The sequence below is a fragment of the Ambystoma mexicanum genome, chromosome 2p (genome assembly GCF_040938575.1).
Source record: "Ambystoma mexicanum isolate Mex_15411 chromosome 2p, UKY_AmexF1_1, whole genome shotgun sequence".
Classification (NCBI taxonomy): domain Eukaryota; kingdom Metazoa; phylum Chordata; class Amphibia; order Caudata; family Ambystomatidae; genus Ambystoma; species Ambystoma mexicanum.
In genome coordinates this window covers 615780676-615924854 of record NC_090923.1, presented here as the reverse complement: position 1 = coordinate 615924854, position 144179 = coordinate 615780676, and positions in this window count along the sequence as shown.

Below are 144179 nucleotides of genomic sequence, written 5' to 3'. Positions count from 1 at the left end.
CGCAAGTAGACTAAGTGATCTTGAGTCTAGCTCTGTAGTGAATATACTGCAGCGATGCGCCAACTATATATATATATATATATATATATATATATATATATATATATATATATATTAGAGGAATGTATAGAACCTGGATGTTCTATGATGCACTTTAGCAAGACCTGAACCCGGTGAATAGAAAGGGCTTCAGTGTGGCGCAGTTGGACAATAGCTGTGGCAAAGGAGAATTCAGAAAACGCTTGGCAGGCCCAGCACCAAGAGTTGAGGCCACCGTGCGACTGGTTGCCTGTTAAGTAGCTACATGAACGTGAGAAAGAAATACACTTCTGTTTGAGGTGGAATGAAAAAACACTGAAGGCGTCAAAAGCTCATCATTTAATAGTATTAGATGCAGCAAAGAGCTCAAAAATGTGGTCTACAGTCACATGGTCAGATTGGAACAGACTTTCGGTTGAGCTACACCAAAGCCAGAAGATAAAACCATGCCACACTCCCATTTATTCTCAGGCACAGAGCGCTTCTGCAAGGCCGAGTTCAAAGCCTTACTTGAATGGGAGATTGCAAGAGTGATAAAAGCTGTCAAGCTAATTAGGTGGGAATCTATGGTCAAGACCAGCCCACAGGCACCTGGGGTACCAGCGTGCATGCTGCTAGCATGTGGAATATTCCAGAGGGGTGCAAGCGTGCCAACCAATTGTACAGAGCCATGTAACCAATGGATTGTCGTATATTTTGTGACAATGAAGATGACTTTCACTAGAGGAGGGCTTAGTAGCCAACCTGATGTTAGAGACCCAATCACAACCCCCATTAGTATGGAATGTATACCTAGATGTTCCCTGTAAGTCTATCACATCCCCAAGTAGGTTTTTGTAGTTTGCCACCTAGTGTGACATCAATGACGATGAATTATGACTATAAGAGTTGTGTTTTTTATGAAATTCACTGAGAACGTCCTTTGCGACGTCCGTTGATGTCCATTGTAACTCCCTGTTTTAGTCAATTGCAACTAAAACAGCACAATATTTTGCCAACTTTCTGAGTCAGTTTGATTATCGATGTATGAGTACGTTCTGCATCCCCATCCATCTCTAAGTATTGCTACCTCGTCTTAAAAGGCCCTAGTCTATGGGTTCACGTGGTAGCAGAGGATAGTTCAAGATCCATCAACCCAGTAGGCTTTTGAGGGTCTAATAATATTGGGCGTCCTCCGCCATTTAGCTGGAGGACCGCAAGGCTTCCTGTGGATAGCAGCCAAACAAGTTCTTGCAAGACACAACGAGACAGGTGGGACGGGTCCCTCTTTCAAAGCATTCCCCTCCCTGTTTTGACAGGCAGCTGAGCGGACCGAAGGTTGAGGTGACTGGTTAAGGAGGAGACTATCCCGAGGGTCAGGAGCTGGAAAGCGAAGGGTGAGTAGATTGAGAAAGGTGGCAAAAAATGATGTATGCATATTAAGTGGGGAAAGTGATAATGGGAAGAAAGTAACAGAGGGTGGATGGGGTATTTAGTTTAAAGATGAAGCTTCAAGTAAGTGAAGGACGAGGAGCATCATAGATTAAGCCTATTAATCCTACATCCGGGGATGTTCAGAAGAAGTTATTTTAAAATCCAAGTGGATATACCTAGACTACGAGCGAAAAAGGTCCGCTAAGGAAAATAACTTCCACTCTGAATGGAGTAATTTTAGGGGCGGGAATAAGCAGCGAGGAGCGCTGAGAAGAGATATATGTTGGGGCCGCCATTCTGTCATGTTTGTATATTGTATGTGTTGTATGTGTTAAGGAAATGATGAAAAGCCGAACAGCGATAAATAATAGATAGTGTTAAAAGGTTGAGATGTGATTATTTATTTATTTAGTTGACTAATGGTGTTGATTGAATAGGTAGATTGAAGTAAAGTGAGACACAGAGGTTTGGAGATGCGACGATTGGTGCACGCTAATATTGTATTGTTTTTCTTACAAGTATTTTTCTGTGTAAAATGATGGTAAGTATTGACAGTCGACTGTGACTTGTCATGATGGAGGATGTTACTACGCTCATGCAACTGTGCAAACAGCTGCCAAAACACACACGCAAGCTTAAGCAGTATAGTACAGAATGGGTTAAGGGCACGGCAGATAAAATGTTCATGCCATGGCCACAAGGGGGTTCACTGTCAAAAGCAGTTTTGCAACAATGACCACATACTTGCACGTTGCGTACACGGGAAAGAAATTGGATAAAAGGTTAGCTACCCTATTGCTTTGGAAAATGTATCAGGAGGAACGGGAAGACCCACCCCCTGAAGACTGCATGCTTAATCAGTGTAAAGAGGGGGCTACAGAGCCTTCTGCTCCCCCTACCACACCTGAGGTAAATGGCGATAGTGCGAAAGATGAAGGGCTGTATCCATTAAGAGGGCTTAAGGCAGCAACAGGTTACAGTAATCTGATACATGAGCCGCCTGCATATAGCAATGACGACAGTCCAGAGAGAACTCTAGAAAAGGGTGTGATTTCTAAAGTCCTACAGAACAAAGAGAAAAGTGAACGGCCAAGTATGACCCTAGATATAGAACAAGAAATAAAGAAAGGGAAAGGGGAAAGAGATAAAGCTGATGAGATAGCGCTCATACAGAATTACTAGATGGGTGGTCAGATATTTCTCAAAATTGATGGGAAGAGCATCGAGGAAGTATGGCAAGGGGAAGATCAAGACGAGCAGGATAAATAAAACAGGGAACAACGGAAATGATTGAAAGAAGATGAGTCTAAAAGGAATAATAGACAAAGGTGGGAACAAATATATCAGGAAGAACAGTTAAGAAAAGAGGAGAGAGCAGAAGAGCAAAGAAAATATGACAATACACAGAGAACAATCGAAGAACGAGACAGGCTAGAAAAGAAAAGGTAAGAAAAGGAAGAACAGAAGTTAAGAGATAAAAGAATGCAAAGATGCAGAGATTATGTGGTGCATAGGGCAAATGAGAAAAGAGAAGTGAAAAGACAGAAAGAGGAAAGGGTTACGGAGGAAGCCAAGAAACAAAGAGAATTTGATGAGGAAATGGAATGAAAGAGAAGGCAGAGGACATGCAACATTGATCACATTGAGAAAGAGCTAATGGAACCTAGTCCAGTAGTATTATGGGAGGAGATAGAGGAGTTCCTCCCATCGCAGGAACCAATGCCAGGACCCTCTAGAGTAAATTTAGAGGATAATTTTGTGACAGGAAGCATCAGAGAGAGAATCGAGAAGGCTTATCAGGAGATGAGGACAACAACTGAATTGAGAAATAAAAGGAAAGTCGATCGATCTGAATGTGCCCAATCACGAGGCAAAGAGGGGGGCCTGTTCAGCCTCAAGTATAGAGCCTTGTCTTAGGACATGCTAACACTAAATAGGGATGAGAAGGAGGACAGTCATACTAGTTGGGGACAAGATATGTCAGACGAAGACAGGGAAACCTTCCTTTGGGAGGAGGATGATGGTGCTTGTGGTCCTGAGGGATGTTTTCAGACAGACAAGGAAGTGAGGTGGTCAACGTTGGACCAGCCTAAAGAAAGGACGCCAGAGCCTATGGTGCGACCAGAGCGACCTAAAGGCAACCTCTTAGTGAGGGGGGGACTCGCCACCCTGTGTGAGCAGGCTGAGGTCATTACCAGGAAGAAGGCGATCAGGAACGATCCCTGCTATGAACAGGCAGACGATGGGAGACGTTTGCGATTTTGGGATTTTGCAATTCCCCTTGTTAGAAAACAGAGGGGACAGACCACAGATTATCCTTTGGTCCCGGATGGATAAGAATAATCTAAAGTGTAAGCTCCTGATTTTGACTTTGGGTGCTGGGAAATGGATCTATGAACGAGAGAAAATGACAGGAGGAAACATGCTAGATATATGGGACATCAAGGGACTTCTAGCATCTGTCCTAGAGGGCTAACAACATTTGGAAGAGAGCAGGATACTCAAGTGTCACAGCGCATGATGTGGCTCTGTTTAATAATTGCAGAGCGGCAATCTGGAAAGTGCTTAGAGTACAATATCCTGATATGTCGGATATGGGCGCAATTATGGCACGTAAGATGCAGGAAGGCGAGGTTCCGCTTGCATACATTTAGAATTTTCAAGCGCAGTGATCTTTGAAAACTTGAGAGCCGTGGGCAAAATCCATACCTGTATTCTATCATATTTTGTGTCAGGGATTGCCAGACCAGGTACAGAGACAGCTCAAGAAGCTGGTGGGTATGGAGGCAAATCCATGGCCAGAAATACAGCTGATCATTGTGCACCATTGTCGATTGCGGCAACAGAAAAATCAAAAGTGGGAAGATGCTAGGAAGCTAGAGGTAGCCGAATGAGTACAGAAAAAGCTGTCAAAATATGCTATAGAAGGGACACTGCTGACTAGTGAAGAAGCGCCAGGATCACAGCAGGCAGCAAGCATGCTGCAGGTGCATAACCAATGGCAGTTGGATCAAGGAGGGAACGGATTTATACCAAGAGGCAGGGGAGGTTTCCGTGGAATCGGCTTTCAGAATAACCAAGGCGGTTTTCAGAATGTGCATAATGATAATCAAGGCAATACGAGAGGTGTGTGGACATGTGGAATGACAGGACACATTCCGCAAAACATGTGGGAGCCAAGAGTATGTACAGAATGGGAAATTCTCAAGAGGGGGGACAGCTTATCCTCCAGCATATAGCCCACAAAGAAAGGATGAGTTTGCCCAAGATCAGACAGTGTATCAAGCACAAGTGCTGCAAACACAACAGGCTTTACAACCACAGCAAGCACCATTGAATCCACCTCAAGGTCGTTCACAGCACGCACCCATGCAGATACAGCAGAACACAAACACAGGACATTATTGACTCCTAGAGTAGGCGGTGTCACTGTTTCGCGAGGGAATCCTTCTACAGCTACAGGAATAAGTATGTACCCACAATAGGATAGCTCACAGGTTGACTTGATGTGTTCAGTACTATCTGTGACACCAAATCCTCAAGAGGAACTGAGGGTTGACGTTACCATAGGAGGAAAATCCTTTTCTTTTTTAGTAGACACTGGGTCAACTCGCTCATGTATACAAGAGGGAATATTTTCATTATGAGGTAATGCCATGAATGCTTAAGGGTTCTCTGGAGCTAAAAGTACAGTTCCTTTTACTGCGAAGTCGCAAGTCTCTACAGGAGAGTGTGATATGTTTGTCCCATTGTTGTATTCAAGGCAGACACCACTTAATATACTGGGCCAAGATTTAATGACAAAGCTAAATATGCCAATTTCTTTCACTGATGAAGGCATAGTGTGTTCAACTAGGAATACATTATCTAAATATGTGCAAATTTATCATGTCATTTACTGGGCAAATAGCGCTGCGAGGAATGCCGTTAGAGCCGGAAATGTTTCACTATGCGGTATGCATTTTGTTAACATGGTTACCCGGTTTAGTGGCAAGATTATGAGAATACCTGATTAATTTCTATTCAGGCCACAGATACCTATGGACGAGGAGGGGGGGACAGGTATTTCCCCTGGAACTACAGGCAGCCATAGTGCGAGGGGAATTGGCTGTGCTTAAAGGTTGGGATGAATTTAGGCCATGGAGAACAGAGATTTCCATTGGGGAGGATAAAGATTGACGTCACTGACAAGGATATGTTTAGAGACGACCCAGCAGATGACAAAGTAGTGTTCGAGATGGGCATTACATATTGGATCAGGACAGAAGGACGAGAGGTTCCTCAGAAGTTGTTGATAGTGCGGCAGCGTCCCACATTTTTTGATGAGGACATGGAGAAAGTACCAATCTCCTTATGGACTACAGGCCCTTATAATGTAGGACTGTTAAAAGTTGAAAACAGAAGCATTTGTACCTCGAGCAAGGCAGTATCCCATGTCTCGAGAGGCAGACAAGCGTATTTTCAAGACTATCTTAGTGACGTCAGAGTCACCATGTTATACCACAGTGTATCCTATCAAAAAATCAAAGGGTGGGTCATGGTGTTTAATTCAAGATATGAGACTGATTAACCAGATTGTAGAGGCAGAGTTTACTCTAGTTCCGAATCCTGTGACGATTCTGTGCAGCATTCCTCCGAAAGTGTGATATTTTACAGTGATTGACTTGAAAAATGCATTTTTTAAATCCCGTTGCATAAAGATTCCCAAGATCTTACGTTGTTTACGTTCCGTCAGACTAAGCTAAAACGTACACATTTGCCCTAATGGTACTGTGAGTCTCCATCGATTTTCAATAGGGTCCTGCAGATGGACCTAAGCAATATTGATTTGCCCAGTGTTTTGCTGCAATATGTAGATAATATTTGGGTCTATAGCACAACAGAAGAAGAGTGCAGACGAGACTCGATTCAGCTAATGATTATTTGAGCAGACAAAGGATATAAGGTGGACTTTGAGAAATTGCAGTACTGTCAAGAAGAGGTGTTGTACATAGGTCAGTTAATCTCGCATGAAGGAAAGAAAGTTACACCAAAAAGAGCTGAGGAGATCTTAAAAATATCAAAACTGCAAACAATAAAGCAAATGCAACAGGAAGGCTGAAACCAAGGCCCCTATTTACCCGCTGGAAATCATCAGTCCACCAGCAGCATCTGCAGGGAGAGGGCAGGAGCCCCCCCACCCCACCAGGAGCAGTCAGCAAGCAGCCATGCACCCAAGCCAGCCAGCCATTGCACCGTTCCACACGTGCGTGAGGCACAACATATGGTAAGATCTGTGTCCATCACTACCTCGCATCTGCCTGTGTTCATCGATCCGATCGCCCATCTCCATGCTATTCATGCACTGAGGAGATCTAAGCCCTAACGTGCCCGCGTTGCCTGATCTTCCATTGTCCGGAGATTCTCAGCCTGACTCGTCTGATTCCATTATGGCCAGCGCAGCGCAGCGCCATAACGAGGCTGGAGCCTCATTGCCCAGCAACTGACCCCTTTTCATACATTCAACATCCGCCGGCAGTAGGAAGCACCAGCGGCCTCCAACGAAGGCCAAAACTAAGGCCACTTGGCACCCGGAGCCAAGGCATAAAACCCTACTGTCCCCCTGTGAAGGGAAATAATACACTGATCCACATTGAGCTGATTCACCTACCTCACTGCCCGTGGATACCCTCAGAACAACGACGATGTGAGTAAGACACTGAGGTACAGACCTGATCTACCCATCTGTGTACTGTGCATTTGCCTATCCAATGTGCCACTCTCAAATCTGCGCGATTTAGTGTATCACTGCACATTCCCAGTACAAGCAGTGCTGCTCATCGCACTGCTCTTCTGAATATTTGCGATGCTTTCCAAAGCCCATTTGTGACGCGCATGCCTCTGCCGCATTTAGGCATGCTCACACGAGCCATCTACATGCACATCATCCGTGCTACCATTGTGTTAATTGACAATATACTGTGCCACCACTATGCTCAACCCCGCTTGTAGCAGCACAACGTGCACGCAATTCACCTAATGTTGTTCTGTACTGCCCATAACTGGATGTATTGCATTCTAATTGATTACTGCGATTCCATGTGCCCATAATTGCTGTTTGCTTCACCAAAGGTACACAATAGCTTGTTGTAGTTCTACACTGCCCATAACTGGTCATATTGTTGTCATGTAATGGCCATAATTGGCCACTACGGTTCAGTAGCACCCTCCAATTGACTATTTCTCCCCCATGTGAATCTAGCTCTCTTCTGTTTAATTAGCTCTAGAGATACGCCCTAGCAACCTACCTACTGTTGCCTCACATATCCACGCCAACTAGCTGCTGCACCCCTCGAAATACCAGTACATTACCTTCCAACCCAGAGTATCCATGGCACGTCTACAGTGTGTTATCATTGTAATATCCTTACACCTCCATTACATCAACACCGTCATCATGCCCTTTCAAATAACAAAGGTGCAGATCCCAACCACATCTCCACCAACCCCTAACACACTTTATAGCGCCACTGGCTCAACTCCTCCTTCTGAACTCAACATCATACCCACCCCTGCCTACCTCAATCACAGAAACTCCTTCTTAAGATATCACACCCCTCATCACTTTACAGGCAAATCCATCCACAGTGCCCTTACAATGACACAACCTAACATGCTCACTAATAGTCACAGTCACAGTCACAAGAACTTAGACACCACCCATCCTGACAAGCTGAACCTCCTTCCAGACACTCCTCTACCCGCCACATCAAACCAAAGTGTGCAATCATTAATTCCAGACCCCTCATAGCGCACACACTCAAGAGAGCAGACCTCGTTCTAGTCAATAACCTTGACACTGAAACCTGGCTACATCCAGCAGCAGGACCTGCCCTCATGCTTGCGGTCCCAAAGGACTACACCTTAATCAAAGCTGACAGAACCTCCGGCAAAAATGGAGGAACTGCCTTCATTTCCAAAACCCCTCTATGCCTAAGAGAATTCACCTCTTTACCGTTCCCATCCGGTGAACTCATATCCGTAAAAAAAAGTTGCCACCCTCCTGATCCACTTGATCTATAGACCACCCAGACCCACTTCCACATTTGAAGAAGACATCTCCAATCTACTTTCACACAACACCAGACCTTTCTCTAAAATCTTACTAATAGGAGACCTAAACTTAGGGTACAATGACCCCTCAGATCCTCACGCCTTAACTTTAGAACAATCCCTGCTTGAGCTAGGGTTCAAACAACATATGTCAGGATGAACCCATTGCAAAGGCAGAACCCTCGACCAGGTCGCTAACCTAAACTGCAATCTTAACCTACTCTCAAACAAACCATGTACTTGGTCCGACCACCAAATCATCCATTTCGAGCTAGACTCCACCACTCACACTCTCACTGCGACTGCTCAAGTTCCCCCAGCATTGACGAGGAACAACAAGTCCATAACCTTGGAAACCATCCGCCCCCTCATCCAACCCATCATCAACCCATCGCACACCAATGAATTAGATCCAGAAGCTCTAGATAACATGTTCAACAAAAATCTACTATTAGCACTAGACCAAATTGCCCCCATCGAAACTAGAAAAGCTAAACAAACTAACCACCTCAACAATTGGTTCACCCAGAACTGAAAGCTCTGAGGTAATCTACAAGATTGGCTTAATCCATCTGGCAAAACAAACCAACACCCCCAAAAAAAGCCATTATCAAAACCAAAAGCAACACTTTCAACAATAGAATACAAAATGCTAAATCAAATGTGAAAGAACTTTTCACCATCCTCAGTGAATTGGAATCAACCATACCCCCCAATCTACTTGTGATAAAGATGCCACATGGTCCACTAAGATACAAAAGGCACTTTTAGATAAAATAGCCCTACTCCAAACCAAAATTGAGGCCGACAGACTCCTCCTAGCCACCAAAGACACTAATAACCCAAACCAAACCTACCTACCACCTCCCAACAACTCTGATCTTTTTGAATTCACCCCGGTCACCATTACACAGGTTGAATCCATAATTGATAGCCTTAAAACTTTCAAATGTCAAGGAGACATCTGTCCTGCATCCATCATCAAAGAAGGAGCCAAAGACTTTGCCCCCTTCATCACCACTCTTATTAACACCTCTTTCGCCTCATGCTCAGTACCCAAGAATCTCAAAGACGCTTGGGTCAAACCACTTCTCAAAAAACCCACACTAGACCCAAGCACGCCGACTAACTACCGTCCCATCACCACCGTCCCGTTCCTGCTAAGAATCCTTGATAAAGCAGCCTATATCCAAATCCAGAACCACTTCCAAACGCTAAATCTTCTTGGCCTCCGCCAATCAGGCTTCAGACCTAGACACGGCACTGAGACAGCCCTTCTAGATCTGAAGATCCAAATGGATGAGGCCAAAGATAAATGCCATCCTTCCCTCCTCTTACTCCTGGATCTCTCAGCGGCTTTCGATTTGGTCGACATTAACATCCTAACCTCACACCTACCCACCTCTGCCTCCTTCTCACCTAACACCGCTAAATGGATCCAAGGCTCCTGCATCTCCCCACTCTCTATAACATCTTTACTAAGATGTTATTCAACCTCCTGGATGACATGAAAGTCCTATACACTAACTACCGGATGATACGCAGATCCTCATCACAATCTCTGGCTCATATGATAAGGACTGAAATCACCTTAATGAAATGTATAGCAAGATTCAAGACTGGATGGCAAAGCATGGGCTTTGTCTAAACGATGACAAAACCGAGCTCCTACTCATTAGCTCCAGACAACGTCTCAACAAACTCAACCCAAAATACAACTCATTCAATATCGACAGAAAGTTCATCAAGGTTGCCAAAAATGCCAAAACACTAGGGGGGTAATTCATAGAATTCAGCGCACAAGTGGCGCACGCGGCTGGCACACAGTGTGCGCGTGCGAATCCCTGCGCCAGCCGCGTGCGCTGAAATCCATTTCCGCGCACAGCGTATTCATGGATTCCAGCCACCAAAACCAGCCGTGGCGCACAGTGGCGCAGCGACCCTGCAGCAGCGCCAGTTACGCCCCCAAGAACGCCTCCCGCGCAGGGAAAAGCCATCAACATACCCAATCCAGCGCAAAGGGCTGCGCTAACCCTGTACCAGCACAGCAAGCGGGCTACGTGTATCACTGGGGTGCGCGGGAAGTACCTCACGCGATTGGCCCCGTGCGAGCAGGGTACGCGTATTTCAGGGGTGCGCGGGAAGTTCCACACGCGATTCCATCAGGGTACGTGTATTTCGGGGTGCGCGTGAAGTTCCACACGCGATATCAGCAGAGTACGTGTATTTCAGGGGTGCGCGGGAAGTTCCACACGCGATTCCATCAGGGTACGTGTATTTCGGGGTGCGCGTGAAGTTCCACACGCGATATCAGCAGGGTACGTGTATTTCGGGGTGTGCGTGAAGTTCCACACGCGATATCAGCAGGGTACGTGTATTTCAGGGGTTCGCGGGAAGTTCCACACGCGAATAGCCTGGGCGCGTGTATTTCAGGGGTGCGCGGGAAGTTCCACACGCGAATAGCCTGGGCGCGTGTAGAAGTTCACGCGAACCCCTGAAATACACGTAGCCCGCTCCCTCAGGCCAGATCGCGTGTGTGACTTCCCGCGAACCCCCGGAATACACGTACCCCGCTCAATCGCGTGTGTGACTTCCCCCGCAACCCCGAAATACACGTGCCCCGCTCGCACAATTGCTGTATGTTGCCACTTTTGTAATGCGCAGGGACGCTACCGCCTGCCTTCGTGTGGCGGACGTGTATCGGCTTGTGCATGTCTTTCGCTGTGCGTGGCTTTGCCCTATTCGATTCCATGAATACGTGTGGTTCGGGTGCGTGTGGGCGTTCCGTCTGCTTCCCTGCAGTACATCCCCAGTTACGCCCTTGTTTTCGCGAGTTGTTCCCCATTCCGCGCGTTACGCCCCGTGTTCCGCCCACTTTCTAGTGTATGCGCCGAGGTTGTGCGCTTTCACTGTGCGCGTCGCGCACGTCTTTTGGGATGTTGCAGTGACGTGTGCTCCATGCACGGGTTTGGCGCACATCCCGAGGTAAACACGCGCAGGGACTTCCATGAATCGCACGCGTGCGCGTGCGCCTGTTTTTTACCGCTTGCGCCTGCTTGCGCCTGCTTGCGCGAAGATTTTAGGCGCACGTTTGTTCCATGAATCGGCCCCTAGGTGTCTACCTTGATTCCATCCTGACACTGTCGAGACAGGTTAATGCCACTGTATCCGCCTCCGCCTACACAACTAAACTAATAACATCCTGTAGACCCTTCCTATCTACTCAAAGCTGCATCATGTTAGCAAGAACATTGATACTATCCAAACTTGACTACTGCAACTCCCTATATCTAGGGACAAGTAAGCAAAACCTAGACAAACTCCAGATTGCACAAAACAACACTCTTAGTGCTGCCCTCAACATCCCACGCAATGACCACATATCCCAGGCAAGACAGACTGCCAACTGGCTCCCAATAAAAGACAGAGTCACCTTCAGAACCCTCATGATCACTCACAAATGCCTCAACAACGCTGCTCCAAAATACCTTGTTGACAAATTCTGCACCAGGACATCCTCTAGACCCACCAGAGCCAATTACACCCACTGCGTCATCATCCCCAAATACAAACTCCAAAAATCACGCAATAGCGGCTAAAACTTGGAACACTATGCCCCCAGCGCTAAGAAATGAACAATCTTTCCTCACCTTCCGTTTCAAAGACAAAGCATGGCTCTTCTCCACTATACCTCCCACATAATCAACACCCACTATTCAGCAAGCATTGGGGAAAAACGTGTTGACTGCCCATCTCAGCCCTTTTTTATCTGTAAATACTTGTACTTTCGTGTATATTATTATTGCTTATCCTTTCTCTAATGTCCCCACTCTTCTAATATTATTGTTGTTTCATATCATCTTGATATTCACATGTATGTAATTTATCCACACTAAACATGCCTGTAAAGTCTTGTATTTATTGTAACTATACATGTATGTAACCGTCCATAAGACTAAGTGCCTAGCTACCCCAGGGTTCAGCGTGCTATATAAGCAAATAAAACAAACAAACAAACAAACAGTTTTTAGGACTATGTAATTATGTTAGTGTAAGGGTATTTGATAATAGCTCTCTCCCTCTGCCCCCTTCATCATTCTACTCCAGGGGTTGTCTAGATCCACTTTTGCTCTACCATCACTAGTGTTGTTGTAAATGCTTGACTTGGACTTTATGGACTCGTTTGGCCCTTGGTGCTTCTCCTGTCTCTATTCTCATGCCAGACTTCCTCTGCATCACATACTCATGGTGATCTTGTATCATGCTGTGCCCAGCTTCTTCCTGAATCCTGTCTTGCTTCTGCTGTTTCCCTGAAACACTATGTGTATTTCTGACTCCTGCAACTGTATTGTCTCTCCCCTCTTGCTTCTCTTCTCTTTTCACTGCTTACTCTTGTTCTCTCCTCTCACCCTAGTTCCTTCTCCTTTTCTCACCGCCCTCCCTTTCTTTATCTATGCACTTACTCTATCAGAATTGTCCTGGGACATAGTATGATAGCTATTTTTTTGTCTCCTTCCCCTCCCTCTCATTTCACTTCCTCCCCCTTCCTCTCCAGCATTATCTGGAATGCCGCCAGGCCTAGTAAGATAGTCACTTGTTTTTTCCTTCTCCTTCCTTCTACTCCCTCTCACCCTCTCCTCTTGTAATCGTCCAGCTCTATCAGAAATGTTGTTAGGCATAGTACATTAGTTTCCTGTCTGTTCCCATTAACTTCCCGGTCACCTCCTCCCTTCCTTTCTGTATCTTAGCTCTTGCACTATCTGAAACATCACCAGGCCGAGTACGATAGTTAATTTCACATTGTTATTGTTCAAGGCCATGTAAGAATGTTCACTGTTTGTATTTTCCCTTGTTCCCTCCCTTGCCTTGAAGCACTTTGATACACATTGTGTATAGGCGCTATACAAATATCATATCATAGTTCATACACGAGACCTTTGTTGCAGGCCCTGAAAAAGGCACATGTGAATAAGGAAAACATCGAATGGACTGAGGAAATGGAGGAGGGGTTTCATGAACTAAAAAAGGCCATTTGTACAGCTCCAGTTATAGGAATTCCCATTTATTCGGAGGGGTTCTTTTTATTCTTGCATACGAATGGGATAGTCATGTACTCACACAGAAAACTACATTGGGGTATAAAGCCCTAGCATAGTACTATGGGATTCTGCACCCAATTATGAGGCGTCACTTCCCTTCCGAACAATCGTTTGCAGCATCCACGTTCGCTATTGAGAAATCTTCAATCATAGTGATGGGGTGTTCCATGATTTTATTTGTTGAGCCTGTTTTGTTTGCTGTTTTGGAGAACCCTAAGGGTACATTGACGTCTCAGAGAGCTTCTGCTTATGAGGTGGTTATAGCGAATCCAGAAATTAAAAAATCAGGTGTAAAATGGTGAACCCTGCCACGTTTGTAGCCGAACCACTGGCAGAGGATGAACAAGTGCATGATTGCTCAAACTATGAAGAGTTCTATGACGAGATCCACGAGATGGTTCTTTGAAGATCGATGAAACTGATGGAGAAACCCATTCAGGCTCAGCTGTGGAAAGACACAGAACCAATGGGAAATTTGAAGTGGTAGCAAGTGCAAGACTACCGTCTCATTTCTTTCAGCACAGGCTGCAGAATTGGTGGCGCTTATTGTTGTGATCGAGAATCACACAGGGCAGGAAGTGACAGTGTACAGTGACTCCGCCTACGTGACATCAAACGTGCACACAGGGTTAGCACGCTGGAAAAGGAGGGGCTACCTCTGAGCGAATGGCACTCCAGTGCAACACGCCACATTATTGGACAGACGTATTAGAGTAATGCAACTCTCAGTAGCCATCGCAATAGTTAAGTGCGCAGCACACACTAAGAGAACTGACTTTATTTCATGCTGAAACCAAGCCAAAGATGAAGAGGCCTAAAGAGTTTCATTTTCTTCTGATATTTTTAGTTTTGATACTCCTGATGTGAAAGAGAAAATGTTTGTAATAAGGGTTGTGAATGAAAGCTTTAATCATTTGTTATGAATGCAGTTAATGGAGGTTCAAGGTGGAGCTCCACAGGAAGAGAAAGACCTGTGGACGCACAGTGGGTGTTCTTTTTCCCCTTCTGAAGCACTGTGGCAACAAGACAGCACTGCTAAACCGGTGATGCCTGTAGCCTTATTAAGGAGGGCATTAGAACAGCTACACTACCCAGCGCATGTCACTAGGGAGAGCCACGCAGCGCCCATTTCAGATGAATGGTTTGTACAAAACCTGTTAGAACACGTTACTTATTATGTAGTAAATTGCATCATATGTCAAATGTTTACTGCTGGGCACACGCTTCAAACAGTCAGAGGAGTAATTCCTCAAATGGTCCTTTTCAGCATTTACATATTGATAATGTTGACATGCTGCACATAAGTAATGGATATAGGTATATGTTAGTTGTAGTGTGCCCGTTCTCAAGATGGATTGAGGCTGGTTCATGCACACATCCTGATGCCACTTGCTCTGCAAAGTTCTTAGTCCAAGACATATTTCCCAGATCAGGAGTACATGAGGGTTTGAGATCAAATAATGGTCCCCATTTTGTGAATGAGGTATTTGAACAGATTAGCTTATTGCTTAGCATTAAACATATGTTTTCTTCTGATTATCACCCGCAAGCAAACAGGATATGTGAGGGACTCAATGGTCTGCTCAAAGAGGGAATAGCTAAGTTGAAACTGACACTGAGAAAGGGGTGGCTGCATTGCCTGCCAATTGCTTTATATGCATTGAAAAATCAGCCTGACTCTGACCACCACCTCACACACCACGAGCTAGTTACAGGGAGGTGAATGAGAATGCCGTAACTATTGAGCATTAGGAGTGATGCCCAGTATCTAGTATCTCTGTCATTTCAGATCAAGTCGAGCGGATGGGGTGTCGGTCTCAGAACACAGATGAAGACCATACAGCGACTGAATCCGAAGGACTATGTATTCCTAAATTGTTTACTGGAGATAAGGTTCTAATAGGGAATTTCACAAGAAAGTGGCACAAGCCCATATTGAGCGACCATTTCTTGTGGAGGATATTACACCTTCAGCAGTCAAAGCCCTAGGGAGATAAGCTTGGATACACCTAAGAGACCTGAAGATCTACAATGGAAGAGGCTGAAGCACCCATAACCCATTCGGATGCAAGTAAAGGAGAAGAAGTTCAGCACATGCAGACTCGATCGATGATGGGGAAGAAGGACGCAAAGACTGTCCAGTAGACAGATGAAAGTGTACATTTGGACTGTGGCTCCCTTGAGACACTCTTTGTACTTTCTATAGCAAGGAGTGAGAAAAGCTACTGTTCTTTAGCCACAGGAGTCTGCTGACATTGGACTGTGGAGTGCTGGAGTAAATGAAAAATGCTCAATTTTGACTTTTTGTTGGACGACTCTATGGAGGCACCCGTGGTGTTGTCAGATGTTCACATACACAGACTACTTCTTGCTGTCTTCATATTTATACTCAGAGCTTACCCTACTCTTGTTGGGCGTAGCAATGACGTGCATATTTTTGTACAAGAACCTAAAAATGGCCCATATAGAGCAAATCAGACTATTACCTGAACATCTGTCTGTACGCACAGAGGTCCTATCTGACAATGCCCACAAACTACTTGTCATGAGCTTCTACAATTTGCTTCAAGTACAACCTTATCTTATCTGGTGAAACACTAACACTCATGTATTTATGCAAGATCCTATAAACCGTCCAGCAATCAGCCAATTACTTGTGGAGATCATAGAGCATATTCAACAACTACTGGAGCACCTAACGAGATTGCCTGAATACAACAAGCTTTTCCTTCCTTAAAAGTAATTACAGGCAATCATGTGGTCTTCAGAGCATATTAAAGGTCCAAAAAGTTACCAGAGTCTACGAAAGACATCGATGGTGGAGCCAAATGTATTGGTACATAATCTATGCCTGTTCAGCATCCATCATAATGTTTCTGTTTCTATTGATTTACACTGTTTACTTTAATGGGTCCAGAAGGGAAGAAGTTCCGTTAATCCTTCCCACTCCAGTCACCTGTGCAGAGTTAACATTGTAAGAAGGCCGAGGCCTTATGTGATTGTCCCTACTCCAGTAGCTCACGTAGTGCTACCTATATCTGTGACAAGTGGCCCTAGGCTTCCCTTTTGAGAGAGGTCAGTTTTTGATGTACTCCATGATCATTATTTAAGGAATCATTTGCAGCAAAGAGTCCTAAGCAAAGTGCAAGGGAGGATGATTTTGTATTAAATGATTATTTAGACAGTACAGCACATTTGGCAAACAACACATGGTATCAGCAAATGCAGGAGGGGGCAAAAGATTTGAGGAGGATTGCAATGCATGTGCACTCCTGTTTTATGCTATGGGGAAGTCTAAAATATTCATAGCTATTGAAATAGATGTTCAAACATCTCATTGCCTGGCTCACCTTGCACTCTGCCATACAAGAGGTCAGTTGCAGGGTCAAACAGCATCCTTGGGATGGGTGACAGAATGCACATCGCCAGGTGAAGATGATTATGTTCAAGATTTGAAGACAAGAGAAAGAGTACACACCAGAAATCATGTGATAATATATGAACATCCTGGCATGAAGGGAACTGGAATCAGATGGGAGATAAACAAGAAACTCAACTGTCAAAGGAAGACTGATGAAGAGGTTCAAAGCTGCAAGTAAAGAGGCCAGATGCAAAATTTAGGAACAGTACTTTCTCCAGATGGCTTTGAAGAATCATAGTTGTATGCAGAGCTGTGGCAGTAAGCGGTCATCACAAGCCAGTTTTTGAACGAGTTGAAAATGGATGCAAACCTCCCTGGCCGAGGCTTGCAAAACTTCTGACGTGGGCCGAAGACAAAGGAGGCCCATTACAGATAGTGCCTTTGGCTAGTGCAGAGCTATGTTTCAGAAACAACGGCATGAGAAAAGTTGGAGAGAATCAACAGTGCGGACACATTTTTGATGTACCAGGAATGAAAGACGGGACAGCAGTGATAATGGATCACTATTGGGCCTATGGATCCAGAGCATACATGAATCTGACCCGAGACTGCGGAGGACTATGTTCCATCATGATTGGTCCTGTTCCAACGTTGGTGATTCCTACAAGTGACTTGAACATTGGTGAGTTTCCAAACACCTGAGGAAGAGGAAATCTGCTGAGCTCTGGAATCGAATGAAGAGAGATAACTATTTCTCAGCTAAATCGATCGAAGATTTTGATGCCATTCCATGTGAACATAGATTGTTCAGTCAGACGTCAGCAATAATCACAACAATCTTTATGCCCAGGATCCAGGTGATGACAAATTCCAAATGGTTACAAATAAACAGATGGAAGTTTCTGCAGACGATCACCACCACCATAAAGGGATCCAATGCTATCAAGGAGGATCTGAGAACCATGTGATTTATGACACTTTTTGTCCTGGACATGAACACAGCTATGGATGGAGGTGTTTGTGCTAAAATCGGAGAATCATGTTGCACATTCATACCTTCTCATGATGACAAGAATGGCACCTTGATGGAGGCCATAACGATGCTGACAAACCTATGCATCAAGATGGAAGACGAAGTGGAAGACATTGCTGATGACAGCTGTTTTGCGTCAATTTTCTCATGGGTTCCACGATGGATGGTGAACATTTTCAAGCTCCTTGGAGCCCTGTTGGTTATGATCATGTTTGGGTTCTGTGTGATCAGAATAATAATCACACAATGCAAGAAGACTGCAAAGAAAGCAGTAGGAATGAAGATTGTGATTGATGTTGAATCAGGATTCAAACTCAAAGAGCTGACAGACGAAGAAAACAGAGACCACGTAAAGGCCAGTATTCATGCCCCTGAGTGTACAAAGTTCCTTTATCCGAAGAACCAGAAAAGGTATGTGGGAGGTATACAGTTCTTTTGCCGCAGGATTTTTCGTCATAGGACTTTTCATCGCCGTTTTTGCTATCGAAAAAAAATATTTTTTTTTTGGTGGGGGCCTTAAAAATTAAATAAATATTTGTGGGTGAAAGGGAATAAGGTTTTTTTAAAAAGGGGGATTTGGGGAGTAACCCCCCTATAACAAAAAAACGATGAGTTTTTTCCGATAAAAAAACGGCGATGAAAAGTCCCGTGACGAAAAATACAGCGGCAAAATAACGTAGAACCATGTGGGAAACAGATATACTGCAGTCCCAATGGGCAATGCAGTCGTATGACCTGAAATGTTGAGCATGTGAAATCAGCAGGATGCCTGAATGGAGTCATAAAGATATGGGTACAATAAAACACTTCTTCAGATGAGGATGTCTTGATGAGAAGATTTTTGAGAGAGTGTTTGATGAATTGCCTAGAGGGGGGAGTGTAGAGGAAGAGTCAAAAGCCCCTACCAAAAGCTCTGTCCCATTTTGCCTATATGTTGGGAACCAGCAATTGTTAAACGTGCAGTAGCAGTGAGGAAGCCTGTACCACAGAGAATCCTGGAAACAAGGTATTCTCTGAGAAAACCCTGTATGTATTCACGAATATAATATGGTCTTCTGCACAGAGTCCCAGAAGAAGTGTGAAAATGAGTGAGAAAGAGGACGGGTGATGTCATGCGAAACAGAATTGACACACCCTGAAAAGGTGTACAAGAAGAAAAAACATAGACATTCTATAAGATCTGAAGAGGAGGTGTCAAAGATCATCAACATTTTGGCTCGAAACAGAGATGCGCATGTAAAGAAACTCGGAAGAAAATGCAAAGTCATTTTACAATTGTACAGATGCATTAACGCAAGTATCTAATGTCAACAAAAAAGGAGGGTACTGATGCGTTGTGGATTGGCCCTGTTAGTTTTAAATTATTTAGAGCAATTACCTGGTTCAATCCTGTTTAACCACATAGGTCATAACGTCTACACACAATTATATAGAACAAAAAGACACCTAGTAATTCCCAAGTTTTCAAAACAACAAAATTATATTTTTGGGAATACCATCATAAAAAACACAGAAGAATAAATAAAAAACATTTAACATGTTGCAATTACAAAAAATGTGGAAAAGAAAAAAGAATTTACACACAGTGAAGCCCAACATAAGGGGGCGTATTAAATTGACAAAGTTATCAACAATTACACATTCTTGAAAGTGAACATAAAATACCTGAAATCAAAGAAGGAATTATTTTTTAAAAGAAGAAGGAGAAAAAGGGGACACAACTACCCATATAAGAAAATATATGTCATCTACATGCTCAGTTTGTCCATTAAGTCAGGAACAAAACTTCTTTTTGAGATCAATTTAGTATTTCTAACTAGGTTGTTACCTCACAACAAAGCAAGAGACAGAAAAAGAAACCATTTTGTATAAAAGGAAAATACATCCTTATGTCAAATTAGGGAGAGACCCCAAAACTGGAATTGTTATAAAGTGGGGTGGGGTCTTGCATTAACGCAAGTAGACAAAGTGATCTTGAGGCTGGCTTTGTAGTGAATAGATTGCGGCGATGCGCCAATGTATATGCATAGGAAGTCATAGAACCCGGATGTTGCATGATGCACTTTGCAAGGCTTGAACCCCGTGAATAGAAAAGGTCTTCAGTGTGGTGCAGTTGGAAAATAGCTGATGGTGTAGGAGAATTCAAGAAAGGCTTGGCTGGCCCAGCACCAAGAGTCGAGGCCACCGTGAGCCCGGTTGTCTGTTAAAGGAGCTACAAGAACTTGAGAAAGAAACAAACTTCTGTTTGAGGTGGAAGGAAAAAACACTGAAGGCATCAAGAGCTCATCATTTAATAGTATACTATGCAGTAAAGAGCTTGAAAATGTGGTCTCCAGTCACATGGTCAGATTGAAATAGCCTTTGAGTCGAGCTACTCCAAAACCAGAAGATAAAACCATGCCACACTCCCTTTTATTTTCAGGCACAGAGAGCTTCTGAAAGGCTAAATTTAAAGCCTTAATTGAACGGCAGACTGCAAGAGTGATGATAGATGTCAGGCTAATTAGGTGAGAAGATATGGTCAAGACCAGCCCACAGGCACCTGGGGTACCAGCCTGCGTGCTGTAGCATGTGGCATATTCCAGAGGGGTGCCAGTGTGCCAACCAATTGTAGAGGGCCAAATAACATTAAGCCCTATAGTTTGTGTAACCAATGGATCATTGTATATTTTGTGACGATGAAGATGACTTGCACTAGAGGAGGGCTTAGTTGTCCACCTGCTGTTAGAGACCCAATCACAACCCCCATTAGTATGCAACGTATACCTTGATGTTCCCTGTAAACCTGTCACATCCCCAAGTAGGTTTTAGTAGTTTGCCACGTAGTGTGATTCACTGATGACAAATTTTGACCATAAGAGTTGTGGTTTTTATTAAATTCACTGAGAACGTGCTGTGCAATGTCTGTTGATGTCTGTTTTAATTCCCCGTTTTAGACAATTTTAAGTAGAACAGTACTATATTTTGCCAACTTCCTGAGTCAGTTTGATTATTGATGTATGAGTAAGTTCTGCATCCCCATCCATCTCTAAGTATTGCTACCTCATCTTAAAGGGCCCTAGGTCTAGGGTTCACACCTTATCTAGCCTTATTAAGGTGTTGCATGTTACATTTGATTAGTGTGTACATTCTGTTTAGTGCTCTGCATTAATTTCACTCTTTATTGAAGCATACAGATTGTTAGTGTAGTACACGTCATTGGACTCTCACTGTACATTTGTCTTAGTACATTTCATAATCCCTTATGGGTGTGTTGCATCAAATCATTTGTAATCATTCCGTACATCCTATTTCTATAATTCATACATTTAACAATTCGTTAACATTGTTTTGAGTTCCTAAATCATTTGTATTCAATTGGTTCAATTCATGTATTAATTTCATACAATTATAGATTCATTGACATTGATGGCATTTACAGTGTCTTCTGCATGATTGGGTTGGAAGGAAGAGGTAGGAGGAAACAAGCAGAAAAAGTGGAGAGTTAGGGAGATCAGGAATGACTCTGTGTATACAGCCTAGATGCTGATTATAGATAGCTTATAACTGGGTCCATTGCTTACCTTTTTACAAATGCCATTATCTCACAGGGCTGCGTCAATTCTATGGAATGAGTTTCAAATCTTATTTATCAGAGTTAACAAAGTGTATACAATGTCTTTCTGAACAGATTGCACCAGTTATCCTTCAGTGTTACACACAGTTTAGATAGCTTAGCCTTCAAGAGGCTGTTCATCCTTTCAACAGCGCCATTGGCCTGGAGATCATAAATGGAGCACAGTTTATGTTTAATCCCTAAAAGGGCTGCTCTTTCTTTAAAGAGCTCATTAAAGAAGTGGGTGCCATTAAAACATGTAAGAGTTTCGCAAACTCCCCATTGGAGAAAACACTTCTCTAACTAAAAATGTGGTTGCTGACTTGGCAACCAGATGTGCACATGGACCGGCATCAATCCAACAGGAGAAATGACATACCACAACTATGAGTGTTGCATCACTCTCCCATATATGCAAAGTTAATAAGGAGATCTCAAAATGGGCCATTTGAATGGTAGTATATACCCCTCATTGTCTTCAGGTTTTGCCCAGAGCTGTATGTCTGGCAAACCACACAGTTAGATGTAAACATATTGAGAAATTCCAGAATATTTGGCACATACCAGTCCTCCTCTATATCAGCAGCAATATGCTGCTTAGACACATGTGAGGTGAAGTGCAACTGATCGAATGCCCCTAATGCCAATTCTTAAAGCATGACCACCGTTCCAGTACTAACCTGTCACCAAACTAGGTCTGTGGGAGACTGTGCATGCACCCTCCTTTGCCACAGTAACTTTTCACAATGGGGTGCTTGGGCCTGTAATTCGATAATTTCAGTAATGGGAAATGCAGTATAAGGAACCTGTGTTTGCAATTACATACCAACAAGTGCTGGTTGTTCAGGGATATCTGGCACTGGAAAATATCCAGCTAGTTTCACAGCTTTGTCCGCTATTTCATTGCCAAGAGAAAGAGAAACAAAATTTCTTCCATTAGTATGGGCAGCACACTTAACGATTGCGACAAGTGATAGCGGCAAGACAGAATTAACTGTTCTTTCTAAGAGGGCTGCATGTTATACTGAGGATCCATCAGCTCCCCGAAGCCCTCTTCTCATCCATCTCAACAGTTCCGAATGCACGGTTGTTGTCACATATGGTGAGTCAAAATAGATTGTTACTCGGCATCCATGTGCTGCCTCTAGCGCTTCAATGAGAGGAATCAGTTCTGCTGCCTGGGCAGAGTAATGCATCAGAAGCCTTTGTTGGACAAAGACCTCATACTCTCCATCAACCAATCGGACCACTGCTGCCCCATTATATTGCTGGCCAGACTCCTGATCATTAGTCGATGACCTGTCAACAAAGGGGACCTCTCTGTCATCCAGGGAATCATCTTGCATTTTAGGAATGTCATTGTGTGGGCCTTCATACGTGACAAAGTCGTGAACATCATCATCTTCAGTAATAGGTTCTGTCAAAAAGGTCTGACAATGTGAATAGGTGGGCTAGAAAGGATAACTGCATATGCTGAAGCCCTCTACATGGTTAATGTGGATTTGAACCTTTAAAGTAAGGCATATACTGCATGTTCTATGGAGTCACTGAGCACTCCATTACAAAATTGGCTGACTTTTCAATAGCGAAAGTAACTGCAGCTTACACCTATTCACAAGGGAACTGTCCGTGCATGACAGAATATAACATTCCACTATAGTACGCCAAAGGTTTGTGACCCATAGAGCTGAGTTGTGTCAAAAATGCCTTCATCGTTTGGCCACCTGAATGTAAGAAAAGGTAATACTCTTTAGTATAATCAGGAGTCACTAGGACAGGGGCAGTAGAAATGACATTTTTCAATTCCTGAATACTGGTACGCATCTCATTATTCCAAATAAGGGTATTTTGTGTTTGTTGGGATTCTTTAAGGGCCTGCAGCAGTGGTTGAGTGTATGATGAGTAGTCAGAAATCCATGCCCTGCAATAGTTACACAACCCCAGGAATTGTTGTATGTCCTTAACAGTAACTGGCTGGGGCATGCTGCAAATGGCTGCTGCACGTTCTGGAGTCACTCTCTTACCATTGACTAAAATCAATCACTTTAAGTACAACACCTCCTGCTGGAAATACTGCAACTTTGGTCTATCCATCCTGTATCCTTTGTTGGCCAACACCTGCAATAATATGATGGAATCTTCCCTGCATTGTTGCTCAGTGTCGCCAAACACCAACAAATCATCCACATATTGGTCGACTGTACTCGGCACATGAATGTTATCCAAATCTTCATGCAGCACCCTGATAAAAATACTCGGGGACTCACAGTACACTTCTGGGAGCATAGTATGTTGGAACCATCTCCTGGAAAAGGTAAACGTGGTGAGATATTGAGGATCTGGATGTAACGGGACCAAGAATAATCCATTCTTCGGGTTCAAAACAGTGAAATGTATGGCCGTCGTGGGTATGTTACAAAATATTGTGGCATAATTTGGAACCACAGGAAACTCTGCGTGTACCACATCGTTAAGGGGGCATAACTCATGAATCATTCTCCAGCTGGCCCCCTCCGATTTCTTCAGAGGATAAATAGCTGTATTGCATGGAGAAGGTGTATTGCATGGAGAAGGTGTAAAAAGACCATAATGGTTTCATACATTCCCTCTTCTGCTGCCTTGGACAGGGGGGCACTATTTTACTCTGGGTAACACTGTGCCTGGTTTCAATGTAATATACATTGGTGCAACACTCCACAGATGTCCTACATACTGAAGGTTACTTGTCCACAATTTGTCAGGCACTTCGGACAAATCTTGTTGAGCAAATGAAGGGACACTCCCTGCCAACAACATTGCATATGGAATGTGCCAATATTGTATCATTATTTCAAATGGAACACACACTTCCAATATTATCTCCCCATCATTATCTTTGTTCTCAAAAAGGTCCACATTAATTATATTTCTCAAGGCCTAGGTTGGATCAATACACAAAATCATACACCAATCTCCCCTATCTGGGTCTGTGGCGATCAATACAATCCTTTCCTTTGACACTAATACTCATTCTACATCAAGCATGACAATAGTCCCTGCAACAAGTTCTTGAGGCTGCGCAGGTCTGAACAAAAAATCAGAGGCACCCACCAATACTGATTGGCCACCAGAAGAACTATATTAAGAAGTACTGTGATCCCATAAATTAACAGATCCCGAGCCAATGGTATTCCTCTCACCACTGCTTCACTTTCAAGAGCATGTATGATCAACAAGACAACACGCAACAGATACCCGCGGTGGAACACACCACAGCTCTCTCAGTCAACGAGATGGTCGTGTTGAGCTTACTTAAGATGTCCCTGCCCAACATATTGATGAGGGTTGAGGTTGAACACAAAAATGGAGCCTGTATAACTCTGTCGCCTATTTTAAAGGGTAATCATTTTGTAAAAGTAAGCTATTGTACTGTCCCAGAGAAGCCCTGTGTGCCCATTACCTAGCTTGAGAAAGTGAATCCTCACTCACTAATACATGATTTTGTTGCACATGTATATATCATGAATATGAATGGTTTATTGCCACAACCACCAAGGGTTCCTCTTCTGGGTTGGCAGTGAATGATAGAACTGGGCTTGCTAAAGCTCTCTGTGGGCTGTCCTAATCTGGGTATGTCTTAGTTCCTGGAGAAATTAATGGGTTTCCGCTAATAACAGTGGCCCCTTGGTAATGCGTCACTTTGACATTGGGAACTGCATTACCATTCTACACTTGGGGGCCTTGCTGCTGCCCCGGTGTACTGCATATGTCGGTGCACCACCGGAGCCTGGGTCTGGCAGCTGTGGAAATGACACTGGGGGAGCAGGTATGGCTGTAGGCAATGGTGCAACATATCTGACTGCTATGGTAGCTTGCATAAAGGTTGGGGGTACAGGCCTGGGCCTCCCTGCCGATGTGGGTATGGTTGCTGCTGCTGGTATGCAATTACTTGTCCACTCCTACACTCCCTGGAAAAATGGCCCATACGCCCACATGTCCAGCAGTGTCCCTCTCCTCCTCCTGGTACCATTCCTCCAAAGCCATCTCGTCCTCACTGTGCCCCCCCAAAAAACCCTCTTCCTCGCTGATAACCCCTTGTAAGCCCCCACTTGGTATTGAGGCTGGTACCCACCATTCCAATCGTATTAGGCTCCCCAACCAGGTGGCGCTCATACAACTGCTTGGACCGCTCTGGACTCTACCTGTCCTTATTTCGGTACTGCAATCACTATCCCTTCCAGCGCAACTTTCGCTAACTTTTTCTGCACCAGTTTTGCTTCCTCTATTGGCGCTCTCTGAACAGCATCCTTCTCTTTTTCAATAAACCGTTTGCAATGGTGTACTATGATAGACCATATTTCCGCTCATCCTTTAGCTTTGATCCCCACTATCTCATCAAGTGTCTTTTGCACTTCCTTCATAAGTCCCCTTTTCACCATGAAATAAAAGAATGGGATTGCCTGATCCCAAGAATCTTCTGTCTCTGACCTCTAAATTTCCTGTATTTTCAGGATGTACTGTCCGGGAACCTCATCATCCCGCATTGTCCACTGCATTATTGAAGGTCAGGCATATCTGGATATGTGTGCTGCAGTGCCACCCAGACTTGGGGCCTAATGTCTTTAAAATGAGCCCCATCATGGCTGTCATCACCCAGCTTCACTCCGGGATACCCAGCTTTAACCCAAATGTCATCAGCCTGGTCCCCCAATATTCAAAGAAACAAACTTGTCAGATGCCCTGCAGCCAGGGTTGTACCGCCCATCTGCTTTTCAAAGGCATATATCTACTTAACTGCTCCAGGGGTGAGAGACGGTAGTGCCTTTATTCTTTTTTGTTTGTCCACCCGGGTCCATGGTTTGAATTGGGTCCTCTCCAGCCCCTTATACAATAATGGAAACTGTGCCCCCACTGTCTTAGTTACCTTCCTCTTTCCTGCCAGCAATTGTTTCGCCACTGGCATATGCCCAAACCTTTTCCTTCCCCTAAGTCCCAAAAAACTCTCAACCCATGGGGAAATTACAAGCTTCTGCTCCTCTTCCTCCAACTCATCCACAGTATCACGCTCCTCCTCCCCTACTCTTGTGCTACGTACTCTTCATCAGATCCTACCATCCCATAATCCAAGCTATCTGCCTGCCTTCTCCTTCTGTCCTCCTTCTCCTTTTCTATATGCGCATCCTTGATAGCAGTACTGTCTATTCAGAAAAAAAATTCTCCCGCCCTCCATTTATCAGCCCCTATAGATGCTTCTTGCCCATCTCTTGTATCTAACCTGAACCTGGCTAATTCCTCTTCTGCTTTCTCAACACTTCTTCCAACTCCTTCTGTGTATTCCTATCTACTTCTTCCTGCGCTCTCGCAGCTACAGTCGCTGTAGGGTTGGGGAGGTTATGATACTGGGCCGTTGTTGGTGGTGGGGTTACAGTAACGGCCACAGTAGCATAGGTGGGATTTATGTATCCTGATGCAGTGTCGGTGGGTTACCACCCTAGCAGGTAAGGAGACTGGTCTGTAGGGTTTACTGGTGTATTCGGGGCAGTAGGGTTGCGGTCGGGACACAAGTAATGGGAAGCTTATTTAACATTTGAAGGGATAAACAGGCACATCTTCCATATATTCCACCATTTATCACAATTCCAAAACTTTTCTCCTGTTTTTCAATGTTTTCCCTCTGTAATTAGCTGCCAAAAAGCTATAAATGCGACTCAAAATATTTGTATCATTTGTTCCCTGTTCCGGCAATGGTTTGTACATCCCCCTTTCATCTCAGCTAACCATTACTTATAATAATTAAGTATATTCTCTCAGTACAGGGGAAGAGCTTTACACATATACAACAAGGGAATTACCGGCTACATTGTAGCCGGCCCTCTATCTCCATTATACAATGCTTCTGTTGGCCATGCCCAAACCAGCAGGGTTGTTTTCATCGGTTGCCCCGCTCTGCCTTCTTACTATTCCCTTCTATCAATGCCCCACCCTTCTCCTCGCTCACACCCTCCTGCACCACTCTTACATACATCCTCACACCACTCACACATCTTCTCTCGCACAACAAAATCAGGCCCTCCCTCGACCTCACCTCGTCACACTAAAATTGACAACAATAAACCTCTAACAATAACAATAAGAAACTACTTTATCGTTCCAACACCACCAATATATCGGGTGAGGAGATCCCGGGTCTACAAAAGGCCTCTGCCACAACTACTTCTCATCCTCACACCCCCTTTACACTGGGTGCAGGGATCTCAGGCCCAATAAATATACGGGGCATCTATCCACATCCCTTCTTTCATTGTTTTACAGCACTGACTTCTTTGCTAGTAAAATAGGAAAGGGTCACAATCCTCTATATTATAATCACATCAACCTATATACAATGCCACAAGGTCTTCCATAGCTTGCACTCACTCCTCATTCACTGCACTACCCGCATTCCTCATGCCGTCAAGCACTCACACTCCCCTCCCTTACCTCAGTTGTTTTTCTCTGCAAAAGGTGCACTTACATCTACATGCTCTCCCAAAATCCTCCATTACAGGGTCCCACCAATGGCCAGCACAATCCAGGGACAGCATCCCGCTCCAAAAAACAGATAGGAATTCTGATAACACGGTTCCTGGAAACCTCTTGAAGGTGCATGCAAGAGACTGGTCGCTGCAGGTGGGTGTGGCCACCCTGGATGTACGGCCAGGAATCCTCCACCCTTGGGAGGGAGTCTGGGATCACATCGGGGTGATTAATTTGTAGAGCAACCTCTCGACAACCAGACCGACAGAAAACAACACTCTAGGGAAAAAGGCTCAGTGCACCTTCTGTGAGAACAAGACATGTATTTTCTATACAAAAAGGAAAAGGACCGACAGGATATTATAAGTCCACTTCTGTAGAGTTCTCCCTGTCTTCTTCAAAACAAACAGCACACTTTAACTGCAAAAATTGTCATTCACGACGTGTTCAATATGCAGTGTTCATCCCTCACCCTCATTTGCTACCCCCTATTTACATGCTAATAATCACATATAGGTCCCTGGTTCATTGGTGACATCTTCTCCGACTCCAACATCTTCACACGTGGGTGAAAATCTCTTCACCTCAGGTCACTGTACAATGATTGGATAGATTTCTGAAAACACTACCCTGGCCTAAGACCTAATCACGTGATGTGCAGCTGGCCTGCTACATGAGCTCAGCAGATAACTTCGAGGTCAGGCTGGTCCTCATGAATAAAGCATCCTTTTTCTCATCCCAGAAAGGCAGGCACCCCCGTCATGCCTCCCCACCAAGATCTTCAAAAAGTTGTCATCATCCTTTGCTCTCCCCTGTACAAATCACAGCCTTTGTGGCCTTCTTCCCCTCCCCCTGATCAGCTACGCCTCCCGCGGGGAAGTCCTGCGTTTTCTGAAAGTCCCTCTGATCAGTCTAAATAGTGAATGATTTCAGAGTTTTGCTCATGGGCATCTTGTAATTCAAATGGAACAGCCATTCTCCTCGGTCCCGCTAGTGTCTTAAATCTCTGGTGGTGTCCCCTGATTGAAAAGGGTGCACAACAATTGACATGATTTAATCTATGCTTGCTGTTTCCTAGAAAAATGCGAGTTCATATTTAAGCTCTTGCAAGTTTGGAATAGGGTGATTATTTCTAAACATCACTACATTTTCCCTCTAAATAAACATTCTAAAATTTAAGAATGGTCTTACTTTGATCGGTGGCAACCACCCCCCTTGTTATACAGTTTTGTACTTAGCCTAAGGTTCCGCCAGTATGGCTTCCCCCTTCTGTTTCAAAACCCCTTTGATGCAGCACCTGCTGTGATAGGGCCCAGCTTAATAAGCTTTCCTCTGAGCATTTTTCTGCTCTCTTTAGAGACTAGCTACTTGACCAACTGGGGAATTTTTCCCTCTGACCTCGATTGTCCGGCCAGTACCCCCCCCACCCTCCCCACCAATTCAACCACTTTTTCACAATGGACCACACCATGAGCTTCACAGAGGACCAAACAAATGCAATAATACAGGGCCCATAGCTGTTTAACATGCCAGGGGCACTACAAATTACCACCTCCACAGCCTCAGGAGATGAACTTTTGAAATTGAAAAAAAAATGTTTTCGTACTGAGGTTCATGGCCACTTTCTAAGGGAATATTTAAAAGCCAACCTAGTTCCAATGGGCCTGACCGTACGAAATGAACCAGCTTTATTTCTTGAAGATCGGGAGTATATGCTAGGCTTTAGTCAAATCGCAACAAAATGTAGCAGAGACCTGATGGTCTTAAACATCACGACGGCGCAACGGATCCATCTTCGCATTCAACTAGACTTAGAAAAAGAAGAAAATTCTTAAGTAACACCGCATTGGATAATGCCAAAGAAAAATTGAAAGAAATTAACAAAATCATGGACCAGTTTATGTCAGACACATTAGAGAAAAAACATAAAAAACTAGCTAAAGATATGAATGAGTTCAAACTGGAAAAGGTGTACCCATATCTAGCACCTGAATTCAAAGAAAATAAGGAAAAAGAGAGAGCCCAAAGCAATGCTGGCTCAGCAAGACAAAGAAAAAGATGGGTTACGTTCTCTGATACCTCTAGCTCGGGGTCAGGATCAGGAGACCAAAATCAGCCAACCAGGCCTTATCCCCAACAGAGACCCCCATATTTCCCACACCAGCCACCTTTTTTAGACAGAGGGGGTCCCGGCAACATGTTCTGGGGCCCCCCACCAATGCAAATGTACCCACAGTGGCAACCGCCACAAGGACGCCGACGCAACCGCCGACGCTAGCCAACATTGACACCTTACCGATCTTTAACCTCTCAGACTACAATCTTTCGGACGAAGAAACAGCCGTCCTGGGTAGAGGGCTTTCATATGTACCCACCAAACCCACGAATTGGTTCACATTGGAAAATGAGCTCCAAAGTTTCTTTCGGAAAATTCGTCTAAAAACCTTTTTTCAAGACGCTGAGCCTCTCAGCATGGAAGAAAGCACAGGCCTGAAACCTAAATCCACTTTTTGCCCTAGTGACAATGAGACCAAACCAGCCCTCATAAGCTTTGAGAAATGTGTCATACATGAAATCAAAAAGCTCCAGAAAAAACAAAAACCACTCCATCACAACCTTTCGAATGGAGAACAGCAAGCCCTCAGGCAACTATCATCGAATAACAACATTGTCATCAAGACAGATGATTAAGGCGGCGGTATAGTAATACAAAGCTTGAGCCAATATAAGGGGATGGTCGCCATACTCCTTGAAGACGAGAATAACTACAGAAAACTAGGTCAAGACCCGACCCAGGCCATCCAACAACAAATCTCTACCAGTACCAGCTACGCCCGAGAACAAAACTGGATCAGACAGGATGAAAAAACGTTCCTCAACACCTCCGAGGGAAGAACCCCAGCATTTTATGCGCTTCCAAAGATTCACAAGGACGCCACCAACCCACCTGGTAGGCCCATCGTTTCAGGGTGCGGATCCATCCTAGAACCCCTGTGTAAATTCATAGACTTCTTCCTCAAGCGACATACTTGAAAGACACTATGTCTACAATCAACATCTTTGAAAATCTTCCTTTTGACAGCAGCCGTGACACCCTGGTCACATTGGATATTAAAGCTCTCTATACGATCATTCCCCAGACAGCAGCTCTGGAGTGTATAAGACACCACCTCACTCACCACATGGAGCAAAACAGAGTCCCTGTCAATTTCATTCTTGAACTTTTGGAAATTGCTTTGACAAGAAACTTTTTTACCTTTGAAGAAACATTTTACTTACAAATTAGTGGCACCGCCATGGGAGTGGCATTCGCTCCAAGTCTTGCTATCATCTTCATGGCAGAATATGAAGCCTCTTTTGTGCTCAACCAACAGAACCCATTCTTTGACAAAATCCTCAGTTGGTACAGATACATAGATGACATTCTGTTTGTCTGGAAAGGAACCATACCAGAACTCACTACGTTCCATACATGGCTTAACACTCAATTAGCAGAAATTCAATTCGCCTTGAACAACAGCCATACAGCTATCAATTTCCTGGACCTAACAATCACCACAGATGACAACAGGCTTCAATGCACACTATTTGGGAAAGAAACCAACCGCAATACACTTCTCCATTTCAACAGCAACCACCCACAAAGTCAGAGAACGAATTTACCATTCAGTCAATTTCTCAGAGTTCGCAGGAACTGTTCAGAGACGCAACAATATCGCCAGCATGCATCACATCTTGAATGTAAACTTGTGGCACGAGGCTACCCCAAAAAACTGGTCAAAAACACATGCAAAAGAGTCTTATGCATCCCCAGGGAGACATTGCTCCAACCCAAGGATCATGGCACACCAGAAGATCGTATCACCTGCGTGACCACTTTTGGACCATATACTAACAGGATCAAAAAAATCATTAAACAATTCTGGCCACTTGTCCACCAAAACCTCCCAGATGAACCAATACCCAGGATGGCACTTAAAAGGTCAAAAAACCTCAGTGAGTGGCTCACACATGCTCGTCTGCCCAAGAAATCTACTAGAACAGGATTATCGGACCTCAGAACAGCAACAGGACACCATCCGTGTGGCAACTGCACAGTTGGCAAATATACGAGCAAAATTAAATCCTTCAAAATTGAAGGCAAGGACTGGACCCACAGGCAATTCACCAATTGCAAAACTCCAAATGTGATATACGCCATTGAGTGCCCATGCGGACTCCGCTATGTAGGCCAAACGACAAGACCGGTACACAAACGCATTGGGGAACATCGCTCCAAAATAAGATGCCGCTCTATCACAGCACCACTGGTCTACCACTACGTGGAATTCAAACATACACAGGAACAATTGAAATGGTGGGCCTTGACAAAATCCAGTACACCTCTAACATCAAGAATGCCCACAATTATAAAGAGGCTTGGTAGATGTACAAATTGCATACTATTGAACACGGACTGAATGAAGCCCCTTCCCCCCCGAAAACTACCACTAGCATTGGTATCTCTGTATTTTCCGTGCATTTTCCCAATCTTGTTCCCTCTTTTCAGCAGAGTTAGACCTTACAACTTTATGTTCTTACAGTATCTCTAACAGAGGCATTCCCTCCAACCTCCCACCCCCTTGGCCCAGCCAAGCCCATCCCGCTTCAGCTATTCTAACATCCAGAGCACATGGCATGGTACTTGCACACAGGCCCGTGAGCTTTACCAACCTGCCTACCAGGCTCAACACACACAGCCTCTTATTCTGTGCATAACTTTTAACTCACGTACTTCGCGTCCAGACTAGCTGTCTGTGCTGCCACATCTCCAGCCAGGCAGTCATCGCAGCCTAGCACTCCACAGCACCGCTTCATGCCGCTGGGCGCATGCCCGGGGAGACTAGTGGCTCCGCACCAGGGACTACACACACTGTCCCGGAGCGGGTCCACGGGCTCCCAGCGCATGCGCCTTAGCACACGGCTCCCCGGCCCGATTGCGCACACTATTCTTTAGCGCATTGCAGCGCATACACTGCTGAGCGATCCAGCAGCCCTTACGCATACCTACGGATTGCAGCAGCGCTCATGTACGCCGCATCTGCGCATCAATGCAGGTAAGCTGCAGATCTAAGCAGTCCCACACAGGTCTGCTTCCACATAATACCGGCAATCTGTCTTGGTCCTGCGGCACCCTGCTAACATTAGTTCTCCCATTCCTTTCAGCTGCATCATGCAATGAAAGTTCCATCTGACGCCATATCGGACCTCATGACCGGTCTCTCAGTCAGATGGACTTACCCCTGCTCCAGCCACACATCAACTCCCAGAAGGCTGAGCCTTTAATCAGAGGTATGCTACATTTTGTATACCACTAGATGCAAATGTTGACTTTACTGCACCAAAGTCAAGATACAGTGGTACCCCCCTTTACATTTCTCTTTCTTTCTTTTTGCTTCCTCTCATGTTTTCTGCTGCAGCCCTACCTACGGACATTACAGGGCGCAACAGTCTTCTCCCTGCATGCCACAACAGGGTGCTCCACACACCCAGATACTGGATCCCATTCTACATGGTCCAGTCTCAGTTTGGCTCTCATCCCTTCCCTTCCCTTCCCAGTCTGGACACATTCAAGGTCATTTGTTTTAATCCCCTGTAGACCAGAATACACATCTGCATGTGTACTCTAGTGTTCTTTTTTTTTAACTGTTGACCTGATCATACCTGCCGTGGATGCTTTCTCCCAAGCATGTCCTTGATCTAAAACATATCAATCTCTTCTCTTACACATTATTTTAGGCTTCCACAATCCTTTTGGCCCAGAAGAAGGCTGACAATTCTAAAGCCGAAACGTCACTGCAGCAGGCCCTTGCCTGCCTCCAGTCAAACATCAGGGATTTTTCATTTCCCGACGTAGACCAAGGATTGGCCACCACCCCACTATGTGAAAGACTTCATTATAAAACAACAGAACCTGGCTTTTCTAACCAAACTGCCAAAAGTCAGGCTCGGTACTTTCCAAATAATGCCACACTTGAGATGTGTGCTCTCTTTTTCTCCTGATCGCATTGTCTTGTACACAGCTACCTAATGGCGCCCACAGAACACAATGTACCTAACTTTTTTGGATGAATGTTCTGTTTGGTATAATTGCAGTATACTCTGATGCCATAAACACTGACTGCATTAGAGAGTACTCCAGCTCTGTTAGCAGACCACAGTAGCAGCACAATTGTGTATATACACGTTTTCCAAGTTTCCGGTTCAAACATTAAGAACCTATCAATGTTACAGACGGGTTCATGTAAAGGAAATATCCTTCTAACTATATGCAAATGTTGGTTGCACTCCTGAATACAGAATCCATGCTTTGTTTTGAATGAGGACAATCCTAGTGTTGATCCATACACCATGGCAATATGTTGCATAATGAGTTATTTTTGCCTGAAGATGTTTATGTGATTTTCTTTTAGACTACATGTAAATAAACACATGTCCCCTGATTGAAAAGGGTGCACAACAATTGATATGATTTAATCTATGCTTGCTGTTTCCTAGAAAAATGTGAGTCCATGTTTAAGCTCTTGCAAGTTTGGAATAGGGTGATTATTTCTAAACATCACTACATTTTCCCTCTAAATAAAACATTCTAAAATTTAAGAATGGTCTTAATTTGATCAGCGGCAACCACCACCCTTGTTATACAGTTTTAGCAACTCAAGACATCCCCTCTCTCCCATCTGTTTGTCCTTCACAATCGGCTGCCGCCATTACTCGTGGTGGGGCGCTCACATTCCTAATCTAATCTAATTTCACAAAGCTGTAACAAAATGTATCTGTATGTGTGTTTTTATATTCCCTTCGTCACCGCGGGTGGGGGAGAAATATACCTCCTGCAGCTGAGAGAAAGCTCATGTGATTGCTTAAACTGTGAAAGGGAAGCATGCTTTGCCTTTGTCACTTTCTGTTCCAAAGTGCACATGTCCAATGAATCATGCAAGGCAGTGAGTGGGGGTTCTGCTTCCCCAGTCTTGCATGACCCCTTGGGGATGGGAGCTGGGGAACTGCATTTCTGAAAGTGTATGAGGGTGCTGTTGTGCCTCCCCACTCATTCGACAGTCTGGGGTGGTGATATGGTAGCACTCCAGCTCCTGCACACATAGGAACCAGGAAGTCCTCTTTGCTTCCTGGTTCATGTTCATGTGGCATGGGAGCCGGGAGGATTCTGTGTTTCCTTGGAGGCTGCTTCATGGCGGGGAGCAGAGACCGGACCAGGATGGAAAGTAAGGAACAAGTTACTTACCTGTAACTCTTGTTCGCTAGTATGGGTATTACATGGATTCACATGCTCATGAACATTCCCCGTCATCTGGCTGGTAAGTCTCTTTAATATTGAAGCAGTTTACATTAAAGCTAAAACTGCTTGTTGCTTCCATAGCCTATTGCTGTCACTTTGGGTCATACTGCCCCAGCCAATGGCATTCATCCTCCTAAACTCCAGCCCCAGTGACCTTCCTCAGATGTGGTCAGACACATCAAGTGGCAGCAGAAACCAAGAAGAGCCAGAGAAGGGAAGGCAGGAGTGTTTGCATGTGCCCTTTCTCCCTACCCATGCACTTGTGCGATCTGAATGACACCTGGCCTAGTAGGATCGTTGTCTGTCTTCCCACTGTTTCCCCTCCCTTGCCTCGTCGCACCCTGAAACACTTGTGTATGGGCGCATTATAAATGCCATATCATATATCATATCATATCATATCATATCATATCATATCATATCATATCATATCATATCATGTGAATTCCTGTAAGACCCATTCTGGAGAACAGGAGTTGCAGGTAAGTTACTTGTTCCTTCTCCAGCATGAATACAATTACACAGCAGTAAATATACACAACCACGGGTGGTGGCAAGGCTCACCAGAAACAATGCACTTGAGCTGCTTTTCTATAAGCTGACACATGGTCACTTTTATTGATGCCCATCGCAGCTCAGATGACATTGTTCTAGATAGTCTGAAGTTTGGTTAGGTTATGCTCTGACATGCCTGCATGGAGGCAGGTTGCAGTAGTTAAGGGATTCCTTTACGTGTCTGTGAGACCACAGGGAGAGTTTGCCAGCAGCCTGAATACACCGGAATATGGCAGACAGATGCACATTGATAGATGCATGGGCCAGGCAAGACACAACAAGCAGGGACAGGTAAGGCAGAAGCAGATAAGGCAGAAGCTGTGTGGCTATAGCTTGCAGTTGAGAAATCCTTTCTGAACGCCACCACACTGTAAAGAGTTTCCACTTGTGCTTATAGCAGGAAAGTGATTATGGAGCCCTGGCTGTTACCAGAATGTTCCAGGACTCCAGAGGTATTGAGTAGTGTCTGAATTCTAGGGCTGGCAGAGCCAGGCCACTAGTTTTAGTGACCCAGGGTCGTAGTGAAGGATTGACCCTCCATCCTTGGAGCAGAGATCTGCAACATGAAGAAGTTTGATGGTGGGAGCCACTGACAGACAGAGAAGGTCTGGATACCAGATCTGCCTCGGCTATCTCAGTGCAATGAGCATTATCCTGAATTAGGATTGTCTGACTGTGTTGATCACACATAGCAGCAGAGGGGTAGGAGCAAATGGATATAGGAACAATCCCTCCCATGGAATGAGAAGCCGCCTCTGAGACTCTAGCTCTGAGGATACCTGCTGGCAAACATCTGGCATTTGGAGTTGGCTGACATGGTAAAAAAGGTCAATCTGAGTGTGAACCCACTTGCTGACGAATGAAGATATTTGGGTCAGCTGGAGCTCCCACTCATGACAGCACTGTCGCTCCCTGCTGAGCGAGTCTGTGTTTTTAATGCTTGCCAGGTGAAACGGAATGAGGAACATCCGCTGAGCGATGGCCAAGTGCCACAGGTTATATGCCTCCTGAGAGCGAACAGGAGAGTGAGGCCCACCCTGCATTTTGTTGTAAAACCTAGTGGTCATGTTGTCTGTCAGTAGCGACAGTTGCCTGATGAGCAGGAGTCTGAGCAGGAGTCTGAAAGGTGGTGTGATGCGAGAGATGAGGGTGAATGGGCCGCCAATGTAGCGCTTGGTGGAAGGCCGGATTGAGGTTGATCTTGTCATTCCATGAGCCTGTGACTTGTCTCCATCATTCAGAAATTCTTTAAGGGGACTCATCTGTAGTCTGAGAAAGGGGATGAAATAGATGCACGAGGACATCAGCCCGAGGAGAGACTTGATAGATCGGACTGTTGCAACGTGAACTGCTGATAGCCGTTGGACCTTTCCCAGGATGGCCAACTTTCCTTCTTTTGAAGAGGATGCTAGACACAAGAGTGTGTTGATGTGGTGTCTCAGGAACAGGGCATTCTTAGATGGTGCCACAGGATTTCTGATAGCTTATTGAAAATCCCAGAGGAGTTAGGCCCTGGATGGTCTTTGTGGTATGCTTGATTGTCTGCATGTGAGAGGGGGATCGGATCAGCCAAACGTCCAGGTAAGGATAGATGTAAATTCCCTTACAATGCAGGTGGACTGCCATTAGAGCCAAGCACTTGGTGAACACTGTTAGAGTTCCATACCATTTCATTCTGAATGGTATGGCTTTGAACTGGTCATGTCTTCCTTGAATGAAAAAACGCTGGCACTTCCGATGTTTGCGATGAGTGGGGATGTGCAAGTAAACCTTCTCCAAGCCGAGGGTTGCCAGGTAATCTCCTTCTTCCAGTTGGCCCGAGCACATGCTGCACCCTGAACATTCTACATTTTTGGGACTTGAGAAATTTGTTTAGGCGCTGCAAGTTTAGAAAAGGTTCTTTTGCACCACAAAGTATCTGGAATACACTCTGGAGCCCCGGGGTGCAGAGGGACTGGTTCTATTGTCCCTTTGTTTAACATGGTTTGTACCTCCTTCAGTAGCTGCGCTATGTGCTGTTCTTGTCTGGGGTTGGGAGGAATGTGAGGGCATTTGTCCTGGAATTCCTGGACCCTATTGGAGGACATTGAGCACCCATTTATCTGTGGAGATGTAGCACCACTGGTCGACAAACTGCGATAACCGGTCTCCAACTGGGCTGCAGAAGTGAAGGCATGGACCCGGGGCTGGGAAAAAACACAAAATATAAGACAGTAAGGCAGGTGGAGATGCAAATTTGGCAAGATCCGAAACATGAATAACGCGATACAAACAGCCTTTGGCAGCTAATGCTACATTAGTCAATATAATCTATGGTACGTTGCATAGTGTCATGACAAAGCATGAGAAGTTGTAGATGGTGCACTGTTCTCACATTGAAGAATGTTGGAAGCTTTGCAATGTATAAGCACTTCCCTGTTAAATGTCCAAGACTAGGTCAACTCTTATAGCATGCTTGTTTGCGCTGAGGCATTTTCTTTGGCAGCCTCATTTATTTTTCATACTTTCTGTTTTTCTTAAACAAATTCCTTGCTCGACAGAAACCCTTCAGATCAAAGAAAAAGCATTCCATTTGGCCATAATCCTGGAGTTACAAGTGACATTTCCTTCGTTGAGCTCATCACCATATGCCCAAGCGAACTCCTGAGCTCACATTAGATGTCTTTTCCCCCAGCATGTATAGTTGCTTCCATGAAGATACTAGTATTTCAGGTTCGAGCTATTTCATAGTGGTGCTGAAAATGATTTCTGGTAAACTAGTTTTCTACTCTGTGGTAATTTACCTTCATTGTTTGACCTTTCTAATTTTAATTAACAAAACCTTACACTAGTCTTTAGCGAGAATTGTTTAAATGGTGATTTTCACTTGGCATATTGTACTGTGCATTCCACCTGAACAGCAACCGCACAAAAACTTCCTAAGGCTCATCCAAAGAAGCTTCTTCAAGGCAACCCTTTTCCGTGATCGCCTTAGCAAGCTCTCCTTCACACTTCCCTTCATCTCCCACAATTCTATTCTGCATTTGCTCCTACACCCCAACCTCATCAGCCAAGCTGAATGCCATTTTTGGTAAGCCAACCACATGCACGCCCCATTGGACCCATTCACTCTGCAATTATCAAAGAAATAGGACTTATCACCTGCTCTAATGACTCATCCCTCTACATTCAGTGCCTCACTTATGGTGTTTCACTCCACTATTAACTTGGAAGCCACAGCTTCCTACCCATTTATATCTCCCCCGCAGTGATTCTGCCCATGTTCCACCAATAGGCTTCTCAGGGGCCCACTAGCAATGGCCTTCGGCAATGGCCACTGTACATGTTGCAGCAATAGGTCTCTTAATGGGGCCCCTAGCCATGACCTTCACCAGTGGACACTGTACATGTTGCACCAATATTTCTTAGCATGTCTTTTGGCTTTGCTGTTGTTATATTGTGAGATTCACGCAGTCTTCCACTGATAAACCGAAAAAAGTCTACCTGTAACTGGCTCCCCAACCCACCCCCAAAATCCTCAACTTCAGATGGTGTCTTCTTTTCCACTCCCGATCTCTAGCATGATGTGATTGCTATTGCTATTGGTATTGGTATTTATATAGTGCCTGCGGCCAGGCCATTTAAGCACTGCTGTTTAAAACAATCAGTCTTTCCTAGGAGGGACTACATAAACAGAAAAGTTTTGAGTTTCTATCTAGTGTCAAGAACATTACTACACTCGGTAATGAAGTGGGGGAGTTTGTTTCAAAATTTGATCCAAATCTGTCCAGCAGTTTTCAGGGTATGGCTGTTAGAAAATGGTACTTTTTCTCTATGGGAAAATGAATGGGAGAAGGCTAAAAACTGTGTTTTAATGTTTTTTTAATAACTTTTCAATGTTCAGGCCAAGAATACCTATGGATGAAGAGGAGGGACGAGTATTTCCCTTAGAGTTAAAAGCAGCTCTAGTGCCAGGAGAATTAGCAATGCTTGATGGAGTTGCTAATGGAGCATGAATGAAAAAGAGTTACACCTGAAAGGGCTGAGGCTATTTTGAAAACAGCAAAACCACAAATGATAAAGCACATGCAAAGATTTTGGGACTATGCAATTATGTTAGAGCATGGGTATACAATTATAGTTCATATGTAAGACCCTTTTTACAGGCTGTGAAAAAGGCACAGGGAATTCAGGAAAAAAAATGCTTGGACTAAAGAAATGTAGGAAGGGTTTGATGAGTTGAAAAAAACAATTTGCTCAGCTCCAAATTTAGGGATTCCCAATTATGCTGAGGCATTCTTCTACAGTCATGACAGCAGTACTCACGCAGAGAACCATGTTGGGGTACAAGCCTCTAGCATATTACAGTGCAGAAGAGATGTGACCTGGCAGTTCAGGCTGGACTGCCCCTTTTGGGGTGGGACCAAGTCTGATTTGCATATGGTCTTTCCCCTTCTGTAACGGCTTGGCAGGCAAAGAACAATGTCTGTAAGGTTGCCCAGAGCATTGCCTGCAGTTAAGATTCATTCTAAACCTTCCAGCCATCACCTCTTTGTTTTTGCTTTGTCACCCCGAGTGAGATGGGTATGCCCAGATGTGGGTCCCGTGCCTGCTGGACCAATCTACTCCTCACTGATGAGGCCCAAGGTATTACCCAAATTGACCTTTTCCAATTGACCTAATTATAGTGGTCCTAATTGACCTTCTGCACAATTGACTTTTATATTATTTTAGTTATTTTTAATATGTATTCGGTTGGTTTTGGATTATAAATAATATAACGGGATTGGGTGGGGGGTTGCAGGGGTTTTTGGATTGGGTGGGGGGTTGCAGGGGGTTTCCACCGGCATATATGTCCTAATTGACCTTCTAAATTAGGTCAATTCTCCCAAGGTCAATTCTCCTGAAGTCAATTGTGAAAAGGTCAATAAGTATACAACCGATGCCCAACAAGGCTGAAACATGTTTGGGGATGCTTGTGGTCTTGTGCAGAAGGAATGTGACCTAGCAGTTCTGGATGGACTGCCCCTTTTGGGGTGGGACCAAGCCTGATTTGCATATGGTCGTTCCCCTTCTGTAATGGCTTGGCAGGCAAAGAACAATGGTCTGGAGAGTTGCCCAGAGGAATGTCAGAGGTTAAGATTCATTCTAAACCTTCCAGGCATCACCTCTTTGTTTTTGCTTTGTCACCCTGAGTGGGACGGGTTTTCCCAGACATGGGTCCCATGCTTGCTGGGCCTAGAGACCCAAGCTACTCCTCATTGATGAGGCGCCACACGGCTGACACATGTTTGGGGATGCTTGTGGTCTTGTGCAGAAGGAATGTGACCTAGCAGTTCTGGATGGACTGCCCCTTTTGGGGGGGACCAAGCCTGATTTGCATATGGTTGTTCCCCTTCTGTAATGGCTTGGCAGGTAAAGAACAATGGTCTGGAGGGTTGCCCAGAGCAATATCAGAGGTTAAGATTCATTCGAAAACCTTCCAGCCATCACCTCTTTGTTTTCGCTTTATCACCCCGAGTGGGACGGGTATGCCCAGACTTGGGTCCCGTGCCTGCTGTGCCTAGAGACCCAAGCTACTCCTCACTGATGAGGCCCAACAAGGCTGACAGATGTTTGTGTATGCTTGTGGTCTCGTGCAGAAGGAATGTGACCTAGCAGTTCTGGCTGGACTGCCAATTTTGCGGTGGGACCAAGCCTGATTTGCATATGGTTGTTCCCCTTCTGTAATGGCTTGGCAGGCAAAGAACAATGGTCTGGAGGGTTGCCCAGAGCAATGTCAGAGGTCATGATTCATTCTAAACCTTCCATCCATCACCTCTTTGTTTTTGATTTGTCACCCGAGTGGGACATGTTGTCATGATGCCTACCCCCGGAGCACCAGGCCAGGCCCAGCACCCCCGGGAGCAGGCATCACGCCCCCGGGTAAAAGCCCAGCGGCCCTTTATAGGGGCTCTTTGGACTTTGTCCTGGCGCCATTGGCGCCAGGCTCATGTTGGACATCAGTCCTGGCGCTATAGGCACCAGGCTCATAAGGGGAAGTGTTTGGGGCACTTACCTGAAGCAGACCATGCTGCACACTCACCTGATGCAGACCATGCTGCATGAAGAACCAAGCCAAATGAGGCTTAGGAGGGACTATTTTTCTGAAGGAACTATTTTGTTACTTGGGTGGGGCTGTGGAAGAATACTCACCTGGAACTTCTTCCAAGGCTATTTAAGCCACACCCGGACAGCCACACGTGCTTCGCTTTGTTCTGCATCCCAGCAGCTGAACGCTCACCGTGTCTGCTCCTGCACCTGGACTCCAGCCACGCCCGCCTCGAACCTGGAACACCTGTAAAGGAATAAGAGAAGAGAAAGGTGAAAACCAAGAACTATTTCAACCTTCTTACCTGCATCCGGAATCTTCACGCCAGCATTCCTGAAGGAAGACTTCCATTTAAAAGCACCGCGTTGCTCGCTGCCGCGCTTCACTCACCTGTTCCCGAGACGCCCCCCGGCTCCATCGCGGCTCTCAGTGCCGGTCGCCACATCTCTGCACCGCACCTAAGGGAGAGAAGAAGAAGAGACAAAAGGTGAGCAAGGGAACACAAGAGGACAGCCGGATTTTCAGCCATATTACTTACCGGCTATTCTTGGTGAGCCATTCCACATCTCGGGTCGGCGCCACATCCCTGGCAGGTACCGCACCCCGGCCCCTATGGGGAAAGGACAAAAGACATTACTGGGGAATTATAAAGACATTTAGAGGGGTCGCCCTCATCACTAACTCACCTGATTTTACCCCGGCAATTTAACCCCTCAACGCATCGCCTTTGTTCTGCACCTGAAATAAAGGACAAAAAAAGACAACATAAAAGGAGGCTCACACTTGAACTTTTGCATCTTCATACTTACGGCGTATCGCTCAGTAAAGTCAAGTGGATTTGCCAGCGCCATTCTGAAAACCAGTGAAGTAACTGGACGAACGTGCGCCCCTGCACCAGAAGCAGGATGGAGAGTTCATCCTTCCAAACCATAAGGTGAGCTTAACCGGGGGTTTTGGAGGAAGTCAGAGGAGAACGGAGGGGGAAAGGGGGGAGCAAGCTCATTATTCAGCAGACAGTTAATCCCCTTTCTCATCTGCAGAAGGATATTCCTACGGGCCAGACAAGCAAGATTTGGGGGTCCTGTTCAATCAATGGTCCGAATTCTGCGCATCACGCTTGAAGAGGCCACAGCAACCCAGACCAGACCAGCGCCTCCGTGGGAGCCAGGTGAGCGTTACACATGTATGCCCGGACGTGGGTCCCGTGCTTGCTGGGCCTAGAGACCCAAGCTACCCCTCACTGATGAGGCCCAACAAAGCTGAAACATGTTTGCAGATGCTTGTGGTCTCGTGCAGAAGGGATGTGACCTAGCAGTTCGGGCTGAACTGCCCCTTTTGGAGTGGGACCCAGCCTGATTTTCATATGGTCTTTCCCCTTCTGTAATGGCTTGGCAGGTGAAGAATGATGGTGTGGAGGGTTGCCTAGAGCAATGCCAGCGGTTAAGATTCATACTAAACTTTCCAGCCATCACCTGTTACACTCGACTGGTCTCTGCAGAGGCGTTGGGGCACGGTTGCAGCCCTCCCTGAACTTGAATCACCCCCTTCAGACCTCTCCCCCAGTAGAAAAGCTGTGAGCGGTGGTTCGTGGTGATAATGCTCCTGCGTGGAGATAAGAGTTTGTGATTGTGCCAATCTGTGATTGTTGTACCTCTCGAACCCTTCACCCCAAAGTACGGTTTCTGTGAGCATACGGTGGCCCATAAAGCTCACCTGTAAATTATGGAAGATATGGTCTCTGTCCTGCTACTTCTTGCAAGGACGTGTCAAATGGGATCTAGTTCCTTCACTGATCCCTGATAAGGATTAGTCCAGTCCAGCTGCAACTATGCTTCTCCTTATGATTGTTAAGTCTTTCTTGAGCTATTGTTATGTTGTTCATTCTCTTTAATGTCTGTATATGTTCCTCCTATTTATGCCCGCAATAATATCTTTCTTCTGTTTACTTCCCTTAGATGGAAATGCGGCCTCAATGCAGCTATGAGACGCGAGACGCGGCCGGTTGGAATATGGATGCAACAGCAATGCTCGACAGCAGGTAAGTGATGGTTTAAAGAAAAGCGTGAAGTATGGTGAAGCGCAACCTTAAACTGACTATTTTTTCAAAGTCTAACCTTGTCATCTGTTTTTCTTGCAGGCGCTGCTGTGGATGATGGAGCGTGTCATGCTGCAGTGCCAAGATGAAGATTTCGACGTTCTGGAAAGTGTAAGGATGAATACTTGGTTCGCTGAAGAGATATACAGGTAAGAACAGCTTCCCCCAGTTGATAAGTATGCTGGGAGGAAGCAGGATGTCCAGGAAGCAGGATCTTCAAAGATAAGTCTGACCTCAGGTGACAGTGAGCATTACGCTGCTTGCAAGTGCAGAATAACGCGAGGCGTCTGTCTTGAGGATCGGGCAGTTTATATAGCTGAGATCGTGGGCACGCCCATTAGGGCCGGCTTACCAGCCACACCCTGCCTCTCCTAGAGAGGCAATCCATTAGCAGCCACAACAAAGAATACACTTGGGGCTGCTTAATGGATGGACTGTTCAAGGTTAATGCATCCTGCTTAATGGATGAGTGTTCAACGTTAATGCATCTGAAGTGCTATGTCCATAATAAAAGGTTTTTGGTGTTAAATGGAAGTTCTTGTTTACTTTTGTTCATGAGCCGGGAGCCAAAGGCACCAGGATAGTGTCCACCCAAGTTTCCTGTGCATGCGACCCCTGCATGTCTGTGCTCCTGACTTCATGACCATGACATCACCTCTTTGTTTTTGCTTTGTCACCCTGAGTGGGACGGGTTTTCCCAGACATGGGTCCCATGCTTGCTGGGCCTAGAGACCCAAGCTACTCCTCATTGATGAGGCGCCACACGGCTGACACATGTTTGGGGATGCTTGTGGTCTCGTGAAGAAGGGATGTGACCTAGCAGTTCAGGCTGAATGCCATTTTGGAGTGGAACCAAGCCTGATTTGCACATGGTCTTTCCCCTTCTGTATTGGCTTGGCAGGTGAAGAACGATGGTCTGAAGGGTTGCCTAGAGGGGGACGGGTATGCCCTGACGTGGGTACCGTGCATGCTGGGACTAGAGACCCAAGCTACTCCTCACTGATGAGGCCCAACAAGTCTGAAACATATTTGGGGATGCTTGTGGTCTCGTGCTAAAGGAATGCGACCTAGCAGTTTGGCTGGACTGCCCCTTTTGGATTGGGACCAAGCCTGATTTGCATATGGTCTTTCCCCTTCTGTAATGGATTGGTAGGTGAAAAATGATGGTCTGGAGGTTGCCCAGAGTAATGCCAGTGGTTAAGATTCATTCTAAACCTACCAGCCATCACCTCTTTGATTTTGCTTTGTCACACCGAGTGGGACGGGTATGCCCAGACGTGGGTACCATGCATGCTGGGCCTAGAGAACCAAGCTACTCCTCACTGATGAGGCCCAACAAGGCTGAAACATGTTTGGGGATGCTTGAGGTCTCGTGCAGAAGGAATGTGACCTAGCAGTTCTGGCTGGACTGCCCCTTTTGGGTTGGGACCAAGCCTGATTTGCATATGGTCTTTCCCCTTCTGTAATGGATTGGTAGGTGAAGAACGATGGTCAACGATGTTCTGGAGGGTCGCCCAGAGCAATGCCAGCAGTTAAGATTCATTGTAAGCATTCCAGCCATCACCTCTTTGTTTTTGCTTTGTCACCCCGAGTGGGATGGGTATGCCCAGACGTGGGTACCATGCATGCTGGGCCTAGAGAACCAAGCTACTCCTCACTGATGAGGCCTAACTAGGCTGAAACATGTTTGGGGATGCTTGTGGTCTCGTGCAGAAAGGAGATGGCCTAGCAGTTCGGCTAGACTGCCCCTTTTGAGGTGGGACCAAGCCTGATTTGCATATGGTCTTTCCCCTTTTGTAATGGCTTGGCAGGCAAAGAACAATGGTCTGGAGGGTTGCCCAGAGCAATGCCAGCGGTTAAGATTCATTCTAAACCTTCCAGCCATCACCTCTTTGTGTTTGCTTTGTCACCCGTGTGGGACGGGTATGCCCAGACGTGGGTCCCGTGCCTGCTGGACCTAGAGACCCAAGCTACTCCTCACTGATGAGGCCCAACAAGGCTGAAACATGTTTGGGGATGCTTGTGGTCTCGTGCAGGAAACAATGTGACCTAGCAGTTCAGGCTGGACTGCCCCTTTTGAGGTGGGACCAAGCCTGATTTGCATATGTTCTTTCGCCTTCTTTAATGGCTTGGCAGGTGAAGAACGATGGTCTGGAGGGTTGCTAGAGCAATGCCAGTGGTTAAGATTCATTCTAAACCTTCCAACCATCACCTCTTTGTTTTTGCTTTTTGAACAGTGAATCCTGCCATGTGTGTAGCAGAACCACTAACAGTACACAAACATGCTCATGATTGTTCGAATTATGAGGAATACTATGATGCGATCCTGTGGGTGAAAGAAAATGCTTTAGCGGCTGGGGAAATCCTCTTTATTGATGGGTCTTCAAAAATTGATCAAAATGATGGGAAAAGATGTACAGGTGCCGCTCTGGTAAAGCACAGGGCCAATGGGGAGTTTGAAGTATTGATGAGTGCACGACTACCATATCACTTTTAAGGACAGGCTGCAGAATTAGTGGTGCTGATTGTCGCGCTCGAGAAAAACACAGACCATGAAGTGACGGTGTATAGTGACTCCGCCTATGTGACGTCAACAGTACATGCAGGGATAGCACGTTGGAAAAGGAGGGGTTACCTCTGAGCAGTCGGCACTCCAGTGCAACATGCCACCTTATTGGACACACTTATTAGAGCACTACAGCTCCCAGAAGCCATTGTGGTCGTCAAGTGAGCAGATCACTCTTAGAGAGCAGACTTTATCTCACGCAGAAATCAAGCCACAGACGAAGAAGCGAAACGCGTTGCATGTTCAGAGGTTGTAATGAGCTTTGATACACCTGACGTGAATGAGAGAATGGTGGTGATGATGAGCGTGAATGACAGTTTTAGCTTTGTCTAAAACTCAATTGATGGAAATTAAAGTGGAAGCACCACAGGATGAGAAAGATCTGTGGACTTGGAGGGGATGTTCTTTAACCCCTTTGCAAGCATTTTGGCGATAGGAAATCATGGGGAAACCGGTGATGCCAGTAGCCTTATTAAGGGTGGCATTGGAACAGCTGCACTACCCTGCGCATGTCACTAGAGAAAGCCATGCAGCAGCTATTGCGGAGGACTGGTTCATACCAAACCTGCTAGAACACGGTGCATTTTATATAGTATACTGCATTGAATGGCAAATGTTTACTGCTGGGCACATGCTGCGTACAGTCAGGGGAGTTATCCTGTGACCTAATGTTCCTTTTCAGCATTTACACATCGACTATGTCGACATGCTGCAGATCTGTAATGGATATAGATAGATGATAGTGGTAGTATGTTTCTTTTCAAGGTGGATTGAAGCTGGTCCATATACACATCCAGATGCCACCTGTGCAGCAAAATGTTTAGTATGAGAAGTGTTTCCAAGATGGGGAATATGTGAAGTATTAAGATCACATAATGGTCCCCATTTTGTAAATGAAGTCTTTGAGCAAATAAGCTTGTTGCTTAGTATAAAGCACAAGTTCTCTTCGGCATATCACCCACACGCTAATGGAATCTGTGAGAGACTCAACGGCCTGCTTAAAGAAAGGATAGCTAAATTGAAGCTTACATTGAAAAAAGGATGGTAACATTGCCTGCCCCTTGCATTATATGCAAGGAGGAATCGAATCAGCCAGGCTCTGACCATCATCTTACACCCGATGAAATAGTGACAGGGAGGCGAATGAGGACACCCCTCACTCCACCATCGAGAACTAGAAGTGATGCCCAGACGACAGCATAATTGTTAGGAAATGAACTACATGCCTACTTAATGTGTATGACTACAAGTATCTCTGTCATTTCAGAACAACTGAAGCGGACAGGGTGTCAGGCTCAGAATACAGATGAAGACCAAACAGCAACCAGACAAGAAAAATTACTACTGCCTAGACTTTTATCCAGTGATCAGGTGTTGATCAGGAACTTTGTTCCCAAGTGGCATGAACTGTGCTTTCATGGCCCCTTCTTTGTGGAAGATGTTACATCTTCAGCAGTAAAACTCTTGCAAAGACGAGCTTGGATATTCCTTGATGGCGTGAAAGTCTACACCGGAGAGTCCCCCTAACCCACACCCCAGTCGAAATCAAGCATCGGAGAAGAAGTTCAGCACTTGCAGACTAGATCGATGACGAGGAAGAAGGAAGCAGAGATTGTCCAATAGACGAATAAAGATTACATTGGACTGTGGTTCTATTGGGACATTCTTTATTGCTACCAACTAAGGAGTGAAAGAAAAAGCTATTTGTTCTTGAGCCGCAAGAGCTTGCTAACATTGGATTGAGACATGTTTAAGTCTTGATTGAGAAGGAAATGATGCCAGATTTGGAATTCCTTTTTTACAAATGGAAGAGGGAACAGTTCCCTGATTCCTTTCTCACTGAGTTTGGTAGTGCCTTGGTAGTGCCTGGTGTCCACGTTCGCTGGATCATTCTTACTGTTTTTCTCTTAATTCTTCGTGCATACCCTGCACTTGTAGGGAGAACTGTTAGCATTCACCTGTTCCTGCAGGATCCTAGAAATGGTACAAGCATGAGGAGATTGCTTGCAACCATAATAGAACATGTTCTCCAGCTTCCTGGCTACAGTTTGGAAAACATAAATGGCCCGATCTGAGGACAATGCTAATAGACTATGAAATTGTCTTTTATTTCCAAATTGAAGAGCACCCTCATCTTGTTGGAATGAAAACTGACATTGGTACTTTCCTGAGAGATCCAAGAAATATAGTGGCACTCAATCAATTGCTACCTGATATAATCACGCAAGTATGTCTTTTTTCTGAGAGCATATACAGAATAATCCTGAATGAGGCTTTTGAGGGAAGACAATCAGAACTTACTATCCTTGATCTTCTATTACTTACTGGAAACACAACCTAATTTTGTTTGGCGAAAGGACGACTCCTTTGTGTACATCAGGAATCCTGTTAATCGTCCTGCAATAGGCCAGCTGTTTGCAGAACTTGTGGAGCAGATCCAGATGCTGTGAGAGTATTTAATGATGTTTCACGAATAAAGTTTGATTTTTCCTTCCTTAAAAAAGATTGAGAATGGGCAACATCGACAGTAATAATAATATGGGTAACAACGAGAGGCCACCACGACGAGCAAGGATCGATTGCTGCATCAAATGGTCCTATTGGTATATCATTTATAACTGCATCTTGTTTATTGTGATTCTTCTCTCACTTACAGTATGTACTGTATATTATGTGGACCCAAATAAAGCAAGGGTCCCTGTGTATCTTCCTATGCAGCATGAGGGTATGGATGTGGCAACTACAAAACAACCAAGACCTTATGTAATTGTTCCAACACCAGCAGCACCTGTAAAGACACCAAGTTCACTGACAAATGTTCCTATGATTTCCCCAGTAAGAGGGAATTATGCTGACATACTTCATGAGATGATTATAGAAGCTCATGAGGCAAGAAGGAGACCTAAGAGAAGTACTAGGGAGGATAATCATGAGCTGAATGATTAACTGGATACAGCGCATTTGGGAAACATGTGGTATCAGCACATGAAAGAAGTGGGAAGAAGAACCTTGAAGGAGGAATGCTATGTATGTGTCTCCTGCCTTATAATATGGGGAAATCAAAAGATCTTCATAGCTATTGAAATAGATGTCCAGACAGCACATTGTCTGTCACACTTGAACTCTGCTGAACAAGAGGTCAGTTCATGGGTCGAACAGCCTATCTAAAATGGGCAACTGAATGGATGGATCCAGAGGAAGACGATCATGTCCCTGATACAAATACAAGGCTAAGAGTACATACCAAAAAAGACATGGTCAGATACGAACAGCCTGGAATAAAAAGAGCTGGAATCAGATGGGAAGTAAACAGAAAACTCGAGAGTCCAGGAAAATCTGCAGGAGAAATTTGAAGATGGAAGAACAGAGGGCAGATGCAGATTTGGGGATCAGTGCTTTCACCAGATGGATGGGAAGAAGGTGTGGTCATCTTCAGAGCTTGGGTAATCATTGGTTTCTACCAACCAACCATAGACTTAGTACAGAATGGATGCAAACCTTTTTGGCCGAGACTTGCTAAACTACTCACATGGTTCGAAGACAAAGGAGGGCCTTTGCAGATAGTGCCCTTGGAAAATGCAAAGCTGTGTTTCAGAAACAACGGTACAAGGAAAGTTGGAGAGAACCAGAATTGTGGTTGAGTCTTTGATGTACCAGGGATGAACATTGGGACAGCAGTGATGAATCATGACTGGGCTTGTGGATAGAGAGCTTACATGAAGCTGCCCAAATATTAGGGAGGACGATGTTCTATAATAAACGTTCATGTTCCAGCATTGGTGATTCTTAAAAGTGACTTGAACATTGACGACTTTCCAAAAGCAGATGCTCATTTTATGAGGAAGAGATCTGTGGAGCTGATAAATCTAGTGAAGAGAGAGAACTATTTCCCAGCTAAATCAATGGAAGTTTTTGACTCTATCCTGTCTGAACATAGACTATTCAGTCAAACCTCGGCGATATTCACAATAATCTCTGTGCCTAGGATTCAGACATATGCAAATACTAAGTGGTTACAAATAACCAGATTCGAGTTGTTGCAGACAATCAACACTACCATAAAGGGATTCAATGCTATCAAGGAAGAGATGAGAACCATACGACTTATGACTCTTCAGAATATATACGTTCTGGACATGATTACAGCCATGGATGGAGGTGTTTGTGCCAAAATTGGAGAATCATGTTGCATGTTTATACCTTCTCATGATGACGAGAATGGCACCTTGACAGAGGCCATAGAGGTGCTGATGAAGATACACGTCCAGATGGTAGACGAAGTGGAAGATATTGCTCATGATAGTTGGCTTGGATCACTCTTATCGTGGGTTCCACAATGGATGGCAGACATGTTCAAGTTCCTTGGAACCCTGATAGTGATGCTGATGCTTGGATTCTGTGTAATCAGATTGGCTATCTCATAATGCAAGAAGACTGCAAGGAAAGCTATAGGTATGAAGATAATGATTGATGTTGAATCAGGATGGAAGACTAAAGAGCTAACAGATGAAGAAATCAGAGATTATGTGAAAGCCAGCATACATTCACCCGAGGGAATGAAATTCCTGTACCCAAAGAACCATAAGAAGTATTTGGGGAAATGGATCTACTGCAGTCCAAGTGGACAGCACATGCTTATGACATGGAACAAAGATGAGCATGTGAAATCAGCTGGATGCCTGAAAGGAGTAATAAAGATATGGGTCCCGAAAAAGCATTTCTTCAGAAAAGGATGTCTAGATGTGAAGCATGATGGGAGAGTGGTCAATGAATCGCCCAGAGGGGGAAGTGTAGAGAGTACCCCCACCTCAAGCATTGTGCCCATGTTGCCTATATGCTGTTCTGTTATGTTACGGCTATTTGTAAAGCGCACAGTCGCCTGCAGGCATCATGGCGCTGGAAAGGAGAAACCGCTGAACCAGGAGGGGCACGGAGCAGAGCAGAATCTAGAACACAGAATAGGTAGGTCTTCAAAGACTCACAGAAAGCTAGATGATTCGAACAAGATTTTAAAGCAAGTGGCAGGCTGTTCCAGAGCTAGGCTGCTGTGATAGAGAAGGCCCACCCTCCCAACCGAGAACAGCAGAAGGGGGGCACGCATAGCGAGCCAGCAGAGCCAGACCGCAGCAGGCTGTTTGTAACATAGAGCTCAAATTTTATACGTAGGTCCTCTGCACCCTGATTGTGCAATGCCTGATGCACGGTGCAGAGGGCCTTGAACTGGATACTTTGTGCCACAGGGAGCCAGTGGAGAGAACGCAGCATGGGGGATATATGAGACCCATAAGGGGTCCCCGTTGCCACCCTAGCTGCCAAGTTCTGGAGGTGTTCTAATCTGGCAACTAGCCTCTTAGGTTGAGCCAAATACAGGGAGTTGCTATAATCCAGCCTACTTAGGGTTATAGCTGCTACCACCGGTGGACACATTATGGTGGGAATCAAATGGAGTACTTTCCTTAAGATCTTAATTTGGAAGTTCCCCTGCTGACACACTGAGGACACTTGGGCTGTCAAGGAAAGGCCAGCCGACATAGTCACCACAAGAGTTTTTCCTTCAAGGAAGGAACCGGAAAAGGACCCAAAGATAAAGGCCAGAATCAAACCATGCCAGTTGGATGCTATGATAGGAAATGTTCTGCATTCAGAGAAAACCCTGATCGAAAAGCTTAACTATGAATGGCTGTTAACCCCATATCAGCAAGCAAAGACCATATGGGAAAATTCCAACAAGCCACATAAACATCAATATGATTCACAAATCAGAGAGAAAAAAAGAGAGATGAGGCAGAAATGCAGGCTCCTACAGAAAAATAACAACCCAAAAAACCAGCAAGCAATAACAAAGGAAAAAAATTGCTCTTGAAACTGGATAAAAATGCATCAAAGCGCCTTAATACAGAATGACGCAGAGCAGAACGTATGCTCCAATGTCTCAAAAAACAAACCACCCGGGATCTTTGGTCTCTCCTAAATTCAGCATATGCAATACAGCACCACCTTACACAAAATGTGTTGGAAAAATATTGCATCGAATATTTTTCTGAACCATAGTGTCAAAGGCCCACAATACCGAATGACAATTGTCCTAGCACCACTAAGTGGTTGATTTCCAGCTCAAAAGAGGACATCATTCAAATAATCAACAAGTTAAATATGTCACAGGCACCTGGGCCAGGCAGCTTGTCAAATGAAGCCGTTAAGAAATCCCCAGAGTTGTAGGCAATGATTATGGTCCAAATCTTAACCATAATAAACAATCAAAATATAATATCAACAACATGGCGATCGGCAAACCTAATCCCGATCTACAAACAAGGGCCCAAAGAAAATCCGGATAACTATAGCCCAATAGCTTTGTTAGATCCTCTTGGGAAAATCTTTGCAACCATACTGCTACGAGACCTAACATGGGCTACTGACGAGCATCGTTTTGCCAACAGGCAAACAGGTTTCGTCCAACAATTCAGCACAGAAGTAAAACTGTACCTTCTAAACTTGGTAAAACAGGAAGCCATGAGGACAAAAACAACAGTATGGATGGCGTTTGTAGATTTCCATTTCGCTTTTGGCACAGTAAATCCCCAGCTCCTCTCGAATAAACTTGAAAAGTGGAAATGCCCAGCCCATATCCTACAGCCGATCAAACTCCTCTACTCTGATACTAAAATACGAGTGAGACTGACCAACAATGGTATTCATACACTGGAGATAGAAACATTGAATGGCCTCAAACAAGGCTGTCCATTTGCAGCCACATTGTTCAACATGTTCACAGCAGACATTGAGCAAGAAATTAGTTCCTCAACAACCAATCCACCAAAAATAAACTCAACACCTCTGCCCATAATGATGTATGCTGCTGATATCATACTATTAGACAAAATTCCACGCTGTCTACAACTCAGCATGGACATGTTGACAAAATACATGGATAAAAACGAGCTCAAAATAAACATTGATAAAACAAAAATCATGGCCATAAGGAAGCTCAAATCGAAATATCAGATACCAAATTTAAGGATTAATGGACAGCAGATAAAACTAGTGCAGTCCTTTAAGTACTTGGGGATCACAATCAACCAAGCCAAAGAAGAAACAAAATGGGCCGAGAAGCTCCAAAAGAAAATCTAAGCGCTGGCTAGACAAGGAGTCCTACTACACAAAAAGTACAGTAAATTCTCTTTTGTACCAATCACAACTTTCTACAAAAGCAAAGTGATCCCAGCATTGAATGGAGCCGAAGCACTGATAAAACTGGATCCATTAATCTGGTCCAAATTAGAGGACATATTTTGAAGAAAAATAATGAACTCACCATCAAGTTTTCCCATTGCATGAATACGCTTTGAGATGGCAATTCAATCCATAAATTCGATAGTGATCTGGAAAAAACTCTGCCTATACCGAAAGATAATCTCAAAGGAAACAATCCCAGCAATTGAAATATTGAGACCAAGACCCAATTCGACTTGTGCAAAAATCATACTTGACTGGAATCAAGAGATGATGAAACACCTGGAACAAGAAGAAATAACAGCAGACATGTTGTAACACTGGCCACAAAACGCAAAGAAAAAAACTGATGTGGAACAATTGGATTAAGACTATCGCAGCAAAAAATGCCTATAAAGAAACTCTGAACTGCGATATAGAAACAAGGGCCAACACAATTACCAATGTATCTGAAGATCTTTCCAGATATAAGAATAAGATCACTCTACATGAAGCTCCGTTTTAACATACTTCCCACCAGATCGAGATTGGCGAAAATTAAACAGCAAGACCATGGAAAACAACAATGTAGGTTTTGCGAACAGAAAGGAATGATTAAATCTCTACATCACATCATCATGATATGCCCAAAACTACAGGAAGAAAGAGCAATATGCAGATCATACTTTAATATCAGCAAAGTGGTGCACACCCCAGAAGAGTGATGGGCATAAATACTGCTGGGCCAAGATAAAAAGCTGATTTTCATTATAATAACATTTTGGAAAAGATCATGACATCAACACCAGTCTGAACCAACAGCTCTGAACTTATAAAAAGGCCAGAAAGAGGAGATCCAAAGAGAGGGATCAGGACGGGGGCCCAACACCAGCACCTCGGACTTGTCCGCATTCAATTTCGGCCAGGTATAGCACATCCACTCTCCAACGGCAGTCAGGCACTTATGCAGGCACGCAGGCACCACAGCCAGATCCAGATCTAAACGGATTGACAACTGGGCATCGTCTGCGTATGAGTAGCACCTGATGCTGAGGGAGTGGATGAGACGGACCAGCAGAAAGATGCAGATGTTAAAAAGAATAGGAGACACAGCAGAACCCTTGGGGACACCACAACTCAGAGGTGAAGATTTAAAAAGAAAAGGTGGAAGGGAGAGAGTTTGAGATCTGTCGTCCAAAAAGGAGCCAAACCAGGCCAATACCTGTCCCGATATGCCAATCTGGGCCAGACGAGTGAGCAGGTTCCATGATCCACATGGTGGGAACCAGAATGTGAAATACATGCAATGCCAGTGAAGATACCAATACCCAGGAGAATCCTGGAAGCAAGGTTCCCATTGAGAAAGCCATACCTGTATACATGACAATATGGTTGCAATTAGAATAAAATACCAGAAGAATTGTGAAAAGTGGGCAAAAGAGGAGATTGGTGACGTCACACAAAACAAGACTGATGCACCCAGAATGGATCCAGAGACAAGAGAACATATATATTCTATAAACATCAAGAAAGTATCAAAGATAAGTAACATTTCAGGATTGAGATGAAGATGTTTATGTTACAAAAATGATGAAGATATCAAGTCATTTTGGAGGTGTACAGATGCAAAGAAACACAAGCAGACAAAGTATTCTTAAGGCTAGCTATGTAGTGAATAGATTGCTGCATGCACCAACATATATATATAAAGAGTGACTGAACTATAGACGATTCTGCTACGCATTTTAGCAGAGCTGCACCAGAAAAAGGAAGCCTTTACAAGTGTGTCACAGTTAAAAAGCAATCATATTACAGAAGTGAATCAAAGAAGGGTGAGGCTGACCCAGCCCCATGAAGCTAAGGCTTCTCTGGCCCAGAATGATCAGACAGTAGTTACAAACGTGTGAAAGAACAAACTTCTGTTCAGAAGACGGGCACGTAAACAATGAAGACGTCAGCAGTAAATACACCAGAGCTCAAAACCATGGTCTTCAGTCACGTGGATGGCTGAAAATGGACAATCGTGATGAGGTACACCTACACAAGGAGACAGAACATGCTATACTCCCTCGTATTCTCCAGAGCAAGGAACATTCCCAAGGCCAAGTTCAAAGCCGTAATTGATGTGCAGACTAAAATAGGTGATGATAGATGACATGCTAATTGGGTGGGAAGCTATGGCCAAGACCAACCCACCAGCACCTGGAGACCAGCCTGTTTGCTGCTGGTGTATCTGTAAAAGTTCTGACGGATGAAAGGGTGCAAACCAATTATGGAGGGCCACATAGTAAAGAGCCCTATAGTTTGTAACCAATGGGACATCGTGTATTTGATGACGTTCATAGTGACTGGTTTAAGGGAAGGGCTTAGTTGCACCGCCTGATGTTTGGAGACCCTATCACTCTCTTAGACAAGTACCGAACGTATACCTAGATGTTCCCTTAGATCCAATCACTTTCTCCAATAGGTTTTTGTAGTTTTCCACGTAGGATGATGTCAAGAATGACAAGTTTTTACTATATCAGATGCTTTTTTATAAGATTTGTAGAGAGAACTTGAGCAAACGTCAGATGCTGTCCGTTGTAAACTCCCTGTTTTAGACAATTGCAAATAAAACAGCTTTGATTTGCCAACTTCTTCAGTTAGTCTGCTTATTGATGTATGAGTATCTTCTGCATCCCCATCCATCTCAAAGTATTGCTACCTCATTTTAAAATGCTGGGTCGAGAACCCTGGTTCACTAGCAACGAACATAGCCATCCAGACTGAAACACCTAACTTACCTCAAGACCTCTGCCACTAGCATACAGCGACTACCATCCGAAAGGAACTTGGTATAGCTGGCCACACATCGGCTTTCGATACAATAGCAATCTATCGCAAACCAGCGCCCACACACGTGTCTGGCCTCTCTTTGGGCTGCTTAGTCAAGCCTATCCAGTGACCTTATTCCTAGACCGGCAAAATGCACACATACATCTCCTAAACCAAACCCCTTAGAATTTTTCAGCACATTGACTACGGTCACTGAGGGCGTTCCGACCAAAAAAAGTGCATTGAGGCCACACAAGTGGGGAAAGAGCGCTATTTAAATAACCAAATGCAGTACAATACAATAGAATTTGCATAGGGAAACACCAGAAGAAAAGGGATCAAATCCATGGCGCACATGACATTATGGCACCAATAGATGGAAAGATGGAACTGAAATCTAAATTCATTCTATTGATACTCTGATGCTTGCCATGAAAATTGATGAACTGGGTGATGCATCAATGTAATATTGATCAACTAGGTCAATATTTATGAGAAGCAGGCCGGAAACATGCATTGTGGCAGCCAACTGTGTTTTGGAATGTGCCAGGTGGTGCAAACGTTCAGTACAATCACAAGATGGAAGACACAGGTTGGTTTCCATATTGCAATTGCACTTTAAATGACATCTTATATGAGGTTCAGTTTGATCGTGATTGTGCCTTTTTTGGGGCAATTAGAATGTATGTTGCCCCCATTGTTCAGTGCTCAAGCTGACAACCCCACCCTGAAAACTCTGCCCTTTCTATTCCTGTTCCTCCACCACCTCCCCTGAAGTACTTGCCTCCACTTCCCCCAAGCCCCTCTCTGCCAGGTATCTAGAATGTAACTATGCCAGATAGGCTTTCTCAGACTGCAGCAAAAGCCTTCTCAAAAAAACATGTTGTTTTATGGTTATTTTGTCCCCTTGATTATTCTCATTCGTGTTCTACTCCCAGCACTTGCTGGATGGAGATTTCCAGAGGAAACATTGTTTGTATGTTGTGATATTTTTGAACGCATATATGCAAAGTATTTCTGGTGCATGCTTGGTTTTGCTAAAAACAGTTGTTACACCTACGGTGCTTTTTAATCAGTCTATGTTTCAAGTTCGTCCTCCCTATCAGTCTCCTCCATTACCTCGGAATCCGATTATTCGGATTTTTAAATTGTGTTACCGATTTTGCTCTATTTACTCCATTCCTGTAGGGTGTGCATGCAGACCTATTTCTCCAGTTCTGTATGTGTGCTCAATGTGATCCCTCCCCTTGTCTGCCCTATGCCTATTTAAAGTATTTAACTGGATGCACCCCATCAAATCAAATGGAATGCAGACCCAGGCTTTAACTACACTTTTAGAAAGGGAACCCTGGAGGCTACTCAAAAGCCATACTATTTAAGAAACGTTTTGATTGCATATTAATAATAAGGGAGATAGCCATGGAAGGAACGACCGAGGGACCGAAGTCCCAAAACTTGAATATTCTGGGCCGACCCTAGGGAGAGGCCAGGGGTGGACTGAGTTCGGAGATTTTACTTCCTTACAAGGCTGCAAGACGCTGGTACAGCCCATAGCAACCGCATATATGTTTGTAGAGTGGTCCAGAATCACGAGCCAAGACCACATTTGTGTCAACAGCTGAGTGAAATCATGAACATTTTAGACAAAGTGCGGGCATTCTGTCTCTGTCAAAAGCGGCGCTTTGATTCCACCCCTCCCCCGTTTTCTTACAGATTTTAAACACTAAATGTCTGCATCACGGATTATTAAAGCATTTGCTCGCTACTCGGGTGTTATTCTGCAGCATGGCAGGATTGTGTCTCACGGCGCAGCCTGGAGGGCATGTGTTCATTCTATGACATGTCTGCCTTGCTGCCAAGCTTACCGTTGGCTCCAGACGGCACCTTTCGACAAAAACAATCCTGAATTGAATATTTGTATTGGAGATCTGCCTCATGCTCAGGGGATAAGGCCAGGAACTCGCCTTCTGTGCTTTAATACACCTTCGATAGAGGTTATAGTGGATGGGACGACTGTCTAGTGCAGCCTGCACAGCCTATGCAGAAAGGGAGTAAGCAACTGTTTGCAGCAGGCAGCACAGCCTCTACAGGGATGGGCCAGCAACTGTCTGAAGCAGCCAGCACAGTCCCTGCAGTGAGGAGCCAGCAACTGTCTGCAGCAGGCAGCACAGCCTCTGCAGGCAGGGCCCTGCAACTCTGCAGCAGCCAGCACAGATCCTGCAGGGAGGGGCAATGAGCTATCTACTGCAGCCAGTGCAGCCATTGCAGGGAGGGACCAGCAACTGTCTGCAACAGGCAGCACGAGAGGCCAGTAAATGTCTGAAAGAGCCAGCACAGGCCCAGCAGGTTGTGGCCAGCAACGGTGTGCAGCAGGCAGCACAGCCTCTGCAGGTAGGGGCAGGGCTATCTTAAGCACTTTTGGGGCCCTGGGCACAGACATCTTTGGGGCCCTCCTCCACCAGACCAATGGAATTAAGGGATCAAGAATACAGGTTGCGCCACCCGACCCCCACCCTTCCCACTCACAACCTATAGGTTGATATTGTGTCTCACAGCATAATACGTTTACTCCCTTTAAGTCCCCTTACCCTCTTCATTCTTGCTCTAACCAGAATGATAACCAAATAGCATTTGAAGACCAACACATTACCGAACATGACCATTTTTGAACAAAATATTATAGAAGGGTCTTATGCAAAATGGGAATGATTCTAGCTTTATTTTCTCCATCATCAAGGGAAGCATATAAGTATCAGCATACCAATCGATGCGATGTAACAAATTAATCCTGGGTTTGTCTTTTGTATTTTAAAGCTTTAAATACTTCCAAAACAATGGCTTGTGACATTTTAATTTATAAACATGCATAAAAACCTTTGACTTTTACCAAAAAGCAAACCGTTTCTTGTGTCAAACAAGCAGACCATACAATATGCTTGCCTGAGGCCTGCAACATCTGGTCCGCTCTCTTCTATTGGGGACTCTTGGCAGATCTCTGTCTTCGGCTGGGGCCTACCTTTGGAACGGCCTCCGGGCCACCCTGAAACTTGAGGAGAACCATATCCGGTTCCCGCAGCACCTCAAGACCTTCCTCTTCGCTTCCGCCATTGCCCCTCTTCTCCCCTGCTGATCTGTTTTCAGTCTCGGCACCATGCACCTGGACACACTCTGACCTTCGGGACCAGGTACCTGCTCACCCTGCCTACCTCCAGCACTACCTCAGGGCCACCCCTTGCACTGGGATTCTGTATCTGTACCCATACAGCCCACCACTCATCTTCTGCACTTATCAGATATACACTAACTGACTAATCTTGCACTTGCCACTTGCTGGCTGCACTACCACTTTTCACTGCCTTTATTTATTTATGTATTTAATGCACTTATTATTTATTCTGTTCTCTCCTCTGTTCCGCACTTTCCACTTCTCCCCCTTCAACACACTTGCTCCCTTTTTCTCTTGTCCATGTACTTGCCGGTTCTTAATGTCACTGGGCCTAGTAAGATCATTGTTTATTTTGTTCTCCCTTGTTCCACTCCCTTTGCTTGGTCGCGCTCTGAAACATTTGTGTATGAGCGCGGTATAAATAAAATATCACATCATATCATATCATACCAGCCCTTCCACCCAAATGGCCTATATAAGAAGAATGATCAAGTAATGGGCTAAACAATACCAGCCACATGCAAAAAGGTAAACCTCACAGAAGACAGCACAGTAATGTAACATATATTAGATGATTTGACCAGGATCACTGTTTTCTCTGCTGGCAAATCCAGGATACAAGCATGAACGCTTTTGTTCCATAGTCTTGAATTTGGATAACAGTTTATGCCATTGTTGTAGGCGATTGCCTAGGTTTTATAACACCCCAGCTGAACAAACCAATTTCTAAACCTTCATCATATGGATGCTATGTTAGTTTTTATAGCAACCCCTGTCTGGTGCAGCTACATTGCTGATAATAGCAGATGTTGTTCTGCAAAACCAAGTACATATGCAGGCAGGTTTATAAACTTCAGACATAGGAAAGGCTCAGCCAGCCTTGCTGGAATGTGATATTCTAATTTTGCATATGAACACATATCACTGCCATTGGTGCTTCACACACTGAGCTAACTTCTAAACCATTGTGGCACTCAATTTATCAATATGCATTTCACTGTTGCCTATTGCATATGATCAACAACATTCCAACAGGAAGGAAAGAATGCTACAGAGTTGTGCCATAAGGAACAACCCAACTATGTATACCATTAGAAATAAAGACCACAAGACATTATACCATTAGATGGCGTAAGATCGAGATCACTTACTTGCCTAGGACTAACCTCCTTTCTATTTATTCACTACATCACTTGCTAGATCTAACTGCACATAGATTTTACAAAGCTTTATTTTTGGATTTTTTAACTGTGCAACCTCACTTTGCTTTCTCCATGTTTATGTACATATCTATGCACACCTCCCTATTGTATTATTAGCTGTAAACTGTTGTATATCACGTGTTGTATGTTACCTATGTAACTTTAAGTGGTATATTACCCATGTAACCTATGTAACTTTAAGTTGAAAGTATTCTTGTTGCTCTTTCTGCACCCTGACACCCCTGGGTCTGGTGCGCATTACAAATAAATAAACAAACAAACAAACAAACCACAGTGAACACAAAAAGCAATACATGATGAATTGATCAAGGCAGAATGTACTTGACAAAACAGAAAGGCAATAGGTTTAGAGCCTCAGCAGCATCCCATAAAATATCCTGAAGTGTGCTATTTAAGACTGGCGAACAATGGAATCTTACTTCTTCAGATCAGGCATCCCTGTGGGGCCCCCTCCAAGGTGGGGGCCCTGGGCAAGTGCCCCTTTTGCCCTCCCATAAAAAACATCTCTGGGTAGGGGCCAGCAACTGTCTTCTGCAGGCAGCACAGCCTCTGAAGGGAGGGACTAGCAGCTATCTGCTGCAGCCAACACAGCCTCTGGAGGGAGAGGCCAGCAACGCTGTGCAGCAGGCAGCACAGCCTCTGCAGGTAGGGGCCAGCAGGGTCTTCAGTAGGCAGCACAGCCTCTGCAGGGAGGGGCCAGCAGCTGTCTGCAGCAGCCAGCAGAGCCTCTAGAGAGAGGGGCCAGCAATGGTCTTCTGCAGCCAGCACAGCCTCTGGAGGGAGGGGCCAGCAACTGCCTGAAGCAGGCAGCATAGCCTCTGGAGGGAGGGACCAACAATTGTCTCCGCAAGCAGCACAACCTCTGCAGGGAAGGGCCAGCAACTGTCTGCAGCAGGCAGCACAGACTCTGGAGGGAGGGACCAACAATTGTCTGCAGCAGGCAGTGTAGCCTCTGCAGGGAGGGGCCAGCAACTGTTTCCAACAGCCAGCACAGCTCATACAGGGAGGGATCAGCAACTGTCTGCCACAGGCCGCACAGGAGGCCTGAAACTGTCTGCAGCAGCCAACAAAGACACTAAAAGGGAGTGGGGGGGGCAGCAACTGTTTGGGTCAGGCAGCACAGAGTCTGCAGGGAGGGATCAGCAACTGTCTGCAACAGCCAGCACACTCTCTGCCGGTAGAGACCAGCAACTATCTGCAGCAGGCAGCACAGCCTCTGCAGGGAGGGACCAGCAACTGCCTGCAACGACCAGGACAGCCCCTGCAAGGAGGGACCAGCAACTGTCTACAGCAGCCAGCACAGCCCCTGTAGGGAGGTGCCAGCAACTGTCTGCAGCAGGCAGAACAGCCCCTACAGGCAGGAACCAGCAACTGTCTGCAGCAGTCAGCATGGGAGGCCTGTGACTGTATGCAACTGCCAGCACAGCCCCTGCAGGGAGGGGCCAGCAACTGCATGGGGCAATCAGCACAGTTTCTGCAGGAGGGGGGTGGGGGGCAGCAACTGTCTGCAGCAGCCAACATCACCTCTGCAGGGAGGGGAGAGCAACTGCCTGCAGCAGCCAGTACAGCTCTTGCATACAGGGTCAGGCAACTGTTTGCAGCAGCCAGCACAGCCTCTGCAGGTAGGAACCATCAACTGTCTGCAGCAGCTGGTACATCCCCTGCAGGATGGGACAGAAACTGTCTGCATCAGGCAGCACAGTCTCTGCAGGGGGGGCAGCAACTGTCTGCAGCAGCCAGCATCGACTCTGCTGGGAGGGGCGAGCAACTGCCTGCAGCAGCCAGTACAGCTCCTGCATGCAGGGTCAGGCAACTGTCTGCAGCAGCGAGCACAGCCTCCCCAGGTTGGGGCCAGCAACTATCTGCAGAAGCCAGCACAGCCCATGCAGGAAGGGACCAGCAACTGGATGAGCAGCCAGCACAGCCTATGTAGGGAGGGCCCAGCAACTGCCTGTAGCAAGCAACACAACCTCTCCTGGGAGGGGCTAGCAACTGCATGCAGCAGCCAGCACAGCCCCTGCAAGGAGGGGCCAGCAGGTATATACTGTAGCCAGTGCAGCCATTGCAGGGAGGGACAGGCAACTGTCTGCAGCAGTGATACATTGGAGGGAGGGAATGTACTATTCTGTGACAGTACTGTCCCAGTAAGCGGCTCTTGCTCTAGGCCACAAGGGTCAACCTAGTGGATCAATAGTATAGGATGAAAATGACGTTTCTATTTCTGTTTTTTGTGTTTATTTGCTTTGGTGGTTTATGTTCAACTGAAGTGCTGCCTTCCTACTACTTAGGGCACTTTGAAAGGCTGCACCATTTTGCAGTGAAAGAAAAAGGTACGGTTTAGACAGCAGTCTGATAGGGCCATCAGCTCCTTGTCCCTGCAAATAACTAAAGCTCACAAAGGAAACAGAGTAAACGTTCAAATGAGAGTGGCTTCAATTTGTAAGTTCCAATCTAAGTGCAGTGCATGCCTGCTACTTTCCTTGAAGCCCTCCTATCTAACCAGTTTCCTTTCAGGGGTTATTTTGGTGCTGGCAAGTGTGAGAAACCTGAAGATGCTCTCACGTCTACTACCAGGGATCTTCTGTTCAGGTGGCTAAGGAAGGGCCATCGCTTTTGGATCCTGACTCTGGGGGTGGACAAGCGGGGCAGGATCACCTGGGTAGGGTGTACTTGGGGATTGGAAAGAGGGTGCATAAAGGTGAGACACAGTATCCCCCTTTCCTAGTACTAACATACCCTCCCCTCTCATAGCCTTTATAGGCTATTGTCAGTCCCAGTCCATTATCCCCTATGCCTCTCCTTTAAGTACTGAGAAGAAGAAGAAGAAGAAGAAGAAGAAGAAGAAGAAGAAGAAGAAGAAGAAGAAGAAGAAGAAGAGGAAACTAGGAGTAATGCACATTTCCTATTGTAAGTACCACTCTGGTATTGAGACAATAAAGTGAGGTCTGGCATGTCACACTAATAGACCTGAACAAGATCAGGCAATTGGAAATACTTTGTTTTACCTCCAACCCATTGTGAATGAACAAGAGTATAAAAGCTGGAAATTAGAAGTGCCAAAAGATGGGTTCGAGAAGTACAGGTGGAGCAGAGCGAGGAGAAGACCAGGGAGTGGGAGTGCCGAGAGGAAAGAAGCCGATATGCAGGGCTCAAGTCCAGGGTACACGCGGGGGGACAGAGTCCCCCCACTTTATTCAGAGAGTGGACTCAGTCCACCCAGCTAAAAGAGAAGCCTTGGCTGTCCTCTTGGAATTTATTAATTAAAGCAGACCTCGGGGATCAAACTGCAGTCGTCAGGTTTGTAGGCCAGACACTTAACCCTGCACTGTATAACCTGATCAAAAATAACAAACTAAAGGTGAAATGTCCCATTTCGGTACTGCAAGTCTGAGTGAAAACATTTCTATTTGTTCTTGGAGATTAAAACATGCACACCTTTTAATGTTTTCAAAAACACTATTATAAGAAAATATCCTCTCTTGGTTTTGTGTGTGTGTTGAGTTTATGAAGGGCAAATGCCATTTGTCCTGTTCAATTTGGGTGGTTATGCAAAGCCAATTTCATGAAATGTGCATATTTCACCTTGATATGCTAATTCCTGGTGATGCCACATCCCATTGCATTTGCTGATGAGACCCCTCACCTTCATTTTTAGGACTTGACCCCTGCCGATATGCTAATATGTTGCAGAGAATCCCAGGAGTCCTGCCGAGTGAAACAAACAGGACCAGGAGCCCTGTGTGAGGGAAACCAGAGAGCAGGCATCGCAGAGAAGTGGAGGCGGAGCCAGAGGCCGGCATCCTTGGAAGTAAGCAGTCAGCGAACTAGCAAGTGCTTTTCTGGGGCAGGAGGAAAGCCAGGCGCCCGAAGGGCTGTTAAGCCAGTATGAAGTGGCCTTACCATTATTCAATACCAAACTTTGTGAAAAGGGCTGTAGAGCCCGTATAAAGTGAAACATAGAATTATTGAATGCCAAACTCTGTGAAAGGGGCTGGGTCAGCCCGTATGAAGTGAAATGTAGCCTTTTTGAATGCCAAACTCTGTGAAAGAGGCTGGTGAGCCCGTACATAGTAAAAACTACCATTATTGAATGTCGAAATCTGTGAAAGGTGCCGGTGATCCCGTATGAAGTGAAACATTAATTCTGAGTAACAAACTTGGAGAAAGGGGCTGTTGAGCCCATACCAAGTGAAAGTAAACTCATATGAAGGCTGCATGTATATTGAATCTTGATCCACAGGAAGAGTGTGATATAGCTGAAACAAGTGAATGACAAGAACTCGGATACTTGAGGAAAATATGTGAAGTAATAACAACCAGAAGGACATGTTGGGGAAACAAATGCCCTATTGTCAGCAAGCACTTGGAAAGTTATGTGAAAAATCCTGCAGTGAAATAAAGGCATGTTCTGATGAACTATTGAACAATGGCATTGGGGAAACGTATGGTTGCATGAGCTGTAATGTGTGGACTGGGCGGTCTGTCAACTGCGCCTAGACCGGGATGCTTCCTAGTTCAGGTATTTTCAACATCCAGACTGAAAGCACAAGGAAGAAGACATGTGGTTGGTGGTTGCATCACCTGTGATGGGTGGTCTGTGTGTTCTAATAGCTGTGCCTAGACCTAGAGTGAATCCTTGGTGAAGATAACAGAAGGAAGTGTTAAGTGGGCCTGATATTCTTTTGTGAAGCAGAAGAGAACAAGTCAATAGCTGAAAGTTGATCTTGGGGAAGGGAGCTCCAAGATCACAGTGTTGTGTGAACTTTATTTCTTTCATTTTGGGAAGGGAAACCCAAGACCACTAAATTGTGTGAACTTTATTGCCTTCATCTTAGGGAAGGGCGACCCAAGACTATCGAACAAAATTAACTTTGTTGCCTTCATCTTGGGGAAGGCAAAGCCCCAAGACTACACAGATGTGTGAACTGTATTACCCTTTGGAACATGGGGAAGGGAGACCTGAGACCAACAAATGGTGTGATCTGAACTGTGATATTAATGAATCTAAAGAAAACATTGACCCTATGTCCAAATGTGGAACCTTTACTTTGAAACATGTATAATCGGTTGAGAATACCCCCCACCCCACCACTAGTTTTGTTGTATTTGTGAGGACAGCATATGTTTTGACACAGACAGACTCTTGTTTTGGACTTTTAAGACATGGACTTTCCTTAGATGTCTTTAGGTGGGGGCATCAGCATAAGATTAGTTGGGCATTACACCATCCTGAACATTAATAAAGCTTGGTTTAAATATACGTTTGTTGCCTGTGTCATCTCTCTTGATGCCATGGCTGTCTCACACAAGACAGATCCTCACCTTATCTAGTGTTGTTGTCTTGTGGCATTGATCTGAATATACCGCTCCTCATTGAAATCCCCCCTGAGGTGTAGTTACCACCTGATATTAAACAGGGGCAGCAGAGAGAAATGAAACTCTTGACACACTAATGCCATGATTTTGTTAATGATAATTCAGACTCACCATGAGAGATGATACAGAATTGGCCCTGATGATGTACTTTGTCCGAAATGCTTTGGCTGGTCTCATCACATCTGTCATCCTCACTTTTGATTTCATGTTCATTCAGTGGTGAATTACCAAGTCTATTGAGTCTAAGTTATTTCTCAAAGGCATGTTGAAGTGATTTTCCATGTATCATTGCATGAAGACATTCGTTGACGGATATTATTGATTAATTTTGATGAGCATGCAGTACCTGGGCCGTCCCCCAGAGTATTTCATGTCATAGTCATAGGTGCCTCGGAACCAGTGGTATTTCCACTGCAGTGATGCATACCTAATGGTCACCATTATCATACTTATTTTTATATCTTTAACTACAGAATTTGGTGGTGCCTGCCCTTACACTCTCCTTGACTCTTCGCGTAGGTAACACCTAACATTGAAAAGGGTCAGGAGGGAGAAACATAAAGCTATAGACAATAATGCCCTGCTTTTGTTGAATTAAGTGTGCTTCCTACTTCTGACCTCTGTCAGTTTCACAATGGAATCATGGTCAGAATTCCCTTCAAATTATGATAGGCGGGAGTGCCTCCTAGGTCACTGCACGATGGCTGCATTGATCTTTCTCTGATGACAATTGACAGAAAGCCTTGATGTTGTGTGGGAGTCGGATGGATCGGTGCAGAGTTGGTGTGGTCATTTCGGATTCGCAATTGGGGAGCTTCCTGTAAGAGTACGCAATGACCAAGCACTGAGACGTGATCTGCTGGAGAGAAAGCAGTGGTGTCCATGGCGTGGAGCACCCAACACTGTGCCACTGTGCCACAGTAGCTATTTTGCACGCCTTGTGAGGGTGATTGGAACTGCAACACATGGATTTATATCAATATATTAAGGTTTTTTAGTTGTGTCTTCTGGATTATTAGCAGTGTGGTCGACTGACTGTGGGCCTGATTCTGAGCTGTAGGAAAAGCTGTTGTGGAAGCCGAAATTCCGTTCTCCAGTTTACAGCAACATTATTTTGAGGTGTGTGGAAGAACTGAAGGTGAGCTGTTGTGCTTTCCAGCTGCAAAGGCTCCTAAAATCCTTAATTGTGGGAGCATTGGGTGCACCAGTGTCACTATGAGGTCTTTACTAAAGCCTCATTGAGCCTTCAGTAAATAAGAAAAATGGTGTTGCGCTCAAGAGAATTCCTAGCATTTAAAGGAAAACCGTGTCTAGAAATGTTAATGAGACCTCACAAGTGCCATATTTTAATTATTTATTTTTAAACATGGAAAATAAGGGCTCTAAAAGGAGAATGCCCTTGCAGTGTCTGCCCAGAATTAATGATGGTCACTTGGGCTGTTTCAAGCCTGAACATCTGGTACATGCAAAAGCTGAGGCCTTAATGCTGGGCCGCTACATTCTTCTTTTTTCTTTTTTCAAAGTTATTTTTTAAGGTTCACATCTTAATCAAGCACATTCCCCCAAAAATAGATTACAGTAATCATGTATGGAGTTTGAAGAGAGGTGTAAAAACAATAAAAGGGGAGGGCAAGTTACAATTCATAAAATGTTCACCCAATAAACATGAACAGTAGCTAGTAGAGGCACTAGAGCAGCTGCCTCCAATATTACGCCCACAGCCAAAACAACCCCAGTAGACCTTGGTCTTGATTATGACAGATCAAGCTGCTGACAAAGTCCTTTCAGCATGCTGCACATTAAGAAAAGCCAGAAATGGGGCCCAAATATCCTGAGGTCTAGCCGAGTCAGTAGCCATGGAACAGTAATCCCGCTCTACATAGCAAGACCATGTCATGGCCCGCACCCAAGGGCCGAATGCCGACAGTACCAGACTAGTCTATTTGAAAAGAATACTACGTCATACCAAAATCATGCCAACCACCAATAACTTTCAATTGCACTTTGACAAACAGGTCAGCCACCCAAACATACAACAAAGCAACTCACATGGTACCTCATACTCTAACATTTGGGTAATTGCAGAGACCAGCTGGTCCCAAAATGAGGATAACAATGGGTAAGACCACATCATATGCAGAAAGTGTGTCACATCAATATGGCTTTCCCCAGACTTAGCAGAGTCAAACAGCATGTGTCAGGATGGGGTGAGATATACTGTATGCAGGGTATTATATTGTGTCATCGTATAGTGAGTATTTATGGCACAGATCTTTGTGAATTCACAGACCATGGCCCATTGCTTTTCCCCCTAATCCAGGACAACTATCCTTCTCCCACTTTGTCCTAGCGGTTAGTGCACCCATCAGAGTCGCCTGCTGAGCCTTGTGATAGATAGAAGAGACAGGATTAAGTGGATTAGCCGAGTGAATAAATAAAGCATGATTGGGGTAGTCGGCAGCTCAAGCGGTAACAGTAAGGACCAGGACTGGAATGCCATATGCAGCCTAAAATATTGGAACGTGAGTCGAAACCCTCGTCCAACTTTGGCCTCAAACTGCTCCCTGGAAACAAATGTCCCTTCCGTGTACAAATCAAACATATGACAGATACCCAAGGCCGCCCAAGTAGCTGCAATCTCCTCATTACAAGTCAGCTTCAATGTCCCTATCCTCCAAATATTCAGTCCCAGAGCAAAAGGGGACAGAATATGTAACTAACCAAATAACCTCTGCTATGCATGAGTGGTACAAGCAACAGGGTTGAAACAGCCCTTTAACATTTACCTGCTGCGATACCAGGGTGCCCTATAAAGTATAAGGGTGAACCGGACCCCAACATCCAATAAGTTACAAAGTGTAGATGAGACGCCAAAAAATAAAGCTCTTTATCCGGTGCGCCCACGCCTCCCCGATTTATTTGGTAAAACCAACGTCTCCCATTGAACTCGAGCAGATTTAGGGTGGCAAGTGAGTCTTATCAAAAGGGATTTCACTTGTGCAAAATTAGATACTCCAAGCCATACCGGTACATTTTGAAAATAGTATAAGAGCTTACGTTCCACCATCATCTTGGCAATGACAATACAACCTATTGCAGACAGTGGCAGTGAGCACCATTTATCAATTTTATAATACATAGAAGCATGGTTTCTACTTACTGTTAGTCCAAGGTATTTTACAGAGATTTATTCCCAACTATACACACCCATATCGTTTGGATGTTCCCGATTGCTATATAGAGGAAACAGAATTGATTTACTCCTATTAATTCGAAGACCCGAGATATCACCAAAACCTTCCGCTTCTCACGTCAAAGGGAGTAAATTAGTATCAGGGTCCTAAAATGCAAAAGGACATCATCAGCGTAAAGTGAAACTATCTGACGTGCCCCCAGGGGGCAAGCCCTCTGTCCAGATAAAACCTATGTAAGCATATAGTCAATGATTCTATGGATATTGTGAAAAATAATGGTGTATGTTTTCATGTAGATGACATTCTCTGACGAAGAGTTGTTTGAACTCGAAACACGCCAGGCAGCTTATAAGAACTTACATGTCAACACAAAGAGTGAATAACTGTCTATTAAATGTTCATATTATTAAAAGGTAGCAATCACTATGTGCTTATTATTTGAAGTTTGTTGATTATTGATCAATTATGATTGGGCAGTGTACAATAACTGTCTATGTCGAGAAAGACATGGCACATAGTGTATGTTCACATTGATCATAGGCTCTGCTGGACCTTGAATTTGTTTGTACCTCCTACTGAGTATAAATAAATGCCATGTACTACAGAAAGGAGTATTATTTCTAATTAAGGTGAGCAGGGTACTTCCTTTGGATTGTGTTTGGAACCTTTCTCCAAACCTTCCTTCCATCCTTAGGTGTTTTAACTCAGCCTTATTCTCATACATGCTGGCTACAAAGGCAGTGATAAGCATCTTTGTGTGAGGCATGATGTTTTATGTCAGTGCTGCCTCTGAAGCACAATCACCAGGAGACTTCCTGTGTGAGTGTTCTATGTGGGACAGGAGTGTGCCTTCCTGCTGGGGACTCCTAGGAGGCAGTATCCTGGATATTGTTCCACAAAGCAGCTGTGTAGACATTCAGCCTGAATGCCAAAACACATCAGCAGAGACTATCTCACTGAGCTGACACTGCTGTGCTATCAGATTACTCTGCCTTTCATAATTGTGTGCTCTTATCAATCACCATGCCACACACATGTTTGGCTTATGTTTACAGATTTACCTGCCACCAGGCTGTTTGAGGCAGACAAATACTATTTAGTTCAGAAGTGCAGAGGTTACACTTCTACTTCCGCCTGCAATTACTTTGTGCCCCTGCAGCTGTCAGGGATGGATGTACAAGAGGCCGTTTTACCTGCTCTGTGCCACAGCAGAGCTGGTGCTGTCATGTCAGTAGAGAGGTTAAGGCAAGGCACCTGTGTGCACTATAATTTTGGCAAAGAGCATTTTGAAAGTATAGCCTGCTTAGCACAACATATTAGCATTCCTTCCTTTCATGAACATGATTTCCTGCACCATTTTACAGTAATACAAATAAAACAAAGCTAGAGTTTTCACACCCTCAGTGATGGCAGTCCATCATAGGCAGTCCAAGGCAAAAGCCGGGGCTCTGAAAGATGCCCAAGACAAGCTTCAAGGAATGTTTAAAGAATTACACCAGAAGACCTTACTTTGGCTTCTCCCAAGAACGAAAAGGGTTACAATATACTTTATCTGGCACTTCACGCGGTACTTCCACCAAAAGAAACTACAGTGGACATTTAAGACTCATATAACCCTGCTATTCTTGAATATTTCACCTGATCAGGCCCCGATTAAATCCAAGCAGGTGCCTCAGCTCTGCCACCCTCACCAGATGAGAAGAGGGAGGTACAAGGCCCAGACAAATCCCTCAGTGAACCGTCGGCATTTAGTCAGTCAACTCCTATACGATCACTGGGAGGCTCTATACCCCGACTGTTTTAAGCTATTGATGCATTGTGTGATACATTTCCAATCTATAATCTCTTTTGCTCCTCATCTGAATCTAATGCATCTGCAACTTTAAAAGATTTCCACACTCACCTACTTGAACTGAAGCTGTAGATTTCCACTTGAGACAATTGCCTAGGGGAAGGCAAAGTGCACACACCGTGGAGGTCCTCTGATTCATTCAGTATTGTGCAATTGTTTTATAAGATTAATGAAGACTTTGTACATTTTCAAAAGGTATAGGTTATCCTTGACTGATCCACATGTTCTGATCTCAGCTAGCAATTGAGGGCTACCCTCCCTGCATACACTTTTACTTTTTAGAAGCAGAAAAGCTATTAGCCATTAAAAGAACACCTTAGGAACACATTGTAAGATTGCACCTACAGATTGATTTGCACAACCCGGAAGACCTGCGGCAAGAAGACATATTGGAAAAAATAAATGCATGTAAGCAGGCCAAAGGAAATAAACCTGGCCAACATTCTCAAAAAAATTAAGAAGTACTTTGATCAGTTTTCTGGGATAATACAGCACCACAAGCCATGAGTTCCGCATTTCCAATTGGGATTCAGCCCAAGATTGCTGAAGAAAATAAAGGACTACTAATGGAAGGCAAGAACTTAACATTAGTATTGCTTGCTGAACAGGACTTTCATGAAAAGGCAGAAAGACAGAAAGAAAATACCAGGGCTACATTCATTGGGTTATCAATTCATTAGCTCCAACTAACGTAGGGAAGGGTGGGACAACAAACAGGGGCCATTTTCAGAGGGAAGAGGTTGGGGCAGAGGGAGAGGGGGTGTTCAGCTAATATATGCCAAAGAGGTATGCAGGATAGATTATGAATGAGTTTAATGATCAATGTAACTATTGTAAAGTGTTTGGGCATTATAAGTCCAAGTGCTTGCATTGATCAGCTCAGCAATCAGCGTGACCAAAGCAACTCCTTTTTTTCTTTTCACTGTCTTTTCCACTGTCTGTGCCAGCTAATATGATTAATAAACAATAGGAAAGTAAGGGTGCCTATAACATTGTTGCACTATTGATACAGCTTGATCCTTCTGCTCCATATTCTAATTGTGCTTTTAGCTGTCAAAGGGTTTTGTGCCTTGTTGATCTCAGAGCATCATGCTCCACTGTAAGAGCCTCTATAATCCCACATGTCGTTGCTCAGACAAAATATTAAATGCCTTTGCTATTGGAGGTCGACCAATACCAAACTCAATTACTTATTGTATGTATGTCTCATTTAGTACTCTCACTGAGGACCACACTTTTCAATCCAGCCCTTCCCACCTGTGAATTTATTTGAATTGGATGTGGTGTAAAATAGGTTGCACTATTTATTGATCCCTGATGATATTTATTTAGTTGCTATCATGGAGAGAGAAATTGACGATTTGGCTGTCTAGCAAGAGCCTCCAAATTCAAAAAAGAGAGCTCTGGAATTATAGTCCCTTGTTGCATCAGTGACTCTTGGACTGTGTTCCACCACAAATTTGGTCCATGAATGTAAATGACACTCTTTTCCCAGATTTTAAGGAATGATCCTGACTTGCACATGTTCAAAGGAGGGTTCATATATAGTTCAGTATATTGGCGACCTTGTGCTGGTGTCTCACTCTTTGGAAACTTACGAACACCTCATTCTTGATCTATGTATAGCTTTTGCATAAAAGCAACACAAAACCTCTCTATATTTGTTCAATTATGTCAGAGTTCATTACCTTGGTCATGATATCTCTGCTGTGGATTAACGACTGACTAAAAATCGAATTAATGTGATTTTGCAAGTACCCAGACCTCTAACTCAATAGAAAATGAGAGGATTTCTTGGAAATGCCAGCTACTGCTGCCTCAATTAGGAATCCCCTGCAGAACCTTACTCTTGATTTATTTGGTTACTGACCCCCTACCTTGTTCATCTAAAGCAATATAGACTTTTTGTCAAAATCAAGAAAATATTGGCAAAGTATCTGGCTTTGGATTGTCCTCTTTCTCAGACCTAAAACACAGCAAATTTTTGCTACAAATATAATGATTAATCAATACTGTTTTAAACCCTGCCTCATTGCTTCCTATTCCCTCATATGGGAAGCCCCATACTTGTTCAGTGGTATTTGAGAACCTGATGACCCCAAGAATTTGCTTACAATGTGTGCCCCTGCATAGCCCTCAGATGGTCTGTTTGCTGACAGATTTTGTTTGCATAATAATCTATGTGGAGTGTCGGTGTAGAGAAGGAGCCAAGTACCCTTACACAAAGCTCTGCTTCCTTTTTGCCTATAAGTTGTGAGCCAAAGTTTGAGACACGTGCAGTACCAACGAAAATACCTATACCGAAAAGAATCATGGAAGTAAGGTACCCATTGAAGAAACCATATATGCATTTACGACAATATGATGGCCATCTGAATAAAATCCCGCAATAAGTGTGACAATTAGCAAGAAAGAAGATTGGTGATGTCATGCAAAACAGAGATGACACATCCAGAAAAGAGGCAAGAGGCTGAAGAACATAGACATTCTATACGTTCTAAGGAGGAGGTGTTAAAGATGAGCAACATTCCGGGCTCGAGATGAAGATGCTCATGCTACAGAAACGATGAAGAAAATGCAAAGTCATTTTACAATTGTACAGATGCAGTAACGCAAGCAGAGAAAGTATTCTTAATGCTGGCTACGTAGTAAATAGATTGTGGCGATGCGCCAACGTTTATGCATAGGAATGTATAGATATGGAAGTTCCACAACACACGTTAGCAGAGTCTGGACCCTGTGAACAGAAAGGCTTTTTCAGTCTGGCATAGTTGGAAAACAACTTAATGACAGAGGTGAATTCAAGAAAGGCTTGGCTGGCCCAGCACCAAGAAGTCAAGGCCACCGTGAGCCTGAATGTTCATGCAGAAGCTACAAAATGAGTGAAAAGAACAAACTCCTGTCTGAGATGAGGTACAAGAACATTGAAGACGTCAGAGGTTCATCATTTAATAGTATTTTAAATAAGGAAAAGCTCTGAAACATGGTCTCCAGTCACATGGTCAGATGAAAATAGATACTGAGTCGAGCTACATCGAAACCAAGAGACAAAGTATGCCTATACTCTCTTTTATTATCAGGCACAGAGGACATTTCCAAGGCCAATGTTCAAAGACAAATTGACCGGCAGACGGCAAGAGTGATGATTGATGACAGGAGAATTAGGTGGGAAGCTATGGTCAAGACCAGCCCACCAGCACCTGGGTGCCAGCCTGCGTGCTGCTAGCGTGTGTGGAATATTACAGAGGGGTAAGAGGGTGCCAACCAATTATAGAGCTCCACATAATAGAGAGCCCTATAGTTTGTATAAACAATAGGACATTGTGTATTTGATGACGTTCATAGTGACTTGCACTAGAGGAGGGCTTAGTTGCCCAACTGATGTTAGGGACCCAATAATTTTCCCTGACACGTATGGAACCTATACTTAGATGTTCCCTCTACGCTTATCACTTTCCCAAGTAGGTTTTTGTAGTTTGCCATGTAGATTAACATCAATGATGATGAGTTTTCACTATATAAGCTGTATTTTTTATGAAACTCGCTGAGTGAGAAGATTGAGCGTGTTTGTTGATGTTCGTTATGCTCCCTGTTTTAGACATTGAAAATCAAACAGACTTACTTTGCCAACTTCCTGAGTCAGTCTGATTATTGATGTTTGAGGATATTCTGTATCCCCATTATCTCTAAGTATTGTTGCCTCATCTTAAAGGGCCCTGTGTTGGGTACACGGGTTCACATGGTCGCAGAGAGATGATGGTTCATGGCCCATCAACCAAGTAGGCTTTTAAGGGTCTCGAAGAACGTGAATCTCCCTGTAGATAGCGGCCAGTAGTAAAAACTTGCAAGTCACTAAAGAAATAGGTGGGATGGTTTCCTCTTTCATGGAATCCCCTTCCGGTTTCTACAGGCATATCAGCTAACCGAAGGCAGTAGCGGCTGGTTTAGGAGGAGACAATCTCGAGGGTCAGAAGCTGTAAACGCGAATGGTGAGTAGATTGAGAGAGAGGGCAAACTATGAATGCACACTCAGTGGGGACAGTGATAACAGGATAACGGGGAAAGACTAACAGAGGATAGGGTGGGGTATTTTGGTTTAAGGAAGAAGAACACCATAGTTTAAGGTTTATGGACGAGGAGCGATCCATATGATAAGCCCAGTATCCTATGTCAAGGATGTTTAGAAGGAGTTGTTTTAAAGTCCAAGTGGACATACCTAGGCTCCGAACGTTAAAGGATTGTTAAAGAGAACAACTCATACTCTGATCTGAGTCATTATTAGGGGTGAGAGTAGTCATGAGGAGCATTGACAGAAGTGTATGTGGGCCGGCAAGTCTGTCCATTTGTCTGTCTGTCTGTATATTGAATGTGTTGTATGTGGTAAAGAAATGATGAGATATTGAAGAACGAAAAGTAATAGATTGTAGTAAAAGGCTGAAATCTGATTATTTATTTAGTTGACTGATGGTGTTCATTGAATAGGTAGATCGAAGTAAAGTAAAACATCTAGGTTTGGAGCTGCAACAATTGGTGCACACTGATATTGTATTATTTTTCTGAAAAGTAATCTCTGTAAAATAATGCTTAGTATTGACAGTCGATTGTGATTGGTCATGACGGAGGATGTTACTCCGTTCATACACTTGTGCAAACCAAAACACGCACCTAAGCTTAAGCAGTACAGTTCAGAATGGGTTAAGGGCACAGCAGATAACATGTTCATGCCATGGCCACAAGGGGGATCACTGTCCAAAGCAGTTTTGCAACATATGACGACATACTTGCACGCATCGTACATGGGAAAACACGAGAAAAGAGGCTAGCTAGCTTGGAGCTTTGGAAGATTTATCAGGAGGAAAGGGAAGATCCGCCTTCTGACAACTGGATGCTTCACCAGTTTAAAGAGGGGGTTGTTGAGCCTTCTGCTCCCCCTACCGCGCCTGAAGTAAATGGAGTTAGTACGAAAGATGAAGGACGATATCCTTTAAGAGAATTTAAGGCAGCGACAGGGTACAGTAATCCGACATATTAGCCGCGTGCATGTAGTAGTGACGAGAGTCCAGAAAAGACTCCAGAAAGGATGTGATCTCTAAAGTCTCACGGGACAAGAAGAGAAGTGAATGACCAGTTATGTCTATAGATATAGAAAGAGAAATAAAGAGATGGAAAGGAGAGAAAAACAAAGCTGACAAGGTAGTGCTCATTCAGAACGAATGGATGGGCCTTCGGATATTGCTCAAACTTGATGGAAAGAGCATTGAGGAAGTAAGTCAAAGGGAAGATCAAGACGAACAAGATAAAAAAAGACAGAGAACGAGAGCAATGATTAAAAGAAGACAAGGCTAAATGAAAGAATAGACAAAGACGGGAACAACAGTATCAAGAGGAACAGTTGAGAAAACAGGAGAGAGCAGAGGAGCAGAGAAAGCATGATAGCAGACAAAAAACAATCGAAGAATGAGACAGGTTAGAAGAGAGAAGAGAAGCAGAAGAACAACAGAAATTAAGAGATAAAAGAATGCAAAGACGCAGCGATGAAGAAGTGCGTAGAGCAAACGATAGAAGAGAGATGAAAAGACAGGAAGAGGACAGGGTTAGAGAGGAAGCAAAGAAATGAAGATAGTTTGAGGAGAAATTTGAATGAAAGAGAATTCAAAGGGCACGCCACATTGATTGCATGGAGAAAGAGTTAATGGAACCTAATTCAGTAGTGGAATGGGAGGACATAGATGAGTTCTTCCCGACACAAGAACCAATGCCAGGACCCTCTAGAGTAGACTTAGAAGATCATTTTGATATAGGAGCTATGGGAGACAGAATCAAGAAGGCTTATCAAGAGACGAAGACAAAAAGTGAATTGAGTAATAAAGGGAAAGATGATCGATTTGAAGTTGTGAGGCAAAGAAGGGGGTCTGTTCAGTCTCGAGCATAGAGCTTTGTCTTTGGACAAACTAACGTTATTCAGAGATGAGAAAGAGGGAAGTCACACTTTTTGGGGACAAGATATGTCAGATGTGTCAGTCTAGAAAAATGGATACCTCTCATATGGGACGGCAAACATATTTTGGTGGCCGTGGGCCAACCGTCTCATGCACGATATGACAGACATATAGGTTTCCGAGTTTACCAATAAACAGCCATTTTGATGAAACAAGGATCGCCATTTTGTTTTCTAACCATTGCCCATTGCTTTATGTTCTTATTGCTATGCAGTACATTTTCTGATTGCACAGCTCACTGTAAAACATTGTTGTCTGCACGTGAAAGGACAAGGCCGCAGGGCCGCGAGGATAACAAGAGTTTGTTGAAACACAACGTAGGCAGCGCCAGGAAAGAATGCCTGGCTCCCTCCCGAATGTAGCCTTGAAGCAGAGCTGAAGGGCATGTAATCATTTCGCAGCTGCCAGCCAGTCTCATTATATGGTAGAATATGTTTATAATAAAGCAGCTAAAGGCTTGAATTATGCTCATATTACGCCCCCCCCTTTACTGAACTCTGTTAGAGCGTGTCGGCTACCAGGACACGAATAGCACCTCATAGATAGCAAGGTCTGGAATGCAACTCTTCCCCCGTATGTAGCTCGCTTCCAAGAACAGAAGCACTGTGTTCTGTTCAACAACTAAAAGATACCTCCGCACTTGCAAATTGCAAATTGTTACTACAATAGATATTTGAAGGTGTCATAATTGTCGGAAGTGTCCATCATCCCACCGAGTTCAAAGAAACCCAATAAAGGGGGGTGTTAAACATGTCATAGCTGATTGTATGATATGCATTTTGTATATATGTAACTGATGTAGGTAATTCACTCTCTTGCGTCCCTCGAGGTCTAGAGATACACGTTGCGGGGCGTGAGACCGAGTTGGCCAACTGAGACTATTTGTTTTGCAATAAACCCTAGCTTTGGGAATACAACCTCGTGTCTGGCGTATCTATCGTGTGTGGTGACTCGCCTTGTTTCCATAGAAGTAAGGGACCCCTAGGGGCCCCTTTCAAGATGGCGCCCGAATAGGGACCCTCCCCCACTTGTTCCATCGCATATGTTATAATTGAGTCAAGGCAGAGAACGCCGAGGACGGGACGATCGAGCCGGGATCAAGAGGTGTTCGGGGTGCCCTGTAGAAGTGATGAGAGACTCCTTTGCAGATCTGCACACATCTGATCCCTGATCGACGTGCCTGGCTAGAGAACAAGGAGGAGAGGGTCCCGAAACAAGGCAGAAGCCAAGAAACGCAGACACGACGTCCTTGGTTGCATCAGTATACAGACGACTTGTGTCCGAAAGTACAAATTGATTTATCAGGTGAGTCATTCCCCCATTCAAAGTAATCCTGATATTGGTTGAGAGTTGACTTTGCAAAATCAAATGCCCTAGGTAAGGTTGATTAACCAGGGGGAAGGTTGTAACATGCCTGGGGTATTGTCCACCCTAGCAGGGTTTTTCCGCTGTGGTAGACAATCTTTGGAAGATGGCCATATTGCAGCACCTGGGGGAACGCCGGCATATGAGATGTATGTGAAATATGGAGTGGGTGCGATAATATTCTGTGAGACTTGGCATAGGCAAACCAGAAAGCAACAAGACCATCAGTGGCCGATTAATGGTAGTTTTGAGATAGCGAGAATAGATAATTGGAAAGTGTGTTGTTAAGAAAGAAAGCACGTCCTGCAGCATTTGATATCGTTAAGAACTGGAGAAGGGAAGCAATGCTCCGATTTAGAAGTAGAGCGAAGCATGCGCGCAGGCATAAATCGAAAGGTGAAGTAGCGGAAGAAAAGAAAGAGGAGGAGTGGATGGAGAGTCTAAGGAGGTCAGGTAGACGTGACCAGTTGAATATAGAAAAAATAAACCCACGAGAATTACACACAGCAGATGAATTGATAGAAAACATATTGACCCATACAAAACAAGGCCCAAGATCAGAAGTGAGACCAAACACGTCAGTAACTAGTGCTCAAACCCCGCCTGTAGCCCAAACTCTCCCTCCTGTAGCCCAAGCCCTCCCACAGCCACAGACCACGTAACACTTCCTATTAGCCAACCAGGCCCACAACAGACACTCCCTGTTCCCATTGTCCCATCCACACCTCCCGCCATAGACACAGACTCGGTACCGTCTGTTCCTCCCGGGGTTGAAGTTGAAACCACAGGGGCGAGAGGCGGGACTGAACAACGTGGATGCACGAGGGTAACTCGCAGTGCGATCAGCAAAGAAAGGAAGGTGGAATTGCAGCAACAGGCAGAGATGTATATAGATGGGAATGATGGGACGGCAGCATTGGCTTCGATGTATGACTTCCGAAGAAGCAACGAAAGACAGGTAGTATTGGAAAGCATGGGTGAATATTTGGTGGAAAAATGGAAACAGTTAATTGGGAAATTACCCCCGCAGCGATTGTTAGATTTTAATGCATTAGCCGCTGTAGGGAGAGGGATGAAGAAGTAAGAGAACATGTATATGGACTTTTTGAACTTAAAGATGAATTAGATAATGATTATGCCGAAATGTTTACTACACCTGGGTACAGGGGTAAGGATATCGGGAGACATAGGAAGGGAATGCAGGGGTCACATAATGGAAGGCAGCAGTTACCATCGCCGGAGCAGAAGGCAATGGTGGACGAATTATCGTTGTTAAAACAGATGGGGGCAGACTTGAAAGCATGCCTACTGAAAACATGGGTGCTACTGCAGCAAGTAGCAGGACACAATAGAGGGAGAGGGAATGCACGAGGGAGGAGTAATTTGAATATGCATGGGGGAACAGTGGGACCTATTCAGTGTGCGTATTGTAAAGAGGAAGGACATTGGCGAGCGCAATGTCCGCATCTGCAGAATAGAAATGGGTCTGGTCAGAGGAGACAGCATAGAGGACACCAAGGAGCGAATGGACCATCTAGGAATAGTATGCAGCAGCACCACAATAATGGAGGTAATCAAAACCAAGTCCAAAACCAAAGTGCCCCTAACCAGAGTCAGGGACAGCAAAACCAACAGTATGGAAACCAGAGTGGGGGAAATAGAGGGAAGAGTGGGAACGTTTTCAATACACAGCCAAACGCGTATTACAATAACAGTAATGATTACACATCGGACGATGTGTTATTTCCCCAATAGGACATCCCAGGACAGGGGTTGGAACCAGTGTCTACTCCCGTGAATCAGAGAGGACCCTACATAGAAATGACAGTCGGGAATGAGGAGCACCGCTTTCTTGTAGATACAGGAGTGCAAAAGTGTTCAATAGACCATCACTTGGTTCCGGATATACCACTGTCAGGGCAAAAGAATGTTTCCGTAGGGTTCACAGGTACACCAGTCATAAACCCAGTGTCCCAACCAGTACCAGTTACTATAGGACCATTCACTGAACATTGTCCTTTCCTTTTAACAGAACATTGTGGGGAGAACCTGTTGGGATTAAATTTGTTGAAAAAATTAGGTTCCGTTATACATTGCATGGAGAACTAAGTAAAGTGCCAACCTGTATATGGGCAATGCATGACAACGATGTTGGATGCTTGAAAATAGAGCCAGTAAAGATCATTTTGAAAGAGGGTGTTACCCTACCGCGAATTCCCCAATACAGAATTTCGGCTGAAGGTGAGAATGAATTGAAGAGTATTGTTACAGATTTGGTGAAATTAGGGGTAATTGAAGAAATTACAGGCAGTACATGCAACAGCGCGATTCTTCCAGTTTATAAAAAAGGAGGCAATGAAGTACCATACCATTTTATAATTGATTTGCGCACGCTAAACAAAGTAGTAGATCCACAATTTCCCTTAGTGCCAGATGTCACTACAATATTGACAATGATACCTGTTTCAGCAGAATACTTTAGTGTGGTTGATCTAAAAAAAATGCGTTCTTTAGCATTCCGGTGGACAAGGGCAGCAGATATTTGTTCGCGTTCACATTAGGAGGACAATCATTTACATTCACGTGGATTCCACAAGATTACACGGAAAGTCCGAGTATTTACAGTAGAGCATTGAAAGAGCAGCTAGACATGCTAGACTTACCAGTGGGTTGCGTACTCTTGCAATACATAGACAATCTACTATTAGCTGCTGACACAGAGGAGATTTGTAAAGAAAGCACTGTATTACTACTGTCACACCTAGCGGCACATGGCCATAAAGCTAGTTTGAAGAAATTTCAATATAGTCGAAAGGAGGTGGCCTATTTGGGCTACCTACTTTCGAAAGAAGGGAGAAGACTAACTCCAGAACGCATAGAAAGTATTTCTTGTATGCCTATTCCAAAGACACAGAAAGGAGTCAGAGCCATAATAGGCATGGCTTCATATTGCCGACAAGGATTGGTAATTTTGCGTTAATTGTGAAACCGATGGTGAATTTGACTAGAAAGGATGCGGTTATGCCTTTACAGTGGGATGAGGAATGTCAGAAAGCATTTGATCAATTGAAAACTGCATTATGTTCTGCTCCAGTTTTGGGCACGCTGAATTATGAGAAGGTTTTTAGACTGTTTGTGTGTGAAAGTGAAGGATGTGCATTGGCGGTTTTGACACAGGAACAAGGTGGAAGAAATAGGCCATGCGGCTATTTTTCTTCTGCGCTGGACCCTGTAGCGTGGGCACTACCACGATGTTTGCGATCTGTCGCGGCGGCTGCTGCATCAGTGAAACAAACGGAAGGGATGGTATTGGGGCATACTTTAATTCTGATGGTGCCACATGCCATAGACGTTCTATGAAATAGAACACAGGTGCAACACCTCACCTCTGCTAGATTGACAAGATATGAGATTATCTTGTTCGCGCCCCATATCCAAATTATGAGGTGTAGTGCTTTGAATCCTGCAGAATTAATGCCACTACCCATAAAAGAAATTGTGGAGAATTAATCATCCCCCCATGATTGCTTAATGGTCACTGGGGAAGAAACCAAGGGGAGAGTTGATTTAAGTATTACCCCACAGAAACAGCCAGATGGAGAGTTATTTTGTGACGGCTCTTGTTTTAAATTACCTGATGGCACGACAACTGCCGCGTACGCTATCACTCCCCTAGAGAGCGTTGTAGAAAGCAAAAGAATCCCCTACAACTCGGCACAAGCCACAGAGATAATACCATTAACCAGAGCCTGCGAGATTTCTGAAAATGTGAATGTGAATATATATACTGATAGTCAGTATGCTTTTGTGGTGGTTCATAACTTTGGTTGACTCTGGGCTGAGAGAGGGTTTTTGACATCACATGGTGCCAGAATTCAACATGGCCCTTTGATTGTCCGATTGCTGTCTGAAATAACGCTTCCAAAGCGCCTAGCAATAGTGAAATGCGAGGCACACAAAAAGGTAACATGCAAAGTAGGAGAGGGAAACGCGTTTGCAGACAGAATTGCAAAACAAACTGCCACTGATTTAAATACCAAAATGATGACGGTTCAGACTGAGGAGGAAGTACCCTGTATGATAGAAAATGGAGTTGCCACAGTCAAAGAAATGCAGGCCGAAGCTACGGCCGATGAAATACAAGGGTGGGCAGAGGGCTCTGCTGAGTTAGATCTGGAGGGTTGTTGGGTGGACAAGGGAACTAGAAACTGGATGTTGCCAAATTTGTATGTGACTGCAATGGTCACAATGGCCCACAGCCCTACTCAAATCTGTGCGAAAAAGATAATACTGCACCTATCTACAGTATGGCAGAATGTAAACATAAATAAGAATGCAGAAAGGTTGGTGCAGAACTGTATCACGTGTTTACAACACAACGTAGGAAAGGGAACAATGACTCCAATAGGCAGTTTAGGCCCGCCCTCTATGCCTTTTGAGGTGATCCATTTTGATTGCATAGAGATGGAGAGATGCCAAAATTTGAAATATGTCTTAGTGGTGATTTGGCATTCAGCAAGTGGGTGGAGGCATATCCCTTAAAAAACTGCCCAGCAATGAGGACGGCAAAAGTAATGCTTAAAGAATATTTTTCCCATTTTGGCTTGCCCCGTGTCCTATGGTCAGATAATGGCCCGCGTTTTGTGGGTGCAGTGGTGTTACAGATATGTGCGGGTCTTCAGATTGATAAGAGATTCCATAGTTCAAGGCATCCGAGTTTGGCCGGTCTTGTGGAGAGGCACAATGGGTTTCTCAAGTCAAAAATCAGCAAAATATGTGCAGGAAGCAAGTTGAGTTGGGTGGATGCATTACCAATAGCGCTATTATGCATGCGTACGTCTGTACAGGCTAAAATTGGGCTCTCCCCGTACAAAATCGTAATGGGAAGGCCGGCAAATGTTTGGTGCGCACCTCAGCCAAAACGACTTAGAGAGGTAGAACATCCTGTGCTTAGTACTTATTGTGGCCTTTTAATGCAGAAATTGCATTTGATTCATCAGCAGGTGCAGGAGGCATTACCAGTGAGATACACCGGTCCGGGGCACGCACTGGAGCCAGGCGACTGGGTGCTGCTTAAAATTTTTGAAAGAAAGTCATTGTTTGCACCCAGGTGGCGTGGCCCCTATCAAGTACTCTTGGGAACGCAGACGGCGATACGGGTGGATGGACGGAAGTCGTGGATCCATGCCACCCATGCCAAAAAGATTCCAACGTCACTAAAAGACTTGCCTGACCCAGATGATCGGACAGAGACAGCGGTCCCAGAAACGGAAGAAACTGTTGCCAGTAAACTGCCACCAAATCTGCCCAAGCGAGAAGTGAAACTCGAACCAAAGCCTCAGATGATTGCCAAAAAGGGGGAAGGGCAAAGAGTGCCCCAACGTTGCTCAGCAGAATCTACATCACTGTTGGCTGACACAAAATCTGCCTTGCAAATACCAGCAGAAACTAAACGTGTACCCCTTTGGCGCCCACCAGCACTTGCCAGCACGCCAAAGACCGAATCTGCATCACTGGCGCGGCGCACACAGCACCTACAGTAACGCCACAGGCTGACTTTGAGCCTGAATCTGGAAGTGCACCGGCACTGTTCACGGATCACACAATACCAGGAGTGAGGCGATACAATTTGCGGCCTCGAAAGACTAAGTGATCCACAGTTCTTTGGTGTTTATGTCAATCTCTGGTTCTGCTCATGGACGGAGAAGGAACTAGAGGTGTAGAGGAGAGAAGCGTGAGTGTTGTGCAAATCGGACAATTCAAGACTCGCGGCTCCTCGGTGCGATCAGAAAAAGTACATGTGTCTGGAACCAGAGCGGACAAGCTGGGCGCACATGGTACTAAGGCAATAAGATAACTGATCAAAAGTCCTCTGAGCAGTATGAGAAAGGAAAAGTGATCTTGCCTAAAAATAAATAAGCAAATCCAGGCTATAAAGGACTGGCAGAACTGAACTGTGACAATTCCGTTGAACTTATTGACATCAGAGCAAGTGCAACGAAGAGAGATATCCACGACGAACTGTAATAAGGAAGAAGAAGGACGATGAGAAACATGTCGGGACCAGTTCCAGCCTCCTCCTGCACCCCTGCTGAGAATGAGTCAATTGTAAAGACTGTAAGCTTAAGAAAAACGCATGGTAAAAAGAATTGTATGCTGGCACTGACAATAATTATGTGCTTTATTAGCGTGGTAGCACCAATAACGACATCCCTAGTATTATTGTATGTGGAATCGATACACCCATTGGGAATGTTTTTACCCATAGTTAATATATCCACTACTGAAAGCCCGGTTCAGGTGATTACTTATACCCTGTCCCCAATGGAAGAAAGACACTGGGAAGGGTTTGGGAACAACACGTTGTTATTAATTATGAATATGACACATGCAATTCTGAAGAAAACAAATTCCTGGGTATGTGCCCATTTACCGCAGCATGCTGGGAAAGGAATAGGTTGGTATGTACAGCTATTACCATTAAGTTCTGCATGTAGTGCATCTTTAAGTGCAATGTTCTATGGAAAATGGAATAAGAGTAGTACGGGTCAATTAGACAGAACCAACATGAATGAGTTTGAGCAAATAATAATGAGGCCTGTGGGTTGTTCCATATTCCATAAAGCTCAAGTAATGACCCCAGAGCCCACGAGGAAAAGTATGCAAAAGATAACACGACAAAATAGACAAGAAAGATTGTCACCACCAGATAAAACATCTGTGATGACATTTCGTGTAAGAACAGACGGGAACAAAGATACAGTTCCCCCTTCTTACACAGTGAATTATAACCCAAGAACTGTCCCTTTTTGTCTAAATAAGAAAGGCTCCTTTTCAGTCAGAACATTTACTGGATGCATGAATACAGTGGTATTGAAATGGGAAATAAAACCAGTATATGTGGGAGATCCAGTTTATTTTATATGTGGAGAGAAAGCATGTCCTTGGTTGCCCAGAAACTATGGAGGTACATGTTACACTAGGTTTACTGTTCCCAGGAGTGTTCCTCTTAGAAACAGCAGACATGGCCAGACTATCCAGATCTAGAGTCAAAAGGAGTAGCGAAGGTGTTTTGATAGCGACTGACGTAGCAAAATAATTAATTCCATTCTTGTCCCAGACAGTGAACTCCTATAATATAAGGCAGCTGTCCAGAATACTAAAAAATACCATAAAAACGACGACAGATATACTACTTAACATGACATTGGAAGAAAAAGGAATCAGGTTAATGACGCTGCAAAATAGAATGGCTCTCAATGTGATCCTGGTTGATCATGGGGGAATTTGCAAAATAGTGGGATCAGCATGTTGTGTATTTGTAGATGACTATTCCCCTACAATCTTTGAAGCAATAAAGAAAATGCATGTCCTAAGTTCCGAACTCCCTACTGGAGAAGGAAGCTGTGGAATAGAGTCCTAGTTTTGGGAATACTGCGTTCTTGGGGATGGAAGTTGATTTCGATATTAGTAGTGGTGTTTGGAATATTCATGACGTGCTGTTGTTGCAAACACTGCCTACCAATAGTTTGCACTGAGGTAACTGAGGGATGTACTAAGGGATGTATGCATATGATGACAAAAAGAAAACAAAGTCATGGTCAGGCTGACCAAGACACAAATGAGATGAAAACAGTAAAAGAATTGATGGCTATATATATTAATGAAGATGATGATGCTTACAATAGCATACAACATTCAGACATAAGTACTTCAGACTTAACGTCATTAGAGGAGGATACAATGAATGGATGAGACGTTTGGCATACGGACAAAGGAGGGTTTGTCAGTCTAGAAAAATGGATACCTCTCATATGGGATTGCAAACGTATTTTGGTGGCCGTGGGCCAACCGTCTCATTCACGATATGACAGACATATAGGTTTCCGAGTTTACCAATAAACGGCCATTTTGATGAAACAAGGATCGGCATTTTGTTTTCTAACCATTGCTCTTTGCTTTCTGTTCTTATTGCTTCACAGTACATTTTCTGCTTGCACTGCTCGACTGTAAAACATTGTTGTCTGCACGTGAAAAGAAAAGGCCGCAGGGCCGCAAGGAGAACAAGAGTTTGTTGAAACACAACTTAGGCAGCGCCAGGAAAGAATGCCCGGCTCCCTCCCGAATGTAGCCTTGAAGCAGAGCTGCAGGGCATTTAATCATTTCGCAGCTGCCAGCCAGTCTCGTTATATGGTAGAATATGTTTAGAATAAAGCAGCTAAAGGCTTGAATTATGCTCTCCTTACGGCCCCCCTTTACTGAGCCCTGTTAGAGCGTGTCGGCTACCAAGACACGAATAGCACCTCATAGATAGCAAGGTCTGTATTGCAACTCTTCCCCCGTATGTAGCTCGCTTCCAAGAACAGAAGCACTATGTTCTGTTCAACAACTAAAAGATGCCTCCGCACTTGCAAATTGCATATTGTTACTAGAATAGATATTTGAAGGTGTCATAATTGTCGGAAGTGTCCATCATCACACCGATTTCAAAGAAACCCAATAAAAGGGGGTGTTAAAAATGTCATAGCTGATTGTATGATGTGCATTTTGTATATGTGTAACTGATGTTCGTAATTCACTCTCTTGTGTCCTTCGAGGTCTAGAGATACACGTCGCGGGGCGTGAGACCGAGTTGGCCAACTGAGACTATTTGTTTTGCAATAAACCCTAGCTTTGGGAATACAACCTCGTGTCTAGCGTATCTATCGTGTGTGGTGACTCGCCTTGTTTCCATAGACGTAAGGGACCCCTAGGGGCCCCTTTCAGATGAAGACAGAGAAACCTTCCATGGGGCAGAGGGCCCTAGTGCATGTGGTCCCGAGGGGTGTTCTCTGACAGATAAGGAAGTAAGAGGGTCAGATCTGAACGTACATAAATCGAGGATGCCAGAGCCACTGGCTCAGCCAGATTGACCTAAAAGGCAACCTTTTAGTGAGGGGGGGGACTCACCACCCTATGTGAGCAGGCTAGGGTCATTACCAGGAAGAAGACAGTATGGAACCATTGTCCCTGCTGTGGACAGGCAGACGATGAGTGCGATTTTGGGATTTCACAGTTCCCCTTGTTAGAAAAAGGAGGGGGCAAACCACAGTATACACTGTGGCCCCAGATGAATTAGGATAATTTAAGGTGTGAAGTCCTGAGTTGGATGTCAGGTGCCGTAAAATGGATCTATGAATTAGAGAAAATGACAGGAGGAAATACGCTCACCATAGGGGGCATTAAGGGTCATCTAGAAGCTATTCTTGGGGAGAGGGCTGACGACATTTGGTTGAGAGCAGGATATGCAAGTGTCACTGTACAGAACTCAGCGTACGATGAAGAACCGTTTAATAACTGTAGAGCAGCAGTCTGGAAAGCGCTTCAAGTACAATATCCTGATACATCAGACATGGGTGCTAGAATGGCATGTAAGATGCAAGAAGGGGAGGATCTGCTTATTTACATTCAGAAATTTCAAGAGCAGGGGTCTTTGGAAGCGCAGGAGCAGTGGGGAAAATCTATACCTGTATTTTATCATATATTATAAGGGACTAGAAGACAAGGAACAGAGACAGTTTAAGAAGCTGGTGGGTATGGAGGCGAAACCAAGGCTAAAAATACAGCTGACCATTGTGCATCATTGTCGATTGTTGCAGGAGAAAAATCAAAAGGGAGACAATGCTAGGAAGTTTGAGGAGGCTAAGCTAGCACAGAAGAAGCTATCGAAATATGCTATAGAAGGGGCAATGTTAACTAGTAGAGAAGGGCCAGGATCACAGCAAGCAGCAGGCATGCCACAGGTGAATAACCAACAGCAGTTCGATCAAGGAGGGAACAGATTTGTGCCAAGAGGTTGAGGAAGCTTCCACGGAAGAGGACGCTTTCAGAATAATTGAGACATTTTCAGAGTAACCAAGGTGGGTTTCAGATGGTGCAGAATGATAATCAAGGCATACATGGAGGACAAATCAGAATACTCCTTCCCGTATGTTGGACATGTGGAATGGCAGGGCACATTCCGTGAACATGTGGGAGCCAAGGGTATTTACAGAATGGGCAGTTCTCAAGAGGGGGGACCACTTACCTGCCTGCATATACCCCACAAAGTATTGACGGGTTCGCCCAATATCAGACAGTGTATCAAGCACAAGCGCCGAGAATACAACAGGCTTTGCATCCACAACAAGCACCATTGAATCTGCCACAAGGGCAGTCACAGCACGTACCCATGCAGATGCAGCAGAACGCAAACACAGGACAATTATTGACTCCTAGAATAGGGGGTGTCACTGTCATGGGTGGGAATCCTTTCACAGGCACAGGAATAAGTATGTACCCTCAATAGGACAGCTCACTGGCTGACTTGATGTGTTCAGTACTATCTGTGACTCCCTATCCTCAAGAGGAACCAAGGGTTGATGTCACTATAGGAGGCACGTCCTTTTCATTTTCAGTATACACGGGTGTGACTCGTTAATGTATACGAGAGGGAAAAATGTCATTATCGGGTAATGACATGAATGCTCAAGGGTTTTCCTGGCTACAAGTAGAGTTCCTTTTACTGAGAAATTGGCGTCTCTATCGGAGATTATGATGTGTCCATCCCATTGTTGTATTCATGGCAGACACCAGTTAATATACTGGGCCGAGATTTATTGACGAAACTAAACATGACAATTTCTTTCACTGATGAAGGCATAGTATGTTCAACGCCAGGAATAGAATTTTTAAAGGTGGGCAAATTTATCATGGCATATACAGGGCAAATAGCAGGAATATATCATGTTAACAGGAGGTGGATTTAAGCTTGTGAACTAGCTCTATAACCTCCTCTACTGAGACTGTTTTAAAGGTAGAAAATGCAAGATCAGGGGCATGTGTTTCAGCCACACTAGTTGTGGAGTCTGTAGAGGCAGACAATAGTTTTACTTGGTCGCATATATTTTTCTGATATTTGCGGGTTTTGTCTAAGAAACCATCATGGATACGTTGGCACCAAATGTTGTCTACAGGTGTAGGGGAGGTAGTGGTACCTCCTTTTAGTTCCTGTAGAATTGAAAAAAACATTTTCTGTTTTAGTACTTGTGCTGGCTCTATCCTCTTGCTTCCCCTGCAGCGCCTTGATGCCCTTAACGTTTTTTGTTTGTGCTTTATAAAATTTCTCTACAATACAATACAAAGGGATTTTTTCTAAGTAAATTACCATTCGCTGAGGTCCAGTTGGGGCTTGTAGTTGTCTGCAAGCATGAGTAAATGATCTGTTGGTCCGGCTTGAACCAGCTAGGGAAAGGGAAAGTAGGCACCTCGCAATTGTGGTGAAAGCAGAACTTGGCCAGTCTTATGCTACATGATACCTGGAGCTGTGATGTGTGCAGAGATTATACTCTATGGGCCATGTCTATGGGGTTGGTGCTCTTAGCATGATGCACCAAGGAGAGTGTTCTGGTGAGTGTTAGGTTGTGTGCAGACAGCTGACAGGATCTGTTCATCATTTAGTGGACGCAGCCAGGCAATGTTCTTTCTTGTAGGTTTCAGATGTGTTTCTGGGCAGATGGAAAGGTAGAGTGTAGCGTGCAAGGGGCAGATACTGAGAAGCAGAATCAATTTATTGTGTGGGGCTTGAGGGGCTGTTAGGGAGAATGCTCAGAAATGTGCTAATTCCCTCTGCATTAGAGACCCCCAGCAACTTTGCTGGATTTTGAGGAATTGATTTTACTAACCTGGAGAGAGTGAGACCCTTTTTCCCACTTGTGTATTTTTATGTGATTTTGAATACTGTGTTTCTTTTGGTTGTGGAGTATGACAAACTCCATAGGCTTCATCTTTTACATTGTGTCACACAGCACCTTCAGTGCAGTGACACAGGGAAGTTTTTTTCAGATTTCCCATTAATACCTTCTCTTGGATAAACTACTGTTTCCAAGAGCAGTAAAGTGAAATTGACTTTAACTACAATTGTAACTTTCTAGACCCAGCACACACTATCTTACAATAGGGTGCTGGAGGGGTTACCTAGTATCCCCTGTGTCTAGCTTCTCATGTAACATTTTTATGTTACCCTTTCCTCGATGAATGGCTGGTGGCAGTGGTTTACTTTTAACTACCGTGGTGTGCATTTACCGTGGGCTGCGTTCGCAGCTGCAGTAAAGCGCCCAAGGGTGCCATTTTTGTCAAAATGGCCCTGGTCTTCTTTTTTTGCCATTTCTTCTTGGAAAGGTCCTTCTTGAGATTTACTCTGCGCACCAAACCAGGTTTGGTCCCTTTGCTTGCTTTTCTTTTGGCAGGATTCACGAGTGAAGCCCGCCTCTGACTCCAGTCTGTCTGGGGTGGACAAGAAGTGAGGGAGGTGCCCGAAACTCCCTGTGCTTAGTCTCCTAGGAGACCCAAATACACTCTGTGATGATTGGCCAGCTGACTGTCCGGCAAGGACAGCCACTCTGCTGGGTGACTGACAGCTAGGCTGGAATGAATTGGAGAGAACTGAATAAAAGGCCAGGCTTTTGGCTTGGAAGGCAGAGTCGACCACTGGACGAAGGAACCGAAGAAGAACTTGAAGAGGACGTCTGCTGCAACTCCTGGAGCATTGGTTTGCCCGGTGAAGCCCTGCTGCTGTGCTGAAACTCCAAATTTGTATCGACAGAGAAGCCCCTGCAAGGACGACTTCTCCCCTTGAGTTGGTGGGACCAATCAACTCCAAAGTAAACCACCTGGACATGCTTTCGGAGCTGGTTGCATTTCCATAGTGTTGTTGCTCGAAACCAAAATGCCAGGGAGAGGAACATCTGATTGTGTGTGTTACTTTTAAGTTGGCCAAGAGTTCCAGGAAGATCCTCCGGGCTCCCAGGAAGCAGGACTGACCAAGCCTGAGCCACCTCAACAGAGTGTGGGACCCCAGAAGCAAGGAAATTCCGCACCGACAGCCCGAAACCATGGTATTGCTATTTGCAGAGTACGCAAGGAGCTGAAACACCGAAATGCCACTTGTTTGAAGATTGCTGGTTGCGAGCGGTGACCATCCCATTGCAGTGCAGGAGTCCCCAGAAGTCCTCCCTCTTGTCCCCACGACTGAGGCCCAGGAACAGTGAGAGCTGCACATGAACATAAGTCATCTGCTGCACGTTTTCTTCAATCCAAAGGTACTGTAAAGTCTGAGAGAACTTACCTCTTGTTGTGTAACTACACTTGTTCTCTGTTGGTGAGACTTGTTGTGGTTGCTCTGTAGAGTTGCTGATAGCTTCTTTACCTCACAAGCCTAAACGGCTTGTGGCCCCACTTTGAATTCTTCTTTCTACAAAGACATTTTAAAACATTGTGCAAGACTTTGACTTACCTCTAAGAAGTGCTTCAGTTTCACCTAGACTTTTACAAAATTGACTTTGGCTTAGCCTGGCTCCCTGAATGACTCTTCTTCCCTCTGTGAATTTGTTTGGTCTTCCTTCCAGGAAAGGGTTAACCAACTTTGCATTGGGGAGTTTACAAAAGTACTTACCTACTTTGAGAATATTTGTGAAATCTCTTGTTGTGTCATATTAACCTTTCTATTTGACAAACTCTAAAAGTGTGTGTTTTGAAGTGTATTTGAGTCTCACTCTTATATTGCTCCCTTCTGAAGAAGGCTTATTCTAACTGACTGATACATAAATGAATAATTATTTATTCAAGAAACCTTGTGTGTGTTTATTTGAATACTTGTGACTGTGAATCTCTATGTAACTCCCCTAGAGCTCACATTGACCCCTCTCGAGATAAGCCTAGCGGCTCAACATGCTATCAACACGCTACCAACCTGTGTAGTACAGACTTATACTAAAGGTTAGGTTCCTATTGCCAGGAGGTTAGGGTTGTTGTAGTGCACCCAAAGGGTACTCCTTACAATCTTGCCTAACAGGGGACTGCAAAATACCCGTGGGTAATTCAGTAGCTGTAGTGAGAGTCGGTTGTGATGCTGCATTGAGTTTTGGTATTTATTTCAACATGGACGTCTGATATTTGTTGGGGCGCTTACAGCAAATGCTCTTATTCACTGGTTTGTTATAGGGCACACAGGGAAGACACATGCTTGCAGATACCAAGGTCGAGAGTGAGTGACCTCACGATCAAATATGCTTTTAATTGTATCCATTTTGATACTTCAACAATGCACAACTCTTCCATTTATCCTACCTCCTGTCCTGACTCCTGACCACACTGGGCCATTAGGTGTTGCTTGCAACACCTGTAAGCCAAAACTATTGCATTAGTGTACATATAGGGAGGAACTCACTCCCTCATTTGTCTAATGAATGTGTAAAGCATTAGGGGCCCAGTCCCCACAATGCCTCAGTCCTCATGGGTATACGTGTTTGTCTGGACCCCTCATAGAAGCCAGGAGTGTGGGGACTAAAATAGTCCTCATTGTATGGGTTACACATACATACACACACACGTGCACCACACACGCGCATGCGTGCACACACACACTCTCCTTCTCTTTCTATCTCAGACGCCTATCAGTGAATCTCAGCCATGGCTGATGCACACCCTGGTATGCGAGCAACAAGGCCACACATGCAAATCACTCTGCCAACGAACATGACCCCTTTCAATCCTCGACAATGATATCACCGTTACAGTGGGCGGCCTCCAGTCTCTCTGTCCTGGTATCTTTAAAGTTTAAGACTTAGTTCCAGGAATACATTACTAATTGGCTATTCGATCTGATCAACGTCCAAGAGTAAGACCTTAAACCCCCCAGTCGAATTAACTGAATCTCGGCGGATCTTCCAATTTATTACACTGATTACCAGTAATTAGAATGGAAATCTTGGAAGGGTTTGATACGGAGGCACGTGACCTTTGATGACGCTGTCCGGCTCCCAGCTTATCGCTCCCTCCTGCAGCTCCTTCGCGGTTGCTGGCAGCTCTGCCTCCAGGCCCTCGCGTCGCCGGGCCTGGATATTTTCACGGCCTTCATTGCTGCTGGGCCTCGAGGGATGTCTCGAATATAAACTCGCTGAACGGCCGCTCGGGCTCCTGGATACATCATTAAAGCGGTCTGCGAGAATAAACAGCAATGCGGGGAGAGCACGGGGTGCCTGGGACCAGGAACACCTGCAGGTTTTTATAACATCCGAGTCCACGTCGTTACAGACACGAGATTGATCATTAAAACTGGGAGTGGTTTTAATTCATCGTTGGAACGATTATGTCCTGGGTGGGACAGCCAGAGTATCTTGAACCGTGAACATTTGTAGGAAAAAGCACGCAGACACATGTTGTGGTCCCGGTTTTGGTTTCCGATTTCAGGCTTACGTCTGACGCAGCAGAAATTGAATTGCCAGCCCCTGATCAAAATCAGATTCTAAAGAGCGAACTTGAGGCCACACGCACTGACAGAAACCAATGCAAATGGCAATGGTCGATCAATGCTACAGCGTTGGCTGAGCAATACTAGAATCTCCATACAGAATGTCACCAATGTGACCAGACCAAGTCGCTTTCCAAGTGCCAATAAGTAGCTGCCAGTGAGTTGGTTAAGAGCAAAATCTGTTATTTTGAAGCACTATGAAGCAAAAGTCTACAGCATCAAGTGTATTTCTCCACAAGCACTCCACTCATAAGAAAATATGGGCGCCTTTTTAATCAAGGAAAGTCTCCCACCTTCAAGTAGGAACAAAATGAACACCTGGAGCACCTATATCAGACTGGAAAAGGTGCAATAAACAGTGTCACACTGCTCAACCAAAGATAGCACCTCTTAAAATTGACCAATATAAGCTGTCCTTTAGCCTGTAGCATTCCAAGGAAACTACTGACGAGCACACACATGCCTCAGAGTGCTAACAAAAGGGCATCAACTCAAGTGAAAAGCCAACAATGGGCTTACAACTAGCAAAGGGAATGATGTGAGGAATTCACTGCAGGGTGGGTGTGCATTCAACTGTTTTTTTAAACATTTTTAAATGAAATTGAATGATGGGAGATCAACCTCTGGAAAATGTGCTGGGTTTTCCGCACACATTTTCCTATGCTCACCGAATAACAAACACATAGACCCATGCACTCTTGGTGGACATAGCCTACAGGCGCCTCCACCCGTCACATTTAGTTGGAATGTGACAGCCAGGAATACATCAAGGCATCTCAAAAGGGGGAGGGAAAACCTTTCTCCTGCCATGGCCAGCCCGATTAAATGACAAAGACCCCATGGATACGCCCTATCCTTTGTTGGCCCTGCTAGTGGCAGCTACGCATACTGATGGGAGTTAATTCAAGCAATCCCACGAGAGGCCTGGTCACAGGGCTAACAAAAGACAGGAACCCCAACACCTTTGATATGCATCTGTGTCAACCTGAAGCCAGCTCCCACCTCTTAATTTCAAGGGCAGTGAAATGTCATGTCTGGCACAGCTGTTTACAGTAGTCATACCTGCAGGTGGACCCCTTTCAGAAGGTACAAGTATATGGTTTGGTGGCGACTGAAACTCTGGTCTGGCAGCAGCTTCAACTGAGAACTGCCAGTTTAATCAGGAAACACATAGACCTCAATTAACCAGAGAGACCCTTTGATCCACAACAGACAGGAAGATGAGTTGGACTTAGTAGTATATGTTTTCACCCCTTTACCCTTCTGGTTGCAAAGCACTCTGGTTATGACCTCCCACATACAGGAGATTGTTGGTGGGGACCCAGGATTGGTTCATTAACATAGGCTTAGCCTACACCAATCACTCTGGCCCATTTGCCTTTAAAAGAGGGTTCAGCCCCTCTGATGGCAGATCACTTGTAGACTTTGCAAGGAGTAATAAGAATAACTAATTTGAACCCTGGCTGAAGTACAGTCTGCCTTACAGCTTCTGCCAGTGAAGGAAGGCCAGGATTTCCATAGATGGAAGCAAGAACCCTGCCCTAAACATCTCCCAGGGAACAAAGGGAGACACTGAAACCAGAGAACCCTTTCAGCAGCGTCAGAACCAGTACCCAGTCAGTACACAGCATACCGTGCTAGGCTCTGCCAGCAAGCTTCCTAGGGGCAAAGTGCCAAAAAGTCTTTGAACCAAACCAAGGATATGGCCGTTGCCTGCAACACTATCCTAAGCTTTGGGCCGCCTGCCTTACAGGATGACACAAGCCCAGTGAAGAAACTAGGAGGAGTGCATTGACAAGCATCAACCAGCATCCGCCTTAAAGGACATTTTCGAGCCAGTCGAGTCCGTCGAGCTGCAACCAACTGCACCACTGACTGTTGTCATGTCACAGTCGCTAATGTCATCGGATATGCCTTGACCAGTGCTTCAGACCCACCAACCAGCACTGAGACAACGATTCCTGACCCGAGCCACCATGTAGACCAGCCTGCGGCCGTATGTCCAGCCTCGCTCGCCAAACTGCCTCTCGCCTGATACCCATAGCTGTCTCCCATCTTGAACTCTGTTGCAGTCGCTGTGAAGTGCCCTGAAACCGACTCAACCCTGTCAAGCACCAAGAACTTCTACAACTGCAAGGTACATTGTACTTCTGTCCCCCTGGTCCTCCTCCGAAGGCCCCTAGTGACCCACTGCTCCCTTTGTGCAGAAACCAACAATCTTTGAACAATTGCAATTAATTACTTTACCAACTATTCTCCTGTCAGTATCTAGAGTGCACCCCCTTTCTTTCTTGAAAATGTCTGTCCTGTGCATTTCTTTACAAGGTGGGTTTTATTTTGTAATGTGCTAGAACTGTATGGTGTGATAATAATAAAGTAAACATTTTTATAGAACCTTGACTGGACAGTCCCTTTTATCATTGGGTAATAATTGTATTTTCACTGTGTTGCAACTAACCAAGGATCCACGACCTTGCAGAGATAAGCCTTCGTTCTGTCCACGTTGGCAAAATTGGTGAAGGAGACTTATCATTTTCTAGTGTTTCCAATCTGTTCCGATCCCTTCTGATGTACTAGAGGTGTGGGGCTGATTGATGGTTTAGAAACCAATATTCATCCCTGGACCACCTGTGCCCCTGGTGCCTCGGAAGTTCATTTGTCACATTGGATTATTATTGAACAAAGGGGTTCTCTACTGCTATACTATGTGAAGGCCTCAACCAGTCCCCCATCCGGGAATAATACCTACCCATGCCAACATAAGACTCCCTGTTAATCCATAGAAAGTCTTGAATCAACCAAACTAAAATGTTTGTATGAGCCCCAAACACCTAGACTTTAGTTGACAAAAGAACAATTTTTTGTTTATTATGTTTTCATGGATATTTATTCAATATGGACTTATGTAGAGAGGCAATAGGGTACTGTGCCTCATTATGGAACAGAGACATAGATTAGACAATTTTGCATGGAACAGTTGGAATACAATAGCAATCACTATCAGCATACCATGGAATAGTTAACATTTACACTTAGTGGGGAACATGTACTAGTGCTAAAAAGGGTACTGAGCTGTGGAGGCAGGGTTTGCACTGTAGCGAGCGGTCATCAGGAGGCATTCTAGGATTGGTGGATTCAGAGGTGTATCTTGCCAGGTGAAAATAAGGTGTTCCTTGACACAGAGGATTTGTATTGATTTTCAGACTTGCATGAGCATGAAGGTAAGTCTCCTGTTGATGGTCATGATGTTCCAAAGCCTGGGTGCTTGAATCTCGAATGCTTGTTTTCTAGTTATTTTTTTTGTGCATTTCTAATGGTCTAGCCTGGCATGGTCCTGACTTCTGGTGGTGCATTGACCTCCAAAGATGGTGGATTTGTCTACCAGGTGTGAGTGAGCATGACTGGTGACAGCTTTGTGGTCAATTCCGCAAGTTTTAAATGTGATCTGTAATTTGTACAGGATGCCAGTGAAGGTTCTTGGGTTTGGGCGTCAAGTCATTGAATTTACAGAGACCTTTGGTGAGATGGGCAGTGGCGTGGAGTGTAGGGTTCCAATATTTCAGAAAGAAACCAAACAAATGTATGTTTGCTGCGTACATGGCAGTAACTAAAAACCCATTATACCGTTCAAGGAAAGTGTGGGTTGTAGGGGTGTCTTCTGTTGCCCTTGTATGGTATAATGGGTTCAGGGGTTACAGAGGTGACCCCCACAGTTATAAGGCATGGATTGTGGCAGGATAACATAGATTTGCAATCTATGCGATCGCTGCATGCCTGCATTTTCGCATTCGGAATGTATGTTTTTTTATTTTATTCGTATAAAGCACCACCTGCCCGGTTGTGAAGTTTCTGGCCGTGCAGTCACATAGACCCGTGTGGAGGACGCTTCTCAAAGGTACTAGGTGGGTGGTGTCTAGGCTGGTGAAAAGGGCATTTCCTGTGTCCATCTGAGATAGGCACAATGATTTTACAATGGATCTGAAGCTGGTGTCAGATAGACAGTGCTTGAAATCCATGGAAGGGATGATCAAAACCATGCTGCATGATCTTTCTTTGCTATCTTTGTTTTGAAGTAGAGGTGGCTGTCTATATGAAGTCCCAGAGACTTGCACCTGGGTGTATGCTGCACAGTGAAGCTATCAATGATCATTGGAGACAGCTAGGTCTGGATGCGAGTGTGTATGTTGTTCACAAAGCAAAAGAGGTGATGGCTGGAAGGTTTGGAATTAACCCTAACCTCTGGCATTGCCCTAGGCAACCATCCAGACCACCGTTCTTCACCTGCCAAGCCATTACAAAAGGGGAAAGACCATATGAAAATCATGCTTGGTCCCACCCCAAAAGGGGCAGTCCAGCAGAAACTGCTTGGTCACATCCCTTCTGCACAAGACCACAAGCATCCCCAAACATATGTCAGCCTTGTTGGGCCTCATCAGTGAGGAGTAGCTTGGGTCTCTGGGCCCAGCAGGCATGGGAACCACGTATGGGTATACCAGTCCCACTAGGAGTGACTTACACAGAACAAAAGAGGTGATGGCCGGAAGCTTTGGAATTCATCCTAACCTCTGGATTTGTTCTGGGCAACCCTCCAGACCATCGTTCTTTGCCTGCCAACTCATTAAAAAAGGGGGGAAAGACCATGTGCAAATCAGGCTTGGTCGCACCCCCAAAAGGACAGTCCAGCCTGATCTGCTTGGTCACATCCCTTCTGCACGAGACCACAAGCATCCACACACATGTTTTGGCTTTGTTGGAACTCATTAGTGAGGAGTAGCTTGGATGTATGTTGTTGTCAGTGAGGAGCAGGAATTCCATCTAGGTGTGGATTAATTTCAGGTAGTTAGTGGACATTAGTTTTTGTTCATGGTGGGTCAGAAGGCGAACAGACATATGCAAATTAGTCTTCACAAAATCCTCACTTGAGAAAAATGGAGCCATTACTCCTAAGCCACATGCCAGGCAAATGTTACCCTATTTGGCCCCACTACTGAGGTGCAACCTTTATCCTTGGGCCAAGAAAGCTTTGTTCCAATGTCTGCGCTCCATCCTATGTAGGATGACACACTGAGAAAATCAAACGTCTATCAATGCAAATGCATGAGCCAACTGTCAAAACTGACTTTTAGATGGCTGATCCCATCCTGCAGTGGTTCCAGCCAGAAAACATCATGTAATTAAATGTATTTATAGTAAAACTTGGTACAGAAATACTCAGTGTTAGCACCCAGGGCGGGGTGCGCAATCAACCAGATTCCGCAGACCTCGGGCTGAAACCTGTAATCTCTGCCTGCATTCCACGGAATCCGCAGGCTGCCTCCCCAGCCCCGGGCCGCCATCTTCCCCACCCTCCCTTTATTTGTCAAATAAATCCCAACTCCCCTCCCCATCCCCACTTACCTGATTGTGCTGCACAGCTTCCCTTTCCCGGCAGCTAAAGTCATAGAACAGGGGCACCATGTGGAGCCCCACTGTCTATAGCCATGGTGTCCATTTTGGTTAAGTATTTTCAACCATTCAACGGGAAGAGCGTGGCATCCCTTTGAATGAATGAAAATACATTTTTTTTGTAACACCCCAGGTTACTGCTTTGGTAACACATGGTGCTAATAGTGTTAACCCCCCCATTCAAAGACCTGGAACGGGGGGTCATGGTCTGGTGCCCTCATTATAGGTAATTGCGGGCTGCTGTGCCGTTACCCCCGTTCCAGTCCTTGGAACGGAGGGTGATTGCTATAGTAATGTTCCTTCCTTGTGCAGTTTCCTTTCACTGTCTGAGATCAATGTTGTTGTCTGCCAGTTTACATTGTTTGTGAAATTACTTGGCAGGATTCTCTCTTTCTTGTGTTTTGAATGATAGGCTGTGGTGGACAACTCGATGGTCTTGTGATTTATGGATTACTGTAACAATTCATTGTTTTGGTTACCCTAATAACAATAGTTGCATCAGATTCAAAAATGGATAGGAAAAAGAGTACACTGTGGGGTTCATCACAAGTTGGCCGGTATCCTGAGATAAATATGCCGGGATATCACCCAACACAAAGAGCGTTACGGCAACTCAGTCCAGTGCTATTAGCACCGGATCCCCAGTTGTGGCAAGGCTGTAAATCCCCATTGATTCAGAGTCCATAGGACTCTATGGGGCATTTTTGGCGCATTTACTGTGGCGCAAATTGTGCCGTAGTAAATGTGCCGAAAATGGGTGGAACGTCGGCAGATTTACCTTCAGCTCAAAGCTGGAGGTGAATCTTCCAACTTTCCACCCAAACTCGGGATTGGGCGGAGCGGTAATGCAGCAGTAATAGCATTACAGCCACATTTCTACCACTCTGCAAAACCCATGATGACGTGCCCTGTATGTGGCCAGGATTGAGAGCCTGCCCTTGGCTACCTGCCCTCAAGAAGGAAAAAACTGCTCTGCATGCTGTCTCTGGAAAAGGTTACAAATCCAGATAACATTGTCCCCTCATCCTACACTTCAGGTGGCACAAAAAAAAAAAAAAAAAACTGACGTCGTTCTCTATAATGCAAGACCAAGCCCATTCTTCTGGCCAGGAGGTATGGAGGAATTCTCCCTGAAAGTCACGTGCTCGTGTGTCACGATTGGTATAACGCACCCTTGTATTCCAACTCCTTCTCCCCTCTTCTCAGTCACTCATGCTATGAAGTGGCTTGCCCCCAAGGCAACACCTTATCAACTACAATAAAATCAGATAAAAACGATAGATTTGAGATAGCCAAGGGCCACTGTGTAGCAAGACCATGTTGCCTTAATTCTATCACTGACCATGTAATAACAACACCTATTTGTGTTGACACGACATGAAATAATGATGATATTTTATGATTGCAATCATAATACCAATACTAATAATAATAATAATAATAATAATAATAATAATAATACTAATAATAATAATAATAATAATAATAATAAATATTCGTTTTAGAAGTATTACCGCTACAAGCATTTCTTTTTTAAATATATATAAGGTACTCTGTGTACTAAAACACAATACAAACAATGATTACAAGAATGACTATTGTTATTGTTATTATTAATAATATTTATATATTTATTATTTGAGACAATGTTGTGGCTGGTGGATATTAAAATGTTTTCTATGTTGCAGTGTTTTCACTAAACAGATACACTTATTTTGTTTTCAAATGCATGGGTTTGCGCAACAGTAACACCTAGTTTCACAACTGTTTGGCATAAATAGGAAATTACAGGAAGGGCTGTATTAGTATTGTAATAATAATAATAATAATAATAATAATAATAATAATAATAATACTTATACAATTATTATAATAATAATTATTATTATTTTTATTATTTGAGAAACGTTATGACCTGGGCGTAGTGAAAGTGTTGCCACATATTCACTATACCAGTGCATACGTGTTGCTTTCAAATTATTGTGTATTATCTTTTGTTATTTTTATTATTTTTAGTGTTGTTATTATTACTATTATTATTATTTTTATTGGAGAACCGTTATGACTTGGGCATAGTGAAAATGTTGCAACATATTCACAATACCAGTACGTATGTGCTGTTTACAAATGTGTGGGTATTTCTTTTTATTTATGTATTTATTATTTTATTTATTTATATTATTATTATTATTATTATTATTATTATTATTATTATTATTATTGTTGTTGTTGTTGTTGTTGTTATTATTATTATTATTTTTAATAATAGTAATAATGAGAAGAGGAAGAATGATGAAGATGAGGACTGCACACTAAAGGTGGTGCCTTCTCGAGGGGCAAAACACAAAGTTGAAAGATGAATATATCCTCATCTTTGATTTGATACATGTTTGTTTCCACTTCTTTGCTGTATCCTTTTAAAACATTCTTCTTTTAATGGAAATATGCAGCACCTATCAGAAAAACAATCAAAAACAAATCGTTTATGTAAGATTGAACTCAAAGTGCAAGGGGAAGCTATCCTCAGCGATGTGGCAACGATGTCTGGGGCAGAACATGCTGTGCAGTCCCAGTGAGGGAACTGGTAGCATGTAGGTTCACTTTCTCAGGAACGATGCTGTGTTGGGACTTTTTACCTGTGGTTAAAGTTAGTGATAGACTACCACCTCAGTTATGTAAGTATTATGATAAAGAATAATTATGGCCTAGGGCACAGCCCAGTACAATGTGAAATAATGTCTATGTTATTATTTTTATTAAACATTATCGCGTTAGATGTTTTTAGACAATATGGTACCCAGGGTGAAACAGTAGTATGTGCCCCCATATAGCAAGACCACAATTGCAAAACCTACCAACAGTATATACTGACTGCAATATAAACAAAAGCTGTTTTTTTTTAACTTGTTAAAAGTAAATTAGATTAATTTCCCAGAAAGGTATTCACTTTCATTATTTTATGTGTATGTTCATAGTCTAATGTACACTCTCATAGAATCGATTTTTTTGCTTAAAAGGCATGTATTGTTGCTCAGCATTCTATTTCTTTCTGATCATTTTGCTCTCAATTGTAATTATAAGAAGGCCCAAAAGTTTCTCCTCTGCCATTAACGACAATGAATATGTTTTTTGTGTTTTTTTAATGCGTTGAAGATCCTCTTAACAATCAGTAACACTAACCAAACCAAGATCCTCAGGGTGATCCAAATATTTGGAATCAACAAACATTTATTTGTATAGTGAAAACATTTCAAAAAAGTCAACATTATCACTGTCCACATGCCATGTACAATGCCTGTAAATCATGAGTGTGGCTTTGTAAAAAAAATAGAAATAATAACATACTGTGATAACAAATAACTTCTATGGTCATGGTGTTGGCAGATATGGTGCTGTGTGCTCAGGATCACAAACGTAGCTTTAGTGGTGAAGACATGATTTGAGACCAGTGTTCAATTAAGGCACCTGACCACATTAATTCCCAGCACGTATATGTTAATGTTTGGATTTCCTTATGCTAACATATTATTCTACTTTACAAACTTGACAAGTACATAAATCACAATAAATCAACCTAAAACCATATACATGGATGTAGAAAGTTGCTGAACAGAGAAAGTATAGTTGATTACTTTTGACCGATTGATTGATTGATTGATATGTTATTTACTATGCTGCTATACACAAGTGTTTCAAGGTGCAACAAGACAAGAGAGAGGGAACAAAGGGAGGACAAGATAACAATCTTACTTGGCCTTGTGTCATGGAGATCGTTCAAGTGTGCAAAAAGAAGTGCAGGGGCAAGGATACATGCAGAAGTGTACCCAGAACAGCAGGGCCCTGAGTTAAATGTAAGGAAGGCTGGGACTGCAGGGGCAATCCCAGCCCGGTAGTGCAAGTTTAGCCAGGTGGCACGTGCACAGAGATTGGTCATGGGGAGGTGGTGGGCGGTGTCCTGTAAGGACACTGAGCAACCAGTCAGCAAATCGAGCATGAGCAAGGGAAGGTTATCAGGGGAGAGGGAGCAAGAAAGAAGAGGAGAAAAGGGAGGTTTTGCCGAGCTTCTGGTACTTAAGGAGATCCGGCTCAAGGTGGAGAGAGGCAGGGAGGGCATTCCAGAGGGAGGCACCTGCAAAGGAGAGAGATATATCCTCCATGATTTCTTTGGAGAAGTGACTCACCCGCAGAGAGTTAGAAGCAGATTAGTAAAGGGCTCTAGGAGGAAGGTACTTAGGAATAGAGAGTTAAAGGTAGTGAGGATCACAGCCCCAGAAAGCCTTGTGGATGATGCAGAGGGTCTTAGATTTATTTTTATTTTCCTCATTCTTATAATTAATGACATATGGGGGAAAACTGCATGATAAGGTATAATGCTAGTAGTCATTACTACACACAGCATACAACTTTATTCATTCATACCATCCACCTGCTTGTAGTCATTGGTTTACATAGCACTTAGCTTTATTATAATGGGGTAGGAAGGTCAGAAAGTTTAGACATAGTTATTTACTTTATTCAGGCACATCAAGAGCTCTGCGTTGTTCCCTTTCTTCCTCCCAACGTCCTCCTTTCTCGAACCCTCTCCCGGTTTTCAGAACATCACCATTGGATATCACACAGCCCCTAACTTTATTCTCGGTAGTCCTGCAGGAAACTTGGCCTCCTTCCTTGGCACCCCGATCTTGTGACTTTGGTTGTGAATCCCGACATTCTCTTTCATCGGTCCTCTTGTTCCTGCTGGGAAACATCAGTACCCCTCCACCATACAATAGTACTGATTAAGGATGATATTAGCAAAACTTGCTCATCACTCTCATCCAGACACACCCTCTTGCACACCATCACTCTTTCCATGTACCACACACATCCATCTGCTGTACCCAAAGCATTGTGTAACACCCTAGTTTCCTGAATTGGGCTCGACCACAACATTCCCTTTCTAAGAAAAACTGGTAGCTTTATTCGTACCCACACCCGACTCTAGGATATCTAGGTTCCCGTGTACCTACCTTATCATATGCTCTTTACTCATTTACATCGACAATGCTTCTTTTTGTCATGGGACATACATCGCAGCCTGGCCACCAACATTAATTTCGTAGGTGTTTCGTTTTCGTAATACCCTAATGCCCTGTGTGGGCTAAGTCTATTTGTTTCTCTTTTAACTTCTTACGAGGTATTATTCTTTCACCCTATGACTTGACAGAATAGTCCATGCACTTATCCTTTATGTTTTCTCTCCTCAAAGGCCCCTTTAGTTCATCTACGATACTTTTCAGGTCCATGTGCTCAACCAACGCCTCTCTCCACTCCTGTGTGGGGATAGCTTGATCTGTAATAGATAGAACCTGTTCTTCTTCCTCTTCTAGCTTTAGTTATTTATCCGTAAGTCTTGATAAACAATCTGATGTACAATTCTGTACCCTTGGAACATATTAACATCCATTCCATTGCATGCTCTTGCAAGTCTGTTACCCATCTCCTTATTCTGCTCAATCCCTTGTAAAGTCTCCTGTGCATAGGAATCTCTACCAATGGTTTGTGATCAGTGTGAATTTCAAACAGAATATCCCACACACATTATCAAAATGTTGCTATGGCCCGTTGCATGGACCACATCTCTTTTTCTATTGTTGTGTACACTCTTTCTGCACCTTTAAGTGACCTAGAAGCAAAGTTAATGGTGTATTATTTTATGTGGACTCTGAAGATGTGTGTCTGTAAAGCCCTCATTGCTTGCATCTGTTGCTATAATGGTTCTTGTCCCTTGTTTGTAATTGCTCAGCGCTGATGTGCCCTTTAAAGCTCTCTTTATTGCTTCAGATTCATCATCACATTCTTCTGTCCATTTGTATTTAGCCCCCTCCCTCATCAGACTCTGCAGGGCTACTGTTTGATCTGCAAACCTAGGGATGAATTTGGCATATTACTCAGCCATACCTAAGAATGACATTAACTTCACCTTGCTCTCTATCTTCTGTGCCCTCTCAATCATCTTTATCAATTCCATCTTCAGTTCTGTTCCCTTCACTGATGTTATATGACCTAAATATTTAATGTTTTGTTGCTTAATTTGCATTTTTCCTCACTAAGCATCAAGCCAGTCATTTCTAACTTGTGGAGTGCACCTCCACGTCTTTGATCATGCTGCTCTTCATTATATCCATATATCATGATGTCAACTTGGAAAAATAAAATGCCTTTATCCTTGTTGAACATTCCCAAATGCTGCTGATGCTGATATTAAGCCAAATGTAATTCTCACATACTGGTAGAAACCTTCTGGCATGATGAATCCTGTGAGGTGTTGTGATCTATCATGTAATCATATCTGATGGTATACTGCTGTGAGATCCAATGTGGAGCACTTTTGCAGGGCCAATGGTCGATTGTAACCCATGGATATTTGGCATTGGATGACAGTCAGACATGGCATACTTATTTAGGGCACTCAGGTCGACACATATCCTCAATTTCCTCATTGGCCTTCTCACAAATATCAGCGAGAAACCCATTCCGATGCATCACTAAATGGTATTTATCACGGCCTTGTCAACCTTTCCAACTGCAATTTAAATTCCTCTCTCATTTTAATGGGCATAGTATGCAGCTTCTGCCCCACTGGCCGCCTTAACCAAGGTTTCATTCATATTTGATGTATATACCGCTTGAGATAGCCCAATATCTCATCTAACACGTCCCTTGCCTGACAAGGTGCTTCATCTGTACATGTACATGCTGGTTTTGCAGAAATTCGGTTCAGTTTTACATCTTACTTATTCTGATGAGCCCAGCTCAGCAGTGGCATGTGGCCACTCTCCCATACATATACTTTTTCATGGGCAACCCAATCATTAAACTGCAGTTTAGCTAGGTACCAACATATTATTGTAATTTGTGTTCCCCCATTAGCTACTGGGTTCAGGTCCACCTCATATTGAAAAACATGTTGAATTTTTCTCTTGGTATCAAAGAGAACTTGGCACCCAAATCCACCATCATCGCCACCGGTTCTCATTGACATGTATTGTAGATTTTGGTCCATTAAGTGCTTCATCTTCGCCTCCTACTAAATGGATGCTTTCTTCCATCCCAATATCATCAAATCCCTCCTCCACGCTGCTTACGTTTCACTGCAACATTTAGATAGCCATGTGTCTCCTTCAGTTGCATTTTCTGCATAACAATTTGCGGGCCAATCCGGGTTGCCCACCCAGTGCGGACTGCTGTCGCATTTGTAGAACCTGTGTCTTTTCCCAAAGATGTGACACCACCCATATCCCTTTCCTCTAGGTGTCCCTCTCGAACTCGGGTTGAGGCCACGTTCAAACATCCCTGTTGCTGGTTAAGGCCCTTGAGACCTTTTCGCCTTTGTTGTTTTCAATATTGCAGCAATCTAACGTGTTAGGTTGCTGGTCAAATCTCTTGCCTATACCTGCTTTCTCCTTTCATCCAATGTCTTCATGCACTCCTCTGTCTGCTCAACCTCATTGGCTATGCATAGAACTTCCTCTAATGATGGGTAAATTTTTACCACAATTTATCCGTGACTTTGCCGTTTCGACATTCTAGCATGAACCAATTCCTAAATCTCTCTTACCATTGTTTCCAAAGTTACATGTTCTTGCTAAAACCCTCAGGGCCATTATGTATTGTTGCAGACTGTCTCCTTCTTCTTGTACTCTCTTTACAAAGTGATACCTCTCAAGAATGATGCTTAGTTTCTTCTTGTAATGCTTGCCTATTTTTCTTATGCACCTCTTTTACTTATTTAAGTCTTGTGCTTCTCCCTCTGCCAATTCCGGTAGGTTCTCGTACTGCTCTTGCCCCGCCGTACTGGTGCAGTGCAACAACAGAGATTTCTTTCTTTCTACTGCGCAGTTAGCACCACACACTACTGAGGTGTAATGTTCAAATGCCTTCTTCCAATGTTCCCATGGAATTGGTGGCTTCCCAGGATCTTCTTGGGATACCACGGGAGGAGTCATATGTTCTTCATTGTTTATTATCACATTCTTGGGTGATTCTGCAGTGTTGTCTTAATTGGTTTGATTGAACCTTGGTAGTGTTGTTTATCTGATGCCCTTATTTCTTTTCTCCTTTTTTTCCTGACACCTACTGGACATCAGCCATCTCCTTAACACACAGCTCCCCCCAATCAGTTGCAGCCTCTTGCTCATTGCACTGCCAAGCTCTTCAGCTCACTTGCACAGGTGGAATTGCTTTTCACTGCTGGGCAATGCTGTTGGGTGCCAGCGTTTCCCATTGCCGGACAACACTTCCCAACCCTGATATCTGACACTTGGCGTGTCCATTTCTGACTGCTGTTGCACACTGCACTCACACATGTCTCCCTGTTGCATGTTGCATGCTGAAGCTCCTCACCATTTTGGTGACTGCTCCCATTCTTCCCTTTAACCCGCTGTTGCCTTAATTCTTCGGCACCCCTTGTTCATGTAGCTGGCTAAGGCTGTGGCCCACCTGCGTCTTCTTACCATCGCTCCTACGCCAATGGGTCGTGGCCGGTGCGCTTTGTAATGCGCAGATGGCATGGTGATATCCCTCTTCCTTGTACCTGCAGCAGCTCGACTGGTACGCCTTGTCGCTACATGTAGGGCCTGATTCATGGAATTTTATGCGCAGTGACTAGGGACTTTGCACGCCATTCTGCACACAAAATCCACTTACGTCTATTCATGGAATCAACTTTGCGGGCCTTTTCATGATCTTACGGGGGCTTGGCACTGGTCCGGCCAGTCTCTATGTGCAGTCAAGCATGTTTTGTGAGACTCCATGCAGAGTGTGGGTTGGGCCTGCACAGAGATTTAAATAGGGAACGGAACATGCATATTCCCCATTCTCCACACAGACTGAGGAAGAACAAGGCATTACGTGGGCGTGTCGAAGGATGGTCTGCGTGAGGAAATCACACCCCCAGCCGCATGTAAAACCAAGCAAATTCATGAATCTGACACCACAACATCATGTCGGGATTATCAGCACGCAAAGCTCCATAACATACCACCACATGAAAGCAGGCACAAGGCCCCAATTGCATTGCAATCACTGCACAAAGGTAAGGTCCGATCAGGAATTTAGGGTTGCATGCATGCAGTTTGGGTGCCGATTGCATTCAGGGGTGCGCGTATGCAGAGTAGATGGGTGCAGCCACGTTTTCCGGGGGTTCGTACACAGATTATGCAGAGTAGTGGGGTGAAGCCATGGTTTACAGGGGTTTGCATGCAGATTTACCGGGGACTGGCTACAGTTGCGAAAAATTGTACACATATGACAGTGTTCTGTGAATAGTTACGGGGGACACCATGCAGTGTCGCCAGGGTGCTGCCTTGGTTGGGATGGTTTGCAGACAGTATTGCCGGGGTGTATTACTTTGTGGACGATGTGGCCGCAAAGGTTGGTATACGTGGCTGGATTTGTTTTGCAAGGGCGTGTCGTGGGTATACCGGCTGCTATTTGCACATAGGGTTACTTTGCGGGCCAAAATTTCATGAATGCGCGAAGCATGCACAGAATCTCTTGCAATGCGCAAATTCGTTCTCTAAACGAGGGTCTTTGTGGGATGCACACACATTTTCTATGAATCGGGCCCATAATGAGGTTGGCAGGTCAGTAAGTTTAGACATATTTATTTATGTTATTCATACATATGAAGAGCCTTGTGTTGGTCCCACCCTTCCTCCCAATGTCCTCTGTTCATGAACCCTCAGGTTCTCAGAACATCCTCAATGGTTACCACATGTACGCACTCCTCCCATTTCTAATCACACAACTTCTGGAACCTTTAACGGCCATCCAACTAGCAAAAGGCACTTTCAAACATTCCCTCATTCCTGTGTCTGCCACCATCTATTGATGATCTCCCATTTAAAATGCTCTTCTGATAGCATGGAATGTAAAGCAAAAAATAAATAAAAATAAACCTATGAATAGGAGCAGCTCCCTCACAGCAATGGTTAGATATAGAGGATCCTGTGCCCTCGTATCTCCTGCCACCTACCATGCCTGCCCCAAGAAATGGCATGCCAATTGAGGGAGTGAAACATCTAGACACTGTTTTCTGTGATCCTTGTCATAGCGCGGCCATCCCCACTATGACGCCCCCTCCCCCTTGGACTTAGACATCTAAGCAATGGTTAGATTATTTTAATAATCACAAGGACAGCTAGACAACTAGTGCATATTTGGAAACACAAGATCGCATTCATTAGAGTCATTCATCAATTCAGGGGGCGGTCCCAGCCACACAAGTACAGCAACATTTCCTTAGATCGCTAAGGTAGACCTTTGGTTATTCGGGTGTGCCATCATATTATATTTCCAAAGGGACATTTGTCACTTCCAGGTTGCAGAATAGTGGACGTCCACTTCTGATTATCAACTGCCAAGCAGTAATTTCCCAGAACCACTGAATCTCGTTGATGAGGAGTCAAAAATGTTCATAAGGGACTCAGTGCCCATCACCCATACCTGGCTCGAATTCAGCCATCGGAAACTGCCCACAGCTGAAACTGCAGCGTCAAAGTCCACCCACACAACTACACCACGCTTTGGGGGTGGCTTCCCCGCTGCTCCCAATGCCGCCAAAACAGAAAGACATACTTACCAAGGAACCTAACTGCAACCAGCCTTTAACAACAACCCCAATTACGCTGTGAGGAAGAGGTGGTGACCCTTGTCGGTTAATTGCATCCCATCGGCTTCATAATGGTGAGGGAGCGAATTCAAGGAACAGTGCCTAATGAATCCCAAGCCCTCTGCTTTCACACATTTCTCAATGCCTCTGTTCAATCTCCTCTTAGATTTCTCCATCCATGAGAGGGATGCTGCTCCACGCCACTTCAGTCTGGGTGCCACTTCAGACCAAATTATGTCAGTACTGGGCAATTCTTGTCCTAAGATGCAATGACCCAACAGGTGGCCTCTCCCTATGGTGGCATGGTTATTCTCACCCAAGTGTATTACCATCACACGGCGTGTCGGTCTTCAATGCAGTTGCCTGCGTACTGTGGGCAACAAGGAATGCCACCTCATACTGGATGTGCCAAACCAAACCACCTCATTTTTTAGTAATCCTAAATTGGCTCTCAAATTCCATTGTCGGGCGCTTTCTCTGCCTGAGCTACAAATGAATGCCCTATCATCAATACAGCATCAGATGCTGATACAAAAGAAATGTGTCACATAAAGCCAACCTAGGCTGACAACCGTAGGAGAACTGTCCCTATGGCCATCCCTCCCTCCGCTCTGTCCCCTCAGGGAGGTCAAGACTGCCATGTGGCCTTACATACAGTAGCTAGCAGTTGAAATGCCATCTCCCTATTTTCCTAATTGCTGGTACTGTCATCCCTTGCATAAAGGCAGTGTTGGCGGCCCCTCTCTGGAAAATTTGCAAGAAGCAGCCCTTACCATGCAGTTCCACAGTTCCCAGTGTGGTGGGTACAACATTTCTAAATTGGTAATTGGTCAGGGGTGCTCTGCTAGCATGCATGAAGAGTGGGCTCGGCTGCTGGGGCCTGATTGCCATGAATGACCTCAGGAGGGAGACAGCACAGCTGTTCTTGCAAGGGGCCCAGTACACCTCTTCCCTCTTGGTCAGTCTTACATTTCCTTAACTTAATCCTTATGCCCCCACTGTCGCCCCTTGACACAAATTCAACATCTTCCAGTGCAAGGGCCTTTCCAGACTGGGCCAGCATGCTGACTGCTACTAATTCACTGACCCGGAACGACCCAATAAATGCCAGTGTGAATGCTGTCCTAAATAATGCCACTTCAAACGCATCTGAACATACCTTGGGCAGGGCGGCTAATATATTTTTCAACAAATAAAATCAATAGATTTACGACCATCTTTCCTGGTGCCTTGTAAATGGTTCATCCCTTTAATTCTGTGCATACAATAACCTTTGATGGGGTCACCTTTCCCAAGTAATTTGCAGTAAAGGGCTAATTTTGCAGTAATTGCCGCAAGGTGCCCCACAGCCCAGCTTTTGCTCTTTCCTTCCCTGTGTGCCCATGCTACAAACGCACGCACCTGTTTTCTTGGTACACTCAAAACTTACCGTTGCTGGTACTTGGACCTAATGCCTGGTCCCAGAGCACCTTGTCCACAACACCAGCTGCCACCAGTCGCTCTTGAACTGTGCCCTTCCCCTTCGGCAGGAGGATGTGCTTTCCGGAACTTGCACCACTGAAAACTAGAAAGAGCGTCACCAGCAATATTCACAACACCTTGCACATGCTGAGCCCTAAGCTCTATATTCCTGTGCAAGCAGACCTCTAATTGCCTCAAGAGTCTAAGGACAGCTGGGCATGATGCAGACTGTAAGTTTATGGCTTGAACCACTGCTCTGTTTTAGACCAAAAGCGCACCCTCTTGTTTTCCAATTCCCTGGGCCATAACTTGAGTGCTAAGAAACAAAGACATCCAAATTATGGAAAACTGCGTCCCCTGCACACTTTCTAAAAGGCAAAAATCCTAAATTATATTTTCAAAAATATTCAATACATAATTAATGTCTCTTGTAACCTAAATATTCACAATGCAATAAGTGAAGGTTCATCAAGAAATTCAGTGACTCCTTTTCATTAGAGGAAACAATCTTCTCCTTTTTATTAATAGTTTCAGGTTGGCCCAACGCATTTCGAGTTTCATATACTCTTCATTCGGGGCTTCAGTGAGGGGGTTGCTTAGACTAATATTTCTTGCAATAATCCAGTCGAGGATGTGTTCCCCTGAGTGGGTTGGCTCAGTATTGAACATTTTGAAATTAGCGGGATATAGTGCCTTGTCCAGATCCCTATCGTCCTTCTCGCTTGCAACCCTTAACCAGCAATTCAAGTCTCCGAGCACGATGGTGGAGCTGTCAGGGGTATTAAGCGTGGCCAGAATACTCAGTAACTCTTCGTTAAAATGTGACAAGATGTCCGATCGATGGTACACAAGTAAGAAATTGATAGAGCAGTTAGCGTTGGGAATGAGTTTTATATGGATGATGTCGCAGCCAGTTCATGCAATGGGGACCTCTTACACCTGCCATCCTGACTTGACAATAAAGGCAGCACCGCCCTCCCCGCAACCCTGGGCGCAGTTCTTATTGGAGAGGTGGTAGCCCAGAGGTACAGCGAGGCATATCTTAGAGCCACAGGAGTCATTGAGCCAGGTCTCAGGAAGGCACATAATGTCTAGGTTATTTCCTCTACTATGGTTGTGAATGTCGACAACATGTTTGGGTAGTGACTGTGTATTGAGTAGCGCCATTTTGATGGGGTAAGGTGCTGTTGAGGTACACACGGGTGTGGGTAGCATATTTGCTCCAGTCAAGGGACCTGGGTTAGAGACCTCCTGTTTTACACCATCTGTTTGTATCGTAGCTATGGTAAATGGAATGGGTATATCTGATGCAAAATAATGAATGTTCGTTTTGTCTGCTTCTGTACCCCCTTATTTCATGGGCTTAGGTGGGCTTAAGTAGGTCCAGATGGCCGTGCTAGAGTTACCCTCTTGGTGCTGCATAATGGGCATAAGCTTCTCTGATGGAGCCGTTGGGGGTGTGGGGAGGCTGATGCAACAGAAAGCAGGACAGAGCTGAGAGTAGCACAGGGACTGTTTATGATGGTGCTTGCCTCATGATGTAGCATTTCCATAGCTGAGGCAGCATGGGCCAGACAGTTGTCGACTAAACGCTCATGCAATAGTTTGTGAACGTTAACAAGAGAAATTTGTAATGGGTGTAAGCCCATGATAAGCGCAGAAGCCAACCTGCCAGTAGCTGATGTTACCTCTCGGGTGCCGAGCGCTGTGTGACCGGCGTAGACCGGCAAAGACCGGATTGGTCTCAGGTGTGCCAGCACTGGTGCGCCATGTCACAAAATAGGAGAAAGTAAGGCGCTGCTGGAAGATGTAGTTTCTCAAGCAGCAAGATCAAATCTAGGTGCTATTTTTTTCAATACCGGCGGCTTGAAAAGCAAGTTAAACAGCAACGTCAGGAGAGCTGATTCCCCCACAAAGTCACATATAGTGTATGTTTCAAATCTGCTCAGAACGCCTTTCACTTCTGCTCAGAACAACCATCAAATCTGCACAGAGCAGCAGGGATGATTAGTGGTACTCAATAGTGAACACACACGCGTGTGGCAGGCACTTATGGCAGCCAAATGTAAACACGCACACACACAAGCAGAAAAGAGGGCAGTCTATGCCATGCATGTGTCCATATAAAAACTGCCATTCCATTGGAATTCCAACAGACGAAAATTGTCTGGGTGTACTGGTAGAAGTCGAAATGCAGATTCTATATCCACTTTGGCCAGGAATGCAGTTCTGCCCATGTTGGCCACCAAAACCATGGCCTGGTCAAAGGAGGCGTAATGTACTAAGCGGTGGTCCTGATCTAGCCAGTCATTGACGGAGTCCCCTTTGGCGTACGACAAGTAGTGGATCAATCTGAACTTTCCCTGTTCCTTCTTGGGCACAATGCTCAATGGGGAAACTATGAAATTAGGAAGGTGGGGTGGTCAAAAGGGTCTGCCACCCGGCCCAGCTCCAATTCTCTCTTTGTTTTTGCGTTCACCTCTCTTGGTTGTTGGAGTGCAGAGGGGAGGTTTTTAGCCACCCGAACCATCAGTGGCCCCCTGTAGGGTTTCTGGAACTCCTCGCTAAAGCCCTCCAATAATAACCCACACTCTTTTTTCGGATAATATTGTAAACATTCTTGCAACACCCTTCTGTCTACAGGGGAGGGTCCTTTCTCCCACTTCAAAATATTGAGCACCTTTGTGTTGCCCTCTGTCCCTGCCCCACCTTTTGTCTTGAAGCAATTTGCAATTGGTTGCCCACCCCCACATTTAGAGCATTGGTGTAGAGATTGGCACCTAGAGCCCCAACTGCAAGACCCTTTGTTGAACTATCTGCAGGCATGTGTGCACACTCATTTGCCCTCTGTGCTAATGGGCCTTGATTAAAGGGGCACCAGTCAGTCTGCTGCTTGGTCTTATACTTACTGTACCACTGATTCTGTGCACCTTTCGACACCTCAAAACAAATTTCAGTGGCCCTGTCCTTACCACCCATGAATGAATCCCAACCTTCCATTTCCTCCTGATCCCATGTCATGTCGGGCACCATTGCCATCTAAAATCTAAAATTCCTGTCAATGCAACCCGTGGAGCCATACTTTCTCTGCTCATTTACAAAAGTGGGCATGTATTTCCATAAGGCCGTCCCCTGCTCCGGATATTTTTCCATCCAAACTGCTGCCAACAAAGAGAATGCCTTGTTCCAATTTCAAATGTTCTCATCAGGCCTATTTCTTTTCTGCCTCTTCTTATCCTCCTCCAAGCTAATGGTAATGTCAGGGCCTGCTGTATCTGCTGCCAATAATGAGAATATATTTATTACCTTTCCCAAATGTGCTCCTTCACTGGCCTGGGAATAAGCCATGCTAAGGTGGACTTGCCAGACAATAGAGCTGCAATAGTTAATAAAGGGGTGACAATAACCTCCGGGCCATTCCCTTTGGTCCTGGCAAGACATTCTATCCCTGCTAATCCCTTGGTTGCTGTTGTGTAGGTACCTCCAAAGCTGGGGCCACAGCCTCTTCACCCCCTTGATTCTGCACAATCGAATACCCCACACATGTGAGCCCTTGCTGTTGTACCGGTGCTGAAAATCTTGGCGTTACCACCGCCCCTCCTGAAACCTGCAAGTTCTTTTGTCCCGTAACACGCACAATCGCAGCAGGTTCTGGGGGGCACTCCCAAACACTTTTTACGGTCTCAGCACTGGTCCCCTCCCTGGGTACCGGCACCACTCCCTATAGTAATTTCAGCATTTCATCCAAAGCATTACAAATGTTTTCACTTACACAAACATCACCAGTAGGCAGTGTACTCACTGCCCCACTGCCTAAGTGATCCCCCGTTTGTGGGGTACTAACGCCACCTATCACCTCTAACTGACCAAATGCTGGCAGAACTGCCCACTGCACCTCAATAGAGTGTCCAGTGGGATAACCTGCCACCTCAATGAACAAAGGTTCTTGTGGCATGATAACCACCGCTTTACAACTTGGTTTATGCACTGCACGTTTCTTTGCTGGTGGTGCTTCAGGATTAACCGCCCCTTGTGACAACACAGTTCTTGTAACATGATAGTTACCACCTTACCCCTCGGTACATGTGCAGCTCGTTTTGCTTTTGCTTGTATTATGGTAGACATTTCACTTGCCAGTGGAATGCCCAGTGCTGCGGGTTGGCAAATCTGTGCCTGAACAACCTGCTGATGCATGGGCTCCTGTTGCTCGTCTTCCATCATCCTTTTGGCTTAGTCTTTCCCTTTCCTGCGCATTTTCTCCTGGAAAAGCGCAAACGTTTCATCCTCCTCCTCAAACTCGTCACCACTGGGACTGTTTAAACTAAAGTCGATGCTGGCAAACATGTCTGGTGAACCTTCTTGCGACATTGTCGTGTGCCCTAAAATGATCGGAACAAATTGTACTTGTTAAATTGAGGGTGATAGGGAAATGGCAGACAAGAAAAACTACTTCCCTCGACCTTTTATTAAGCAACTGTACTTAGAAGCACTTCTTAATGCAATTCATACTCCTACTTAGCCTGTAGAGATTTCCTAGGACTTGAGATTCTGCAAAGCCTCTTTCAACCTTCCTCCTAACAGGCCAACCTTATCACTACTTTCCAGTTCTTCACTTCTACCTTGACCAACCTGCCAACATATCCTCTGTCCTCTCTGGGTATCCGTGGACCTGTTTTTGAACAGAAAACAAATCGTTATTTAACACAAAGGCGATAGTAATGCATCATGTCGCCACCCTGGAGCTTCCATCTTTGTCCTCAAACCTTCCCAACTTCTTCCTGCGTGCTACTGAAATTCCTATGAAATACTATGGTTGGGGCAGTTGCAGTCCGTGCAATGGCTAGGGCACCAATGAAAAGTAGCCCACGGTTCCCAATGGCCACGCATTCCTTATCAAACACAATGTACCTTGCAAAAAAACTGAAATGTCCTTACTGCATACCACGGTCCCCGAGACTTTAAACCATATTGACCCCATCACCGGTGATGCAGTGCACTTAATCCACATTATTGGCCCCTGCACATATACAGCAGTGCAAGTAAATGTATTGCAGCAACAGTGTATGCCTTCCTAGTAGCGCTTTCAAATTTATGAAAAAGGGAATTTGCATTTTTAAAATGGCGGCTGTAATTCGACTGCACATCTGTGCAGTCGAATTACAGCCGCCATTTTAAAAATGTGCACCGCAGCGATTACATAGGCGCAACCAGTGCTGTAAATACAAATGGATCCTAGAAGACTTCCAAACAGTGCAAAAAAAGATATCCAAAGAGAGGGGGTGCAAAACTAAGCAAACAGCAGACCTTTGCACGCTGATCCACTCCAACGAGGCCACGACCTATTCCACTGCCACACGTTTGTGGATAATCAGGGCGCGTCATAAACAAATCATGAGCGCCCGATCCCCAGAGCACACCAATGTGCCTATCCTCCCCGGTTGTTGCTCTGTTGCCCCAAACCTGTTAATACTCGATTAATTAGCATCGAGCGTGGAATCTAACTGTCTTGCAATGCGCAGTACGAGAACAACGTCATTAACCCATTTCCCTTTTTAAACATGAATAAGTTAACCAACATTTGAAGTGCATGCTTTCTTTTGAGGTTTCTGTGCTCTTTTTGTAAAAGACCTTACCAAAAATCAATGAAAAAAATAACAATATTTGCTTCAGTTTGTCTGAAACAAAAGAACAGCTGTAAACGGAGACTTATAGACTTATATTCTTGCTTAGAGAAGTGGGTGTTAACATCGTGGATTTTAACCTTATAAGATAAATGCAGGACTTAATGTGAAATGGTTTGGGCACTGTGGGTTTGATTAGAAAGGTGGCAACGTTCACCATTTATGGCCTGGATTAACCATTGTGAGGACCAAATTACTTAAACATTTCTTGATGCTTGATGAGGTCACCATGAGCGGAGAGACCCAACTGTTACCCGAATAATATTTCTTCACTGAGTGGCAACAGGGAAGAGCAGAAATAGCGATGTTTACAAGGGACCTGGAATTGCGTGGGGCCAGAGGCCCGTTCACAGGGTTTCATGTGTTAATTCCACCGCAAAAGTATTGCGATGCAAAAATATCGCCATATTTTTGCAGCAAAATTCACACATGGACCCTGCGGGGGACAACCCCGCAACCCCTGCATCATTTTTAATGTGTGGGGGACACCCCCGCAACCCCTGCTACCACAAATTATCCCCCCAAATATATTGCCTATGGCGAGACAAACAGCCGTATGTACGGCGATGTTTTTGGTGGGGGATATTTTGTAGGGATACCGTTTACGGGGGAGAAGCCTCTCGTTATCACATAACAGAGGCCCTTTATGGGGGGGAATGATCCCATTTAAAATGCGGGATAGGGCAAGAGGGGATGATGCATATTCTTGTAAAAGAAACGATATTTTGACAGAGTTTAGGAAGCGACCGTGGGAATGAGCAAGAGAAGTGTGTGAGTAGAAGAAAAAGGTTGATATTTGAAACAAGAAATATATTTCTCCTGACAGAACGTAAAGATTCAAAAGTGCTTACGATGAAAATGTAGCTTTGTCTTGACCACGGTGGAATCCGCCAATGTATAGGGGAGCATTTCCTCGATTATAAACCTGCCTTTGGATTTTAAAAAAAAAGCATATTAAAGGCCCCTGACTCACGCTTCGTTATTTTTCTAAGGCACGCACAAACTGACTTAATGGTACATTTGTAGTGGAGATACAAACATATGTGTACTCCAAAGGTCCCCAGACCAGACGAGTAGCCCCAGAGAGATTCGATGGGTGCAGGGTCAAGACTTAAAATAAATCGATGGGACTCTGGCATACAATAGGAAGTGACATCACATGAAGTGAACATAGGCTAAAGTGAAATCTGCACATTTCATACAATTGATCTCTCACAATTGGAGAAAGCGCACCGGACAAATACGCATTTGCCTATAATGGGCCAAGAGAACTGATGCTCCTATAACATTGATGGCTAAGTATTAAACGTGAATACCATTTATAACTTAGAATCTGTCACAAAACATGTCCTGTATGGCCAAATGCTAATATAAGACATTTTTCATCTTCGAGGTCAGAGGTTTCTGTGGCCTTCTGAATAATTGACAGGTCTCAAACCTTTTGGGTATTGGTTTGAATCCAGGCTGCAGCACTATTTCATCAAGCGTGCGCCGTAAAATATATATTTTTTAAATCCCTTTTAAAAACACATGGCAGACAGCTTCTTCCCTCTGATAAAAGTCAGCGAATGCCATCCACACAGGTATACCTCGACTTGTGCCCTGGATCAATGACTTGTACCAGTTCTGGTCTTTAGTGAAGGCATATCATGAGTGAACGTGTACCATGTGTCCCTATTTTGCATTGGGTTATGTCTCATTTTTGGGTAAGTATTCCTGATGGGACAATTCCTGATCTGTTAATGTTAAAGGGTATTTGTACCATGCACTATCACCACCGGAGTGGCCCCCTGGCACTCCGGATCTGAAAAGAAAAAGGGGTTGGCGAGGGAAATTAGTGGGAACGAGTGGGATAAGTGGAAGAGTGTAGTGATGTGCTGTTGGCAGCTTCATTTCGGTTAACACTGTTCGCTGAGCTTCAGGTGCTTTGCCGTTGTGTGCTGTTGTGCAAAACTAGTATTGGTTTGTTTTGTTGTTGCGGAGTAGTGAAGTGTGTGTGGTTTGTTGTGCTTTAGGATTGTGGTTCTGTTTGTTTGGAGTTCGAGAGGTGTATGCAGAGGGTTGAGATTTTTAGTGTTAGTGCCATCTAAGTGTGGCATATGCTATCATTAACAATTCGATCTAAGTGTAGCATTTGCTAACATTCATAATCCTATCTGGATGTGACTCAGGCTAATGTTCACGGTTCTATCTAAGTGTGGCACATGCTGACATTCGCAATTCCATCTAAGTGTGGCACTTGCTAACATTTATAATCCTATATATATGCGACTCCGGCTAATGTTTGTGATTCCATCTAAGTGTGGCACATGCTACCATTCACAAACGTTGTTTGTAGTGTTGGGCATGTATGCTCATTTCTGTCATCATGGGGTTGTCACTTGTGTTCTACTCCACCTAGCGCCGTCTTTCTTGTTCTTGTAGGAGTTTCTCTTTGTCGGTTATGGGTGTTTGTCTGTGCCAACATAAATTCTGTCAATCTGTTCTTTGTGTTGCCTGTTTGTATTCTATAGTTGTTTGAATTTGGTTCTGAGGGTTGCAGTCAAAGGATCGACAGTGAAAGGGTCGACAGGTCAAAGGATCGACACCAAAGGGTCGACAGGTCAAAGGTTTGAACGTTTTTTTTTTCACATATTTTTTTTTTGGGGGGGATCCCCCAACCGCCTTTTTTTTGCTAAAAAACACTTTTTCCCTAAACGAAAACCTAAAAAAATATATCCTTTGACCTGTCGACTCTTTGGTGTCGATCCTTTCACCTGTCGACCCTTTAGATTCGATCCTTTGACTAGACATCGGTTCTGAGGTGTTGAAGAGCCAGGATTTTAGAAGTTTTCTAAATTTTAGGTGGTCTTTGGTGTTTCAATTTCTTTTAGGAGGTTGTTGCAGCTAGGTGGGAGAAAGACGAGCCCCCTCGTTTTGTCTTGACATATGGTTTTGAATCCAGGCATATTTTATTTTGTAGGAATTCTGCTCCCTGTCCACTGATTGCCCTGCGTGTTATGCACATTGTTTTGAATGTGATACGATGTTTGATTGGGAGCCAATGTAGTATTTTTAGTGCTGTAGTGATGTGGTCTCTTCTGGATAGTTTGAGGAGCAAGCTGGCTGCTGCATTGTAATTTATTTCTTGAGGAGGTATTCTGGCATCCCGAGGTAGAGGCTTTTTGCGTAGTCGATTCTTTACACAATGAGGGCGATGATTGTCAGTGTTTTGTGGGTGAAGGAGAGGAAAGGTAGGATTCTTCTAGTTGTGTGAAGGAGGAAGAAACATTTCTTAATTATTGCATTTACTTGTGGCTCTAAGGTTAGGGCGTTGTCCATTAGGACTCCCAGATTTGCTACTACCTTTGATGGTGGTGTGTTTCCCATTTCCGTCGGCCATGGAATATAGGTTTTGTTCTCTTGGTTTTTGGATCTAATCATGATTTCTGTCTTTCCTGGGTTTATTTTCAAGTTGTTGACGTTCATCCAGTCAAAGACTTCTTTTAGGCATTCTATAAGTGTTGAATGATCTGCTTGGGTATCTTCGATTTTGTAGATGATTTGAGTGTCGCCTGCATAGTTGTAGCATGTAATGATGTATTTTTTGAAGATCCTGATTACTGGAGTAAGGTAGATGTTCAAGTATAGTGGTGATAGTGAAGGTCCATGTGGTACTCCACAGTCATTAACTTGTGGAGTAGATTTGAAGGGTTTTATCCATATGGTTTCTGTTCTGTCTGATAGAAATGATTTAATCCAGAGTAGTGACATGTCCATTATACCTATATCTTCCAATCTTTTGGTTAGGGTGTCATGGCTACGTCCGAACTTATGTGGATCCTCCCGGAACAGCAAGTATGAGAGTTACATTGAGGGGGGAGAGGGGGGGCAGGGGGGGCTCACGGAGGCTCGAATTTGGATATTCACCCAGCAGGAGGCGGTAGGCTGGTGGTCCGGCCGGTTACCAACAATGGTAGAACTGTCTGGCTGGACGCCGGGGTGGGGGGAGGGGGGTAGGGGGTTTGTTGATGTGGTTACGTTCACAGGGGGGACCAGGGGTCAGTTGGGGAAAGGTTTCAGGACCACCTGGGGGGAAGGGGGGGAAGGGAAACGGGAGATCAGAGGATAACACGAAAAGAGCCGGACAAGGAAAGTGCCACGAGTCAGCTATCCAGTAGCGGGTTTTTTTTAGACAATGGGTGATGATCTACCTACCCTGGGCGTGGGCTCCCTAAACGTGAGGGGGCTGAACACCCCCACCAAAAGATCCCTGGTCTGCAGGGAATTCAGGAGGGCTAAACTAGACGTGCTTTTCCTTCAGGAGACGCACTGGGCGAGGGGGAAAGAACCGAGGCTACGGGGGGGGGATTGGGGAAGTCCTCAGCGCCTCCCACAAGACCAAGAAAAGGGGGGTGGCCATAGTGCTAGCGAGGGACATTGGATTTGAAGTAGAAGCCTCATTGAAAGACCCAGAGGGGCGGTTCCTGCTGACGAGGGGCTCCCTGCGGGGCTCCCCCTTAACACTTGCAGTTGTGTACGGCCCCAATGAAGGCCAGGCGCAATTTTGGGAGGGAGTGAAGAACAGATTGAAATTATTCGTACGCGGGTTGATGATGGTGGGGGGGGACTTTAACATGGTCCTGGACCCGAAAGTCGATAGGAAACGCTTGGAACCCCAACCCATGAAATTATGGCCCGCTCCTTCCAACGGATCAACACAGAGCTGGGCCTAGTGGACACCATCCCGACCCCTAGGGCAGAACACCCCTCCTCCTTCACATACTATTCTGCAATCCACACATCATACTCCCGAATAGACTACATCCTGGTAGATGAACCCCTGCGCCCATATGGCTCCGGCTATGAGGTTGACCCGGTCCCCTGGTCCGACCATGACCTGGTCCGTACCACCATTATAGGGGAATGGCGAGGTGGCAGAAAAGGGCGATGGAAGTGCAATGACTCCCTGCTGAAGGACGATGTCCTGGCACAGGAAGTGCAGGACGCCATTACGGAATACTTCAAGCTGAACGACAATGGCGAGGTGGGTGCGTATGTGCTGTGGGACGCCTTCAAGGCGACCTTACGTGGGGTTCTCATAAGAATGGGGGCTCAGAAAAAAAGGGAGAGGGAGGCCCAAGAAAAAAATTCCTTAGGGAAAAGATCGCACAGCTCCAGCCGGGAGGCCCCCCGGAGGCACCCTTGGCTATGGATCAGATCACAGCCCTAGAAAATTACAAACTTCAATTGAAAGATCTCTTGTTGCACAAAACTGAGCGCAACCTCCAGCTAGTGAAACAAAAATATTATGAGAAAGGGGACAGAGCCGATAAAATCCTGGCCTGGAAACTTAGAGAGGTCCAGAGGAGCAGAATGGTGAGGGCAATCAGGAATGAACGGGGCTCACTAGACCATGGCACCCCAGTCATAGGAGCGGCTTTTCGATGCTACTATGAACAACTATATTCGTCAGAATATGCCGGGGAAGACACTCAGATTGAGGATTTCCTGAACTCCATCCAGATCCCATCCCTGACAGGCAAGATGGCAGAGGGTCTAGAGGGAGGGGTCACAGAGGAGGAGGTGGAGAATGCAATCGGTGGGATGAAGGCGGGAACGTCCCCGGGGCAAGATGGGTTCTCAGTATACTTCTACAAGAGGTTCCGGTCCATTTTGGCCACACACCTGGCAAGGGTATTCAATGCAGTACTGGAGGGGGGCACCCTGCCGGAAACGATGATGAGAGCCATCATAGTGGTATTGCCCAAGGAAGGAAAAGACCCCACTTACTGCTCCTCCTACCGCCCGATCTCCCTCCTAAATACAGATGTTAAGATCCTAGCTAAGGTGATGGGTAAACGGTTGGAGGGGATAATGCCCAAGTTAGTACACGGGGATCAAGTGGGGTTCGTGAAGGGCAGGCAGGGCTCGGATAATATCAGGAAGACCATAGACCTAATCCACTATGCCCAGGAATCAGACCTGGAGGCGAGTTTGCTTTCCTTGGACTCCGAGAAGGCATTCGACAGGGTCGAGTGGAGGTACATGCAACTCCTCCTCCGTCGAATGGGCTTTGGGCCTCACGTTAGGACCTGGGTCTCCGCCCTCTATAGAGCCCCAACAGCGAGAGTGCAGGTGAACGGGGAACTCTCTGACTCATTCCCCCTCACGAGGGGAACACGACAGGGGTGCCCACTCTCTCCGTTAATCTACGTCCTGACGATGGAACCTCTGGCCATAGCAGTCCGGGCCCACCCTGACATCAAAGGGATCAAAAGGGGAGAAGTAGAGTTCAAGCTCTCCCTGTTCGCTGACGACATCCTAGCGTACTTGGTGGAGCCCAGCTCCTCGCTCCCCCCCTCCTGCGTCTGATGACAGCCTTCGGGCAGTTCTCGGGACTAAAAATAAATGCAGCTAAGTCAAAGCTCCTACCCATGAGGGCCCAGGACCCGTGGTTGGACCCCCGGGACAGGTGTGCGGGGATTGCGGTGGGGAGGGATTCCATCAGGTACTTGGGGGTAACCCTGACTAGAGATCTCTCGAGATTGGCCCCGGAGAACTATGGGCCTATCCTGGCGGGGGTTACGTCTGACCTGAGGAGATGGGATGGTATGATTCTGTCCTGGTATGGGCGCATGACAGCGATAAAGATGAACGTACTGCCGAGATTACTATATTTATTCACCGCGCTCCCAACGGAGGTCCCCGCCCAGTTGCTCTGTGATCTACAAAAAGCAATCCGCGAGTTTGTATGTCAAGGGAGGGCCCCGAGAATAGGAAAGGCCACCCTAACACTACCCAGAGAGGAGGGCGGGTTCGGACTGCCGGACTTTCTCCTTTACTACCGGGCCGCCCAGCTGCGGGTCTTGCTGGAGCACATGAAGGAGGGGATGGGCACCTACTGGTCATACCTGGAGGACATGGACGCCCACCCTCTGAAAGTGCGCGACCTCCTGTGGCTGCCGCGTAGACTCATCCCTAGCAAAATGAAAGCCCACCCAACCCTGGGAATACTTTGGACAATCTGGAAAGAGGGACCCACAACCTCATACCTCACGACATGGCCCTCTCCAATGTCTTCGCTTTGGGGCCACCCGCTCAAATTAGGTAGCAGGGGATTCAGGAATGCCCAGTCATGGTCGGACGGGGGTCTGGAATGGGCGGGACAACTGTTCAAAGAGGGCGAGTTCCTCGAATACGAGGCCCTGCGAGATGCACTGGGGCGGGAGTCCCTTTCAATCTTTGAATATCTGCGCCTGAAGGGCATCCTTTGTGACCAAACATGGGGCCAGAGCCTACGGAGATAGCTGACCCCCTTCGAAAAGTTCCTGGACACGGCCACATCAAGGAAGGGGGCGGTCTCCAAAATGTACCAAATACTGAACACTGTTAACTTGGAGGGGAGAAGAGGGTTTCGGGGGTTTTGGGACGACCTGGCAGGAGAACCACTCACGGAGGAGGCGTGGTCCAAAGTCTTTAAGATAGCATTTCATGGGAACCTATTTACATCGGACATGGAGCACAACTTTAAAATCCTACAGGGCTGGCATAGGGACCCGTTGAAACTGTCCAAGATGTTTTTGGGAGTGTCCCCCAGATGCCCAAGGGGTTGTGGCCAAGTGGGATCGAGGGGGCATATGTGGTGGTCCTGCCCCAAGGTGCAGGAGTTCTGGGAGAAGGTACGGGGGTGGATGGCCGAGGTCACCGAGGAACTAATCCCACTCAACCCCCTAACGATGTTGCTGGGCCTCCCCCCGGAGGACACTGAACTGTATAGGTACCCAAGAATGTGGGAGACGATGTTGCGAGCGGGCAGAGTGGCCCTGGCACAAAGGTGGAAGAGCCCAGAGACCCCATCCAAGGAAGATTGGCTTAAGAAACTCAAAAACATGTTCTTAATGGACACATTGACGGCCATGGTAAATAACGAATTGGGCTCCTTTCAGGCTAACTGGTATGGGGTCTATGGGGCATGGGGCTGGGACCCCCACTGACAATATGAGTACACTCTGGCAGAATGGCGGGGGTGGGTTTGGAATGCTTTACTCAGGGATGTAGGAGTAGCCCAGGACCCGGGAGACGCCGGATCTCACTCAGCCAATTTGGACACGAGAGTATAGCATACATCTGTGGCAACGTACAACGAGCGACGATGACAGCTCCAGCTGTTCGACTTTTGAAGTGACTCTGATCTGGGGGGAGGGGAGGTATTGGGGTGGGGGAGAGGGGGGAGAGGGAACCTGGGGGTTTTATGACAATGTTAAAAAATGATGATTACGACGCTCCCAGCGTTGCCGTTTGTATTTTTCTTCGAAAAACCACCAATAAAACCAAAGTTTAAAAAAAAAATGTTTTCACATCATATTACAGATTTTATTTTGCATGTTGTAGGATGTTTCTTTATAAGATGGTGATATTAGTGGATTGTAAGATATTGCGATGTATTGATTTTGTTTGTTATATATTTACATAGTACAAAGGTTTTTATAGTAAAAACTAAGCCACTTAAATGCAAAATAAAAACAATACCACTCTTCTATTTGCCCTTCCCTGGCTGATCGTTAAAGGGAAGAGCTTGAAATCTTAGGCCTTTCACACCATGATGCAATGTGAATCCATCTCCTTAGGTAAGAAATTCTGCTTTCAACCCTGTCTTTGAACTAGGTAATCTAACAAACTGTTGCTGCTGGTTCAGATTACCTTTTTTTGTACAAGCAGAGCAATATTGCTCTTCTTAAATCCAAGAGAGAAAAGCTGTCTTTTCCCTTTGCTCCCTCCAACTTACCTGTGACTGTCTTCTCTTGATCCAGGTGGAAGGATGAACATATTTTGGCAAGGAAACCAATGCCAGGTCTAAGGGCTAAAGCCTGCAGCCGGATATTCATATATGTTGGGTTACAACACAGAGCCCAAATGTCCCCTAATATTCTGATGGCATACATTGTTATCAAGAGGTTTTTTTTATACAGATTTTATTGTGCCACCTGGAGTAGTGTTAAGGCATATTGAGGAACGAATCCAAAACTTTGTGCAGATCCCAGATAGATACCATTTTGTTTACAAGGAGGGTTCAAACGAAAATACATACAATAATGTATCCTTTCAGGAGTTTTGGGACTATCTCATCTAACTTTCAGTTACACCCCAGGCTTTCCTAAAGTCCTTGATTGCTGCCCACGTTGCCTTTAGTGAGGTGAATGCTATTCTCGGGAGGATAGCTCAGGGGCAGTATGCTCGCCTTGGAAGCAAGACGACGCAGAGCAAAACAGGTTCAAACTCCAGTTGGAGTGGAAACCATGTTGGTCTGTGCCAGTGTGGACCTACGAGAACGTCTTCTGCCACTCTATTCAGATCGTCCTCAGTACACTATTTATCAGAAGGGATAAAGGGAAGGCATAAAATACTAACTTGGGCAGAGCTATCTGCAGTACATTCATTCCCAAGCTTGTGCCTTCTGAACATGGGAGCATATGTTAGGAACTATGTTTTTTTCCCTGTTAGCAAATAGGTTAATCCTGGGGACTCCGTAGGTCTTGCCTATATAAACAAGAATGCATTATGAGATAACCTCAGTTCCACACGTGACGGAAACCTGAAACTAACGTGTCCACTACTACATTCAAGGACCCCTGAATATGTACCATTCTCTGAAATAGAATGTTCACGTGGCCCATGAGGCAGCATGTCCTGCCAGGATCATCAGTGATGCCACGTGCATGCTACCTTGTCATACTATGCCAGACTTTGTCAGTGGGCTGTCTCCCTGCAGAAGCACTACTTTCAGCTGTAGAGCGAGACCCAGGACAGACCTTCAAAACTGCTACCAGCACTCACCAATTTGAAGACTGTGCACTCTCTGAAACAGGCAATGACAGTGTTATTCCTGGTTTCCCAGTGTGACCCCCCAAGTGATTAACACATGCTGACACAAAGTGAGGATTCATAGGGTCCTATGGAGTTCCTTTAGAGAGGTTGTCTGGAATGAGCTGCCACTGTAGTTCGGCACATGGCTGAGGAGATATTGGAAGCAAGTTCTCATATCTCATACTGCATGGAGACCAATGGGATATGGTATGAGGTGGTATATTTTCCAAGGTGAGAGAACATCTGGTGCTGTCATATGGACCTGAACCCCGTTTCAGCTCGTTTTGTCAATGCTGCTTTGTAGGGACTGCAAGTGGTGCCTCAGTTTCAAGGCCCTGGTCTGGTAGAAACACAGTTCCCATTCTGGTTTTCAGAGATGCTCCCATGAAGTCCAATTTAGTTTTGATGAGGAATGAGACTTCTTGTGGGTCATCAAATATCCCAATTGGTCCAGTTGTTGGCATTCTCTTTGGGTATATTTCCTTTCTGCTTCCTCTAACTTGTTGACAATCGGCTAGCCATAGAGGTACAGGTGTATCTGGATGGCCTTTTTGTGGGAAAGTGCCATGAATAGAGGACACATTTTTGTGAAGATCCTTTGGTGTTGACTTCCGAGCAAAAAGAAACACGTAGCATTGTACGTGCTGCCCTAACACAGCCAATCAGAGCCAATTGTGGCACTCTTGGTTGATTAGAATATGCTGATTAGCATCTTGGAGATCCAGTGATGTCATATTCAGATCTGAATGTGGCATCAGTAGCTGAATTGTCTCCAATGCAAAGTGGGCAGATGGAGCATACAGATTCAGCTTCTTTAGGTTTAAAACCAGCCTGAAATCATCTCTAAAGCCCTTCTGAACTAGGAAGACATTTGAGTAAATTCCATGTCCATCGTCCTTCAATGGTACTGATAATACAGTGTGTTTATGTAGCAGCTCTTCTACCAGCCCTTCTGGTGGAAGGCATCCTTTGGAGTCTGCATTATCACTAGCTGTGATTGATTGCGAATTACTGTTTGTTCTAATGAATAGCATTGTGACACTATCTCTGTGGCCCATGGACTCCTAGAACAGCTGCAGTCGTCTGCCTACAGTGGCTGCTGCTGCGTGGGCTGGTGTTGGTGTTTGTAATGTCTTCCTCGTGGTGCTTTTCTTGAGTTGATATTCCCGTCTCGTCTTCGGGGCCCTCTCTGATTCATGAAGGATTTACTCTATTGGGGATTCGGGTATTTGTTTTTGTCTTAGGTTCTCTCTTGTAGTTGTTGGTGATACGTCCAATCCGTACAAGATTGCTCTACCCTCGCATACCAATCTGGTCTAAGCATCAATAAGCCAAAGAAAGGCATGTATAGTACCAACGTTTTGTGTGTTTGTATTTATTTGTATTTATTATGTTTATATTGCGCTTTCATCCAAAGCGCTTCTGATGTTGGGCTGCCATGGCTGCACAACCAGAGAGAGCCAATGTAGCTAGCATGTCCATTTCGGTGTCTGCCATGACCTTTGTCTATTGTTCTATTTTCATTAGTATCTCACTGCATTCCTTTTCCTACTCCCACATGGATTGCATGGTCTTTATGTCTTTTAGGAGGAATTACTCAGTGTAGTGTGGATACATGCTGGTTAACAATGGTAGATGAGAACCTGCAGACCCTTTCGTGAGTGTGTCATTTGCTTTCCAGCTTGTGGCATCCCTTGGTGGCATGTCTTTGGCCTACATACATAGTTTTGTAACCACATGTGGGATTATAGCTTCAACCTTAACCTCCTTGAGTAGGTCTTGCTGACTGTCATTCACCATATACCTTTTTGACATACAATGTGGGACCAGCAATACCTCTGGGTACTGCCACTGGGGAATTCAGAAGTTGTGACATCTCTGATGGTTTTGATGATCAGGGTATTAGCCATTCCCATGATGTCTTTTCTGATCGGGATTCTGTCTCCTCTTCCCAATCAGGCTCTACAGCTGGGACCTCAAGTGTTTCCTAGATATCCTGTAAGAGGTGAGACTTGACTTGCTAGAAGACATACCAGAATTTGACATCTAGGTCAGCTTTGTCCCCAGCCGGTGGGCATGCAAGACTCTCCCTGTTCTTCAATATCTTTGCAGTTGCTTGATCCGTGAGGTCTATTAATGTTGCCTTTTATTTGGGCAGGCGAGAGGATACACCCCTCTTTATTTTTTTTTACCTCCTGTGGCACTCCTCCATATATCTGCTTTGTTCCCTCCTGGAGCTGCTTGTAGTGGGATATCTGGTAAGATCGGTGCTGTAATTCCTCCAGTGGGGTTTTAATGATGATCTACGTTTGTGATGATTGTATTTGCAGGAGCATTTCCTCATTATGCCAGCTAGGAACAAAGTCACCCTCTGTAAAAAATGAGCCAGGACTCTGATTGAAGACTATCTGGTCTGTGGGATCAAGCAGCATTCTTGTTCTAGTTCTGAATGCAGCAGTACTTACTTTCAGTTTCACTGTAGCAATGCACTTAACTGTCCACCATTCTGCATCAATGTACTGTGGCTGAGTCATCTCTTTCCCGAGTGCATAGTCCCCAATGAAATCATTGTTCGGCACGCAGCTGAGCCCATGGAGTTAAAATACGTATGATTCAAGTCCTGTATCAGAGTGCTCCACCTTCTACAGGGGATCCTGGCCCTACCCATCAATCGTCCATACCCCGTCTGCTCCCACATGGCCTTACTGGGACTGGCCTCATCTGCTCACCTTCACGCAGGGGTGTTGCTAGGTCTGTAAAAGAACCAGGGCTACGCTAATTTCAGGACTGTCAGGACTCAGGGCTAGCTAGCCTTTTGATTGTAGCCCCTGAGCTTCTATCCGGGGCTACAACCAAAATACTTTGGGCTATAGCCCCCCTTTGCCACCCCCCGCCCCCAGTGACGCCTCTGCAGGCTTTATGCCCTGCTGCAGACATGCTGTCCGTGTCACTCAGAAAAAAAAAACAAACAAAAAACAGTATGGACAGTATGGACTAAGGTACCATGACCCTAATATACATTAGGTGAGGAGGAGGAGTGATGGGAACCAGAAGGGAGTGGAGACAGAATTAAGAAATCAATTAAAAAAATATCTTGAGGTAAGAAGCCCCCTCAGCTAAAGTGAAGAAGGTGATGTGGGAGAGGGGTTTTTCTGTCATCCCCTGGTTAGATGATGCACATTTAATCAACTGGAATCGTCACCATGGCAATTAAATAGATGCTCAACAACCAATGTGCGAGCAATTGGATACGAGAGAAATCATTTATGACTACATTATAATTTTCACCAGGGTAACATATTTGTTTCCAAACAATTGTATTCTTTAAGGAATGCCTCTAAGTGAGTGTTTGCTCTTACAATTAAACTAACAGGATACATATCCCACAACATGTAAAATATAAATCTACAGTTGCACACACCTTAAACGAGTTTATTTACACAGCAGAGTTCTCCCCTAGGCTAAGCACATCTAATAGAATCAGGCCTTAGACATTTGCATTATCCAACTGGATACAAAGAGTTTGCAGGCTCCCGGCCAGGTTTTTAGAACATGGACAGCAGAGATACCTTGGATGGTGTACGTTGCAGTTTACTCATCAGAGATCGGATCTTCTCTTAGCATACCCATATTTCATAGGATATGTTGTTATCCAGGAGAGCTAGCCAACAGATTGCAAGAACCCTAGAGAGGGGCCCCTTAAGTTTCGCAGGTGTTACATGTTCTAGCTTCAAGATTAAGAGGTACCCCTCATGTCACTCAGATGCTATGGTATGTTATTTAGGTTAGATTTTATAAAACTGATCTCTTTATATATATTGATGTTACAACATTATATCTCAGACCTCATAGTCGTCACTTGAAAACTGTCTCGTTTGGCTGGTCCTGGCTTTTTAAACAGTGGTAGAATGCACACTGAGGTAAAATGTGTTATGTTTTATTTATTTATTTGTATTATTTAACCATATTAAAACATAAGAATATTCACATTATGAGTTAACAAACAAGTCAGTAGATTGAGATAACTAATAAATAACATTATGAAACATATGAAGCAACACGTTTTAGCTTTCATGTCCCTGCTGGCTAAAAAGTCTGGAGTGAATAGTGTCACTTGGATGACTTTGGACCACTTGACAAATGTGACTGATTTAATTTAGCCACATAGAACTACGTTTCCCTTTTAAGACCAGGTAGGTCTTTGCAGGTGCACAGATGTTGCAGGCACAATATAAGTTTGGTGACAATTTAATGTTGACCAGAGATGGGGCAGCGCTAGGTGGCATAGGTGTGTGTGGCATTTTAGAGTTTCTTCATCCCAATACGGAGGCAGATCCATTGGCACATTTTGCTGGACCCTGTAATAGCCTTGGCACACAGCCGGCCTGCGATGTCGCAGGAATAAAGGAGCCGACACAGAGCTCGTCATACACGTCTGCTTTAATCCCCTATCCATACATGAACTCCCGGATCCCGCCCCCCCCCGTGCGTCAATTCCCTTTCTTTCCCTCAGCCCGCCCCCCAAGGTCCTAGAGACGTCAACGTGACAAACCCATACATGTTCTATTTTATGCAAAGACTACAGTACTTTTTCAACAGAGGCGGGCTTGTCCCGCGCCAAATCTTAAAATGCAAGCGAGTTTCCAGAATACCCAACAATATGCACATTCCATCCAATTGAATTCTTCATATTTCAGTTTTTCAGAAGCATCAAACAGGCTAATTTCTGAAAACTTGTCAGGATTTCACCACTGTTAGATGGTTCCATCATTCCAGCCTTATATTTCTTGTTTTATAAATTGTTTTATCTTTGCATTATGTCGTTTTGTATTGCTTACCTAAGTTTTTATGGGGGTTACCTGCTCCCTCACAGGCACACATGCTTATCCTTGCCTAGCATTTTTTAAAGAGTTCAATCCAGTATGTGCACAGCTCTCTGTGGAGTTGTTCTAACATCTTTCTCAAACTTAGGTGGCCCTGACCTATTACGCATTACTGTTTGCTCTGCATTGTGTTAAACTAGGGTGCTTTTCTCCCCTCGCAGGATTCTCAAACTTAGGTGGCCCTGACCTATTACGCATTACTGTTTGCTCTGCATTGTGTTAAACTAGGGTGCTTTTTCTCCCCTCGCAGGATTCTCATACTTAGGTGGCCCTGACCTATTACGCATTACTGTTTGCTCTGCATTGTGTTAAACTAGGGTGCTTTTCTCCCCTCGCAGGATTCTCAAACTTAGGTGGCCCTGACCTATTACGCATTACTGTTTGCTCTGCATTGTGTTAAACTAGGGTGTTTTTCTCCCCTCGCAGGATTCTCAAACTTAGGTGGCCCTGACCTATTACGCATTACTGTTTGCTCTGCATTGTGTTAAACTAGGGTGCTTTTCTCCCCTCGCAGGATTCTCAAACTTCGGTGGCCCTGACCTATTACGCATTACTGTTTGCTCTGCATTGTGTTAAACTAGGGTGCTTTTTCTCCCCTCGCAGGATTCTCATACTTAGGTGGCCCTGACCTATTACGCATTACTGTTTGCTCTGCATTGTGTTAAACTAGGGTGCTTTTCTCCCCTCGCAGGATTCTCAAACTTAGGTGGCCCTGACCTATTACGCATTACTGTTTGCTCTGCATTGTGTTAAACTAGGGTGTTTTTCTCCCCTCGCAGGATTCTCAAACTTAGGTGGCCCTGACCTATTACGCATTACTGTTTGCTCTGCATTGTGTTAAACTAGGGTGCTTTTCTCCCCTCGCAGGATTCTCAAACTTAGGTGGCCCTGACCTATTACGCATTACTGTTTGCTCTGCATTGTGTTAAACTAGGGTGCTTTTCTCCCCTCGCAGGATTCTCATACTTAGGTGGCCCTGACCTATTACGCATTACTGTTTGCTCTGCATTGTGTTAAACTAGGGTGCTTTTCTCCCCTCGCAGGATTCTCAAACTTAGGTGGCCCTGACCTACTACGCATTACTGTTTGCTCTGCATTGTGTTAAACTAGGGTGCTTTTCTCCCCTCACAGGATTCTCATACTTAGGTGGCCCTGACCTACTACGCATTACTGTTTGCTCTGCATTGTGGTAAACTAGTGCCCTCCACTCTCTTCTTGTCTGCATACCCGTGTCGTCCGCCTCCCCTCCTACTCCATGGTGCTCTCTATCTCGCCTATCTACTCTAACTGCTTCTCCATTGACTATCCTGCTCTCCTCACTAAATCCGGTAGGAAAAAGTTTAAAAAGGACATCCTGGTCTCCAACCCAGGCCTCCCTATCGCTGACACCTACACGAGCGCCTGCTCCAAGGAAACTCTCACTGACATTCTCTTTTTCGTGCCTTCACCTGACCTATGGACCCTTCACATGGTCACTGTGCTCTCTCCTTTCTCCTCCTCTCCCATTAATGGTGGCACCCGTTGGGATGTCCTCTTGGCCCCTTTCCACTCCTCCAAAGCCATCATTAATGTCTATGCTAACGGGACCGTCTTGGTCCAAGGCCCTCAGGCCAACCTTCACCTCTTTGATAGACGCTTCCCTTGCCTCATCAACTTCCTCTCCGCTCCCGCTGTCCCCCCTCCTCTGTCCTCGGCTACCTTGCCTCTCCCCTCCCTCCCTGCCCCTTCTCTTGCTCCCTCTTCAACTCCTTCTCTAACACCTCCGCAGGGCGTACCTCTGATCTGTACCCCTCCCCGGAAGTTTTTCAAGGGTGGCAACCTTCTCCACATTGCCACTCTAAACTCTCGCTCTGCCATCAAGCACTCCTCTGATATCTGTCGCCTTCTTGAGGAACTGGACCTCGACGTCCTCGGTCTCACTGAGACTTGGTTCACTGCCAGCTCTGCCACCAGCTTCGACACACTCCTACCTGACGGCTACAAGATCCTCTCCGTGCCCAGGCCCAACCGTTCAGGGGGTGTTGTTGCCCTTATCTTCCCTGAGTGGATTCATGCCACTGTCACTCCTACGCAGACCTACTCCTCTTTTGAATGTCTTGTCTTCCGACTTTCTCTCTCTCCTAGCCATTCCCTTACCGTGGCTACTATCTATCGGCCACCTGGTCAAATTTCCTCCTTCCTCTCTGAGTGGGCTGACCTCTCCTCCTCACTCCTGTCCTCAACCACCCAACTCCTCTTTCTCGGTGACTTCAACATCCACCTCGATGCCTCCTGTCCCCCCACTGGTCTCTTCCGCGAACTCTGCAACTCTCTCTCACTCTCTATTCTCCCGTCTGGGCCTACTCACTCTGCAGGGCACACTCTTGATGCTCTGATCTCTTCTGACCTTCCCCTCTCCCTCCCTCTCTCCACTCCTCTCTCTTGGAGCGATCACTTTCTCCTATCCTCCCACCTCTCCCTCCCTACCCCACAGGCAAAGCCACCCTCTTCACTGCCACCCACCTTCTCGGTCATCCGACCCATGAAGCGCGTGTCAGTTGAGGCTTTCGCTGCTACCTTCTCGCCCCCTTCTCCCCCTTTGGCTGACTCCCACCCTGACACAGCCCTCTCCATGCTCTATTCCTCTATATCTGATACTCTCGATATCCTTGCCCCCGTCATGAGAATCCGCCTGAAGCCCAAAGCCAAATGTAACTCCTGGTATGACTCGGATCTCGTCTCCCTAAAACGCAAGTGCAGGGTGGCAGAGAGGAAATGGCGTGCTTCATGCTCATCCTCTGACAAACTGGCCTGCCGCCTGCTCCAAAGGCAATACCGGCTCTCCGTTCTCACCAAGAAGAGAGCCCTTATCCAAGCCCGCATCTCTGAGGCATCAAACAACTCGGCCGAACTCTTTAAAATCTGCAAGGAGCTGGCCAACCCTGCTGCAGTCTCTACCTCTCCTGTCCCCTCCCAGGCCCTCTGCACTGCACTGGCCTCGCACTTCATCTCAAAAACTCAGGACATCCTGTCCTCGCTCTCCTCCTCTCTCCTCCCTCCCTCTCTTCCCGGCTCTTCCTCTTGCTCTCTTGCAGCCACCCCTCCGCCCTCCTTCTCTGCTTTTCCACCTTTTTCTGCTGATGAGGTTTCCAGACAAGTCCGATCTATGAAAGCCTCGTCTAAACAGGTTCACCCCTGTTCCTCCAAAACCATCAAGGACCACATCGACTCCCTGGCTCCTGCCCTAGCTGACTTTTGCAACCACTCTTTCGCCTCTGGAGTCTTCCCATCCCCCCTCAAGCACTCCCTTGTGCACCCCCTCCTCAAGAAACCCTCTTCCGACCCCTCCTGCCCGGCCAACTATCGCCCAATCTCCATTACTCCCTTCCTGGGCAAGCTCCTGGAGAAACTGGCCATCTCCCAGCTTAACCTCCATGCTGAATATGTTGGTAATCTTCATGACCATCAATCCGGCTTCAGAGCGGCCAGAAGCACGGAAACTGCTCTCCTGAACATCCGTGAGGACCTGCTCCTGAACCTCGATTCCAACACTCCCTGTGTTCTCATTCTGCTCGATCTCTCCTCTGCCTTTGACACTGTCAACCATGCCATCCTGCTCAACCGTCTCCGTGATAACCTGGGTATCACTGGTCAGGCTCTGGCATGGCTGACCTCTTTCCTTTCCGGTCGACCCTCCCAGGTCCAAATGGGCTCCTTCCTCTCTGACATCTTTTACTCCACCTGTGGTGTCCCCCAGGGATCCAACCTCTCTCCCTGGCTTTTCAACCAGTATCTGGCACTCCTTGCCCACCGCATCGCCGCTCTCTGCCCCCACTTTCAGTGCTATGCGGACGATACCCAGCTCATTTTCAGGCTACCCTCGGCCTCCTCCTCTCCTTCCCTCATCTCCGACTGTCTGTCTGCTATCCAGGAATGGTGTGCCGCCAATGACCTCTGCCTTAACGCCAGTAAGACTGAGATTCTACTCATCGGCACACCCACTCCCTCCTTTCCTGCAGCTCTCTGGCCGGCCTCCCTTGGCCCCCTTCCTGCCCCTACCTGCAAAGCTAAAAACCTCGGGGTCATCTTCGACTCCACACTCTCCTTCTCTCCTCATATATCTGACGTCTCTAAGAAGTCACACTACCAGCTGCACCTCCTCAGAGGTATTCTTCCCTTCCTCTCCTTCCCCCAGTAGCTCACTGTCTCCCGAGCCCTGGTTCTCTCAAGGCTGGACTACTGTAACAGCCTCTATCTTAATCTGCCTGCCTCCACTCTCCGCCCTCTGCAACTTATCCAGAACAGAACTGCGAGACTTGTCCTTGGCCTCAAGCCCAGGGACCGTATCTCTCCAGGACTGAAATCTCTTCACTGGCTCCCAGTGGCTGCGAGGATTAAGTTCAAAACCCTCTGCATTGTCCACAAGGCCTTCTGGGGCCTGGGGCCTAAATACCTTCAACTCTCTCTTCCTAAATATCTGCCTTCACGAGCCCTTCGCTCATCCGTCTCCAATTCCCTCATGGTCAGCCGCTTCTCGAAGCAACGAGCTGGGGGTAGATCTCTCTCCGCAGCAGGGGCCTCCCTCTGGAACAGCCTTCCTGCCTCCCTGAAACTTAAGGAGAACCATCTCCGGTTCCGGAAGCACCTCAAAACCTTCCTCTTCGCTTCTGCCTTCTCTCTCCCTCTCCCTTGCTAAACCTGCTAAACTCCCCACTGAAGTCTGCACTAAACCTGCATCTGGGCCACTCTGTGACCTCGGTCCAGGGCCCAGCCACTCTCCACTTGCACTGCCTCCCTGGCTCCTCCTGCACTGTGGGACTGTCACTGCATCCCTACAGCCCCCTTCCCAGCACTTGCTCTGCACTTACCTCGCACTTGCCACCAGCTGGCCCTTTTATTTATTATTTATTATTTATTATTTTATTACGCTACTTACCTTGTACTGCACTTTCCCCCCCCACCTCCTCCCCCTGCACTTTCTCCTTTTCTCCTTACCTCTGCACTTGCACGATCTGAATGACACCTGGCCTAGTAGGATCGTTTGTCTGTCTTCCCCTTGTTTCCCTCCCTCCCTGCCTCGTCGCGCCTTGAAACACTTGTGTATAGGCGCGTTACAAATACCATATCATATCATATCATATCATCTACTGTGTCTCTGTTCTCCCACTATGCACATATCACTCAGAGCGTGGGTGTCATATCCCTGCAGGACATGCCTTTATCGTAAGTCTGTTCTTTAACGGTCTACGTTAATGTCTTATTTGCAATGTTGTTCTCTGCTCTGTTATCCGGTATTTCTTAAAATGTCTGAGACCGTTACACAAAAGGCATTTGGCGGCCATGCAGGGGTTTGGGGTGTCAATGCCGCCATCCCATCATGCTTTGTGGAATTCACACACTTCTAACTCTTTGACAGTGTACAATGTTATTTTCCATTAAAAAAAAGCGCTGGAATTGGAATTCCCCAGAATCAGATCCATTGTCACCCTGGATTTCGAATCCAGGGAAAGGGAAAGCCCGTGCCTGAGGCACCAAACACTGCACCCCGAGTGATCAGCCGGCCTCACTGCTCGGTGACACACTTTGCATCGCAGGAGAGCTCTGCTACGGGTTGTCTTTGTTGTACATTTAAGCACATGAAGTGCAATTGACGTGAAATGGCTGTCGGCGCAGCAGCAAGAGGGTGAGTATTGTCCCGTAAAAGGTGTCGCATGCTGTGTGAAAGAATGACTTCAATCATGTGTTCCGAATGCTTTGTCTTCCACTGCATTTCTGTCAGTCTGTATAGTACATTAATACACAGGTTCCTTCAAATTGAGCTAGAATGACCTTGCATGCTGGTAATTGTGTCTGTGGACAATACAGCTGCAATCATGCTCTTTTTGCTCAGCAGGTTACTATAACCGTGCATGCATGTTGTCAGGTTGAATTATAATAGTATCTCTGGACATTGTAATGCATATCTATGAAACAAAGCGTTATTTAAATGTATGTCTGTTTTTTTACACTTGACTCCGGCCCTAGCCAAATTGACCTCAAAGCACAGCATCTATCATTATATGGACTCACGAATGGGGAGACAGTGAGCAGATTTATTCTGTGTATGCAGCCGGGTGTCATCTGATGCTTGGGGGTATCCATGTGCTGGGCGCCAAAGGGAGATAGGTTTAGCAACCTTCCCAGAAACCATTTGTGTGTGTATAGTCGGGTTGTCTCATTGGATGTATGTCTATTGCGCGACCAAAAATTGCGAAATTGTGCTAAAATTATTTACTACATTATGCGGGTGGTAGATCCCCAACCCACAACCCCCACTACACCTCACTCCCACCCCTACCAATATTGCCTGAATGCAACCTGTCATGTAGACTTTGGGTTATAATTTGAGCCAAATATTAAAAAAAGCAAAATAAATTCGCACTGTTTTTGGTCGAGCAGAGAACCACCACTGTGTGATCCATAGTTGGAGGTTTTCGGAAATGTGAGCCCAGTAAATGGGCGAGTCAATTTATATTGAACCATCTTGTTCTGTATATACACACAGGCCTGTGGTGTGGAGGTTGTCTAATGTGATATCCCCATAGAGCAGAAGCCTTTGCAACCGTTCTCGGTCTTGAGCGTGCAGACAGCGTGGTTAAGCTGTATATGCATGTCAGGGGATTTAAGAGAATCTTAATGAAGGTTTATTAGGAGCAGGGATCTATCACTGAGTGTGCAAGTGTGATTTCACGAGCGCAAAGTTGCCTTGCTTTGTGAGCCTTCGAGTCTCACCTGTTTCGTTGTATTTTGTGGTTGCATTGCTCACCTTGCTGTCAACCACATCTTGTGTGTGCATCTTTCTTAGCCCTTGCTTGAATAGCTGCCTTCTGCTGTTTGATAGTCTAGTGAAGTCTACCTGGTCTCATTTACAGACCTCTGTAAATCATGGTAGGGTGCTACGTTCTGTACTAGAATATGAACTGTTAGAATTTTGGAATGGCATGTCTTGTATTGATTGTTCGGATAGTGTTGCCCCTGGGTGGTGTTTAAATCGATGTGTATGTCATGGTGTGTTGGTTGTTGGAGACCTAAGTGACGGATGATTAAGTGTTGGTTTTTGGGTGAGATGTCAGAAGTGTAAGATGACCATATTGTGTCACTGGGACAATGGGAACTGAAAACTGCATTTATCAGAGGTGCACATGGAGTGCCGGGTCCAAGGATGAGAGGAGCATGGAATGAGGGAGTAATAGGTGTTCCTCTTGTGTTAGTAGGTATCTTCGCCATTCCCATAGGCTCCCCTAGTCTCCCATAGGTGTTCTTCTTGTGTTAGTAGATATCTTTGCCATTCCAATAGCCTCTCATAGGCTCCCATAGGCTCCTGGCATTGATGAGCATGCTGGCCTATGAAAAGAGGCCACCATTGTGTGTCTTCGAAGACCAGGGTCTGCCAGTTAGGGGATTCCCTCGTGTGAATCACGAGTACGAGCAGATGTTCATGACCTTGCACATGTGTCAGTTACGGAGTGTGGTGTTTATTGGCTCTTGCTGCCCCTGCTGCTCCATTTTGGGGTGTTGTGCTCAGTGTGTGTGTGTAGGGAGAGGTTAACTTTTTATAATGGTTTGTTACGTTTGGAGTTGTGAGTTGTTCAAGTGGAAATTATCCATGTGTGTGCAGAATTGCTATGATGGTCGTGGGATCCTTTGCTGGAGATCTTTTGATTGGTGTTGTCTTGTAAATTTGTATTTTGTGTGTAATGCTGGTGACTGGTATTGGGAATGGTAATGACAGCAATGCCATCTTGAGATCTTTCCAGTGCCTTCAACATTTCCCCATGTCAAATGTGTGGCGTGTTGCATGTTGCAAACCTTTCAATTTCCTCAAGAGCATTGCGTGTCCTCCATTCGTCGTCTAAAAGTGTATGTGGCAGTATGGTATGTTTCTGACATCTGCAAGGTATTATTACATGGATGTTGTCATTTGAAACTATGTGATGGCATTAGTGCTGCCTGCAGCCCTGAGTAGGGCCCTCCAGCAGATATAATGGTTTAAGGCTAGTGAGTGGGTGCAGGTGTGGTATGTGTGGAATTATCAGGAAGGTGTAGTGTTGCCCTCGTTCAATCACCTGTTCATAGTTGATTATTCCCACCATTCTGTCTGCATTCGGTTGGTACAGGCGCCTGTTGCTATACCTCTGTGGTCTTTATGCGGGAAGGGGAGGGTAAAGGGGTAAGGTCTTGCACCTGAGCACAACCGGCAAAAGAATGAGAATGTATGGCATATGCGGTGGTGTACTAATCACTGGGTATGCCAGGTGTCTTTTAGCTGTGTAATGTTACTGTAGAAGTTATTACCCTTGATGATTGGGTGTGCTCTGAGTGGGTATAAGTGATAATGCGTGAGGGCAATGTGTTATGGTGTTTTCCACGGTTTGTGTGATGGAGTATATGCTTGTAAATTTCGACTGGTGTATGCAAAGAAGGCAGTTATTGCCATTACACATGCCCGAACTCATATTGTTGAGTGGATTCACGGTAAGAACAGAGTGACTGCACTGTAGCTAGTCGACACCCTTCTTGCAGATTGAACCATGGAACTATTCAACGTTATACACATAAAAAGAGCACTTAACCGTTAGCAGAGCTCAGGTTTTTAGGGAATGACTAAGAGGCCCCGTACTTAGTTATCGCAGGGCCACTGAGTCAGTGTGGCTGTCCTGCTGACAGGCTGCCTAAGTAGACATTACTTAGATATCTTTCACATTTGGATAATTTACAACCAAAGCTTTGCAGTAAAAAGAAACACGGTCCAATGTCAGCCCTCTTATCTAAGCCTCATAGTGAGAGAGTCCACTCATACATTTTTAAAAGGGAGACATGATCAGCCGGCAACTACGAGAATATTTTAGTTTCACAAGAATTGTTTGAACTCTTTTGTATAGGAGGTGTCTCCATGAGCTTATCTTTGAGTTCAGCGCTGCTGGCTTTGATCCTTTATACAATATTTTTCTAATTGGATTTTGACAAAGCAAGACCAGCTACTTACGAGCTAAGTATCAACCAAAAATCAGACATTAAGGCAAGCAATCTTATAGACTTCAAAAGTGATTCAAGCAAGTAGCTTGATTTAGGATAGACTGACAGTGAAACAGAGGTGTTGCAAGTGGAGGCTGAGGGGCTCTAGCCCAGATTGTTTTGAGTGTAGCCCTGTGTGGACAGCCCACCAGGATACCTTAGCCCCCATTCAACACCCAGAGACCATGCATACATGCCCACTTCCTGCTGATCAATGCTCACTCATTAGTCACCTGATACTGCTGAGATTGCCAACCTCATCTAGTACAGCTAGCAACCTTGATGCCCTCTTCTTCACTAAAACATGGTTTAATGAATCCTCAGCACATGTATTCGATTTCCTCCTACCCCACCCCCTCAACTGCTGCATCCAACAAACCAAACAGGAAGGGCAAGAGGTGGCGTACAAATCACCCATCACCCCCTCTAACACAACAGGCTTTTTCAAATCACTGGACTGCTGGTTCCCCTTATCAACCAAGGAATCCATCACCTTCCATCTCAACTACAGAACACCTCACAGGAATTACTCTTTCATTAACAATATCTTCATCTTACTCTCCTCTGGCAAATTCACACACACTAATAATACCTGTTGCCTGGATTTTGATCTACCTGTGTCACACATTGAGAACCTCACATGAAGCACTGCTCATTCAGCCCCCTTCACAGCAATGAGCAAGAATCAACCTTCACAGACTTCCTCACCACAGGGAAATCCTGAGTCGTCAGATAATTATCGGACAACTCAGCTATGGAACTGGTGGACACTCATTCCTCCCTAAAAACCAGCCACACTGAGTGCAAAACATCCGCCCCTTGATACATCCAGTGCACACCTTTAATAAATGATCAATAGGGAAATATAGGCACAAAAACTGTAACCCCTGGAGAGCACAGTAACCTCAACTATGTCTGCCCCATCTGTAGGATTCTGATCACTGAGGCCGAAGCCTCTTACTACTCTCCCACCATTGTGACAGTTTCTAAAAGAAGAAGCACCCTCTTCAAATTAGTAAAGCCTTGTACTAAGCCCCCAGCCAAACTTGAGGTGTCAGCAACTCAGGAAAAGTGTGGCAGAATAAACAAATGTTTAATTGAAAAAATAATCAAAATCTGGCAGATCATCAAATCAAACACCACCAGTGATGTCCCATCTGCACCCTAGCACACAAAAAAACCCTCTAGGCTGCATTCATTCCTCTCACACACCCCTAGACTGCATCCAAATGTGGGATTCCCTCAAACCTACCTCCTGTTCTGATGTTATCACCCTTGTCTCCATCAAAAAACAATTTACAGGCCTGGTTCTCAATACGCTCCTCAGCCTCATTGATATCTCTCCCAGTGAAGGGCCATTCTCAGACACCCTAAATACCAGTCTCATATGAGCTCTTTTGAATTAACTGACCATATACCAAGATGACCTGGCCAATTATCAGCCCAATACGAACCTCCAGTTTATCAGCAAACTCTTTGAAAAAGTATTTGATACAGAACTACTGACCATAATCAAACAACTACACCTTCTACACAACTATCAGTTTAAAGTCTGCTCCAAGAACCATATTGAGACAGCCACCATCTATGTGGTGGTCAATTCCCTCTAAATTGTAGATAAGGGTGACTCATGCCTCCTCAGGCTCATTGCTCTCTCAGTTGTATTTGATACTGTCGGTCACCACATCTTCCTCTCCTGCCAAACCATCAGGATGGGATTCATTGGCACTGTCCTAACCTGGTATGCTTCCTACCTCTCAGGCAATCACCAGAACTTTCAGATGAACATGTTGTGTTCTAACCCACTCCTGGACTCCTTTAGAGTCAATGGACAATACTGGAAAAAGTGATTCAGCCAAAAAGAGGCGGAAATGTGGGAGCTATGCTCCTAAAAAGAGAACAAGCTTGGATATTTCGATTAAAAAGCCATCTTAGATTCCAAGATGGCCGCCGGGGTGTTGAGCCGCGTCTAAACCGCGCTTTCCCCGGGCCGCCAAAATTAGCACTTCAAAGCAGCGGAACGAGAAAATTCAATGAGCGGATTACCTCCCCCTCACCTCCTGAAGCCTCCCATTCGAAAACTGGTCCGAAACGGAGCAGGGGAAGCCGAGGAACCGACCGCGACGGCGACCGCCCATCCCCCATCGGGAAACCACGCCAGCCGAGCCGGCAGCAGCATCGGTGACGAGCCGAGGCCTCGCCGCACATGGAAGTGTGGAGGAGGAGATGCTGCGGCAGGGACGGACACCCTCCCCCAGGCGTGCCGCCGGGGCTCTCTCCCACCGGGGACAGAAACAGTAAGAGGCAGCTGCAGAGGACCGTGGAGTGGGCGCATCAGCCCCTCCCCCAATCTCGGGGGAGCCACCCGGTACCGGGCACGCAAGCGGCATATGAGGAGGCATCCACACCCAGCGGGGAAAGTGCGCACTCGGTGCTGAGGGAAGACGGGAGCCTCCCGCTTGGTGCGGCCGGAGGAGGCCGGAGAAGGGAATAAGGCCCGGGAACTCCTCGGTGCCAGCCGGAGATTAATAGCCTCACAAAGCAAGGGACGCTGAGCTGGAAACCCGCAGAATAGCATAGGGGAACAAATCCTCCCCATAGAAGATACCCGGCACCGGACATTCGGAGCGCGGGCCCGCTAACACTACGCGAGGCGGCATAAGGGATACGGTGCCCAAGGAGTGTGGAGCAGCAGACACATACGCAGCCACCGGGGACAGCGCGCACACAGCGCTGAAAGAAGGTGGAGGCCCACCCCAGAGGCCTGAGAGGTGTGCGCCGGTTGGAGGGAATCCCCGGGGGGAGGCAGACCTTGGGGTGCGAGGTCTCCCTCTGAACCCCACAGCACACAATCGGAGCAGTAACAGACTGACAAGTAGGGGCGCAGAGTCGGTGGCC